The 144,179-nt window shown below is 41.4% G+C and overlaps 3 protein-coding genes, 1 long non-coding RNA gene and 3 other non-coding genes across 7 annotated transcripts; 3 read left to right on the top strand and 4 right to left on the bottom strand.

The window, feature by feature from the left end:
• Positions 1-19,723: 19,723 nt before the first annotated feature.
• On the bottom strand, positions 19,724-21,971 carry LOC132830090 (uncharacterized). Its single transcript, XR_009646321.1, has 3 exons — positions 21,795-21,971; positions 20,569-21,274; positions 19,724-20,244 (listed from the first exon to the last, which is right to left on the bottom strand). It is a non-coding gene; the product is annotated as an uncharacterized LOC132830090 (long non-coding RNA).
• Positions 21,972-22,244: 273 nt separating this feature from the next.
• On the top strand, positions 22,245-24,284 carry cited4b (Cbp/p300-interacting transactivator, with Glu/Asp-rich carboxy-terminal domain, 4b). The gene is made up of 2 exons (XM_060847270.1): positions 22,245-22,383; positions 22,676-24,284. Exon 2 carries the CDS (start codon positions 22,715-22,717, stop codon positions 23,366-23,368), a length of 654 nt encoding a protein of 217 aa, XP_060703253.1. The 5' UTR covers positions 22,245-22,383; positions 22,676-22,714; the 3' UTR covers positions 23,369-24,284.
• Positions 24,285-66,623: 42,339 nt separating this feature from the next.
• On the bottom strand, positions 66,624-66,694 carry LOC132830191 (small nucleolar RNA SNORD99). Its single transcript, XR_009646353.1, has one exon. It is a non-coding gene; the product is annotated as a small nucleolar RNA SNORD99 (small nucleolar RNA).
• A 791-nt stretch (positions 66,695-67,485) lies between these two features.
• LOC132830187 (small nucleolar RNA SNORA44) lies at positions 67,486-67,619 on the bottom strand. Its single transcript, XR_009646349.1, has one exon. It is a non-coding gene; the product is annotated as a small nucleolar RNA SNORA44 (small nucleolar RNA).
• A 1,361-nt stretch (positions 67,620-68,980) lies between these two features.
• On the bottom strand, positions 68,981-69,127 carry LOC132830186 (small nucleolar RNA SNORA16B/SNORA16A family). Its single transcript, XR_009646348.1, has one exon. It is a non-coding gene; the product is annotated as a small nucleolar RNA SNORA16B/SNORA16A family (small nucleolar RNA).
• Positions 69,128-69,783: 656 nt separating this feature from the next.
• LOC132829844 (synapse-associated protein 1-like) lies at positions 69,784-100,142 on the top strand. The gene is made up of 9 exons (XM_060847222.1): positions 69,784-69,996; positions 74,364-74,482; positions 79,809-79,875; positions 82,389-82,462; positions 85,967-86,106; positions 88,874-89,022; positions 89,216-89,277; positions 91,104-91,254; positions 99,538-100,142. The coding sequence occupies exons 1-9, from the start codon at positions 69,846-69,848 to the stop codon at positions 99,663-99,665; spliced, it is 1,041 nt and encodes a 346-aa protein (XP_060703205.1). The 5' UTR covers positions 69,784-69,845; the 3' UTR covers positions 99,666-100,142.
• Positions 100,143-110,308: 10,166 nt separating this feature from the next.
• LOC132829772 (ras-related protein Rab-39B-like) lies at positions 110,309-130,513 on the top strand. The gene is made up of 2 exons (XM_060847125.1): positions 110,309-110,592; positions 129,474-130,513. Exons 1-2 carry the CDS (start codon positions 110,378-110,380, stop codon positions 129,892-129,894), a joined length of 636 nt encoding a protein of 211 aa, XP_060703108.1. The 5' UTR covers positions 110,309-110,377; the 3' UTR covers positions 129,895-130,513.
• The last annotated feature ends 13,666 nt before the right edge of the window (positions 130,514-144,179 follow it).

Here is a 144,179-nt window from a genome sequence, read left to right as displayed (position 1 = left end):
AAAGGTTAAGGGAGAGAATAGGGCCCCTTAAAGATCAGCAAAGCCACCTATGTGTGGAACGATAGGAGATGGGGGAGAAACTAAATGAGTATTCTGATCAGTGTTTACTATGAAGAAGGATTTGGAAGCTGGAGAACCTGAGGAAATAAATAGACATCTTGAAAAAAGTCCATATTACAGACGTAAAGGTGCTGAACATCACAAAGGAGGCTAAATCCCTGGGATCTGGTCAGGTGTGCCCTAGAACTTTGTGGGAAACTAGAGAAGTGATTACTAGACTCCTTGCTGAGATATTTGTATCATTGATAGCCATACGCAAGGTGCTGGAAGACTGGAGGTTAACTAACGTGGTGCCACTATTTAAGAAAGGTGGTAAGGAAAAGTCAGGGAACTATAGATCAGTGAGCCTGGCATTAGCACTGGGAAAGTTGTTGAAGAGCATCCTGAGGGATAGGATAACAATCATTTCTCTAGTTTCCCACAAAGTTCTAGGGTACATCTGACCAGGTCACAGGGATTTAGCTACATTTATACTTTTTAAGATGTTCAGCACCTCCTCCTCTGTAATATGGACATTTTTCAAGATGTCTCTATTTATTTCCCCAAGTTCTCTAGCTTCCATATTTAGAAAGGCAAGAACTGATTAGGGATAGTGTGGGAAATCATGTCTAACTTAATTGAGTTTTTTGAAGAAGTAATGAAGAGGATTGATGAGGGCAGAGTGGTGGACATGATCTATATGGACTTCAGTAAGGCATTCAAAAAGGTTCCTCATGGTAGACTGCTTAGCAAGGTCAGATCTCATGGAATCCAGGGAGAACTAGCCATTTGGATACAGAACTGGCTCGAAGGTAGAAGACAGAGAGTGGTGGTGGAGGGTTGCTTTTCAGACTGGAGGCCTGCAACCAGTAGTGTGCCACAAGGATCAGTGCTGGGTCCACTGCATTTTGTCATTTATTTAAATGATTTGGATGTGAACATAGGAGGGTAGTTAGTAAGTTTGCAGTTAACACCAAAATTGATGGTGTAGTGGACAGTGAAGAAGGTTACCTCAGAATACACTGCACCCTGACCAGATGGGCCAGTGTGCCAAGGAGTCGCACATAGAGTTTGACTTAGATAAATGTGAGCGTTGCATTTTGGAAAGGCAAATTAGGGCAGGACTCATACACTTAATGGTAAGATCCTGGGGAGTGTATGTTCACAGTTCTTCGAAAGTAGAGTCACAGATGGACAGGCATTTGACTGATACTGTTTAGGTCACTTTTGGAATATTGCTTTTATTTCTGGTCTCCCTGCAACAGGAAGGAGGTTGTGAAAGTTGAAAGGGTTCAGAAAAGATTTATAAGGATGTTGCCAGGGTTGGAGGGTTTGAGCTGTAGGGAGAGGCTAAACAGGCTGGAGCTATTTTCCCTGGAGCATCAGAGGCTGTGGGGAAACTTTATAGAAGTTTACAAAATCATGAAGAGCATGGATAGGGTGAATAGCCAAAGTCTTTTCCCCAGGGTAGCAGAGTCCAAAAGTACAAGACATAGGTTTAATGTGAGAGGGGAAAGATTTGAAAGGGACCTAAGGGGCAACCTTTTCATGCAGAAGGTTGTGTGTATGGAATGAGCTGCCAGAGGAAGTGGTGGAGGCTGGTACAATTACAACATTTAAAAGGCATCTAGATGGGTATATGAATAGAAAGGGTTTAAAGGGATATTGGCCAAGTCCTGGCAAATGGGACTATATTAATTTAGGGTATCAGGTCAACATGGATGAGTTGGACTGAAGGATCTGTTTCCATGCTGTACAGCTCTATGACTCTATAACTTTGATGTAGACTAACATAGATAGGTTAAGTGAGTGGGCAAAAAACCTGGCAGATTTGGTATAATGTGAGTAAATATGAAGTTCTCTTTAGCTAGTAGAATAAAAAAGCAGAATATTATTTAAACAACGAACAATTACAAACGTTTGAAGTGCAGAGGTACTCAATGCAGTGCGTGAGTCACAAAATTTTAGTGTGAGGTTCAGCAATTGATGAAGAAGGCTAACTTGACATTATCCTTTGTTACAAGAGGAAATGAACATCAAAGTAAGGAATATTATTCTTCAGTTACACAAGAGACCACATCATGAATAGTGTGCAGTTTGGTCACCTTATTTAAGGAAAGATGGAAATATGAGTTGGATCAGAGGAGGTTGATACCTGGAATAAGCAAGTTGCTGCATGAGGAAACAGGTTGGATGTTTTCACTGGAGTTCAGAAGAGCAGGAAAAGATTTAATTGAAACTTATAAGATCCTGAATGGCATTGTCAAGGTTGACATGGAAATGATGTTTACCCATGCGGGTGAATCCAGACTAGGGAGCATTGTTTAAAAATCCCTTCAGGACAGTGGTGAGGAGATATGCTTTTCTCTCTTAGAGGGTTGTTTGACTTTGGAACTCCCTGCCTTTGAACTCAGTGAGGGTGGGGATCATTGAATATTTAAAGGGGGAAGGGGTTATAGATTCTAGTTAGACAAGGAAATCAAAGGTTATCGCAGAGTAGATGGGAATGTCAAATTTGGAACACTAACAGATCAACCATAATCTTATTGAATGATAAGGCATGAAGGGCCAAAAGGCCAACTTCTGCAGTTAAATCTTATGCTCATGTGACTCCTGAACGTTCTATGCCTTATTCCTTTGTGTGGAGGTGCTGCTGCCTCACTGGGGTGAACAAGGTCAGAAGTCACATGACACCCGGTTATTGTCCATCCACCAGGTTATTGTCCATCGGGTTTATTTGAAAACACAAGTTTTTGGAGCGCTGCCCCTTTGCCAGATGAAGTAATTGAAGGAGCAGTGCTTCGAAAGCTTGTGATTTCAAATAAACCTGTTGGACTATAACCTGGTGTCGTGTGACTTTTGACCTTATTCTTTTTCTTCAAGAAAAAAACCATTTACCAAAGTATTTTTTTCAGAAAACCAATCTCTTCAGAAAAATCTGTGTATTTTCACCCTTTCCCTCAAGATTGTGTGTGTGTTTGTGTTTGTGTGTGTACATGTCTATTTTTAAATTTTATTCATGGGATGTAAGTGTCACTGGTTATGCCAGCATTTATTGCCAATCCCTAATTGTCCAGAGGGCAACCACATTGCTGTGTGTCTGGAGTCGTATGTAGGCTAGACCAGGTAAGGATGGCAGTTTCCTTCCCTGAAGGGCATTCGTGAACCAGATGGGTTTTTTCAACAGTCAGCAATGGATTCATGGTCATCGTTAGACTCTAAGTTCCAGGTTTTTTCCTATTGAATTCAAATTCCATCATCTGCCATGGTGGGATTTGGATCTGGGTCCCCAGAACACATTGGCCATTGCCTCCCCCAATGTGATAGAGAGGGAGAGAGAGAGAGAGTCTGAGAGTGATAGAGAGGGAATTGGTATGCATGAGAGAGTTTGTGCATGTGTAAGTGTGTGTATGAGAAAGTATGTAAATGTGTGTGTGCAAGTGTGTGTACGTGTGAGAGAGTTTGTGTGACATTGTGTGTGCACGCATGAGTGCGTCTGAATGTGTGTGTTAGTATGCTAGTTTCTAGGAAAGATATTTTTATTTAAGTTGTGATCTGTTGATAGTGAGACTAAAAAGATAGTGCTATCCTCCAGGTTTGGTCATAACAATAATAATGATTAAAACAAACAGTAAATTATGTCAGTGCTTGCCACCAAATGGTATGGACACAGGTTATAGAGTCATAGAGGTGTACAGCACGGAAACAGACTCTTCAGTCCAACCCGTCCATGCCAACCAGATATTCTAAATTAATTTAGTCCCATTTGTCAGCACTTGGCCCATATCCCTCTAAACATTTCCCATTCATATACCCATCCAAATGCCTTTTCAATATTGTACCAATCTTCACCACTTCCTCTGGCAGCTCATTGCACAAGGTGATGAACTGAAGGGGTCAATTTTCATGTTATATTGGTCTCTGTTGATGTCACACAGAGCCATAGTATTTTTGCAACACAGAAAGAAAGGCCCTTCAGCCTATCATGTCCATGCTGGTCATCTCACACCAACTGATGTTAATTCCATTTCCCAGCACTTAACACACAGTCTTGTATGCCATCATGTTTCAAATACTCATCTAAAGACTTCTAAAGTATCTGGACAATTCCTGCCTCTACCATCCTTTTAAGCAGCGAGTTCCAGATACTCACCATCTTCTCAGCGAAAAGGAATTTCCTGAAATTCTCTGTAAACCTCCCAATCCTTACTTTAAAATTGTGCCATTGGTTATTGACCCCTCTACAAAATGGGAGAAATTTCTCCATTTCTAACCTGTCCTTGCCCCTGATAAAGTTGTATCCCTCAATCAGCATCCCCCCTCCTCAGCTGTCTCTTCTCTGTGAATATAGAGTTCTACTTGAGCTTTTGGAGGGAACTGATGCATTTGTACCAGCTCCCAAAGTTCCAGGTAATTATCACAAGGAAATTCTGGAAAATACAGATACTTCAGATATGATAATGGACCAACAACAAGGTCTACAAAGAACAATGTCTTCTGCAAATAATATAGAAGAGATAAAAGATCATTTAGCAGAAACATGATTCACAGATCAGTAGCAGGATCAATGGTGCTCAAGTGAGTTTGAAGTCTGAGAAAGATGTGACCTATCCAGACAACCTATATTAGTGAAGTTACACAGTAAGCACAGAGATGTGGTAATGGTAAATGTAATATAGTTCTATACATGATTGTACAATGGGTTAACAATGGGGGGGGGGGCGGTGAGAAAAATTCTAAGGCGGAATGTTGTATAAGCTAAATCTCAGACTCTGCTTATCTATTAGACAATCTGTCTTGAGCTTGAAGAAAATATCCGCACGATGATACTCGCCCTCAGTATTTGAATGTGTTGATTTTATTGTTCAGAAAGTGGCTTTATCCATTATATCTACTTTAAACAATTGCTACCTGTTCACAATATCTTCAGGCCCATACATGTTGACAGGACAATTTCATCCTGTCATTTCAGAGAAATGTCTCACTATCCTGAGAACAACGAGACTAGATAATCATGACCTTCCAACAATGACTTGAGATAGTTGATTCTGGCTTGTTTCCTTGTTCTTACTGTTGTGAAACTAACTGTTCCATTTTCACATTCCTTTGAGCTTCCCACATTGTCCATTTCAGTAGAAAAGTACTTTAAATGTGAGCCAAGTTGCTGATGATCAAAATATATCCTTTCGAAAAGTGCATCTTTTTGTAGGAGTTGATGAACAGTCACAGTTTCATTTTTAAAAAGCCTTTACTTGTTAGGAAAATATTGTCAAATTATGTTTCTTTCAGAAATTCTTTTTCATTATTATGCAAGATCAAGTTACAATGTTTTGGATTGCTACTCAGAGGCTGACACATGCAAGTCCTTCCCTCAGCAGAAACTTAAGCATATCACATTCAATAAGTTAGTTTTGCCAATTGTCAGATGTTCTTATGGATGGAGAAACTATGTGTCAGCTGGTGCTGCAATTTGAGCACACTGAGAAAATGGTGAGGAAGGCACATCCTGTCATAACTTCCTGGTGATAGCTGCCAGAACAACACCTGCAGCCTAGAATAACTGAGTTTAATAGTTGTTTCTTATTAGGAGCATCAATCACTCATTTTAGTTTGCTTAAATCTTTAGGTACTCAGTACCACTCTGTCCTAATGACAATTTTTTTAGAATACACTCACATACATGGGCGTCACTGATTGAGCCAGCATTTATTGCCTGGCCCTAGTTGCCCTTGAGAAGGTGTTGGTGAGCTGCTTTCTTGAAATGCTGCAGTCTGTGCGCTGTAGGTAGACCCCAATGTTGTCAGGGAGGGACTTCCAGGATTTTGACCTAGTGACAGTGAAGGGACAGCTGTACATTTCCAAATCAGGATGGTGAGTGGTTTGGAGGAGGGCTTGTAGGGTGTGGTGTTCCATGTATCTGGTGCCTTTAACTTCTAGTTAGAAGTGGTCATGGGTTTGGTAGGTGCTACCTAAATATCCTTGGTGAATTTCTGCAGTGCTTCTTGTAGGTGGTGCACACAGCTGCTACAGTTTCAGAAATATAACTACAGCGATATTTCCAAGATTTCCTTCCTTTGACAGATAAGCATTAAAAGAAAAAAGCTCAGAACCCATTTCTGTAGCACTTTTGTCACTGAGTGATGAATCTGTGTGTCCTTTTCCACATGGCACTGTTTCATCGATCTTCTCTCCTTCTCACAATATGGTTCTCCACGATCATCTAAGAGCCCATGATCTTCAAATAGTAAGAATACAGCAACATGACTGCCAGTCAGGGCTGGCCTTTATACTACACCTATCACTTTTCCATCCTCTACTCAGTGCCTGTATCAGCAGATCAGATTCCCTTGACTGTAATAGTGGGTGGCAGAGTGGCCCAGCAGTCAGCACTGCTACCTCACAGCACTAGGGACCTGGGTTCGATTCCAGCTTCAGGTGACTGTGTGGAGTTTGTATGATCTCTCAATGTCTGCGTGGAGTTTGCATGTTCTCCCAGTGTCTGTGTGGCTTTCCTCCAGGTGCTCCGGTTTCTTCCCACAATCCAAAGGTGTTCAGGTTAGGCGGATTGATCATCCCAGTGTCCAGGGATTTGCAGATTAGATGGATTAGCCATATGGAATTGCAGGGATCTGGATAGGGTCTGGGTGAGGGTTGGCGTGGACCCAATGGAACAAATGATCTGCTTCCACACTGTAGTGATTGACTATGCAATTTATTCATAACTGTGCAGTAATTCCACAATTGGAGGCAACATCACAGACAAAGGTGAGACCCACTCAACATCACAGACATACAGTGATCTGGACCTACAGCCTTGCCGAATTTCCCCTTCCCTATTTCTGGGCATTAAAATTAGTTCTAACTGTTTAAATATCATCCCAGCCGAGATTAGCAAAATCAGCAGCAGTCTGGGATCATCCTCGACTGAATGGCTCAGCTACTTATTGAATTGACTTGCTAAGTGACCAGGGGAATGAAACCCAGGATTTCTGAATAGAATTATTGCACCATGCCAGACTTAGCAAACCTACGGGAAATTGATTGCTCTTAAAGGATGCCTTCGGATTCATTTTAATGATGTTCATGTACATAGTGGAAAAAGACAATTACACGCACATGTATCAGGTGGACATGATAATATACTGAAAGCCTTTTAATACAGCTAATATGGATGAACTTGAGAACTATTGATCAAGGCTACATTACTCTCTGTCCTTTCCATTTTCAGTAGTGTTTATGTGAGAAGATATTGATTAGGTTGAATAACTATGTCACATGACAGTTGCTGTCACTGCAATGGAGATAATGGAGGGAAAGAATTAAACTGATCCTCAGCGGATTTCCATTTTTAGATCTCAGTCACAGGAGAAATAATCACCATGTTTCCTGATCCTAACTGCTAACTAGCAATCCTGCTGAAAGCGCATATGTATCAATGTTACAGTGGGGTTAATCAGCCTTAGAATAACGCATTTTTGATGTTTCAGACCAACATTTTTTTTAGGTTTCATTGCGAGTGAAGGGTCTTAGTTCATGATTCAAGACACAAGTGATAAATTAGGAATTCATTAATGGATAATGCCATCTTCAGTCTTCACAAAGCTGACAATTGTCGGATGCTGGACAAACTGCAAAAGGAGATGGCATTGTTCAATAAAAGATAAAGTTTCCATAGTCTTACAGGACTGCTCTCTCATTAGAGAGAGATGACGGGTGGTAGTTTTACCTGAGGGACACCATGCCACAGGCAAGGGTAGAGATTGAAGGTCATTCTGTATTGCAAACCAGTTGTTTGGCCAACTGAGCGAACCTATTTCCCTTCTTTGAGGGCCTTAGACAAGATTTTAAACTTATGTAGACAGCCTTGATTGTAGAGCTATATAGAGGAGGATGTGGGATGGTAGTTGTGGAGTTTTGAAGAGCACTGATCATGTTAATAGTAATTTTAAAATGAAGGCTAGAAAAAGGGAAAGTGGAGATTGCTAAAAGGACCACTATTAGAATGAGGACTTCTCTTTAAACCCAGAAAATGTGTGAGCTTTATAGAGAGTCAAGAGATTTTGAGTGATGGGAGAAGTCTTTTGAGACAATAGAGTCAACCAAGCTCCGAAGAAGTCTTCATAGTTGAGAGTTTGAGGATTTCTGATTGAGGCTTTGGAGGACAATAATAATTTTTGATATAATTTATCATGATTTGTAATGATTGTAACGAGGTCAGCCAGATGGACTTGATAGAATATAAATTCTCTGAATGGGATTGTTAATCTGCTACAAGAGGGAGGCAATGGACTAGTGGTATTATCACTCAACAATTAATCCAGCAACTCAAGTAATGTTCTGGGGACCTGGCAGATAGTGGGATTTGAATTCAATAATAATCTGGAATTATGAATCTTCTGATGACTGTGAAACCATTATCAATTGTGAGAAAAACCCATCTAGTTCACTGATATCCTTCAGAGAAGGGAATCTGCCATCCATCTTTGATCTGGCCTACATTTGACTCCAGACCCACAACAATGTGGTTGACACTCATCTGCCTTCTGAAATGGCCTAGCAAGCCATTCAGTTCAAAGGCAAATAGGAACGGTCAATAAATGCTGACCAGCCAGCAATGTTCACGTCCCATAAGTGAATTAAAACAAATTGAGAGGCCTGGCTGACAGATATAAATAGGAGTGTCAGGGGTTCTGTTCACTCCAGGAGCTTGCTCTGAGGAAGCTGGATAAGTGTCAAGAACTCTTCACGTGTAAATAAAGGGTGATTTGGCGACAGGATACTGGCCTCTGTGGAATTACTCCTGATGAAATGCTTATGCCTGAAACCTCGATTCTCCTGCTCCTCGGATGCTGCCTGACCTGCTGTTCCACACTTTTTGACTCTGATCTCCAGCATCTGCAGTCCTCACTTTCTCCAGTGTGGAGTTATTTCAGATTCATGAGTTTTACCTTGATTTTGGCTAACAGACCAAACTCATCAATCATCCAACTTTGTCAGACCTCTGTTTAGATCGTCACTAAATGTTTATGAATTCAGAACAAATCACACCATAGTGAATGCGAACATGTTAACTTTAGTCATATCAAGGCCGTAGTATAGAGACTCATTGGACAGAAACAGGAACAGAAAGTCTTGGGAATTTCTACAACAGTGACCACACTTCAGAAGTACTTCATTACATTTGGGACATTACAAAGGGACATTTGATCATAAAATGTACTATATAAATGCAAGTTTATCTTTCTTTGTGGTTAAAAAAATATTTTTATCAAACCTAAGTATTTAAAAGCTCACATTAGAGATCTCTATTGTTCTGTTAAAATATTGTGGGTTGTGGGCAGTAATGTTAAGTAATCACTGACTTTTAATAAATCCCACTGTTGCAAATTCCATTATGGCACACAACAGGACAGAGAGGCTTTAGGACTGGGTTTGTGTTCTGTACTTCTATGATAAGAAGCAGATATAATAAAATAATACTGATATGACAAAGTACACATTGTATTCTCAGTCAATTGATTGGAACCTCTGCAGCCAATACTGAATGCTGCAGCTTGGTACTAGTAGGACTACAAACCACAAAATAACAGGAAACGACACAATGTTCTGACAAGCGTGCTAAAACAGGTACTGTGTTCTTCACAACATATAACTGTTTATTAGAAAGAGATTTAAAAAAAACATTTACTGCAATTCAATTGTGAAACTGGAACTGTGCAGTTCAGATTAATTAAATTCAGCCTGACATTTTTAAAATTCATTCACAGGACATGGGCATCACTGCCAGGGACAGTTTTCGTTGCCCAACCCTCATTGTCCTTGAACTGAGTGACTCATTAGGACGATGTCAGAGGTCGGTTAGGAGTCATGTTGCTGTGGGTCTGGAATCACATATAGGCCAGTCTGGATTAAAATGGCACATCTCTTCTCTATTGAACACAAAGGATTTCCTTTTACAACAATCAACGTTATTTGTCAACTTGCTATTAGTAGCTTCCTATTTCTAATTTATTGAACTTAAATCTGCCATTGTTGTATTGTAGCCTATGACCCCAGAGCATTTGCCTAGGCCTCTGGATTACTAGTGCCACAACAATACAGCTACACCACCATTGCTGCAAATGGCTGTACCAGTCCTTTGGAAAATCTATGCAATTTGACCCACACTCTTGCTCTACCTTCATTCAGCAACCACTTCTTTCTTTTTAAGTATATGTCCAGTTTCCTAGTGGAAGTCACAATTAAACTTACCTTTCAGGCACTGTGTTCCAGATTGTTTGCATCTGTTGTGTAAAATAGTTTCTCATTTCCCCTCCAGTTCTTTCACCAGACATAATTTTCAAGAGGCAATGTAAGATAAACCAGCTTACAACTGAGCCACAGAAGCTCAGAAGCTCCCAGGATAACTTCCTAATCCGTGCTGAGTTATCTGATCTCTGTCACAGCAGTGTCAAGAGTACTATAAAGTGTGGACATGCAGATGTTAAATGAGAACACGATCAAGGTCAGGTGCAATATCCATCATCTTCCAGCATATGTTATCCAAAACCGCATGTGAGAAAGGTTAATGGGTGCAAGATATTCAAGGCATCCAACAACTTGCATTTTATAGCATTATCAATACAATTAAAATTGTATGGTCCGATTCAAAATTATTTTAAAAAATTTGACACCCAACCAGGTGACCAAAAGCTTAGTCAGTCTTGAGGAGTGTCTTAAATGAGGATGAAGAAGCAAACAGATTTACAAAGGAAGCTATTCTTTTATTCACACACCGGATTTGGGTGTCCCTAGCTGGGCTAGCATTTATTGCCCATCCCTGGTTGCCCTAGATAAGGTGGGGGTGAGCTGCCGTCTTGAACCACTGCAGTCCATGTGCTGTAGGTAGACCCACAAAGCCATTTGGGAGGAAGTTCCAGGATTTGCACCAAGTGACAGCGAAGGAATGATAATATATTTCCAAGTCAGGATGGTGAGTGTCTTGGAGGGGAACTTGCAGGTGATCATCTTTCCATGTATCTGCTGCCGTTGCCCTTCAAGATGGAAGTGGTCATGGGTTTGGAAGATGTTATCTAAGAATCTTTGGTGAATTTTTGCTGTGCATCTTGTAGTTAGTATATACTGCTGCTACTGAGCAATGGTGGAGTCAGTGATCCGTGTTAATGTGGTGCCAATCAAGTGGGCCCCTTTGTCCTGGATGGTGTCACAATTGTCAAGTGTCTTTGCAGCTGCACGCATCCACACAACTGGGGAGCATTCCATCATACTCCTTATTTGTGCTTCACAGATGATGGATAAGGTTTGAGGAGTCAGGAGGTGAGTTACTCCCCACAGTACTCTTAGCCTTTTACCTGCTCTTGTAGCCATTGTGTTTATGTGGTGAGGTCCAGTGAGTTTCTAGTCAATGGTAACCCCCAGTATGTTAATTATGGGAAATTGAGTGATGGTGATGTCATTGAATGACAAGGGGTGGTAGTTATATCTTTTTGGTAATGGTCATTGCCTGGCATTTGTGTAGCACAATGTTACTTGCCACTTGTCAATGCAAGCCCAGATATTGCCCAGATCTTGTTGCATTTGAACAATGCAACAGTATCTGAGGAGTCATGAATGTGCCACGTATGATTCCAAGCAGCAGAATCTTTGCCCCGATACCCATTGATTCAGTTTAGCTAGAGTTCCTTGATGCCACACTCAATCAAATGCTGGCTTGATGTTGAGGCAGTGATTCTAACCTCCCCTCTGGAATTCAGCTCTTTTGTCCATGTTTGAACCAAGGCTGTAATGAGGTCAGGAGCTGAGTGGCCCTGGTGGAACTCGAACTGGGTGTCACTGAGCAGGTTATCGCTGAGCAGCTGCTGCTTGATAGCACTGTTGATGACACGTTCCATCACTTTACTCATGATTGAGAGTGAACTGATGGGATGGTATTGTGTACAGCACATACCTGGGCAATTTTCCACATTGCAAGGTAGATGACAGTGTTGTAACTGTACTGGAACAGCTTGGCTTGGTATGTAGTAAGTTCTGGAGCAGAGGTATCCATACTATTGCTGGAATGTTGTAGCCTTAGCAGTACTCAGTGCCTCCAACTGCTTCTTGATATCACATGGAGTGAATAGAATTGCTTGAAGACTGATATTTGTGATGCTCAGAACCACTGGAGGAGGCTGAAGTGATCATCCACGCGACACTTCTGGCTGAAGATTGCTCCAAGTACTGCATCTATATCTTTTGCACTAACGTGTTCCAAAATGCAGGGCCCAGCTAACTCAAGGCATGGCCACCTATGGAGAAAAGATTGAAGTTAGGAATTCTCCAGAGGCCAGAACTGGCAAAGTGTAAAGGTCTCAGGAAATCGTAAGGGAGAGACTACAGTGATGAATGGAGAATGAGAGGTGGAGAGACTTGAAGGCAAGGGCGATAATTTTAAAATTCAGACCTTGCTTAACCAGAGCCAATCTAGGTCAGCAATGGGGACAATTCAACAAGACTTAGTATAAAGTTGGACACAGGAAATAAGAGTTTTGAATTACCTGGAGATCTTAGAGTGCAAATTATGGGAGGGTGGCCAGGCCAAAATTGGAATAGTGAAATTTTGAGCAAATTACAGCAGAAATGAAGGTTTCAGCAGCAGATAAATTTAAAGATATTCAAACATGAGATAAGACTTTCTAGATGGATGGCAAGCACAGCAAAATATAAATCGAATAAACCCGATGGTGATGGATTAAACTTACTGGAGTCTTTCTTTTTGAATTTGTATGACATAATATGGGTCTGTCTAAGTTAAGTTAAAGCTTAACTGAAGATAAAGTAATATTGACACCACAAAAAGACCAGGGAATTAGCAACTCCAGCCAGTCAGAATCTAACCATCTCTCCATGATATTCAAGCATTGCCATTGCTAAATCCCCCACTGTCAACATTTTGGCGGTTATCATTGACCAAAAGGTGAACTGGACAGGTTATATAACTACATGGCTACCATAACCTGTCAGAGGCTGGGAACTCTGCAGCCAGTAAATTACTTCCTGTTTCCCCAGTACCTGTCCAACAGCTGCAAGACACAAATCAGGAAAGTGAGGGAATATTCTCCATTACCCTGGATGAGTGCAGCTCAAGCAGCAGTAAAGAAGCTCAACATCATCCAGGATAAAGCAGCCTCCTTGATTGGCATCCCATGCACCACCATCAACATTCGCCCCTTTCACCATCGATGCACAGTCGAAGCAATGCCTACCATGTACAAGATGCCCTGCATTAACTCACTAACAGTCCTTCAACAGTGTCTTTCAAACTTCCTGACCTGCACAGCCTAGAAGTACAATGACAGCAGAGACACAGGAACACCACCTCTGTAGGTTCCCCTCCAAATTACAGGCTAATTAAGGATTGTCAAGAAAGTAAACTGTCAATATTCAGCATTGATCATTTGACTTTATGGAATCCTTACAGTGTGGAAGCAGGCCATTCAGCCCATTGAGTCCACACCAACCCTCCAAAGAGTATCCCAACCACACCGATCCCACTACGCTATCCCTGTAACCTGACATTTTCCTTGGCTAATCCATCTAGCCTCTACATCCCTGGACACTGAGCAATTTAGCCTGGCCAATCCACTTAACCTGTACATCTTCGGACTGTGGGAGGAAACCGGAGCACCCAGAGGAAACACACGCAGACACAGGGAGAATGTGCAAACTCCACATGGACAGTTGCCTGAGACTGGAATTGAATCTGGGTCCCTGGTGCTGTGAGGCAGCAATGAGCCAGCATGCTGCCCCTATTTGATGTTAATACTTGAGAGTTTCAGGATTTAAAAATGGCTTTAAAAAGGACACTGCTAACCTAAGTTTGCTGCTGTCAGCCCATGATAAGCCCAGGCAATACAAGAAGCATAGAAAACTAATTGTCTTGGAATTAGCATTTTAATCAAGAGGTATTGAAACTTAGTGAGATGTCAAGAAATTTGCATCTCTTGTTTTACTCCCACTTACATGACAACTTCTCATATTGGAGATGAAAGGTTACCTATGGTGTGTTCAATCTGAAAAAGAAAATTGAGCTAGATATGGAATATCCTGACAACTTATATTTTGCTAGCAACAAAAACAGAAATTGGTGGAGAAAAAAAGCAGATCTGTCAGCATCTGTTGAGTGAACCTTCTTCAGAATTGATTTCTGACTTCAGAACATATTTCACTTTGCGTTGAGCAAAACTGCAGAGAGAAAGCAATATGAACTGAACACAGCAAGGATGCGAAAATCTCTTACCTTCATTTGTCTCAGTTTCAGCAAACCAATACAAATGAAAATATTACCTGGCAAACAACTGTTGGCAGAAATATCAAGGTTACCTGCAAACTTTTCCAATGCTGACAGGACAGGACAATAGCCAAACACTGAGAGTCAGTTTTCACTTTTACAAACTAATTGTAAAATATACAGCTTTACCTTCCAGTCTGTACTAGACACTCTGCTTCCCAACAAGCTTCATTGTAAGCTCATTAAGTGTTTATGTGTGTGTGTGTGTGTGATTGTGTATACGTTTGTGTCTGTGCATATGTCTGTGTGTGCATGTGTGTATTTGTATGTATATCTCTGTGCATGTGTGTGTTTGTGTGCGTGTGCATGTTTGTGCATGTGTGTATGTTTGTGTGTGTGTCTCTGTTTGTGTGCGTGTTTGTATATGTGCCTGTGCGTGTGTGTGTGTTTGTTGATGTGACTCTTTTTAGGAGGAGATAATAACACTCCAATCTATCATTTAAGAAAATCTTGGAATTAGCTTTCCTTTATTATTAATCTGGTCAACTAAGTTTAATTGAAGTATGCTAAAAATAAAAAAAAATACTTGTTCCAACCGACTGAAAACAGTTTTAAGAAAAGAAGGGAGACAAAATCACTTCTACCACCATCCAAATGGCCCTTCCTTCATTGCTGCTGGGTCAAAACTCTGGAAAGTTCTCCCTGACAATTCTGTTGGTCAACATACATCGCTCAGACTTGGGTATTTCAAAAGTGTAACTCACCAAGAGAAACTGGAGATGGGCAACACATACTGATGAATACAGCAACATGTGCATCCCAAAAAAACCACAAATCAATCCTGACAAGATGCATGCAACAGAAAACAGCTGTCAAACACTACAAAAGTTGATAGGGACCAAGAAAACAGAGAAAAGAGCAATGAAGGATTGATGACCCAGGCATCAACATTTCAATGTTATTTGCAAACTAGTCACTTTCTTTGTCTTACAAACTATCAGCGCTGGAAGACAATGTACCACTGATTAATTGACAATGTCTTGACCACTCATGCCAGCAGCATTGTTTAAAATATATCCCATGTTGTCAAGACGCAGGTTATTTGATTGCGCATAAGACCTACATTTAGTCAACGTGAGGCCATTACATGGGATGCAAATGTTTGTTTCAGTAGGAAGTTATTTGTGTGAAATAACTGCAACTAGAAAGCTTCTATTAATTATTTTCCAGGACAACATTTTCTAAACTAACAACATCTATGACCTAGGAGGGCAAGGGCTACAAGCATATTGGGAGAAAATTACCATAAATTCACTTGCCGATTAAGCTCTATCCTAAATTGGACTATATCACTATCTATTTACTGGTTCAAAATCTTGGGACCAAACCACACCACATAAAATACAACAGTTCAATAAGACAAATTATTACAATGGTTCATTACCAAGTTCTTAAGGACCAGGAAGAAATGGGAATAACTTACCCGTGGAGTCGTGTCCCATCAACAAATGAAAAATAATCATTGATATGTTAGAAGGAGCAGTGCCATGTGCTGATTAGAGTTGTATATCTTCTATAACATATATGGACGTCAAATATTTGCTTCATTGGATATTGCCTTGCAACTAAATTATATTAACAGAAAGAAAACACGCTCACTCAGGTTATTGTAACATTATCGACAACATTACTGCAGTTTCACCCAAATCCCTTTTCATTATTACCTGCAAAAGTGACCACAAAACTGCAAGAAAACTTTATTTTGCATGCAGGGAGTTGTAAACCATGAACTTATGCTTTTATTCAACATAGCTCAGGAACAAGAGAGTATTTGATACAACACATTTTATGAATTAAAAATCTGTTCTTCCACTGACTGGATCAAGGAGAAACAAAATATTTATATTGAGGAAAGGGAGAATTTTCTTTTTATTGAAGCTGGTCATAGAAAGATAGCATGTAAATTTTGTCAAGCCCCAATGTCTCTATTAGTAAATATCCCATCAAATATAATACTGAAACTTTTAGATTTATAAAGACCCTGGTTTGATTGCTAATCTTTATACAGTTACTGAATTTCAACCAAAAGAGCAATATAGCCCACAAATAGTTGTTTAGTTGTGTTCATTTGTGAAAAAAGCACACAGATTATTATACTCATCAGACCAATTCATGAGAGAGACCAAAATAAAGGGAAATCCACATTGATACTGTATGACAGGTGAATGTTGATTCATTGGCAAACAGACTCCAATTGGTAGAGGTGTTACCATGGAGAGAGAATCTGTGAATGATGATTGAGAGTTAACTGCCAATCTTTGTTTAAATTTTAAACAAGGTAGGTTGACTTTGATTGGTCAAGGCAGTGTCCAGAGAAGTGAAGCAGATAAGACTTTCACCTATTTTGTTATATTGAAACAGGCACAGTGCATCAACATACTCTCTCTATCTTGTGTATCCGTATATGTAGCTTCCGGTACACAAAAGTGTACAATACTATGATCCGACTGACAATTCTAAATTGCCAATATATTTCTTCTCACACTCAGAATTGTATAACAAATGCTGTCCAATTGCAGAACTGTATCTAATATTGGAATTTCTGTTGTGCACTTTGTAAGTTTGGGTATGGTTTTTAACCTTATTTGTGAACAGCCAAAGGATATGCAGTTTGGAATGGACCAGTCAAATATGCTCCTTTCCTTAATGTGCTCATAGTAAAATCTGCCAGGGGTTCTCTCCTACTATCTACAACAAACCTAGCTTCACTGGAATACACTTTAGAATTCCAACAATATCATGCACTGCGAAATTGACCATGTGGTGCAAAATTTTTAAATTTGCGTTATGTGAAAATAGTCTGAGCTATTCTCCTTGATCTTCATTTGTTTTGCATAATAAAGTTCATTACCATTGATAAATCCAACATGTAGCATTTTATCCTTGTGTTTCGGTTTTGAAACCATCTAATTAAAACCAAAAAATAAACAAAATATGACCTAATAAGCCATGTTTCAGTCTTTTATCTGACTTGTTCAGTAAAAACATCATCTGGGATCTTAACAGACAATTCAGAGTCAGCTGCAGTGCCGTGGGACTGTTGTCATCGGAAAGCACAAGCTAATGAATCTGATTATCCATCCAAGAAATTCTGTGTCACTGGTCACTGGATCTGTGAGTCCTTGTGAGGCTGATGAGATGACCACACATGTAGCAAGTGTTTCCAGGAGGTCAGAGTGGTCCTTGGCCTTGAAACCATTGGGATTCCTTTCTCTGATTTGTTTTCCATCCTTACTCTTGCCAATGGGTGATGCCAAAGCATTGGGTTCCTTCATATAGGACTTTCCTCCAAGTTGGTTTCTTCTGGACAAGGGTCTCCCATGCGTTAACATCAATGTTGCGTTTCTTCAGGAAGGGCTCATGCCAGAAATGTCGGTTCTCCTGCTCTTTGGATGCTGCTTGACCTGCTGCACTGAACTGGGAAAAGATCTTAGCAGAAAATACAGTTTAAGAATAATGGCAAACATTTAAGAAAATAGTCCATTACTCACAAGAAATAGCTAACCCAGTGAGGAAGAAGGATTCTAGGATGCTTCAAAAGTAAACGTGGTAACTCAGGAAGTTAAGGGTAGCATCGAATTGAAAGAAAACATACCGTGTGACAATGACTAATGTTAAGTTTCAAAAATCAACAAAAGATGTCCAAAAAAGGGGAGATAGTAAATTTTAACTAGCAAGTAATATCAATATAGGCAGTAAGCGCTTCATTAAATAAACATTAGAGAAGATAGTGATCAAAGTGAACATCATCCCTTAGCTAATAAAACTGGAGAAAAAAATAAGGGGCAGCGAGGAAATGGCAGTGGAGTTGAATAAGTATTTTCAATCAGTCTTCACAATAAAAGAGATTAATAGCATCAAAATACTAAATAATCAAGGGGCAAACACAGTAATTAATCCCTAGTTTCTATTGTAATGGATGTATTGGCAAAGACTTTAGAAATATAGAATATAATCAAGCAAAGTCAGAATTAGTTCATGAAGGGGAAATCTTGTCTGGCAAATTTATTGGAATTCTTTGAGGAAATAACAAACAGGATAAATAAAAAGGAGCCAGTAGATGTAATGCATTTCGATTTCCAAAAGACATTCAATAAGGTAATACAAATAAGGCTACTTAATATATTGAGAGCCCATGGTGTTGGAGATAGTATAGTAGCATGGATAGAGGATTGGCTAAATGATAGATGACAAACAGTTTGGATAAAATAGCAACCTATTACAAGTGGAGTGCCACAAAATCAGTGATAGGGTCACAATTATGCGCAATTTATATTAATGACTTCAATGAGGAAAGTGAAGTACTATAGCCAAGTTTGCAGATGACAAAACAAAGTAGGAAGGCAAGTATTAGGAATGACACAACGAATGTTTGGAAGAATATTAGCAGGTTAAGTAAGTGGGTAAGAACTAGGCAAATGGAATATAATATGGGAAAATGTGAGTATTGTTTAAATGGAGAAAGACAACAGAAAGCTACAAAACAGAGGGATTTGGGAATCCTCATCCATTAGTCATAAAATACTAGCTTCCAGGTTTGGCAGGAAATAGGAAAGTCAAATGGTATTTATCTCAAAGAGAGTAGGGAACTCATAGCAAAAACTATACAAGGCACTAGTTAGCCCACACCTAGAAAACTATGAATAGTTTCATCAAAGAATCATACAGTACAAATATTGAGTCTGTACATCAAAAAAAGACTATTCTGAGTTCTTCTTCATCCCATTTTCCAGCACCTGGCTCATAGACTTGAATGTTATGTCAAGTCTTCAGCCAAGTATTTTTTAAAGATTTTGAGGTTCCCCACATTCACTACCCTTCCAGGTAGTATATTTCTATATTCCTGCCACCCTCTGAATCAAGATAATTTTCCTCAAATCCTCTCTAAATCTCCTGCAGTTAACCATAAATGCCCTGTTGTTACTGACCCTTCATTTATGGTGAATAACTGCTTTCTATTCACCTTAATCATGTCACTCAATCTTATATCCCCCTAACAGGTCCCCTCTCAGCCTTCCCTGCTCAAAGGAAAATCACTTATCCAGCTTCTCTTCAAAGCTGAACTGCTCCATTCTGGACAACATCCTGCTGAATCTCCTCTGCACCCTCTCCAGTACAATCACATCCATCCTATAGTGAGGTGACTGGAACTGCACACATTATGGTCTAACCAAAGCTCCAACATAGCTGAAAATGTGTTGCTGGTTAAAGCACAGCAGGTTAGGCAGCATCCAAGGAATAGGAAATTCGACGTTTCAGGCACAAGCCCTTCAGCTTGTGCCTGAAACGTCGAATTTCCTATTCCTTGGATGCTGCCTAACCTGCTGTGCTTTAACCAGCAACACATTTTCAGCTGTGATCTCCAGAATCTGCAGACCTCATTTTTTACTCAAAGCTCCAACATAACCTCCTTGTTTTTATACTCGATGTCACAACTGATATAGTGTCCCATAAGTTTTCTTAACTACATTATTAATCAGTCCTGCTGCCTTCAGGGGCATGTGGACAAGTTCCCTTGGTTCTTCTGATCTTCCAAGGTGAGCTGCCATTCATTCAATGTTCCCTTCTCTTGTTACTTCTTCTAAAATGCATCACCTCAAACTTCTCTGGGTTAAATTGCATCTGCCGCTGGTCTGTTCAAATGACCAATCCATCTATGTTATCCTGCAAGCTAAGACCTTCATGTTCTCCATCAACCTGCCAACCAAACACCCCAACTTACTGACTAACCCCCCACATTTTCTTCTGTATTTTTACATAAATCATAAACAAAGAGGTACCCAGCACTCAAACAGCCATGACCTTACTGAGTGATGGAGCAGGCCGGATGGACTGATAGCTGGCTCTGCTCTTCCATTTTGTGGTCGCCTTTCATCCTGAGATAGAGACAAAAATATATATATAAATGCAAATCTTTATTTCAATTTCATTGAAATGATGCATCCAGAGAGGTTAGTCAAAGAACAATAATGTGATCATGTTGGGATAGCTTCAGACCACTCTCTTTTTGAAAATATCAAAGAAGCAGCTGTTGGTACAGGAGATTAAAGCCGGAGAATAAAAAGAGGAATATGTTGAGCAAGCAGATGCAGCTATTCATTTTTTGTTGTTGCTCAGGGGCTTTGTGTAATCAGCCAAACTAAAAATCCAAACCCCAAGCAAATGCACCAAAGTGCAATCAAACAAGTGTTGCTACCAACCTCTCAGACACCAAGATGCAACTTGCAAGATCAAGAAACTTTGCATTCTGCAATACACAGCCTGACTGAAAACCAGAATGGTTGATCCTTTGATGGTACTTTGTTTTTTTTCACTCTGTTTACATTACCAACATCGCACAAAATGTAGAACGATGCTTTGTCCGTGCCTTGTGGGTGGTGGCTGACTTGAAACTTGCGTACAAAATTCAAGCAACAATTTACAGCTACGGATGAAATAAAAACATCCTTCCAGCCCGTCCCCCGCTACCTTTGCATAGTTTGCCTCGTGCTGTCTGGCGAAACGTGCTGTAAGCCATCCTTATATCCTGAGGTCAGACTGTCTTCACTGTACTAACTTGAAAAGGCCATTTCCCGGGAATGTCACGTTACGACTGCAACTTAATGCAAAGCTTGACGCCTTCTCCATGACAATAATCAATGACGCTTAATCGTTTCTGTCCCCCCAGAAAGGACTGGGACTAGAAGTCTATGATATCGCTCCACCGTATGGGAAGGTCATGGACAAAGTTGACTGCGTGGGTCTCCTATTTCCAAAGAATTATAAGATTGCAACTTGCACGAAATGTAAGGTGCATATATCAGTGCAATGTATGCAATGTACAGTGGTGTATTTCTCCAGGTATTTGCAATCCGGTACCCACACTGCTGTTTCGACACTGCACTGCTAACATTTTCGCAATGTCAGCTGTAAAACAAAAAGTGAGAGGCCATCACTTGCTGGCAAATATCATAAAATTGATGTATTATCCAGTAAAGCATCGAACACAAACGATTGCACGAGTTCATATTCATTATGAATGACAATTCCACTGAAGATCGCTTTATTTCTCTAGACTGATTTGAGCAATGGCGAGATAAAGACCTGATCATTATTAAGCAATTTCAAGGAATGACATTGACCTATTTAGTTTAGATAACAGGGAGCAACCAAACAAGATAAATTGCCAAGTTAAATGCAATGTAAATTTAGTTCTCAGCAGATTGAGCTTTGTAAAATAAACTACCTCAAACCCAGCTTTGTAACTCTGTATATTCCTGGAGATGAGGGAATGTCAATCTGGTCTGGGCACGAGCATTTTAATTTCTTGTTGTTCACTTTCGAGGTCAACTTTCAAAGGTAGAACTGCAATTTGTACTTTAACCTTCAGTTTATTTATTCTCCTGAACTGCTAATCTTTATTCAATCTTCCTCTTGCTGTACTTACCTTGGAGGCTTAGCACCGAACAGGCGTGTAGTCATAAACATAACTTCTTACTACAGATTCGTTTAAATAATTTTAATGGTGCTTGTTTCCCCCATTTCATGTTTTATTTTAGAAAGGATAGCCCTTGCAGGCATATTCCGTGGCAAACTGCAATGTAAATAAGACGAGGTTCTGACGTCTCCCTCTTTAATTAAAAACAAACAGTCGGTAGAGAGTCAGTTTGATGCATTCAGGAAACTCAAAGTGGGGGGGGGGGGGGGGGGAAGAGACCAATCATTGGTCAGAGAAAAAGTAAACAGCAGCTTATCGAGGGCTCTGGGTGATACCAAAGTTAAAATAATACGTTTACGCGTCGTCGTCAAACCAATCAGCCTGGAGTACAAGACGTTAGCAAACTCCACCCCGCGTTAGCCTGAACACTATATAATCTCTATCTGCTCCAGTAACAAGAGCCACACTTCAGGAGGTCGGTACAAGTGAATTTTAAGCAATTAATGTAATGTACGGAATTTCATAGGCGATTGTGGTTTCATCATTGGGGTTTTTTTCCTCGTTTTTGCATTCTTGGAAGAGAAAGAGGCTTGTTAAGGTAGGTCATGTTTCTCTCTCTCTGCTCGCTTGCTATTTCTCCCAGTTGTACTCTTGTGTGTGTAAATTCTTAAATGCCCCGTCATGAAATTTGAAGGTTAACCGAGCAACGAACCATTGGGGGATCCGTTTCAGAGTTTGGCTTTCGTTGATTCCGCTGGAGAAATTGCAGTTGTAAAAGTTTTTTTTCAGTTGAGGGGTGAATGCAATTCTAATATAATTTAGAAACGCTGTGTATGTGTGTGTACATGATCAGCCCGGGTTACAGTGTCTCTGGTGTTTTTGTTTTACAGTGACTCTCTTCCCCCTCCTCTTGCGTCTTCTCTCTCGGTATGGCGGAACACATGATGGTGTCAATGAATCCCGGGCGGTTTCCTGATGCTACCAACGGACTCCAGACTTACCGCATGGGGATAAACGGGCTGCAGAACCCGCAACACCCGCAACCTGGATTAAGGCGAGACCACCCCAGCGCCCCGCTCCTGCACTACGGAGGGGCTAGCATAGACTCGAACGGGAGTATGAGAGGTCGCCCTGGGGTGGGAAACCTAGCCGGACAGATGACCCACCACCCAATGTCCACCAGCGTGATGTACAGCAGCCAGCAGCAGCAGCAGCAACAACAGTTTCTGGGGACTCTAAGCCCTCAACAGCTCATGGCTACAATGCACTTACAAAAACTGAACAACCAATACCACGGTCACCCGCTGATTGGGATGAACAACGGGATGGTGAACAGCAGCCAGCAGTACCGGGGTCCCATGAACCCGACCCCTCTGCCTGGGATCCCACACGTCGCTGCCCCTTCCCTCTCCTTGAACGTTATGGACACCGACCTCATTGACGAGGACGTTTTAACATCGCTGGTGTTGGAGCTCGGCTTGGATCGCATTCAGGAGCTCCCGGAACTCTGGCTGGGACAGAACGAGTTCGATTTCATTTCAGACTTTGTCAATAAACAGCAGCCCAGCACCGTGAGCTGTTGAGAACGGCCTGCCCCCCTTCCGTCTTTAGCCGGGGAAGGAGGGAAATGGGTGGGAGGAAGGTAACCAGTCAGTTCCTTTTTATAACACCCCCCCCCCCCCCCCCCCCAAACCTGGCACCTGGAAAGAAAAAGGGGTCATTTTTGGGAAAGTGGACGCTGTCTATCTTCGTACACCCAGGCATCATTGTCCCTCTTTTAAACAGGCAGCTGGCCCTTTGGGAGTGTATTTTGGGGGTGGGGAGGGGGGGAAAGGAATGCGTAAACCACCTGAAACCAGGACTGATCCAGAAGCAATCCATATCGCAACAAAAGCAAAACAACATTCCCAAGTAATTCTCTTCTGACGCGAGAGGCTTCGGTGCAATTTCAACCTGATCACTTTTAGCTATGTCCATTGGCACAATGACTTGCTGTCTGTAATTTTGATTATAATTTGATTGAAAATGCTTTTTTGATTAGAACATAGCCAGCAGTTGTGGGGAGGGAGATGGGGATGAAATTCCAGCTGCAAAAAAAATCATTGTTTCTCAAAGAACAGCATTGCTGCCTGTTAAAGGAATTACTTGAGACTTCAGAACTTTCACCGTTCCGATCTAAATTTTTTCTTTTGGAAAACTCTGCAGAGTATTAGCTGTATCGTGTATAAATATTACAAACAAGGTAGACTTTGAGAATGGAGCTGTTTTATGACGGATGCAATCGTGTATAACTTTAACTATTTTATGAACAAGATCAGTGTAAAGTCGAGTTGTACTTTATGTTTGACCGCTGGATTATTTTTGCTTTTTTTGGAGTGTTTAATTTCGACTACTGCCAGTTGCTACCGCCACCCACTGTTCAGGATAGAGAATTGCAACTCCTCATTGTTGATCGATGAAGCGAGACACAAACGAATAAAGACTTTTTTTCCTTTTGAAGTTACTGCGAACTCTTTTTTTTGCTTCAATCATTGTGCGTGATATTGGTAGTTCCAAGGGTTTCGGATTTGAGGGCAAAGCAGAAACTAAAAAATACGTCTGGTATTCTGGAGCCAATTTTATGAAGTATTTTTGTAGGTAAAACTAGAGTTCGAATTTTCAATTCCTTTAAAGTCCAGTTCCAGGAGAAATGGGGTAGTGGGAAGGGTTGCAATAACACCCAAGCATATCCAATTTTAGAACTTCAATTGGCATATGGGGTTTGGAGTTGCAATATCTGACTTAATGAAGACTTTTTTTCTCAATTAGTTCAAAGTCAGAACAAATAGGAAAGGTTCACTCTCCTTAATCTAAGTGTGTCAAGAATAGCACCAAAAAACTGAAATTTTGCTTTAACTGTGACCTTTGGTTATGTTGTTATTGACCTTTTCAATCCATCTTTTCACCTTTCAAAATTTGAGGTGAAAAATTAGTTTCACCCAGAGGGTGGTGGGAGACTGAAATGTACTGCCTGAGGGTATTTGAGGTGGGAAATCTCTAACTTTTCACAAAGTACTTGGATGGGCTATAGGTCTAATTTGGGAAATTAATAATAGGGTATTTTTTGATACAGACTCTCATTATATGAATCTGTAACTAATTACTGATGCTCTTATTCTGAAACTAGGTTCTATTTAAGTAATAGTTGTATAATCCTTTAGTGAAGATATCAGCTCTGCCAAGCAAATACTACCACCCATCCTAATTTCAGCCTTATTAAATCCAACTACCCTTTTCCAAAATAAATCAACTTAATCAAAGCTGTAAGTTCTTGTGTAAGATTGTGTATTTCTTTGCTGGTGAATTGTGCAGCTAGCTTAATGATTAAGCTATGAACATTGCACTTTTGTATTTCAAATGCTGGTCACTAGGGCCACAGGTGGTTCTTTTTTGAGAAAATTACAGAAATCAACATATTAGGAAATATGAGCAGAGGGTAAAAGTTCAAAAGTTGTAAGCTTAAAGTACATTGACTAACAGTAGTCCAAGTTATTCAGCTTCCAATCTATTGTAGTCATCTTACATGTAAGAAAAATATATGCAGGTTTTACAATTTAAGTTCAAAATCTCTCCTGAAATTACCACTAGTCAAAAAGCCTAATTTTCTCCCTAGTATATCTCCTCTCTTTAATCTGTACTGTTAGCTTACTGACAGAACAATTCTATTAATATAATAAGAATGTGACCTCATTAAATGAAAGTGACAGTTGAAATGCATAATCTTATTGTAATATAATCCCAAAAGAGTTTGTTGTAGTCACTTTTGCCATTGGTGCCCTAGTGCAGAAAGGAACTGTTACAAATCATTCTAATTAGCTTTAATATTTATTGCTGTTTGTTTTTTTTTGCTGTATCTTTGCAGTCTAACCAGCAATCTGACCCATTCTCCATAATACTTTCAACTGTGCCATGTACTCTCCCAATTTTCTCACCTTTTCATAAAACTGACATTAATTCAGTGTTTTAAGTGCTTAACGGCTCACTATTAGTGACATCTCAATGTTTAAACCTAGAAATTAAATATTCCAAGTTTTAAATGACATTTTATGTGCAGCAGGATTTGCTACTTAGTTCATTGACTTGTTTTTCAGAGACAGTAGTTAACCACAGTATTTGTACAACTACCCAGCTGATATAATTAAAGCAGCTTTTGATAATGATGCTGTCAAGATCAGGGTAAACTTGCGATTCATGAAGGCTGCCCATCAGGTGGACGTAGTGGCAGGGGGGATTTGTTCTGAGAACTGACCTTAATAAATAGGAAAATCTACTTGTTTTAGACCTATGCTTTTGAGAGTCACTGACACTAATGCCCTGCTTAAGCCCCAGGTGAAAAGCAGGTCAATGTACTTATTGCAAGGATTGAAGTTAGAGTTTACCTACTCTATTTTTACACTAGTTGATGTCTTTATCCATTGAATCTTCAGGATGTCTTGATAATTCTGTGTGGTTATTGTGCACAAATCAATTCCCAAATGATGTTTGTAGCTTTCCAAAAAATCAATGGATTTTGATACTCGTGATTAAGATGTATTTTGTAGAGATTAACTAATGGCTAACTATACTTGTTAAATACATTGCATAACCTAATACAATTTGCCTATGAATTAATTGCAGATGTTGCAGCTGTTTGTCCTCAACTGGAGGCTCTTGACATTTTTCTATGTAAATGAGGTAAACTGCTCGGTTTATTTTTTTGCTGATGTAGGTTAACCCTGTGAAGTCTGTGTGGAATGCTTGATCAAGCATTCCTCCTGCACTTCTCAAACAAACACATGAAACCACCAGTTTCCTGTTTTGTTATATACCTACAGGAAATGTGTACAACATTAATGAAAGTAGGTGGAGCAGAGCAAACTGTCTACAGTTTTAAATATTAATTTTGATATTTGATTTAAATGGACTTTAGTCAGGCATGTATTTGCACACATTAAAATCAGCTGTGTAACAATTATATAGTCTTGTTAAACTACATGGTTCGAAAGCTGCAAGGTCAGACTTTAATAGTAGTCAAACTATTAAGTGGAAAAAGTATTTTGTAGCCGATTTCCCATGGCATTGTTGAAAGGGTATGATGTTATATAACGGAAGGTATACCTATAATAAAGAGGGAAGAATCACAGTAGGTAAGGGTGATGCTATACCCAAGTATATGATACTACTGTATTAAATTTTTTATATTACAACTCAATGCCAAGTTGAATTCTGCATGGTTACTCAAGACTGCTTGTCACCTTCAGGTGAAGTGAGGTTAAGAGTGGGAGATGAGCACATTTGTATGAATCAAACTCCATTACAAAGCTATGCTGCATTTAAATTACTAGCTCTGATTATTTTACACAATGGAAACTGGCTGTCGAAACTATGCAACAACTGCACAGTCTCAGCAGTGGTAAATTACAGCACATCCACAGGATGGTGGTTGCAATGGGGACTGGTGGTGATGAGTTCACAAAGGCAATTTGCATTCCACATCCACCAATAGTTAAAATTGAAGTGTAAAACATGCAATAATTGTTGAAGTAACAAGAAGTACAGATCCAAGTTTACTGAATGTTCCAACTAAATCACAAACCATTTAAATAAGATGACTATTATGGCAGAAAAAAATACAGATTTAACTCTCTTGCAAAGATTTTTTAAAAGTCAGAACACACAAAGTAAATAAATTGCACAATTTGTGTTTATTTCCTGTATCAGATGTTCAAATAAACATTGAGTCATTTGTTATATTAGTTCAGTATAATTTACAAAGTACATCCCTGATTTCCTTTCATGCATAAAAATATTCCACTGTGTTCCAACTTCTGTATTTTAGATATTTGCATGAAAACGTTAACTCTCACACTAGGATGTATTGCAAGGCAAGTAACACACCTAGGGATTTGGATGGATTGAAATGGTTTCTGCAGCTGTGTTACTTTTAGTAGCCTGCTGTTTTACAGTTAGGCTGTTAGGCTATGCCCTTTGATACTTTCCTGTGGTAATGAATTGGATGTAATGTATAAACAGGATACAGGTGAATACAATTTATTTTTGTAAGATGTATCATTTTGAGAACAACATATTGAAAGCTGTTATTAACTTCTCTATAGTTCTCAAAAAAGTTACTCAACTGTGTAGTATTAGACTACATCACTCGTTGTAGAAATTACTAGTATTTAATGCATTGCCAGTTCAAATATGTGAAACTCCAGTGACAACTCACCACTGATCTATCATATATAGCCACACATGAAATGGAAAGCATAAACTTTTTCTGAGCATTTTCTTCTCACATTTTCTACTTAAAGAGGGAAGGTATCTTGCAAGAGAATACATCTTGTCAACTTGCCTAAACAGAAAAAGCAAGAGGTTGTCTAATGAGCAGACACCATTCTACTGGGAGGTGTGATACTAGCGCCTTCATCACGAGGTACATACACAAAGTCCTGCCTTTCACAAATTTGCTTAATCACGCAGAACCTTCTATATGCTATTTTATTCAATGCACATCCAATGATCATTTATCCATGATTTTTTAGAAAAATGAAGAAATCTTGGGAAAAAATTGTCAGAACAAAAGCACTGAAATGAATGTTTAAAAAAGATATGGAAGGGGTACATGATGTCCAAGTTCCATATTTCCTGGGTCACAAAGTATGTAGTATGTATAAGCCATATGTCATTTTGTTTTTAGCGTGTTATTTGGGTGTTACTGAGTTTTCATTGTTGTGATGAATATTGTTTTTTGAAGCAGAGTCTTGTAATAAAGGTAGCTTATATTTTTTATATATATATATATTAAGCTATTAAAATATATATAACTTAATATTTAACATATATTTTCCAGTAGGACATCTTCATGCATACTCCAAGCATTTTATTTTCTGTACACTGTAAAAATCAAAGTTTTGGATGGTTGAAACCTATTCAGTTGACCGCCATTATAAAATATGTTCACCATTTGCAAATTTACCTTTTTGTGAGGTTTTCCAAGTACTTTATCCCTGTGAATGGCAGGACCTTACAATAAAAGATGAGTAGTAGTCCTAGTGTTACAGTGGATGTGTGAGGATGGCACAAGATAGACTAGTGTGGCACACTATGGCAGGTGTAGATAATGAGTTGCAGAAGTTGGCTACGTAATTCAATAAATTGAAAGTTGTCAAAATGACATACTTATGTTGACTGGGTAAAGCAAATATTTTGTCAGTCTGCTTAGATCATGATTTAAATTATCAAACTTCTTTCAGTAGTCTAATTGAGATACTGCTCAGTGTAATGCTGGAGTTCAGAACACAAGAAACTCATGTATGATCTCTAATATTGGTAAAAACTCCAGAAGACCAAAGCACTGCTGTGTTATTAAGGAAAGTGAAGACGTGTGGTGGGTTTAACCTGAAAATCACTACACCTCAGGCAGGTGTTGAGAGGGCAGGATCTTCCTGGTAACCTCAGTCGATGTCTGGCTTATTTGCTGAATTTTGGGTAGCAATTGAAGAGAGACATTTACTTCAATTAATATGGGCAAAGGAGGGGGAACAAGATCCAGTTCCTGATAACTAACTCTCCTGTCATTTCTATCGGAAATTGTATGTATATTGATAGAAAATGAATAACTCTCCGACAGTGACACAGTAATTAGCAATGATGCCTCACAGCGCCAGGGATTTGGGTTTGATTCTATCCTTGGGTGACTGTGTGGAATTTATATGTTCTCCCTCTGTGTGGGTTTCCTCCGGGTGCCCCACAGCCCAAAGATGTTCAGGTTAGGTCGAATGAACACGCTCAATTGCCTTTAATGACCAGGAATGTGCAGGTTAGGTAGATTATTGATGGAAAATGCAGGGTTTTGGGGATAGTGCGGGAGGGGGAATGCTCTTTGGAGGGTTGGTGTGGACTTGATGGGCCAAATGGCCAGCTTCCACACTGTAGGGATTCTGTGATTATATCTAATGTTGCCATCATGGTCAAATTATGAAGAGTGGCAGTTTGGTGAAGAAACAGATGAAGGAATTTTTCTCTAAAGATCTCGATAAATTCCATGAACCTACTGTCATAGTGAAACTCATATTAGGGCACGCCAGTATTGAGTCAGAATTACTAACATATCTATATAAAGATGCAAAATCACTTCAGTTTGATTTCAAGTTTATCTTTTCTGTGCAAACATTCAAGTATGACAAAATCAATGGCAGCTTCCAGAGGCCTAGAGCTTGCCATAGTAACAAAGATGTTCCCTTCTAATTGAAATTATTCTCTTTATTTGGCAGTCACACATTAGATTTTGTTAGCACTTTCCAAGTGTACTTTGTAAGCTTCACAATCATAAATCTTATGCACACAGACTCTGTTGTGGAGGAAGCAATCTCATTCTTTGTAGAATATGATTTGAATTTTGTGTATTTTGCATTTTTCTTTCAAAGTTAAATGTATGTTTGTTATAGCATTTATACTAATAATATATGCTAACATGTAAGTACAGTGCCTAGCAGAACCTCAGAATTTCCCTAAAGAATATGTCTCTTTTTAAGAGCAATTACTGTTGTTCCATAAATAAAACTTCCTAGTTTCTCAAAGCCTCTCCATTAATTACAAGGCACAAGTCGGAGTTGTGATACGATATTCTCACTTGACAGGAGTGATACAGCACCAACAGCATTCAAGAATCTTGACACCATCCAGGTCAAAGATGTCTGCTTAACCAACACTCCCTTCACAATTCACTCAATGTTCACTCCCGCCACAGAATACTGCACCAAATTTCCAAAATTCCTTTGCCAGTACCTTTCAGATCTGCACCCTCTACCACCCAGAAGGATAAAAAGAGCAGATGAAGGGAAAACTATCGTCAGCAACTTCCCTGTTAGTTACATATTATCCCGAATTAGAATTATTTTGCCATTCCCTTGTCATAGCTGGATCAAAATCCTGGAAACCTTTCCTCAACAGCACTATCAGATCTCCGTCAGATGGACTACAGCAATTCAAGGAAGTGACTCCTTGCCATTTTCCCAAGAATCATCTCTGGTCTGCCAGGAATGCACACATCCCATGAACGAATTTTTAAAAGTACAAACTATATATTCTCAAGTCCATACCACCCTCCCTATCTCTGTAACATTGTACAATCCTCCCCATCCTTGTAACATTGTACAATGTTACATTCCTGTACAACCTACATACTCAGCAACGCCCCAGAAACAGCAATTAAATAAATGAGTAGTAAATCTGTTTTGATGCTGTTGCAGAGATTAGTGTTGATCAGAACACCAAGAGAGATCCATCTTTTTGTCAAAAGGATATCCTGGAATCTTCCAACATTCAGCTGAATAATTGAGAGCTTAGATTTTCATCTCCATTAAGAGATGGCACTCTTTCAGTTTTAGCCTAGATTATACATTCAAGTCTTTGAGTGAAGTTAGAAATTCAATGTTTTGACTCAAACATGAGAGTTTTAATAAAAACATGCGCTGACACGCATGCCTTCTTACACCATAAAGACAGTTATGTGATTTATGACCAGTTGTTGATGATACATTTAAAGTCATACCAATGTGGTACTTTGATTATATACCTGAATTGAGCTACAGGATGAACACAATAGAATTATCATCTTAGATTTGGATCTTTAAACAAAAGCTGCATCAAGTTGCAGGAAAAATGCTGATAGGAGATCAGAGCATTTGATTTATTGCGGCTTACAAGATTCACCTGCTCATCAGGAAACAGTAATGTTCTGCTGTGCATATACCAATGCTCTATATAGCACGATTCATGTCAGTTACCAACTGTACTGCTCAACATCAAAAATGAAATTGTGGTTTCCCACACAAGTGAAATGAAAAGTTTCCACTTTATTAAAAGTGATGCTTAGGTCATAAAGCACAATTGAAAATGGAATAAAAGGAACTTCAGTTAGGCCACCTACAAAGGTTTCCTACAGAAAGATATTATCCCGTTGATGCCAGTTTAACTAGCAGACAGTAGTTACCAACAGGCAAAATGTAAATATGAGGCTTTGTGATGGTTGCAAACCGTCATTTGTCTGAGCATGGGCACTGTGTGTAGAGACCTGATGGTTATAGCTGAGCAAACAACTTGTGAAACTAACTCTGTTCCTGCCAACATTCTGCCCTTCCTTTTTCAAAGGTAATATTTCATGGTGGGGTTCCATTGGCTTCGGCAGCCCAGCAGAGCTTGCTTTAAGTTCCTGTGTGAAACCAGGCAAGGAGACTTGGTCAATGCTACCAAAGATATGCCAGACGATCCCCACCCCATCACATCAATGCTTTCCAGTGGTCAGTTTTGACACAGTGATTGGTGAGCCTGGCTGATCAATTTTCTCCACTGGATCTCCAGCATCTACAGTCCTCACGTTCACCAATGTACTGAGGTTAACTACTGTCTGTGACCACTAGGTGAAATGAGCCAACTCAGCACAGACTATCCATTGAACCTTAGACCTTCGTCTGGTCTCTGACTTAGCTACCCATTAGCTTCACAAACAGAGCAATCAATAACGCTGTTGGTATGGTTTTAATGGAGGATTGTGCAAAATTTGATTACAAATCAGCTTTGGAAGAGATCACAGAACCCATATTGAGCTAGAAGAAGACACTTTGCAAAGATTGTCGCATTATCTGTTCAATTCTTAAAGTATGCACATATGGTAGTGTTATTTGATGTAAAGGCAATATTACTAACTTTAATCATTGGTATAGACTTAGTTCAAGCTAAACTGTTACCTCCTTCTCCCATTCCTGAAGAAGGGCTTATGCCGCAACGTCGATTCTCCTACTCCTTGGATGCTGCCTAACCTGCTGCGCTTTTCCAGCAACACATTTTTCAGTCCTATTCCAGAACCTTGCCCAGCCCTGTCACCAATTCTCCACCATTTCTGAACCAGGTACCTGGAGGAGAGTGAATTCTGGTTTTCTAAGTATACAAGGCAATAAAATGCTACTTCTTATATTCATTCATGGTATGAAAGTATCACTGCCAGTTAAAAGTCAACCACATCACATTGCTGCGGGTCTGGAATCACAAATAGACCAGGCCAGATAAGGAGGGCATATTTCCTTCTGTAAAGGGTATGAATGAACTAAATGGAGTTTTATGACAATCAACCATGATTAATGACCAAACTTTTATTGAGTTAAAATGTGTTAATGGCAGAATAATGAACAGCTCTGTCTCAAAGCAAACCTGAAAACAAACTACAGACTAACACTTGGCAAAAAACAGACAAACATCAATTCCCCAAGGCTCTTTTGACAGCACCCAGCAAATCAATGCCCACTTCCATCTAAAAGGATAAAGGAAGCAGATATGTTTCCGTAGTGTTAGGTAAGGGGCAAATGTAGGGGTATGGGTGGGTTGCGCTTCAGCGGGTCGGTGTGGACTTGTTGGGCTGAAGGGCCTATTTCCACACTGTAAATAATCTAATCAAATATATGGTACATCACCCCCTGCATGTTCTCCTCCAAGCCACTCACCTTCCCAACTATCGCCGTTTCTTCAGTGTCGCTGGTCAGACTGCTGGAACTCCTTCCCTCAGGGCAAGGTAGGTCAAGCTACAGCACATGGATTGCAGTCATTCAAGAAAGTGGCTAGTCGTCACCTTCTCACCAATAATTAGTGACTCGCAATTAATGCTGGCCCAGCCAGTCATGGATACATCCCATGAACTGATTTTAAAAAATTAAAAGGGGGAAATGTGTACATGGTCTGAAGCTATGGAATGTAATGTTGACTCCAGAAAGTGATTAAGTGCCTAATTGGAAGATGAGGTGCAGTTCCTCATATTTGCATTGGGTTTAAGTGATACAGTGCTGCAGACCCAAGGCAGAAATGTGAGTGTGCAAGTAAGATGATGAATTAAAATGGAAAGCAACCTTTAGGTTAAAACCACAGAAAACTTGCCTTATAGTGTTCTCAGCGATGTACAATAGAAGTTGCAATGCCCTGACTGAAAATGCAAATCATTGCATTGAATTCAACACATTAACATTTTGATAACATCACTTTTTGCTGTCAAACATTTGAGCAGTTGTACGTCGACAGAATTACACTGAATTTTTTAAAATGTGGAATTTGTTGATTGAAACTTCTCAAAAATCTAGCCTCTGAGGTAAAGTGGAATTTAGGTGAGTTGCTATAAACAACACACCACTGCCCTCTATTGATTGAACTGTTAAGCTTCCACACAAACAGGGATCTTTCTGCCATGAACTGGTTGGTTGTTACCTGCTGGGAGTAAAAAATGAGGTCTGCAGATGCTGGAGATCACAGTTGAAAATGTGTTGCTGGTTAAAGCACAGCAGGTCAGGCAGCATCCAAGGAATAGGAAATTCGACGTTTCGGGCATAAGCCCTTCATCAGGAATGACAGTATGAAGGGCTCATTCCTGATGAAGGGCTTATGCCCGAAACGTCGAATTTCCTATTCCTTGGATGCTGCCTGACCTGCTGTGCTTTAACCAGCAACACATTTTCAACTGTTACCTGCTGGGATCCAATAGTCCCTGACACATGTTCCTGCAAACAGATTATTTGACTATCAACCAGACATTTAACCAAATCCACTGTAACCCACCTTCCAAAATTTGCGTTATAGCCACCTGACTTATTCATTTCCATTTCTCAAGACTGGGTCGCTGAGGGCCAAAGATACCATTTTCTTATTGTGGATGTAGATGTCCCTGGGAAGGCCAATGTTTATCAGCTGTGCTGAGATACCCCTGAAAAGGGGGTGATGACAGCTGAGAGCCTTGCTGGGACATTTTGCATGGGAGAACTGAGCAAACCACATTGTTGTGTCTGGAGTCACATATAAGCTAAACCAGACAAGAACATCAAGTTTCCTTTCTCAAAACATATTCACGAACCAGTTGGGATTTTATAATGATCCGGTAGTATCCTGGTCTTCACTAATTGTGATGGTTTTATATTCTAAATATAGTTAAGTGAGTGAAATTAAATTGACCAAACTGAGTGTTTTAACTCTTATCTCTTTGGGTTACTCTCAGTAACAGACCCATCATCCTTGTTACCCATTGCATGCAATTGCTTCTGCAGTGTGGACTGGTCCTCCAATATTGGACCTTTCCAGTAATGGAGATTCAAACAGTCACTATGTGGAGGGCATGTTTTGAGAAAACAGTGACTTTGTGTAGCACCCTCAACACTTGGGTTGATGGTTCAGGTCCCACTCCAGAGTCCTGATTACAAAATGACTCAGACACTTCCAGTGTGATATAGAGAGGGATGCATTCTCAGAGATGATGTCCTTCAAATGTGATGTTAAATTCATGTCTGCCCAGGTGGATGTATTCAATCATAGGACACTATGCTGAAGGAGACCGTTCTTTTTTATTCATTCACAGGATGCTAGACTAGCAATTGTAGAAGATAAATGAAATAAGGAAATCTCCTGCATTGCAACCGACACATACCTTAAAAGTTTTTTATTGGAATTCTGAAGTTGTGGAAGATTATAGATTAAAGTAAATTGTTTTTCCTTGACTTCTAAAACACACATCGCTGTATTGAATCATGATAGTGATGGTATACCAGACTTACGGATATCTTGTGGGAAATACATGTTCAGAAATATTTACTTACTTTTCACAAATTGGATACATTTCACATTTGGATATATAACTGGATCAAAGTTAAGAGGCCAATGGTGGTGGTGTAGGGTTGCTTTTCAGACTGGAGGCCTGTGACCAGTGGTGTGCCACAAGGATTGGTGCTGGGTCCACTACTTTTCGTCATTTATATAAAAGATTTTGATGTGAATATAGGAGGAATGGTTAGTAAGTTTGCAGGTAACATCAAAATTGGTTGTTTGGTGGACAGGCAAGAAGATTATCGCAGTGTACAATGACCTCGATCGGATGGGCCAAGGAGTGGCAGATGGAGTTTAATTTCAATAAATGTGAGGTGCTGCATTTTGGTAAGGTAAATCAGAGCAAGTTGTATCCACTTAATGGCAAGGTCCTGAGGAGTGTTGCCAAATAAAATACCTTGGAGTGCAAGTTCATAGTTCCTATCAAGCAGATAGGATAGTGAAGAAGGAATTTGGTACGCTTACTTTTATTGGTCAGTGCGTTGAGTTTCAGAATTGAAACGTCATGTTGCAGCTGTACAGGATATTTATTAGGCCATCTTTGGAATATTGTGTGCAATTCTGGTCTCCTAGATGTTGTGAAACTTGAAAGGGTTCAGAGAAGATTTACAAAGGTTGGAGGGTTTGAGCTATAGGGAGAGGCTGAATAGACAGGGGCTATTTTCCTTGGAGCTTTGGAGGCTAAGGGGTGACCTTATAGAGGTTTATAAAATCATGAGGGGCATGAATACAGTGAACAGTCAAGGTCTTTTCCCCAGGGTAAGGGATACCAAAACTAGAAGGCATAGGTTTAAGGTTAGAGTGAAAAGATTTATAAGAGACCTGAATAGCAATGTTTTCATGCAGAGGGCGATATGTGTATGAAATGTCCTACAAAGGAAGTGGTGGAAGCTGGTACAATTACAACACTTAAAAGACATCTGGATGGGTATGTGAATAGGAAGGGTTTAGAGGGGCATGGGCCAAATGCTGGCAAATGAGACTAAATTGATTTAGAATGTCAGGTTGGCATGGACAAGTTGGGCCCAATGTTTCCATGCTGTGCATCTCTATGACGAGAAAGTGAGAACTACAGATGCTGGAGATCAGTGTGTTGCTGAAAAAGCACAGCAGGACAGGCAGCATCCGAGGAGCAGGAGAATCGACGTTTCAGGCATAAATCTTTCATCAGGAGTTTTTTTGATGAAGGGCCCATGCCTGAAACGTCATTCTCTTTCTCCTTGGATGCAGCCTGGCCTGCTGTGCTTTTCCAGCAAGACATTCTCAACCCTGCGTATTGCTATGACTCTGAATTGAATGGAGAAGTTGTTGGTTTATGAGAATATTTAACGCTGGAATGTTTTCTACATACAGCAGGATTCTTAACAAAACCTGGGTAGATCTGTCACTGAGTTAAATCAAAATTAGTCAGACTTTTATTTACACAGAGTTAAGCAAGAACAGAGACTTTTTTTGTTGTGACTGCCTTTGTGATTCATAGGAATGAAGATAGCACATGGTAAAATGCAACTGAAGATTTTCCAAATCTGTTGGATCCAACAGCATTCCCTGCATTGTCACTGGGTCAGATTCCTGAAATCCTTCACCCATCACCGCCATGAGAGAACAGAGCTGCATTTCTTGGGAAACCCCCTGGGGTCTTTCTATGGGCAATAAATATGACAACTGCAACATCGCTCATGTCACAAAACCACAATTTTTAAAAACACGCTCAGCTCAAAGGAAACTAGTGGGCATTCAGAAAAGAAAATTTCAGTCATATAAGACAAAGAACTACAGATGTTGGAGATCAGGAACAAAAATTAAAAATTGCTGGAAAAACACAGCAGGTCTGGGAGAAGAAAGCAGAGTTAATGTTTTGGGTCTAGACATTCTTCATCAGAACTGTTCTGAGTTCCTCAGGACAATGAGAAAATTGGGCATATGGTCAGAGCTGAAAAGCTACAGTAATGTCTTCTTATGTGACAGCAGCAGAAAGAGAGGTTGACTTGAGCATAAGTTGGATCATGGCAGTCAACAGAATGGCAGCAGGCAGGTGTCAGTCTAATACTCGGAAGGAGCAGGCTGCCTTCTGAGAAAGTATAGAGAATTCCTGATGAAGGGCTTATGCTCGAAACGTCGAATTCTCTATTCCTGAGATGCTGCCTGGCCTGCTGTGCTTTGACCAGCAACACATTTGCAGCCTTCTGAGAAAGGGCAGGGACAGGAGTTTAGGAGAGTCAGAGGTGACATAATCAAAACATGCCAGATCCTGAGGGAATTTAACTCAGTGGGCATGGAAAGGATGTTTCCTCCTGAATCTAGAACAAGGGGTCATAGTTTAAATAAGAGGAGTCCCTTATTCAAGACAGAGATGAGGTAACATTTTATTTTCTCTTTGAGGGTTATGAGCCTTTGAAATCCCTCCCTCAAAAGGCAGTGGATGAAGAAACTTCAAATGTTTTTAAGGGAGAGGTAGATAGATTTTAATTACCAAGGGAATGAAAGATTATCAGGTTATCTCAGAATGTAGAGTTAAGATTAAAAGCTGATCAGCCTTGTACTTAATAAATGGCAGAACAAGCTCAAAGGGCCAAATGGTCTATTCTTATTTCTTAGGAGTATGCTTGTATGGCAATAGACGTGAGAGGATGGCATAAAGTAACCCATTGTGGCAAACTATAACAGCACATTCTCCTAGCAGAAGCAGCTACAAGCAGTAGCAGTAATGGACTATTTAGTTTTGAAATTACTGGGTCCAATATTAATGCTTGCTATTTCAGCAGAGGCATTAAACTAATTAAAGTAAGTTGGTTAACTCTTGGAATGTCATCAAATGAATTAAATGTTTTTTCTGCTATAATCAGCTAACAGTAATTTCCTGAATTGGGCTTAATATCTAATGTAAACGCACTGTTACATAAAAAATTATGACTATCTCTTGGGGAATTAGATTGCACTGAATATTTTAAAATGAGATTAACTTTGACAGTATTTCTATATGTATCCAGCATCTCCACCTTTATTAGCTTGACAAATCATTTCTATTACATTCTCAGTATTCATTTGCAGTCTGCACACAACAGATAATATCTGAAACACTAGCATTTGTTTCTGTCATTAGAGGTTGTCCAGATATCCTGCAAGATTCAGTAATGACAGAGCACCATTCAAATCCAAGCAATCATCCATGGCCATTTGATAGAATCACAGTCCCGCATGGAGGTAGGGAACATCCAAAGCAAAGTCACAAGAGAAGCACAATACCAGCAGTCCTAAACCAGACAAACACATGCAAGTATTCCACTGTACTGGGTACCTAGGGCTCCAGTACACAGTAAAGTCTCTAGGACTTTGACATGCAGTGGTTCATTTGAACCAGAAGACCTGGGTTCAAGTCCCACCTGTTTTAAGATGTGACATAACATCTCTGAATTGGCCCAGACAAAATACACGAAAATACTGGAGGTACTCATCAGGTCAGGGGCATCCATGAGGACGAAAGGTAGTTAATATTTCAGATTTATAGCATAACAAGAGGAAAGCAAAACAGTTTTTGAAACTTTCTACCACATGGCTTAAAATCTTTCTTTGGTTAATGGCACTAATTGGTATCCCCAAGCCTAAAGTGGCTAATGGCAGTCAGTGGGAGGAGAGGAAACGTATAGACTTGGAAAAGGACACAAAAAGTTGTTAAAAAGAAAATCAAATGAATTTCACAGCAAATGATTCACCTCCCATTGTAATATTAGCATAGATGAGTTTAGCTACAATAAATCTTGAGCAGTTTGATACAGTTCTGACGGGGGTCTTGCAGGGCACTGGTAGTGTTCCTACCTGTGGACTAGGCAACCAGGTATAAGTCCCACCTGCTCCAGAAGTAAGGCACAACATTCCTGAACAGGCTAATTAAAAAGACCAACAATCCAGGACAAAACTGTTGATTTGGTCAACACTCCACCTTCCAAGTTTAAACATCCTCTGCTTCCACCATTAAAACACTGTGGTTATATGTGCACTGTCTACAGAATGCACTGTGGAAACCTGCTGAGGCCTCTTCAGCAGGACCTCCACCAGCCAGGTCAGACAATCTTCTTCAGTTTCCCCTCAAGTCGCACATCTCCCTCATTTACGGTGATAGAGTCACAGAGATGTACAGCACAGAAACAGACTCTGCGGTCCAGCTGATTCATGCTGACCAGATATTCTAACCTAATCTAGTCCCATTTTCCAGCACTTGGTCCATATACCTTTAAACCCTTCCTATTCACATACCCATCCAGATGTCTTTTAAATGCTGGAATTGTATCAGCCTCCATCACTTCTTCATTCCATACACACACCACCTTCTGAGTGAAAGAGTTGCCCTTTAGATCTCCTTTATATCTTCCCCCTCTCACCCTAAACCTATGCCCTCTAATTCTGGACTCCCCCACCCCAGGGAGAAGACCTTGTCTTTTTATCCTCTCCATGCCCTTGATGATTTTGGTTACATATTGCTGTTTCTTCCTTGTCACTGGGTCCCAGTTCGAAAACTCCCTGCCTACCAGCATTGTGAGAGAACACTCACTGTGTGGTTTGCAGTGCTCCAAGTAGGCAGCTCACCACCACCTCCTCAATGTCTACCAGGAAAGACAATGCCAACATTGCCCGTGACACCCAAAGCCCAATAAATTAAGTTTGAAAAAAGTCATGACCCGATGTTCCCTGAAGAAATCTACCCATTGATGGATGTCAGCAAGCATGGGGCAGGAAGAGACTCTCATTTATATGGAGCTGGGTGCAAGCATTGGAAGAGGCAAGGTAGAGATAAACCACAAAATATTAAGAGCTCAGTGTTGGGGGGACCTGGAAGGGACCTGGGAGAAATGTTGCTGGGAAGAAAAGGTGAGAAAGAGACAGCAGTGACAGCAGAATGGTCAGCACAAATTGACCATTCCTTGAAGACATGCCATTGAGAGCAGCCCTTTAGTCCTCTGGACTATGGCAACTGTACTAGAACACACTCACGAGAAATGCTTTTCTTGGGAGAGCTACTTGGGGGCAGTTAGCATTGGAGAAGCACCATCACGCAAGAGTCAGCTCTTCAGAACAGAAACAAAGATGTTCTGTAAGTCTGTGATCGTTCTCGAGAAGTGAACCAAATCAATCTGAGATTAATTTGTCTTACTGTACACATGCACTTATTCTGTTGTAAAGCAGCACATTTTGTAATCTTTTCATGGACTGATGCCTCTGCACATAATCAATGTCTAATGTGTGTATTCAGATTATCACATTTGTTTAAAGAGACTTGCTTATATGTTGTCAGTATTTTGTTCATAAGCCAAGTGTTTGAACCGCACAGTTGAACTGTGCAGAAATCCAGCTTGTGGCAGCCAAGTTTATTCTATGCGAAGTTGATTCAGATTCTCAGAAGAAAAGGTTATTTCAGTTCAGATGGAGCAGAGGACTGTAAATCATTGACCTTGCTGAAAGCTTATTATTATTTCACCATAAGGCAATGCATGTTGAATAATGTGACCCACTCAGGATCATTCGAGTCAGAGGTTTGATCATTGCATAGCCAGCAGTAGCCAGGCAAGTGGCTCTAACACCATAGAAACATTGAATAACACAATCCAGAACTCCTTTATTTCAAGGTGAATGGCGACACAACACAGCTGTGCACAGTTCAGGATGGTTGGCAGATGATTTTGTTATTGTCAGTACCCAATGAATGAAAGCTCAGCTCAAACCATCACTGTTTCAGAAACAAGAATTCAGACCTGAGCCTGTGTTTTGTAAACGAATCTCAGGCAGTTGTTACACAGGATGGTGAAAACAGCTTCAGCACTCTACGGCTACAGAATGAAAAGAAACCCACATCAGCTAAATTCAGGTTTTTGTTCAGCATTATGACCCTTCTTACCTCCCCACCAACATCCTCCACCAACCCCTTCACCACATGAAAACATATGCAGATTGGCAAATTTACTTCATTGTCCAATGTTCATATATGAGCAATGATTAATTGGTACAGTGCCAGAGAGTGGTCAACAACTGAACAACGTGCTCAGTGTGACTCATTAGCATGCAGGAGAAGATTTATCCTGTAAACATTCTCGTTTCCAAACTTATTCTCTGATTATAAATCTTCATGTTTTGCATCATCCATTTTGTGAGGAAACAATGTTCTCTCATTAAAGAACTAAGGCATTTTCAAGGAAAATACAAATAAGATTACTCCTTTTTTCAATGCATATTGAAATGTATGCCATTTCAGTGAGCATTATTGTCCATTTGCCCATGAAAAGGTGGTGGTGAACTATTTCTTTGAATTGCTGGAGTTTTTCTGATATAGGTACATAGAGTCATAGAGATGTACAGCACAGAAACAGACCCTTCGGTCCAACTCGTCCATGCTGACTAGTTATCCCAACCCAACCTAGTCCCACCTGCCAGCACCCGGCCCATATCCCTCCAAACTCTTCCTATTCATATACCCATCCAGATGCCTTTTAAAATGTTACAACTGTACCAGCCCCCATCACTCCTCTGGTAGCCCATTCCATACACGTACTATCCTCTGCGTGAAAAAGTTGCCCCTTAGGTTTCTTTTATATCTTTCCCCTCTCACCCTAAATCTACACTCTCTAGTTCTGGACCACCCCACCCCAGGGAAGAGACTTTCTCTATTTATCCTATCCATGCCCCTCATGATTTTATAAACCTCTATAAGGTCACCCCTCAGTCTCCAACATTCCAAGGAAAACAGCCCTAGATTATTCAACTTCTCCCTATAGCTCAAATTCTCCAACCCTGGCAAAACCAACAGAACATAGAAAAATACAGTGCAGTACAGGCCCTTTGGCCCTCGATGTTGCACCGACCCAAGCCCACTAGCCCACTTTCCTCCAAATGCCTATCCAATGCCCGTTTAAATAACCATAAAGAGGGAGAGTCCACCACTGTTATTGGCAGGGCATTCCATGAACTCACGACTCGCTGAGTAAAGAAATTACCCTTAACATCTGTCCTATACCTACCACCCCTTAATTTAAAGCTATGCCCCCTCATAATAGCTGACTCCATACGTGGAAAAAGGTTCGCATTGTCAACCCTATCTAGACCCCTAATAATCTTGTACACCTCTATCAAGTCACCCCTCAACCTTCTTTTCTCCAATGAAAACAGCCCCTAGTGCCTCAGCCTTTCCTCATACGATCTTCCAACCATACCAGGCAACATCCTGGTAAACCTCTTCTGTGCCCATTCCAGTGCTTCCACGTCCTTCCTATAGTATGATGACCAAAACTGCACACAATATTCCAGGTGCGGCCACAGCAGAGTCTTATACAACTGCAACATGACCTCAGGACTCCGGAACTCAATTCCTCTACCAATAAAAGCCAGTACGCCATATGCCTTCGTCACAGCACTATTTACCTGGGTGGCAACATTCAGAGATCTGTGTACATGGACACCACGATCCCTCTGCTCATCCACACTACCAAGTATCCGACCATTAGCCATCTTCTTGTTACACTTACCAAAGTGAATCACTTCACACTTACCTACATTGAACTCCATTTGTCACCTTTCTGTCCAGCTCTGCAGCTTATCTATATCCCGCGGTAACCTGCCACATCATTCCTCACTGTCAACAACTCCACCGACTTTCGTATCATCCGCAAACTTGCTCACCCAACCTTCTAGCCCCTCCTCCAGGTCATTTATAAAAATGACAAGCAGCAATGGTCCCAAAACAGATCCTTGCAGAACACCACTAGTAACTGCACTCCAAGATGAACCTTTACCATCAACTACTACCCTCTGTCTTCTTCCAGCCAGCCAATTCCTAATCCAAACCTCTAACGCACCCTCAATGCCATACCTCCATATTTTTTGCAATAGCCTACCATGGGGAACCTTATCAAACGCCTTACTAAAATCCATACACACCACATCTACCACTTTACCCTCGTCCACCTCCTTAGTCACCTTCTCAAAGAATTCAATAAGGTTTGTGAGGCACGACCTGCCCTTCACAAAACCATGCTGACTATCCTTGATCATATTATTCCTATCCAGATGTTCATAAATCCTATCCTTCACAACTCTCTCTAAGACTTTGCCCCCAATAGAAGTGAGACTCACCGGCCTATAGTTACTAGGGTTATCCCTACTCCCCTTCTTGAACAAAGGAACCACATTTGCTATCCTCCACTTCTGGCACTATTCCTGTAGATAGCGAGGACATAAAAATCAAGGCCAATGGCTCTGCAATCTCCTCCCTTGCTTCCCAGAGAATCCTAGGATAAATGCCATCAGGCCCAGGGGACTTATCTATTTTCAACCTTTCCAGAATTTCCAATACCTCTTCCCTACATACCTCAAAGCCATCCCCTTCTAATTAATTGTGACTCATATTTAATATTCACATCGGCAACAATGTCCTGTTCCTGAGTGAATACTGATGAAAAGTATTCATTCAGTGTCTCCCCAATCTCTTCAGCCTCCACGTACAACTTCCCACTACTATCCTTGACTGGACCTATTCCTACCCTAGTCATTCTTTTATTCCTGACATACCTATAGAAAGCCTTTGGGTTTTCCCTAATCCTACCAACCAAGGACTTTTCATGTCCCCTTCTCGCTGCTCTTAGCTCTCTCTTTAGATCCGTCCTGGCTACCTTATAACTCTCAATCGCCCCAATTGAACCTTCACGCCTCATCTTTACATAGGCCGCCCTCTTCCCTTTAACAAGGGATTCCAATTCCTTATTAAACCACGGCTCCCTCACACGACCCTTTCCTCCCTGCCTGACAGGTACATACTTATCAAGGACACTCAATAGCTGCTCCTTGAACAAGCTCCACATATCGATTGTGCCCTTCCCTTGAAGCCTACTTTTCCAAGCCACACATCCTAAGTCATTCCTCACAGCATCATAATTTCCCTGCCCCCAGCTATAACTCTTGACCTGCAGTGCACACTTATCCCTCTCCATCACTAGAGTAAAAGTCACCAAATTGTGGTCACTGTCTCCAAAGTGCTCACCTACCTCCAATTCTAACACCTGGCCTGGTTCGTTACCCAGAACCAAATCCAGTATGGCCTCACCTCTTGTTGGCCTGTCTACATATTGTGTCAGGAAACCCTCCTGCACACACTGGACAAACACTGACCCATCTAACGTACTCGAGCTATAGCTTTTCCAGTCAATATCTGGAAAGTTAAAGTCCCCCATAACAACCACCCTATTACTTTCACTGTTTTCCTGAATCATCCTCGCAATCCTTTCTTCTACGTCTCAAGGACCATTAGGAGGCCTGTAGAAAACTCCTAACAGGGTGACCTCACCTTTCCTATTTCTAACCTCAGCCCAAACTACCTCAGATGGCAAGTCTTCATCCATCGTCCTTTCCACCGCTGTAATACTATCCTTGACAAGCAATGCCACACCTCCACTTCTTTTACCCCCATCTCTGACCCTACTAAAACATTTAAACCCTGGAACCTGCAGCAGCCATTCCTGTCCCTGTTCTACCCATGTCTCCGTAATAGCCACAACCTTGAAATCTCAGGTACCAACCCACGCTGCAAGTTCACCTACCTTATTTCATATCCTTCTCACATTGAACTATACACACTTAAAGCCACCTTCCTGTTTACAGACACCCTCCTTTGAGATTGATGCCATGTTCCTAACCTCCCTACACTCAAGGTCCTGCACTCTAAAGCTACAGTCCAGGTTTCCACTCCCCTGCAGAGTTAGTTTAAACCCCTCCAAAGAGCACTAGCAAACCTCCCCCCAAGGATACTGGTGCCCCTCAGGTTCAGGTGTAGACCATCCTGTTTATAGAGGTCCCACCTTCCACAGAAAGAACACCAGTTATCCAGATACTGGAATCCCTCCCTCCTGCACCATCCCCGTAGCTATGCATTTAACTGTTCTCTCTCCCTATTCCTCGACTCTCTATCACGTGGCACGGGTAACAAACCAGAGACAACAACTCTGTTTGTTCTAACTCTGAGCTTCCAACCCAGCTCCCTGAAAGCCTGCCTAACATCCTCATCCCTCATCCTACCTATGTCGTTGGTGCCAATGTGGACCACGACTTCGGGCTGCTCCCCCTCCCCCTTAAGGACCCCAAAAACATGATCAGAGATGTCACGTACCCTTGCACCTGGGAGGCAACATATCAAATGTGAGTCTCTCTCGCCCCCGCAAAACCGCCTATCTGTGCCCCAAACTATCGAGTCCGCAATAACTATTGCTCTGCTTTTCTCCACCCTTCCCTTCTGAGCAACAGGGACAGGCTCCGTGCCAGAGGCCTGAACTCCTTTGCCTGAACTGCCTTTGCTGTTTGAATTCATGTGTCGCTGGACATCGGAGTGCATCTGGGCAAATCAACAAACAGTAAAATTCACAACTGATCTTGGGGGATATACAACAGTGCCATCAGGGACAGAGTTTCGTGATCCAACCTAGTGAAGGCAAAACAATTTATTTCCAAGTTAGTGTGGAGTGTCTCTTGGAGGAGAATGTGCATGTGGTGCTATTTCTAGACATGCACCTTTTGCTACTGTCCATCTTGATGGTAGAGATTGAGAATTTGGAAGGTATTGGGTGTGGTACGCACTGCTACCACCATAAGTTGATGCTGGAGGGAGTGAATATTTCATGTGAAGACCTAATGTCAAGCAAGTGCCCTATTTTGTCTGCAGTGCTGAGCTTCCTGAGCTGCACTCAGACAAGTGAAGGAAATCTTATCACACTCCTGATTTCAGCCTCTGACCTGATCTTGCAATCACAGTATTATACAGCTCATCCAGCTGGTCAACAGCAATCCCTGGAATGTTGAATATTGTGAATCCAGTGGTGGTAATGTGGTTACATGTTGCAGAGATGGTCAGATTTGCTCTTGATGGAGATGGTCATTGCCTGGCACTTGCATTGCAAGTATCTTCCTTGCGACTTATGAACCCAATCCTAATTGCTATCTATGTTTTGATGCATGAGCTACAGCAAACAAAAACCAAATAATCTCATTTTTGTCCTGTGATTGTCATTAGTAAGCTGAAGGTAGTTGAATCCAGAAATTCTTTTGTACAATATCTTACGACTAAGATAATTGGCATCTATCAACAATAGCCACCTTCCTTTATACACAGCATAACTTCAACATTTGGAGAGCTTTCTATCATTACCAATAATTTCCATTATACCCTGACTCCTCAGTCAAGCTGGTTCTGAGGATATTAATTTTCACCTCACTTCTGCAGCTCAGCTCCTTCCTCCATATGGGTACGAAGGCTGCAATGATGTTTGGAGTTGGTTGGCCCTGGAAGAACCCAAAATGAGCAGCAGTAAACAGATATTGATGAGTGAGTACCCCTTGACAGTCCTGTCAACAACTCCTTGTTGATGATTGAGTGTAAGATGATGGGTGGTAATTGTCAGAATTGAATTGATCCTGCTTTTTGTGGGCAATGTGCGATCGAGGAAGACTTGCCTGCATTATTCAAATATTACATTCTCATCATACAGGTGGTCCTCAATTGACATAGTGATGATGTTCCAGAAAATCACTGTTGCAGCTGCAAATGTGTTGCTGGTCAAAGCACAGCAGGCCAGGCAGCATCTCAGGAATAGAGAATTCGACGTTTCGAGCATAAGCCCTTCATCAGGAATGAATGATGAAGGGCTTATGCTCGAAACGTCGAATTCTCTATTCCTGAGATGCTGCCTGGCCTGCTGTGCTTTGACCAGCAACACATTTGCAGCTGTGATCTCCAGCATCTGCAGACCTCATTTTTTACCAGAAAATCACTGTGTTGAGTAAAACTGCATGATTTGAAACAGACATTTTCATAGAACTCCATATAACTGTTCAAGTCATGTTCCTGGAGCATCAGACAGTTACAGGATTCAATAAAGTTCAAATAAAACGCCAAAATAAACATGAAAGTGCATACAAGGAATATCTTTGAATTGCTTCTTGACTCATATATAAGATTATCCAGAGGTAGACGGTAAGGATCATTTTAAAATAACCTATCAAGGTTCATTGATGTAGGCAACAGCCAAAATGAACTGAGTGAACAGGATCTCATCCAGGAATGTGGAATTCTGGCGTGTATTTACTACTCTGCAGTTCTATTTATCCTGTAAAAACTGCATTTTTGGAATCAGATGCGTGTTATTTGAATCATGAAAGTAAAGTAAAAGCAGTGTTATGTCGAAACCACATTAATCGAGGACTGACTGTGTTGGAAAGAAAGTAGATTTGGGGTTTTCCGAAAAGGCCATCTAGCTGAATCATTATTGGTGCTACAGTTAATTAATCATCTTGGTAGGGGTCTCTTGTGGTGGAGTGGTAGTGCCCCTATCTCTGACCCAGAAGGCCCAGGTTTAAGTCCCACCTGCTCCAGAGTTATGTAATAACATAGCTGAACAGATTGATTAGAAAGTATCTTAATTAAGTGACTCCTTGGTGACTCCTTAAAAGTGACTTGACCAATAAACTAAAATGATTTGCCGTGCTGTCCTGTGATTGTAGCTGTGTATTGATGATTTTAACAAACAGGTAACTTGCTGTGGGCTTGCCACATGAAATGTCTTTACTCACTTGCAGTGACCATCCTCTAAGTCTTGTTTATTACACTATCTCCTGATTACACTATATAGAAAATAAACAGCAGTCCATAGGATGAAAACTGCCAGCAATCAAAGCAGAGTTTTGCTACCCTATTCATAAAATTCTTAGCATTATTTTACCTCTGAGCTTTTGCAGTTCTCCTACATCACAAAATCATTCAATGAAGATTGCCAATCTAGAAAATGAAGTGCAATCATTAGAACCAATTGCTAAAGAGAAAATTGAAGGAATTCATCAAACAAAATGTTAGCTGATTGATTCAAAAACATTACACCTTCCATTACACTGACATGGTATAGAAAAACGATGTTGCCAATTAGTTTTTGATCACTGGGCTTAAGCCTGGACAATATGGTGCATTTATTGTTTTCTTTTCATTTCTACGCTGAGTTTAAAAGCGGTCAATAGCATGGCAATAATGCTACTGAACATGTAATCCAGAAGTATTGTAAAAAAAAGGCATATTTTGTCAAATATTTTTGTCTTGAACTTATCAAGCCAATTTGCAAACATACCTGTGAGCGCAAGACAAGAACCTTTGATAAAATAATACTCTTGCAGCAATACTTTAGTCATATATTACAAAATGGTTATTACCACATATAAGCGTGTAAAAGTTGAATATTTTAAAGACTATTTTTAAAGGTTCAATTTATAGTGTCGCCTAATACACAGGTACTAGCTGAGGCTACCATGAAGGACTCAACCCCTCACCTGACCTCCCCTCACCTGAGGGGTGGTGACCCTCAGGTTAAACCAGCACCAGTCATCTGTGCTCTACAGTCTGGTCAAACTATAGCAAATTTATATCTTTTTTTAAAAACTGGAGTAAAGATCATGAGATGTGTGTTATAACCATCATGGTGACACCAAAATTTAAATTTGAATAATGCAAATAAATCATTCAGGAATTTTTAAAAATGTAGAGTTAATGGTGCATAAAATTACAAGATTGCTGCAAAAGCAACTGATTCACTAATGTCCTTCCCTAAATGAACTCTGCAGTGTAGATGCAGTCCGGCCTACATATGATTCCAGATCCACTGCAATGTGGTTGATTCTTAAAAGCCCTCTGAAATGGCCTAGCAAGTCCTGCATCTGTTTTGGAAAAGGTGACTCACCACCACACCCTCAAGAACAATTAAGACTAGACAATGAACATTGGCAATAACCAGCAATACAAGCAAGAATTAAAAACAATCCACTGACTGACAAAGTTTCTGTACAAATCATGCTTCACATCATTTCAACACATTCTATCAAAAAAGGAGGCTTTGATGTAGTGGACCAGTCATGGAACTACTAATCTCTAGCCCTAGAGTAACATACTGGGGATCATGGGTTCAATCTCACCAAGATGGTGAAATTTGAATTTAATATAAACCATAATTTAAAAGCTAGTGTCATGACAACTGTGTAACCAATGTTGATTTTGTAAATACACATCTGGTTCACTAATATCCTTTAGAGAAGGTGAAATAACTGCACAAGGGCCAATATCTCCCTCAGTCACCCTTTATTTACATGTGCAGAGTACATGGGCCCTGACCAACCAGCTCAAATCCAGTCCCTAGATGGAGGAGGATCTTCTCTTTTTTTTTGTGAACACACTCTCTGATACCCCTGTTTTTTTTTAAGAGTCCTTGACACTGATCCAGCTCCCTCAGAGCCAGCTCTCAGTGTGAACAGAACAATCTTCTCTTTATACCTGTCAGTCAGGGCTCCTTGATTGATCCAAGTTAATAACCCTGACCAATGAGATCATTAGGCCCTGGATCCAATCATGACATAAAGGAAATCTGCCATCCTTACCCAGTCTGGCCTACATGTGACTCTCGACACCAGCAATGTGGCTGAGTCTTAACTGCCCTCTGAAATGGTGCAACAAGCCTCAGTTCAAGGACAGTAAGGGTGGACAATAAATGCTGTCCTTACATCCATGAAGGTATACAAAAAAATTCCCAAGATGCCAAACATAATTGCATTGTCTGATAATAGCACTGACACATATTCCTTATCAAAGGCAAACATTGCATCCTTTGATTTTTACTGGGCAGTGGTCAGATGTTGATCGGGATGAAGGCAAGTAGCAAGCACAAGCTCTCACACTTGATTATGATCTCGTAGAATTTGATTCTGGGATTCTGCTCAGTCTCAGTAATTAAAGGCACAAATAATCTAATGTTACATCTCAGCATCAAAATATTTTCACAAGAGGGAATAAAAAATGGCCAGAGGAATTGGGGAAGAAAAGACGATTCAACCTGTGCAGCAAATGAACTTAAGTTGTTTTACTGAGTTGGTTCGCCAGTATTTCAGCTTTATTTTCAAGTTGTATTGTTCCCTGAATTCAGGTTAAAAAAAGTTGAGTAAATGGAGTCATGATTATGCATTCAGATCAAAATTAGTGCCAAAAATTAATCACAAAGGTTTAAGCAGGAAAATCACCACAGCACATAAACGGAGTAAAGAATAATTAATACTAACTTCGCAAAAGTACAATACAATAAGATGTCACACTCCATAATTGCCTCTACCCTTGATTCAGTCACTTTGCACAGGCAACTTAAAGTTGTGTCCTGTGATTCTGTTACAAAACTGAGGTGCTCTGCTTGCAAGTTTTGAGAAGATTTGTAGCTCAGGTTGAGATTCAGTTTGTAAGTGTGCTCGCTGAGCTGGAAGGTTTCCTTTCAGAAGTTTCGTCACCATTCTAGGTAAGTAACATCATCAGTGTGCCTCAGGTGAAGTGCTGGTGTTCCGTCCCACTTTCTATCTATGTGTCTTTGTCTCTTAAGGTGCTCTGCTTCACCCAGATATAAAGATTTTGTCTGCCAAAGCAAAACTACTAATATGATGCTTCTGGGTCTTATAACATTTTAAAATACTTCCTCTGTGGAAAGTTTTGCTTTCATAGCAACCAGAGGCTTACGGAAAATGCCATATAATCCAATAAATATTAGATTGACTGGACGACTGTAGTTAGCCTTGCCTGCAATTCATGAGATTTAGCATTATCATTACAAATCGTACCATTTCTTCCACAGGTCAGATCCTAAAACATAAATCACCTCTTTCTACCACTAAAAGATTTCTCAACAATGATCACCTTCACAGACAAAAATCAAACATCAAGCAATACCATCACTCCATGTGGGGCACAGTGCACAAATCAACTTCCATAGGACAGAAAGCCATTCAGTCACTCAAGTTTGTCCCACTATTCAATGAGGTCATGGTTGATCTGCAACTTTATACCATATACCCATCTTTGCCACATATCCCTTACAGCTTTATCAATTTCAGATTGAAAGTTAGCAATTGACTCAGCATCCTAGGTCAAACCATCATCAGTTGGCTCAATGACCTTTCACCATCAGAAGTTCAGAAGTAGGGATGTTCCCTGATAATCACAGAACATTCATGACTCTTCAGATACTGAAGTATTCCTTGTCCAAATGCAGCAAAACCTGGATAGTATCTAGGATTGGACTGAGAATGACAAGTAAGATTCCCATCACATGGGCGAGGCAATGACCACCTCCGATGAGAAAAACCTAACCATCAGCTCTTGACATTCAATAGCATTATCATTATTGAAACCCACAATCTCACTATCCTGAGGGTTACCATTGACCAGAAACTGAACTCGCCATATAAATATACTATGATGACAAGAGCAGATGAGAAGCTAGGAATCTTGCAGTGAGTAACTGACCTCTTGACTCCCCAGAGCCTGTTCACTATCTAGAAGGCACAGGTTAGGAATGTGATGAAATACTCCCCACTTGTCTGGATGGGTGCAGATCCAACAACACTCAAGCACCTTGATGCTATCCAGGATAAAACAGGCCATTTGATTGGCAGCATATCCAGAAACATCTACTGCCACCACCACCGATGCTTAGTAGTATCACCTACAAAATGACTTGCAAAAACTCACCAAGGCTCCTTAGCTAGTACCTTCCAAACCCACAACCACTTCCATTTAGAAGGACAAAGGTAGCAGATACATGGGAACACTACAAGTTCCCCTCCAAGTCACTCACCATCTTGACTCCAAAATACGTCTTTTGTTCCTTCAGTGTTGCTGTGTCAAAATTATAGACCTCCTTCTCTAACAGCATTTAGTCTCTAGACTAAATGGACTGCATGGTTCAAGAAGGCAGCTCACCACCGCCAGCTCAGGGGATGCATAATAAATACTGGGCCAGCCATTGAAGCCTATGTCCTATGAATAAATAAAAAACGTCCACTGTCAAGTATAAGAGTGTTCTATACTTACATCACCTGTTGAATGTACAACAGTCTTTTTTTGAATTTCAATTTAAAAAGGCCAGGCTCTAATTTTTAGTCCACTTTCCTTCACCCACAAAGCAGTGTAGGCATTTACCTCAGAGAGTGTAATCAAGCTCAAACTTCACTGGTGAAATTGAACAATATTAGAAATAGGGGAAGAAGTAGACCATTTGGCTCACCAAGCCTGATGCACATTCAATACAATTATGTTGGAGCTTGGTCATCAGCTGCATTTTCCTGCCAACTCCTCATATCTTTTGATTCTCTGGTATCTGTATAACTGGACCTTAAGTGAATTTGATAGTGGCCTATCCATAACTCTGAGAATTTCAAAGATCCATAACCATTTGGATGAAGAAAGTTCCCCATGTCTCATTCCCAAATACTTGGCCCCTTGTCCTGAAATTGTATCCCCTTGTTCTAGATGCTCTGCATGAGGGGCACTCTCAGTGTGGTCATGTCCAGCTCCTTCATGAAATATTTCAATGAGGTTCACTTCTCATTCTTCTAAGCTCCAGAGAACATAAATTCAATTTAATCAACATCCCATCAAGAATAATGCTTTGAGCCAGGATAAATTTGATGAATCTTTATTGGACTGCCTCCAATATTCCATAAATATAGAATCCCAAATTGCACATGATATCTCAAGTATTGTCTCAACAAAGCCCTGACAATTGTTGCAACTCTTTATTTTTGAATTGCAATCCCTTTGCAAAAAAGGCCAACATTCCATTGCTTTCCTAATTGCTTTCTGTCCCTAGATGCTAAAACTGGGCGGCACACCGGCTCAGTGGTTAACACTGCTGCCTCACAGCGCCAGGGACCTGGTTTCGATTCCTGCCTCAGGTGACTGTCTGTGTGGAGTTTGCGCATTCTCCCTGTGTCTGCGCAGGTGTGCTCTAGTTTTCTCCCACAATCCAAAGATGTGCAGGCCAGGGTAAATTGCCCATAGTGTTAGGTGCATTAGTCGGGGTAAATATAGGGTGCGGTAATGAGTCTGGCTGGGTTACTCTTAGAGGGTCGGGGTGTACTTGTTGGGCCAAATGGCCTGTTTCCATACTGTAGGGAATCTAATCTAAAAATTCTTTGCATGAGCGCATTGGTTTATCTGATTGCCAATATTTCCAAGTTTCACTTAACCTTAGCAACAAAGCTACCTGTGCCTGAAATCTAAACTAAAAGCAGAAAGTGGTGGAAAGCTTCTACAGAAGGAGAAACAGAGTTAATGTCTTGAGTTCAATGCAATTCTTGTTCGGAATATGTTTTAAAAGATATTTTGCATTTCAAGTCTTACAACCAAAGTGAATAATCTCACACTTCCCCAAATTACACTTGTTGCTAACTCATTTAACCTGCCCATAACTCTTTGCAGCTTTTGTGGCCTCTTCAAAACTTGCAATCTCAGCTTTCATATTGTCAGCAAACTTAGATACATTACTATCTGCCTCTTCATCTAAGTGATTAATAGATGGGAAATCATTGAGGCCTCGACTGATCCTTGTGGCACTTTCAACCTGCCAACTTGAAAATGCTTCCTCTATTCCTGATGTGGAGGTGCCAGTGTTGGACACAAGTGGACAAAGTCAGAAATCACACAACACCAGGTTACAGTTCAACAAGTTTATTTGAAATCACAAGCTTTTGGAGCATTGCTCCTTCATCAAATGAAGACGCCACCTGATAAAGGATCAGCACTCCAAAAGCTTGCGATTTCAAATAAATTTGCTGAACTATAACCTGGTGTCGGGTGACTTCTGATTTTGATCTTTATTTCTGTTATTCCATCTGTTATTGTAAACAATTCTCTCCACTAACATATCATCCCAAATTCTATGAGCCCTTATCTCAGTTAGTATCTTCTTCTGTTGTACTTTGTTGAATGCCTTTTAGAAATCCAAATTTGCTCTGCATTCCCTTACCTACACTGGTGAAAAAATGTTGATAAATTTGACAAGCAGGATTTCCCTTATGTAAAACCATATTGACTTGTTTAAAACGTAATATCTTTTTCGACCTCTTTCCTTGAAGCCTGTTTTCTCTGGAATCTAAAAGATTAATGGGTGATCTGATTGAAATCTTCAAAAAAATTAACAGGAAACAACACAGAAGATAAATAAATTATTTTCAGTTTTAAATCTGTGATACATACACTTTTAGTAGGCAAAGGCATTAAAGGATATGGGCCTAGGAGGTAAATGGAGTTAGACCACAAATCATCCATGATCTCATTCAATGTTGGAATAGGCTTGAGGGGCTGAATGGTCCACTCTTGTTCCTTTGTTCAAAGAACAAAGAAAATTTACAACCTAGGAACAGGTTCTTCGACCCTCCAAGCCTGAGTTGATCCAAATCTACTGTCTAAACCTGTCACCCAGTTCCTCAGCATCTGTATCCCTCTGCTCCCTACCTACTCGTGCATCTGTCCACATGCATCTTAAATGAATCTACTGTACCTGCCTCTACTACCTCTGCTGGCAATGCATTCCAGGCACCTACCACCCTCTCTGTAAAGTATTTGCCATGCGTATCCCCCTTAAACTTTTCACCTCTCACCTTGAAAGCGTGACTTCCCATTACTAAATCCTTCACCCTGGGAAAAGGCTTATTGCTATCTACCCCGTCTATACTCTTCATGATTTTGTAGACTTCAATCAGGTCCAGATAAATTTGAGATCGGGGTGGAAGGTGTTAGTAAAGTGGATGAACTGTTCATTAGTAAAGTGGATGAACTGCTCAGTTGCCAGATCATGGCAACACAACGCCTGGAGGAAGAGCGCCTCATCTTCCGCCTAGGAACCCTCCAACCACAAGGGATGAATACAGATTTCTGCAGCTTCCTCATTTCCCCTCCCCCCACCTTATCTTAGTCCCAACCCTCGGACCCAGCACCGCCTTCCTAACCTGCAATCTTCTTCCTGACCTCTCCGCCCCCACCCCCTCTCCGGCCTATCACCCTCACCTTTACCTCCTTCCACCTATCACATTCCCAATGCCCCTCCCCCAAGTCCCTCCTCCATACCTTTTATCTTATCCTGCTTGGCAAACCCTCCTCATTCCTGAAGAAGGGCTTATGCCCGAAATGTCGATTCTCCTGCTCCTTGAATGCTGCCTGACCTGCTGCACTTTTCCAGCAACACATTTTTCATCTATCAACTTGGTCACTTCCTCAAAGAACTCCATCAAGTTGCTAAGGTATGATCTCCCCTGCACAAAACCATGTTGCTTATCACTGATAATCCCATTCTTTTCTAAATATTAATAGATCTTATCCCTCAGTACCTTCTCCAGCAACTTTCCCACCACTGATGTCAGACTCACTGATGTGTAGTTACCCAGAATATCCTTACTATCCTTCTTGTACAGAGGGACTACATGAGCAACCCTCCAGTCCTCCAGCACCTCACCTGTGTTTAAGGATGCGACAAAGATATCTGCCAGGGCCTTAGCTATTTCCACTCTCGCCTCCTTCAGCAACCGGGGATAGATCCTATCTGCTCCTGGAGATTTGTCGATCTTAATAACCCCTAGCCTACCCAAAACATCTTCCCTACTTATGTCAACGTGATCCAGTTATCAAGCTTCTATTTCTAAACTCAACATTCATCATGTCCCTCTCCTCAGTGAATACTGATGTAGAGTAATCATTCAGAATCTCACCCATTCTCTCAGGTTCAATACACAGCCTTCATTCATTATCCTTTAGTGGACCAATCCTTTCTCTAGTTACCCACTTGCTTCTTATATAAGAATAAAAGGCTTTGGGATTCTCCTTAATTCTGCTCACTAAAGCTATTTCATGACCCCTTTTAGCCCACTTGACTCCTCATTTAAGACTGGTCCTACTCTTCCTACGCTCTTCCAGGGCCCATTCTGTTCTTTGCTGCCTGGACCTTATGTACGCTTCCCTTTTCCTCTTGGTTAGTCGTATGATTTCTCCTGACATCCACAGTTCACGAATCTTGCCTCTCCTATCCTTTGCCTTCAGTGGGACATACCTATCCTGCACTATCATTAACCTATCTTTGAAAGTCTCCCACATATCAAATGTGGACTTCCCTTCAAATAGCTGTGTCTGAGCTCCTGCCTAATTTTGATATAACTGGCCTTGGCCCAGTTTAGTATTCTTGCCTTAGGACCACTCTCATCTTTGTCTACGAGTATTCTAAAACATACAGAATTGTGGTCACTGCTCCCAAAGAAATCCCATATCGCAACTTCTACCACCTGGCCAGGCCCATTCCCCAACAGGTCCAGTATGGCCCCTTCCCTTATCGAACTATTGACATACTGCTCTAGAAAACTCTCCTGGATGCTTCTTACAAATTCTGCCTCATTCAGACCTCTGACACTAAGTCAATGTTGAGAAAATTAAAATCTCCCATCACCACTACCAAGTTGCCTCTACATCTTTCCATAACCTGTTTACCTATTTGTTCTTCTACTTTGGGCGGCACGGTGGCACAGTGGTTAGCACTGCTGCCTCACAGCGCCAGGGACCTGGGTTCAATTCCCGCCTCAGGCGACTGACTGTGTGGAGTTTGCACGTTCTCCCCGTGTCTGCGTGGGTTTCCTCCGGGTGCTCCGGTTTCCTCCCACAGTCCAAAGATGTGTGGGTCAGGTGAATTGGCCATGCTAAATTGCCCGTAGTGTTAGGTAAGGGGTATATGTAGGGGTATGGGTGGGTTGCGCTTCGGCGGGTCGGTGTGGACTTGTTGGGCCGAAGGGCCTGTTTCCACACTGTAAGTAATCTAATCTAAAAAAAAAATTCACGCTCATTGTTGGGAGGCCCGTAATACAGCCCCAACAATGCAACTGCACCCTTCTTATTTCTCAGCTCCACCCATAATGCTTCACTACTTAAGCCCTCCATAGCGTTCTCCTTTAGCACAAATGTGATATCATCCCTGACCAGCGATGCAACTCCTTCCCCACTTTTACTTCCCTCCCCGTCCTGTCTGAAACATCTATAACCTGGAACATTTAGTTGTCAATCATGCCCTTCCTTCAACCAAGTCTCTGTGATTGCAATAACATTATAACTCCCAGGCACCAATCCAAACCCTAAGTTCATCTGCTTTACCCACTATACTCCTTGCATTAAAGTAGATGCACTTCAGGCCACCAGTCCTTTTGCATTCACCTGTTCTCTGCCTATTCTTCCCCTTATTAAGGCTATCTTCATTATTCTTACAGTGTCCAGTTTCCACCTCGCTGTCTACTTGTCTTCTCTTCTGGTTCCCAGCCCCCTGCCACATTAGTTTAAAACCTCCCCAACAGCAGTAGCAAAAACTCCCTCAAGGACATTGGTTCCAGTCTGTTTAAGATGTAGACCATCCAATTTCCTGAGTTAATAGATTTCAGTACTTCATTGTTGACTAATGTTGGACTAATTTGCCTGCAGTTCCCTTTTTCCTTTCGTTCCTTTCTTGAATGGGAGAGCACATTCATTAGCTTCTAATCTGCTGTGATTGTGCTAAATGTAAAGAATAGTTTTAATATAGAATCACAGAATCCCTAGTGTGGAAGTAGGCCATTTAGCCCATTGAGTCCACACCGACCCTCAAACAGCATCCCACCCTGACCCACTTGCCTCCCCTTATCTTTGTAACGTTGCATTTTCCATGGCTAATCCACATAGTCTGCACGTCCCTGGACACTATGGTGCAATTTAACATGGCCAAACCACCTAATCTGCACATCTTTGGACTGTGGGAAGAAACCGGAGTATCCAGAAGAAACCCACAGAGGCACAGAGAGAATGTGCAAACTCAACACACTCAACTGAAAGTGGAATCGAACCCAGTGCTAATCACTGATTCAGCCTGTATATTTTGAAACATCAAATCCAGCACACCTACCATCACCACACTTACCTCCTTTAACACCTTAGGAAGTAGACTATCAGATCTTATAAGGTCCTAGGGAGTGTTGCTGAACAAAGAGACTTTGGAGCGCAGGTTCATAGCTCCTTGAAAGTGGAGTCGCAGGTAGGTAGGATAGTGAAGAAGGCATTTGGTATGCTTTCCTTTATTGGTCAGAGTATTTAGTACAGGGGTTGGGAGGTCATGTTGCGGCTGTACGGGACAGTAGTTAGGCCACTGTTGGAATATTGCATGCAATTCTGGTCTCCTTCCTATAGGAAAGATGTTGTGAAACTTGAAAGGGTTCAGAAAAAATTTACAAGGATGTTGCCAGGGTTGGAGAATCTGAGCTACAGGGAGAGGCTGAACAGGCTGGAGTTGTTTTCCCTGGAGCGTCGGAGGCTGAGGGGTGACCTTATAGAGGTTTACAAAATTATGAGGGGCATGGATAGGGTAAATAGACAAAGTCTTTTCCCTGGGGTTGGGGAGTCCAGAACTAGAGGGCATAGGTTTAGGGTGAGAGGGGAAAGATATAAAAGAGACCTAAGGAGTAACTTTTTCATGCAAAGGGTGGTACGTGTATGGAATGAGCTGCCAGAGGATGTGATGGAGGCTGGTACAATTGCAACATTTAAAAGGCATTTGGATGGGTATATGAATAGGAAGGTTTAGAGGGATATCCGGGTGCTGGCAGGTGGGACTAGATTGGGTTGGGATATCTGGTCGGCATGGACGGGTTGGACCAAAGGGTCTATTTCCATGCTGTACATCTCTATGGCTCTATCTATTGGATTTTCAACGCTTTGTCTTCTCTGGTTTCCTTTGCCTCTGAACATCCCTTCATTTGCTGGCTAAATTTTTTACTCTGACCTGATTTCATAAACCTCCAAACCTCAAACCACTTTCATTATTCCATATTGCAGCAAGATATAGACCCAACAGATAGAATGAGTTCTCTTCAGCCCCTTTGAAGCACCATGCTTAAAGTACTATCTGAATGTAAATGGCTGTAAAAGAGATATTAAACAGCGACAGTGAGTACCCTCTCAGGTGGGAATCAAAGAGTTCATAGCTTTATTCAAAGAGCTATTTCCTATCAACATTAATCCCCCAACCAACAGATTATGCGGTTTTCTACTTTACTTGCTCTTTATTGGATTTACATACAAATTAGCTGCAGTGTTGATCTAAATCAGTAAAACATTTGAGGATGTCAAAGAAACTAAAGAAATGCATATTTTTCTTAATCTCTTCGACAAATACAGAGGAACCTCGATTACCTGAAAGACATGGGCAGGGAGCATTTTGTTCGGATAATTGAATGCCAGATAATACAGTTTAACCAAGTATTGTCACCTTGCGATCTTGTCCGGATAATCCGAAATCAGATAATTGAGGTTTCTCTGTATTCCTCCCTTCCTTTTCAATGCTGGATACAAACATTGCTCAGCTCAATGAGTTATCCAAAATTACTTGAATTTAATATCTCAAGTATTTGAACCTGTGACTATACACTGACTGTGCTGTTAAAAGATTTAGGTTGTCAGCAAATTTCAGTGTTGAGCAAACTATCTACTAGTTGAAATTTTCAGACATTAGTTAGAACTTTGTAAGTTAGAAAAGGCACTGGCACTAATAAGTGGTCTGCAATGCAAGCGTGGGATTAATTGGTCGATCTTAAAAAAAACACTTGCTGGATAACAAAGGTATATGACTGTACGTCACTGAGTTTTCACATCATTTAAATCTATTCCCAGAAAACTTTAACCATGAAACAAATGCAGTTTCTGTTCCTCAGCGGTTGTCACTTTATCATACATCATTTGGTACCAGGAACCTACATTATGAGCTGCCTTATTCAAAAATCATGAATTACCTAGACAGAACACCGTAGGGACTTTGAAAAGAAGCCTGTATATTTTAGTGATTAGAGTCTTCCACATTTCTGAAAGGTTTACGCACCAATGCCTGGCATCATTGTTTGCCTGACAGCTGGCCAGTGTCAACCTGAATGAAAACATATGTTAAGACATTGAAGCTCAAAGAATACTGGAAGTTGGTTCAGTATTGAAGATGTCAAATAGACTGCTTTTTGCAACTTTAGAAATCACAAAGCACTTTATACATGTTAAATCAGAGGTTCCAAACGTCTACCACTTTTTCTATTTATTCACAGGACATTAGCTGGGATGACACACTTATTGCACATCCATAATTGCCTTTGAGAGGGCCTTGAATGAGAGCTTGCCTATATAAGTGCTGCCCTTGTCCTCCTGGACAGCAGAGGTGACACATTTGACAAGGTGCCGTATAACAAGCAACCTATTGTGCTGTTGCAATGCAATACATGGACTGCACTGACTGCTACCATTCAATGTTTTAAGACGTCAGATGGGATGCTGATCAGGCAGTTTCTTTGTGTCAAGCTCCTTAGGAGTGTCATTGCAATCAAGGTTTGTGTACAGACATCACTCAGGTGCTGGTTGCAGTTGTGGGCATGTTCACTGAGCTAGGAAGTTGTTTGCAAAGGGGAATGAAAAGTCTGCAAACAAACTCCAAGCATAGCCACAACTGCAGTGTCATTGTGAGCTGACTTCATCTAAGGAAGTTGAGAGTGCTCCATCACACTGCTGACTTGTGCCTTGGAGATGATGGACGGCTATTGAAACATCACTTATCACAGAATTCACTGTCTCTGACCAGCTCTTGTGGACCTTTACATGGCTGGACGAGTTCAGTTTCTGGTCAATGGTAATCTCCAGGATGTCAATGGTGGAAGACTTAGTGATTGTAACACCATCAAGTGATAGATTCACCATTTTTTAAAAAACAAAGTTCATTGCCTGGCAGTTCTGGGGCATATGCCATTTACCACTGTGACAGTCAACCAAGAACCTCAACCATCTTTGATCTCCGCATGACTCCAGCCAGTTGACAGGAATGTTTACCAATTTCTGTGACCTCACTTTGCTGGGGCTCCTTGAAATCACATTGGGCAAGATGGCAGCAGAGTAGGTTTATCTGCTCTGCCAGTGTTTCCCTCTCTCTTCTGTGGTTTTCTCCTCTTTGTTAATTGATTAGACCAGACCACTAAAAACATTCTTAAGCAGGCAACCCGAGACCACTACTTTGCAATTTGTTTCAGTAAGTGTACAGTGAAAATTACCCAAAGTTAACTAGCTGAAAATGTGTTACTGGAAAAGCACAGCAGGTCAGGCAGCATCCGAGGAACAGGAGAATCAAGTTTCGGGCATAAGCCCTTCTTCAGGAATGAGGAAAGTGTGTCCAGCAGGCTAAGATAAAAGGTAGGGAGGAGGGACTTGGGGGAGGGGCGTTGGAGATGCGATAGGTGGAAGGAGGTCAAGGTGAAGGTGATAGGCCAGAGTGGGGTGGGGGTGGAGAGGTCAGGAAGAAGATTGCAGGTTAGGAAGGTGGTGCTGAGTTTGAGGGATTTGACTGAGACAAGGTGGGGGGAGGGGAAATGAGGAAACTGGAGAAATCTGAGTTCATCCCTTATGGTTGGAGGGTTCCTAGGCGGAAGATGAGGCGCTCTTCCTCCAACCATTGTGTTGCTATGGTCTGGCGATGGAGGAGTCCAAGGACCTGCATGTCCTTGGTGGAGTGGGAGGGGGAGTTGAAGTGTTGAGCCACGGGGTGGTTGGGTTGGTTGGTCCGGGCGTCCCAGAGGTCTTCCCTGAAACGTTCCGCAAGTAGGCGGCCTGTCTCCCCAATATAGAGGCGGCCACATCGGGTGCAGAGGATGCAATAAATGATGTGTGTGGAGGTGCAGGTGAATTTGTGGCAGATATGGAAGGATCCCTTGGGGCCTTGGAGAGAAGTAAGGGAGGAGGTGTGGGCACACGTTTTGCATTTCTTGCGATTGCAGGTGAAGGTGCCGGGAGTGGAGGTTGGGTTGGTGGGGGGTGTGGACCCGAAGAGGGAGTCACGGAGGGAATGGTCTTTTCGGAATGCTGATAGGGGAGGGGAGAGAAATATATCCCTGGTGGTGGGGTCCGTTTGGAGGTGGCGGAAATGACGGCGGACGATACGCTGTATCTGGAGGTTGGTGGGGTGGTAGGTGAGAACCAGTGGGGTTCTGTCCTTGTGGCGGTTGGAGGGGCGGGGCTCAAGGGCGGAGGAGCGGGAAGTGGAGGAGATGCAGTGGAGGGCATCATCGATCACGTCTAGGGGGAAATTGCGGTCTTTGAAGGAGGCCATCTGGGTTGTATGGTATTGGAACTAGTCCTCCTGGGAGCAGATGTGGCAGAGACGAAGGAATTGGGAATATGGGATGGCATTTTTACAGGGGGCAGGGTGGGAGGAGGTGTAGTCTAGGTAGCTGTGGGAGTCAGTCAGTTTATAGTAAATGCCCGAGATAGAAATGGAAAGGTCTAGGAAGGGGAGGGAGGAGTCTGAGACGGTCCAGGTGAATTTGAGGTCGGGGTGGAAGGTGTTGGTAAAGCGGATGAAGTGTTCAACCTCCTCGTGGGAGCATGAGGCAGCACCGATACAGTCATCGATGTAGCGGAGGAAAAGGTGGGGGGTGGTGCCAGTGTAGCTGAGGAAGATGGACTGTTCCACAAAGTTAACTAGGTCAACTACTAGATTTTAAACAAGACAAAAATTTAATTCACAAAATTACAAAATGTAACACCACGAACAAAATAAAGAACGCTTACAGAACAACCTATCCAACTGGACTTGATTTCAAACATACACAACAGTCCCAATAAGCAAACTCCCTTTAAAAAAAGTATAATATGGAAAATATGCTTACTGGTTTAAGTTGAAGGACAGGACAGTTTCCACACACCTCCTTCCCAGTTCATGACTGAACTAAAATACTCAGCTCTGGTCAGCTAGAGCTGACCACTCCCCTTTCATTATCCAGGTCACTTCTAAAACATGACCACTTTGACCTGAAGTCTCATCTGTTTACATATAAACAAGGCCTCTCAAAATCTTTTTCATCTGTAGTAAAGCAGACTGATCAGAGCCCAGCCTGGTTTACTGCCCTCTGAAAAAATTCAAAGGCAAAGTCTCCTTGAACCAGCTTTTAGAAAATGGGACTAGCTTTGCAACATCTTTCTCTTCTTACCTCTCTGCCTCAGACACTCAAAGGAGGTGCCAGTGGCCTAATGTAGGGCATGGCGTCAAACCACATGGAGGCACCCTGCACTGGTCTGCTGCAAGCAGTGCCCCTGGTGACTGATGTTTTGTCTTTGTAAGAAGTTTTTCAGATCTATGGTTAAAGTAACCTTTTCCTTCATTTCTCAATTCTGTCCAATCGAATATTCATTGCAGGGTAATTTTTTTTAATATGACATCCGTTCTGGTTGTTGGTATATGGTCCTTTTAGATTCATCAAGAGCTAGTATGATGGTAGGCCCCTTGGCATCACAGTAGCCCACAAAGCTACCAACATTGAAATGGCTCTTGATGAATCAAAGGACACTATACCAACAACCAGCAGAATGAATATATACAAAATACCTTGCAAGGATTGCACCAAATAGTACTAGCAGGAAACTAGTCACCAAAAGGCATGACCAAATATCACTCCTCTTTACATGGACACCAGCTCAAGCAGGACAATACGCCCATCCTACAACAGGCTAAACAAGACAGGAATTCCTAGAGGCTTGGCATTCAAACTAGAACACCAAACAGATTTGGACTCCTTTTACCAAGCTCAAAAAGCAGCAAGTGATGACATCTACAATAGACAAAGTCAAACAGTGGAACAGAATACCAGTGCTTCAGAGGTTCACTGATGTTACCTAGCATGGTGATGAAACATTAAGATTACAAGTCTTCCAGCTCTGAGCAAAACCTATCCTGTCATTGCCCTCACTGGATTGGTGCTGCTTTGAGATAGACATATGGGGCAATTTGCCCAGAGATGATGGCAGTATTGAGCTGAACGGGAGAAGCAATGCTGGGAGAATTGTTTGGTCTGGAGCACAGAGTTATTGCTGAAACATTGGTAGGGCCATAACTTTTTGCGTATCCAGTACCTTTAGCCAATTCATGGCATTATGCAGTAAAGCAAATTGACCCACTAATGCAGAGAATGTCAGCAAGATTATTGCTTGATTGGTAATTTTCACCTGACTACAGCACTGCGATGCCATCTCTGCTGCGTCTGGCCTGTCAGTGGTGCAGAACATACTGAAAATGATCTTGCGTGGGACATTAGAGAATGCCTAAAATCAATGAGAATTATTAGTCCAGCAAAATGGTCAGTTGGGATAGCCCTTCCAATTCTGGCATTAGCTCCCAGATGTTAGTGAGGACATTACAGGTAAACAAATCTGTACATAGCTTTGGCACCTTGGTCATTGCTGGGTGGGCTGCCAAATTTCATTTCTATCAGACTTTTAGTGGCTAGATAGGACAGTGGCTTTCTAGTGGTGTTAACGGTGTTATGCTAAAGGGACACAAAGGGAAGGCCAGATAAACTTTTGACTAAACAAGAGATATTGAAACATGCTCTACCATTCAATAAAGTGAGTTGATCAAACCTCAAAACACCCATCATCTAATAACCTGCAATACCACTCATGTGCAAAAAACAACTAATCACCTCTGACTATACAAGCTGATTGGAGCACAGCTTTCCATTTCAGAGTATACGACACCTGAATCACAACTCCCCAGACAAAATGGCATGAAGATATTTGAAGCAATTGCAACACTAAGTTCTCATTTTAGTAACATTTAATCCAAATGCTGTAAGAGCCTTTAGACATTCCAACTGTTACTTTTGGCCAGTGATCACTTATGAATTCAAGGCCAGACATTTTAAACAAATCAAGCCCAGAGTAATAAGCATCGCTGCACCCGATGGGGCCTCCTCTATATTGGGGAGACAGGCCGCCTACTTGCAGAACATTTCAGGGAACACCCTGGGACACCCGGACCAACCAACCCGTGGCTCAATACTTTAACTCCCCCTCCACCAAAGACATGCAGCTCCTTGGACTCCTCCATCGCCAGACCATAGCAACATGACAGCTGGAGGAAGAGCGCCTCATCTTCCGCCTAGGAACCATCCAACCACAAGGGATGAACTCAGATTTCTCCAGTTTCTTCATTTCCTCCCCCCACCTTGTCTCAGTCAAAACCCTCAAACTCAGCACTGCCTTCCTAACTTGCAATTTTCTTCCTGACCTCTCCGCTCCCACCCTCACTCCAGCCTATCACCCGCACCTTAACCTCCTTCCTTCCACCTATCACATTTCCAATGCCCCTCCCCCAAACCTTTTATCTTAGCCTGCTGGACACTTTCCTCATTCCTGAAGAAGGGCTCATGCCTGAAACGTCGAATCTCCTGCTCCTTGGATGCTGCCTGACCTGCTGCATTTTCCAGCAACACATTCAACTCTGATCTCCAGTCCTCACTTTCTCCTTTATAGACATCTTCCCAGGTTAAGATCAAACATACTTCCTTTCCCCTTGATTAAAAGAACTCAAACCCCACCTGGCTCCCAAAAGTGTGATAACATCTGAACATGTTAAATTACAAAAAAACATAACCCAACAATCAAAGCTAAATTGCCCCAAGCTCAATTTAAACAGCCTCAAACTCAATTTTTTTTTAAACCCTTCTCCAATTTACATGAATCAGGCAGTCCCTCACTGAACCATCCTTACTTCCAAAGCATGTCCCAGGAAATCTCAAACTGCTAGAACAGAAGAGCATAGCTTATGGGAGGAGAACCGCAGAAGCTGGAATCAGTCAAAAAGGTGCAGTACTGGAAAGGCACAGCCATTCAAACAGCATCTGAGTCGACATTTTGAAGAGCTCTTCATTGGGGCATGTATTATGAAGAAACGTTGAGGGAGCTATGGGTTCTCTCATTGGACAAAAGGTGAAGGAGAGGTGATTTGAGAGGGGTACATAATTTTAAGTTGACTGTATAAAGATTTAGGAGAGATGCCAGAGGCAAGTTCTTTAGTGGCGGGTGCATGGAATGCACTGCCAGAGTCAGATACATCAGAACATTTAAGTGACTTTGATACAACATGGATGATCATAAGATGAAGGTTTGTATATTAGGTTGATCTTAGTAGGATAAGAAGTCAGCACAGAGGGCCAAAGGGCCTGTATTGTGCTGTACTGTTCTATGTTCTAACAAGCTAATCGACAATGATAATCGCACACAAGTTAGGAATCAGTCTTGAAGATGTTTATTGATACATCAATACAAACAGCATCAGCTTAAAGGCAAAACACTCCAGTCAGACAGCAACACTTGAGGGTTAATATTCTAGGCTGATGTTCATCAGGTCCAATGCACTGCACATTTTCCATCAAAGGCATCACCAAACCTGTAAGTAAATCCATAAAATGAGTGAAGTTTCTAAAAACATTTACTCCAGAATTACATTACAACACTGATCTCAGTCCCATATCCGCAGTTATCACCCAACAGTCATCTAGATGAATTGTCATCATAGATCAGCAACAATGTTAATCATATTTAAATTCACAATTTTAAGTGAAAGACTTGCCAATCAGAAAAGTCAAAGTGTTAGGGCTCTTACCATTCAAAGTGCCTTCAATCTCAAGCAGTGTCAGAATCCTTCTATGCAGCTTCTGCAATGATCGAAACAAAATCAGTTGAAATTAAAGTCAATATTCCAGAAACATATTTTAACTAACTCAGACCACCACAGAACAATCCAGGTGAGATTTCAGTCAATTAATTTTTGCTATACCTACGATATTGACCATAAGACCGGTAAACAGGTCTCATGGGAAAGGTTGTAGGAGACATTACAGCACAATTATCCAACTTCAATCCAAAACAATAACTCTGGCTCTAGAATTATAAAATTCCAAGTGTGGGAGCAGACTGTGGGAGTAACCAGAACACCAAGAGGAACCCCATGCAGACAGGGAGACTGTGCAAAGCCCAATTCACCCAAAAAGGTGGAATAAAGCCTGGGTCCCTGACACTGAGGCAGCAGTGCTTTCAACTGAGCCATTTCCAGCCAAGGTTTCTATTTATTATGTCTTACAGGAAAAAGATAATGCTGCAGAATTCAGCAGAAAGATCAAGCAAATCAAACCATTATACCTACCTTCATGCACCCACCATCCCCTACAACAGGAAGGTAGAAATCAGAGCAGCTCTGCAAAGAAAGGCAAAATTCACACAATTACTCATCTTTATGTAAAAAGCCTAAAACATATGTAGATGGGTCATATGTACATCTCATTCAGCCACACCCACTGAAGATTAACTGCATCAGGATGTAGGAGAGTAGAGTGACAATCAGAGGAAACACAGGACCAATGCTGTCAAAGTCTCTCCAATTTTCTTGCATGTTGTAGGAGAATCCGCAACTACAAACTGTGAAGCTGCAGCTCTCAGTTATTATGCATGATCACAGATCCCAGTACACCCAAACTGCCAAGTTTGTTTAAATTTAAGATTGAAATTTCCAATGCTTCCCCCCAACTTGGATACAAATATCACACTGAAACCAGTACAGTCATCACTGACAATTCAAGAACTAGGAACAATTATTTGGTGAGGACTACAGATGCTGGAGTCAAAAAGAGCACTCAAGTAGCATCTGAGTCGTCAACATTTCGTGCACAAGCCTTTGATACATGTGGAGGGGAAGGGGCTGAGGGTAGACAGCTGCAAAGGCAATAGGTGGATGGAGTTGAGAGATGGTGATAGGTCAGTAGGGAGGACAGTGGACAACTCAAGAGGTCCACTGTATCTAGAATGAGGTGGGGGGGGGGAAAGAGGGATTTGGAAACTAGTGAAGTTGGTGCCATGTGGTTGAAGGCCTTAAGAGAAGAGGCATTCTTCCTTCAGTTGTGAGGTGGCTTGGATTTGGCAGTGGAGACAGGCCAGGACTTGAGTTGGGGAGAGGGTGTGGACACAGGTTTTACACCTCTTGCAGTGAGTGGCAAGGAGAGAGATGTGAAGTGTAGGTTGGGGACGGGGAGTGGACCTAACAAGGGAATGAGAGGGAACAGTTTCTGCCAAAGAGATAGGCTGGGTGGATTATATCTCTGGAGAGGTCTGACTGTTGGATCACATGCTGTATCTGGAGATTAGTAGGGTGGAAGGGGAGGACTGGGGTGTTCTGTCCTTGCTGCAGTTAAGGGGTGGGTTAAGGACAGAAGTGGAAGAGATGCACTGGAGGGCACTGTTGATCACATTCAAGTAGAAATTGCAGTCCTTGAAATAGACAGCCATCTGAGATGCCCTAGGAGTAGCAATGGCAGGAATCAGAAGTAAGGGCTAGCACTCTTACAGGAAAGGGATGAGCGAAGGTTATAGTTAAGGTAGTTGTGGGAATTATACATTCACCAGGCCTTCAAAAGACCAGAAATGGGTTACAAGTGTAGAAAGCTCAGATCTGGCAGCATCACAAGTTCTAAGGGACACTCAACCCAAAACATTAACTGATTTCTCTCCACCTGCTGAACTTGCAGAATCTGCAGTTGTCTACTTTATTAGAAAAAAATTTCAAAACACTCACAAACATCTTTGACGCTTTACTGTACATAGAGTTACTGCTGCAGACACCATCCTGAAGGCAATGTTCTGTGATAACACATCTGCGATACAAGAGGTAAAAGTTAGGACATCAGGTTAAAAGGATAAATGCACAGATACAAAAATGTTGAAAACAAAAAAAAAATTTACTGCCAGCTTTAAAACAATATTATACAGTGTTGAAATTTAACAGTTTCTCAAACGTTAGTGATCAGAATGTAACGCTAGTAGTGTGCTCCATACTAATGTTGCTATATCAGATACAGCAGTAAAACTGAGCAGCGACCGTCGATGGAACCAAGGTCACTCTGGGCTCCTGGTTTGACCACACGAGCTACAGGATCAGCTCAGTGTGCCTTCGATCAGGGCCTGGATTTTAGGAAGTGCAAGACAGGAGACCGACCTCTGTAGACCTGGACAGTACATATGACAGAAAGACTTACCTTTGTGCAATCCACAGCCTGCTCTGAATGGGCAGCTCACCCTGCCACAGAGCATGCGGGGGGACTATCGCCTTCTAACATCACAATTTTAAAAGTTAAATCTACAAAAATAACCATGGGACCCATTCGATTAGTGTTTTAAGAACACAGCGACGACGTTTTAAAACCATGATTAGGGGTATAAATCAGTGGATGCCTATGGATTATCCTCGCTTTACACTCCACCGCCATCGCTCGGAATAAGAAGAAAGAGACAAGGCTGGTTAGCTGCCGGCCTTTTATTGGCTGAAGGTTCCGCGCGTTGATTGGTCAGACAGTACCACCTGACCATACGGCACCATTACGCCTGCGCTGCTCCTGCCGCGCCGCACTATGGGAATTGTAGTCCGTTCCGGTCGGTGCTGTCCCTCTCGTGGCCTCGTTGCAACGGAGCCGAAACTATTTTACAATCCCAAAGGGGCAGGCGTCGTCAAAGCCCGGAGTTAGGAACAGGGACGGGGGCAGCCGCATGTATGGGTGAGGGGATGGACTACGAATCCCAGAGTGCTCTACGGGCGGGGTGGTTAGCAACCGCAGGTCATGTGACCCGAGGACGGATCGGGCCTGTATTCACCACGAAGCCTGAGGCCTGGCCTGGGCCCAGTCACTATGTTCTCCATCAGTAGCTGGATGGGAAAGCGCAGCCAGCCCGAGCATGCGGTGTCTGCGGAGCAGAGCCTGCTGCTGACACCGGGGCTGGAGGATTTGGAGCAGCCGCCTGGAGCTGAGCCCATCCTGGAACAGGCCCGAGGGATGGGAAGTGAGTGAGGGTGACAACAACAACCTGCACCCACCCCAGAGATTAACTCTACACCGAATAATAATAATAATAATACTTTTATAAACATGGGGTTGCTAGGAAAGATCATCAATGATAAACACTGAATTGCTGGAGGAACTCAGTCAGCACCTGTGGAGAGAAACAGAATTTATGTCTCCAGTCCAGAATGCAATTTATAAACCTGCTCCTTTTGTCTTTTCTTATGGTGGGGGTTTTCAAATTCGGTGGCACATTTTTAAGGCATGAGGAGAAAGATTTAAAGACATAAGGCAATTTTTTGTTACACACCGAGGGTGGTTTGTAGGTGGAATGAACTTTAAGGAAGTGGTGGATATAGTTACAGTTTAAAGACCATTTGAAAAGGAAACGTTTGGAGGTATACGGACAGAAACAGACAGATGGGATGAGTTTTGTCTGGGGTTATGTTCAGCATGAACCGGTTGGACCTGAGGGTCTGTTTCTGTGCTGGCTAGCTCTGTGACTACAACTGAAACTACCTTTGCAGTTCTATAGTCAAATCCCTCCATGTGAAGTGACACAGAGGTAAGGTTGACTGTTTACTGCACAGCTATGCTGGTATGCCAGTTTTAGTGGGAGGCAGTGGAAACCCCTGGCCAATGCTGTGAATTTGTACCCTGACAACAGGAGCAGTGGGGCATAGCAGACTACAAACTGAGCTGGAAGGTTCATTATCAGACATTTCGTTATCATACTAGGTGACATCTCCAGATGAAGCACTGGTGGCTTAGCCCACTTTCTATTTATATGTTTGGGTTTCCTTGGGTTGGTGATGCAATTTCCTGTTCTTTTTCTCAGGGTGGGGTGGGGGAGTGGTGATAGAGTTCCAATTGGAGTACCATGCTTCTAGGAATTCTCGTGCATGTCTCTGTTTGGCTTGTCCTAGGATGTATGTGTTGTCCCAGGTGAAGTGGTGTCCTGCCTCATCTGTTTGTAAGGATTCTATTGAGAGTGGGTTATGTCTTTTTATGGCTAATTGATGCTCATGTATCCTGGTGGCTAGTTTTCTTGCCTGTTTGTCCAATGTAGTGTTTGTTACAGTTCTTGCAAGGTATTTTGTAAATGACATTAGTTTTGCTTATTGTCTGTATAGGATCTTTCAAGTTCATTAGCTACTGTTTTAGTGTGGTGGTGGCTGTGGGCTACCATGATACCAAGGGGTTGGAGTAGTCTGGCAGTCCTTTCTGAGATGTCTTTGATGTAGCGGAGAGAGGCTAGGGTTTCTGGACGCGTTTTGTGTGCTTATTTGGGTTTGATGCTGAGAAATCGGTGGACTATGTTCATTGGGTACCTATTCATTTTGAATACACATGAGGTGATTTTTCTCTGCTGTGCATAGTTCCTCTGTGCTGCAGTGTGAGTCTACAAGAAAACAATACGTACGGACCAAATATTGAACTACAGAAGCAATCATCCCAACATCCACAAAAGAAGCTGTATTAGAACATTATTTCAGTGAGCTACCAACCACTACAGCATAGAGGAACGATACAGCGCAGAGAAAAATCATCTATACAATGTATTCAAAAAGGATGGGTACCCAATGAACACAGTCTGCCAATTTCTCAGCAACAAATCCAAACGAGCAGACAAACACGTCCAGAAACCCTAGCCACTCTCCCCTACATCAGAGACATCTTGGAAATGACTGCCAATCTACTCAGACCCCTTGGCGTCATGGTAGCCTGAAACCCACCAACACACTAATTCAGCAGCTAATGAACTTGAAAGACCCTATACAGACAACAAACAAAACCAATGTCATTTACAAAATACCGTGCAAGAACTATAACAAACACTACATTGCACAAACAGGCAAGAAAATTAGTCAGCAGGATACCTGAATGTCAACTAGCCACAAAAAGACATTACTCACTCTCACTGATACCCTTCCATATGGATGAGAAAGGACACCACTTCATCTTGGACAAGCCAAACAGACAGGTATGCGAATTCATGGAAACATGGCATTCCAACTGGAACTCTTATCAACAAACACATTAACTTGGATCTCATTTACCATCCCCTGGGAGAAAGAATAGGAAATGACATCACCAACCCAAGGAAACCCGAGCATATAAATAGAAAGCAGGCTACATTACCAGTGCTTCATCCGGGGGCTCACTGAAGATGTTACCTAGTATGGTGACAAAACATCTGAAAACAAACCTTCCAGCTCAGCGAGCAAACCTACATTCAGAACCTCAACCTGAACTACAAATCTTCTCAAACCTTGCTAATGCATTTACAAGAATGGCCTGTTCAAAACACCTGAACATTCATGCATCTTTCGTGTGTAAGGTTTCATCTTGTTTCAAAGCAATCCACAACTCTGAACTCAAATTGACATTCCATCTACATAAGTGAATGCTACCTTTGTTCCCAATGTCCAATTCACCCATCACTTCTGTGCTCAAGGACCTACTTTGCCTTTCTGTCCACCAGTACTTGGAATGATATAAATACAAGTTGTTATCCCGTTTTATGTCCCACATGCATTTTTGACCATCTATCAGTCTTGTCCTCACTGACCTAGATTGGCTTCTGGTTCTCCATTACCTTCAGTTTAAGATTTGCATTCCTGTAATTAGATTCTATCATAGCTTTGTCTTTCCTGCATCTGTAACCTACTCCAATGCTACCCCCTCTGATATTCCTTCATTCTTCCAAGTTTGTTCTCTTACTTAGCCCCATTCCTTTCATTGATGATTGAACCTTCAACCAAAATATCTCTGCCTTTTTGAAGCATTTAGCCATTCTTGCTAGTATTCCCTTTGCTTCAGTGTTTACTTTTGGATAACTTGCTGTAGTCTTGGCTGACCTGGAATGTTTCTCTATTGCTAAATGTGCTATACTAATGTCAATTGCCAGTGTTTTCTTGTGAGTTCCCTCAGCACAGCACTCTGTTTGCAATGAAAGTTGCTTTCAAAAATGTGACACACTGCAAGTGTCATTGTAGTGACATTCTGTCACAGATTATGGATTAAAAGGGTTACTTTTTTCTTAAGTCGTCACTTATGAAGTTGTTTTGGACCCTACATCAGTTTTAATGTTTCCTAAGTGATGACAGCCCTGTCATTCAAAATGATATTCAAGGCGAAAAGATGAAGGATGCTTCCATTCATATGGTATCTTTTAAAAGCTAGGATCAAGATTGCATCCTTATACATGTCAAGTGAGATCAGAAAATAGTGGAAACATGCAGCATGTGTGATGAGGTCATACAAGTTAATATTTCAGATGCAGAACCTTCAAGTTTCTAAATATTCGGTGTTTTATGGATGTGTCTCTTGTGGTGTGTATGAGAACTTAGGACCAAATGAGTTGGGATTTGTTCATAAGGGAAAATGGGACTAGAGTTTGCAGATATAATACTCTCTTTAATAATCATAGATTCTGTCTTTATGTATTCCCATGATATATTCCTAGGTCCATATTTTTATAATTGAAGCAGCATGTATAAACTTTACGCTGTAGTTACACACAACTGGCAGTAGTAATGAATATCCCCCGGAAGAGAATGTGATTCTTGTTGGGCAGCATGGTGGCTTGATGGTTAGCACTGCTGCCTCACAACATTAGGAACCTAGCTTTGATTCCACCTTCAGGTGACTATCGTGTGGTGTTCACACATTGTCCCCAGGTCTATGTGGATCCCCTCCAGGTGTTCCAATTACCTCCCACAGTCCAAAGACATGCAGGTTAGGTAGATCGGCCATGTTATATTGCCCATAGTGTTGAGGAATGTGCCAGCTAGAAGGATTTGCCATGGAAATGCAGGTTTATCGGGTTAGAGTGTGGAGGGTGGGTCTGGGTGGGATGCTGTTCAATGGGCTGCTTCTACACTGTAGGGGATTCTATGATTCAAGGTTTGCATAGGCAGTTTCAGTTACTGATGTTCACCTATGATTTGTAGTTGGGATAGTTATCAGGAGGTGTACATAAATGTGAGATTCTCCATGCATAGATGAAATTAAATATCGTAAAACTGATTAATTAATTCAGACATATTAATGTGAAAGAAAAAAAGGAAGAAATAGTAAAAAAAATGCTTAATAACATCAGTTAGGTGGAAGGAGAAGAGCTACATGCACTTTGGTTAGTGCTTTTTAGAAAACAAAGTAAACTTTATTAAAGGAAGATTTGTACAAAAGCAACATTTTAAAAGTAGAGTGTTATCTCTGAATCATGTCACATTGCTGTTAGGAAATATTTTCAAAAACAATGCAAGCTCTTTATTTAGGCATTTATAGCTAAGTAAGTAAAGGACTTCAACAATAAAAGTGTTTAGTAAGTATGTCTTATTTGCATTTTTAAATTAATTACAGGTTACTTGCGGAATGTGGCTACATCTGCCAAGAAGAAAGTATCAGACACAATGCGAGAAACTGCTCAAACAATAAAGAAATCTGTAGAGGAACACAGAGTGGACAGTCTCCTTGATAAGGTTTAAACAGCTACAGTATTGCAAGAAAATATCTGTTAGAACAAAGTTATGGATGTGAAGTTGGATTTTCTACCGAGTGGTAAAGATAGAGTGCTGGTTTTGTAAGCGTTTTTTTCTGTTGAGAAATGAGCATTGATAATCTGGAAGATGATCAGTTTTGAATATAATTGGTTCCTCCTAAAATACCATTCCTCAGAATTAAATACAAATGCACTATCTAGTACATGATCAACAAAGTTTGGAAGAGATTAGTTGATTAACAGTGATTTTTTATTTTTGCCCGTGCTCATAGACTGCTAGTCATTAAGAAACAGAAGAAAGGCATTTGGCTCAACAGGTTCATTCTGAGATTACATCCTTTACTGGGGTCATGGATGAGGACATCTAGACATGTACTTAATATTTGTAGGCCAAATGATCTCCCCTCACTTTTTCTGTTGATGTTGCCTTTTTTGCCTAACAATTGGAAAGTTAGAGTTGATGGTCAAAAATACTTGTGGCCATTGAAGTTTAATGTTACAAGTGTTGTCAAGCTTTTACAGTCGTACTGTGCAAAATCACATATTACAGATTTGGGCTTCACGTCCTTTAGTGGACAGCATTGTTCAGCACTGATCTGATATGTATGTCATTACAAAGCTAATGTAAAACACAAACATCTTTAGCTAAAATTTATCACATGTATATAGGATGTGCAACAGTGAACATTTCTACAATAATCTTGAATTGCTAAGAACTTCAGTGTGTTTATTATTGTGCAGAAATGGTTCTGTTTGCCACTATCTATTTTAAATTTCCAATCATTAACCTTTTTCAATACTGTACCGTAGCAAAAAAAGGCAGAGGTCTGTGCTACTCAATTTTCCTGTTAGTTTGATAAGCTTTCTTGGTTGAATGGCAACATAACTCCAGTATTTAATATGCACCTGTTCACCAACTATTCTTCACCCTGATGAAGGGCTTGTGCCCAAAACGTCGAATTTCCTGTTCCTTGGATGCTGCCTGACCTGCTGCGCTTTAACCAGCAACACATTTTCAGCTCTGATCTCCAGCATCTGCAGACCTCACTTTTTATTCACAAGTTTTTACTCTTGTTATGTTGTAATGAGGTTAGAGTATGTGGAAATGATGGGGATGGTGACAAACAATTGCAGAAGTTTGTAGCTGTACTCCTCAGCAATCAGTGAGTTTGTTATTTTTGTCCAAATCAGTGAGTTTGCAGAGGGCTCACAGTAGAGGGTGCTCTTGTTACAGTCACTTCAATTGCTTACATGTCACCTGAAGACTATTGTAATCATAGCATTGAGAAAGAGTCATTTATTAATACCAGAGATATAAAGCAAATGTGCAACTGTGATTTTTTTTAGACTGCCTTGCTGTTGTTTCTATTTTATGGTCCAGATCCTTTATCATGTACACTGCATTAGTAGAAGAATTGATCAGTAACTTTTCCCAGTGCAACATTGAAGAAGCAGTACCTCTGGGTGTCAGCCAATCCTCTTCCTCCTTGGGATACACCAAGCAGAGCAAGGAATTTTAGCTTCATCTGACTTCACCTCTCTGTATCTTGCTGTATTGTGAACACCAACAGAGTCACTGCCCAGAACAATCCTTGGGATGAGCCAGCATTTAGATTGGATTAGATTCCCTACAGTGTGGAAACGGGCCCTTCGGCCCAACCAGTCCACACCAACCCTCCGAAGAGCAATCCATCCAGACCCATTTCCCTCTGACTAATGCATCTAACACGGGAAAGTTAGTATGGCCAATTCTGTGGGAGGAAACCCACGCAGACACGGAGAGAGTGTGTAAACTCCATACAGGCAGTCACCCGAGGCGGGAATCGAACCTTGGGACCCTGGTGTAGTGAGGCAGCAGTGCCAACCACTGAGCCACCGTGCCACCCTTTACTTCAGTAGCCCTCTCCCAATTCCATTTCGAGTTTGCTACCCAACAGAAGGAACGATGTAGCTAATTCCCTCGATGTTGCTCCCTGTATACCCTCTACTGTTCTAAATCTTTTTTTTTTAAACAGGCAATAGGAAAATTGAAGAAATAAAAAGGTTCAATTCCTGCCTCAGGCGACTGACTGTGTGGAGTTTGCACATTCTCCCTGTGTCTGCGTGGGTTTCCTCCGGGTGCTCCGGTTTCCTCCCACAGTCCAAAAATGTGCCATGCTAAATTGTCCGTAGCGTTAGGTGCAGGGGTAGATGTAAGGGAATGGGTCTGGGTGGGTGCGCTTCGGCAGGTTGGTATGGACTTGTTGGGGTGAAGGGACTGTTTCCACACTAAGTAAGTAATCTAATAAAAAAAAGAGAAAAAGGCAAGAAACAAATCTAATAAGGATGGAAAAAGAAAAGGTGTGGATGTACATATTGAAAAGTTTTCATGCCAGCTCTTATTGTCTTCCTCACAGGCTGTCAAAGTTTGTTCAGGACACTGTTGAATTGAGAAATTCAGCAATGTACAGAATCCTTACCTTTCCCCACTATTGTGGCACAGAGCATTGAAATGCTGGAATGCTGCAAAGAGCACACATTTTTGAAATTAATAAGTGTCATTAAAAAAAACTTGCATTTAAATTTCACGTCTCATCGCACTCAGCCCATTCCCATTGAGTGATGTTGTACAGCCACATGTCTCAGCTAAATTACGTGAAACAAGGTTTCACAAATAACACAGAAGTAAATTATGCAAATGAAGGAAGGATGCAACTGGGGAGAGTGCAGAAGGTGTTTATGAGGATGGTTCCAGCCATGAGATACTTCCAGTTATGTGGGAAAATTAGAGAGGTTGGAACTAATTTACTCCGAGAGGCACAAGCTGACGGGATGTCTGATCCAATTTCTCAAAATCTTGAAAGGTCCGTACAGAGTACATAGTGTGAAACTGTTCTTGCTTATAAACAGATTGAGCACCAGAAGGCATAGTTTTACATTGTTTTGCAAAATAAAACAAATGTGAGGTGAGAAAACGTGTTCACTCGTTGATTGGGTTCAGAGTGCACTACTTGGAAATATGGTGGAGATCGATTCATTTAAGGCATTCAAGAGGGAGTTGGACTTTTATTTAAATGGAAACAATTTGCAGGATTATGGAATAAGTCAGGAGCTTGGCACAGGGTGAAATTCTCAGAACTGTTGATGGTATGATGGGCTGAGGAGTCTGCTGCACAGGATCAATTCGGTGGGTTTCCTACTACCACAGCAGCTGCTGGAATTTAAATTCATTTCATAAAGACTTTGATTGGAAACAGTCTCAGTGATGATGCTATGAAACTACCATTGAGAACCATCAAAATCATCTGGTTCACTGATGTCCTTACATTTCCTTCTTTTAAAGGAGAATAAAGAAATAAAAACTTGTCTGGTTAGATTGTCGAGGTGAATTTCCTGGAAAATAATCACAAGGGAAACCCTAATTGAGATGCTATTGTTTCTCTTTCCCTTTAAAGGGCACTGAGGTCATCTTTAGACTCCTGATTTTTCCTGTGGCTTAATTCCATGAAACTAACATGCCAGAGGTCAATCAATTTCCAAAATCTTTGGGCAAATGCTGCAGTGTTTGATGCACTAAGGTACTGGGTACTTAATGAGAAGGCCACTCCACTCAGTTTAATGTATCTGCTTGTTGTATTAATATTAGTTAAATGGCTGGAATTTATTACTTCATAATTTAAATTCATGATTATCTTGCTACTCTCGCACCTGTTATCCCCAGTTTCCAGATGTCATTGCATTTGAATCCTGTATAGTTCTGTCATTTGATGTAGTAAATGCCAAAATGTGACAATGCCTCTGCTTCAGAAGGAAAAACATCTGTGAAGTATTTATTTCACATTGATCTTGAGCCAGAGATGTTTTGCAGTCAGTATTTGCTTAAGGTACATATTAGAATCCAGGCTCTATTTAATCAGTAAAGTCTCTACAAGACCACTCTCACTAAAGATCAACAACTAGTGGTGATTTAACCTGAGGGCAAAGGGCAAGGTAAAGGACAAGGTTGAGAAGATAAGACCTTTGCAATGACTTCAGCCAGTGGTGGGCATTGAATCCCCATTGTTGACTTCTTTCTGTATTTCAAAGCCACCCAGCCAATAGCTAACCAAAACCCACTTAACATGATTTGGAGATGCCGGTGTTGGACTGGAGTGTGAGTTGAAAATGTGTTGCTGAAAAAGCACAGCAGGTCAGGCAGCATCCAAAGAGCAGGAGAATCAACATTTTGGGCATGAGCCCTTCTTCAGGTAACTGGGGTGTACAAAGTTAAAAAATCTCACAACACAGGTTATAGTCCAACAGGTTTATTTGGAAGCACTAGCTTTTAGAGCGCTTTAGTACTTATCCAACTACCTGATGAAGGAGCAGCATTCCAAAAGCTAATGCTTCTAAATAAACCCACTTAACATGGTTTAGTTGATTCATACATCTTAAAATATCAGATTTATTATTGCTCAGTGAATTTCATTAACCATTGTTATTGTTGAAAATGTTCTATGAAGCAATTAGTTTTCTTTATTTTTATCAATTGTATTGAACTCTTAGTCAAAAACGTTTTCTGATTATGTTATTTAATCTCAAAATTACATGATCCAAAATGATGTGTAGGTAGTTGAAACCCAAATTTAACATGTCTTACCAGTAATTGGTTAGGTATTCAGTAATGGAATTGGAAATACACAGTTTTAATTTTTCTTTTATAAGTTTTCCCTTTTTGTTCTGCTTCTCCTTACTCAGGAAGGGGGTCATGAATAGTTTCCTGGTCAGCATTACCAAATACTAGCTTTCAATCTCTGAATTATAAATTAAATCAAATTTCACTGCAACCCGTGCCATCAGAGCATGAGCCTGGCCCTCTGGATTGCTTATCTAGTGACCTTACCTTTACACCGTTACTTCTAGATTGAGCTTATTGGAGCCGCTGTGCCCTTTATGGGTTAGGTGTGCAGTCTTCCCAAGTGACAGACTTAACATATACTTCCAGTGGCAATGACCTAATTGGATCTAATTAATAGTTTTAAACACCCTTTCCACCTATAATAGCCTTAGCTGACTTCAAAGTTGTCATGTGGGAGTAGAGCCTGTGCTGGTCTGTAGAAATGGTCATTTTATCCCCTTCCAAGCACTTTTTCCACTTGAAAAGATAAAATCTACCTCTGGAATGAGCTTGAAATGCAGTAAGCAATTTTACCAATCAATTTTTTTTTTTGTTTTTTTTAGTTTTCATATTTTTATAGGTGTGTTTCAAGCCCATTAAGGCATATTCTGCAATTGAGTACAAGTTAACTTCATCAGTTTAATTATTTTCATTTTTTTGTCACTTATAGACAATTATTGGGAATTTTAGAAAGGAACAAGAAAAATTTGTAAAAGAAAAGAAATCGAAGATGACAGGTACTATATTGGTTCATTTAAACAAATTATCCATTCTTATGTAAAAATATTAAAAGATTCTCTTCCCAATCCAGTTCTGCATTTATTGAGCAAGTATTTTCATAATCAGTGATTTGGTCCATAATTTCCTCTTCAGATTCATGATGACCATGCCAATGGCCATTTTCTTTTCAAAGTCTTTTAATATATCTTTCTCAGTTTCACCAAAAACAAAACATTCCCTGGGTATTGACTCCATCCATCTCACTGGTAATAGTCTGGGATAAAACCATTCTTTTATGAGCATGTTGTCACATTTAACCCAGAGAAGATTATCTGATTTTGTATTCATGCCATTGCTAAGTTTGCCTGTTTCCACCTCTGTAAGATTGCCTGAATTTGCCTCCACATCAATTCGTCTACCACAAAAAGCCTCATTCAGGCCTTCAGTATTTTTAGACTTAACTATTGCAATATACTCCTTGCTCATCTCCCATTATTCTACCCTCTATAAACCTCTGCAGCCCATGTCTTAATTCACAGAGGTTCTATTCCTTGAGCACCCATGTGCTTGTTGACCTACATTGACTTTCAACATAGTAATGTCTTGATTTTTAATTTTTTTAAAAAAATCTTTTCATGGCTTCACCTTTCCTTAACTCCAAAAGGTTCTCCGAGACCAGAAACCTCCAAAATATCCATTCTGCTATAATTCTGGCCACGTGAGCTTCCTTTGTTTTAATTGGTGCACCATTGAGGGCCATGCCTTTCCTCGGCTCCAAACTCTGAAATGCTCTCCCTAAATCTTTCCTTACTTGACCACATTTACTCATTTAAAACACTCCTTAATACCTTACTCTTTGACCGCCATTTGGTCATCTCTGTGCTTCATTATCACACTTTGTTTTATAACTTTCTTGTGAAGTGGCTTTGGAATGTTTCATTACATTAAAAGCATGATATGAATATAAATAGTTGTATTCATACTTCTCTTGTCAAATGTTGTATTAATATGTGTCATTGAAGAGGGTGGTGGTGTGGGAAGCTTACTAAAGGTGTGTCATATGTTAACATTTCTTTAATCTTGAGCCATAAATTCAGACTTCGGTATGTTATAAAGTTTTTGAATAGATTAGATTACTTACAGTGTGGAAACAGGCCCTTTGGCCCAACAAGTCCACACCGACCCACCGAAGCGCAACCCACCCATACCCCTTACCTAACACTACGGGCAATTTAGCATGGCCAATTCACCTGACCCGCACATCTTTGGACTGTGGGAGGAAACCGGAGCACCCGGAGAAAACCCACGCAGACACGGGGAGAACGTGCAAACTCCACACAGTCAGTCGCCTGAGGTGGGAATTGAACTCAGGTCCCTGGCGCTGTGAGGCAGCAGTGCTAACCACTGTGCCACCGTGCCGCCCCATAAATACATTCATAGAAATTCAATGTGTCAGTTGACAGTGATTTAAATTCAGGACTTTGGAATTTTGTTTTTGAAAACCAGGTTTTCTGTGTTTTTCCTGTTCTGAATGTAGAATGCTGAATTAAGTTTGATGTTGGAGCCTAGATAGTGTGTAATGGCAGGCTATTTGACCACATGGGGCAACACAGACAACCTCGATTCTGCCATCACCAATACAAGATCACTTTCTGACCTGGCAGGGAGTTGGAAACTGGTCGTAAGATTGCAATTGCGAACAGAATCACTGGCTTAATCCTGTTATTAAACAGACATATTAGGGCTATTTATAGATTCTCAACTTGCTGCCCTTGCTGCAAGAGGAAGGAAATTGCACCTGTAATGTTCTAGGAATGTCCAAACCCCTTCCAATTCAGCCCTTGAAATCTGATATGTAGGTGTCAGTGGTAGCACCCCTGCCTCTATATTGGAAGGCTGTGGGCTTAAGCCTCATTCAACTGGATATAAAAAACCCAATCCAATCCAAAGAAGAGCAACTTAGTGTTGTGGCTAACTATTATCCTGTACTCAACATGGGCCATTGTTGTAAAACATTTAATTTATTCAAAAAGGAATTAGTTACAGTTCTTAAGGCTAATGGGATCAAAGGTAGTGGGAATAGGTTACTGAGTATCATATTGAATGGCAGAGCAGGTTCGAAGGGCTGAATGGCCTACTCCTGTTCCTATGTTTCTGTGTTTGTACACAAACTCAGCTGCCATGTTTTCCTTTATTGCAAATATTCCAGGTCAGACACATTCATCATTAACTGAAATTCCTTCGAACCTCCTGAGAACATAAACTGGCTATATAAACACAGGCCAAACCTTTTTCTATTTCTCACTGAATTATCCTTTTTAAATTTTGTGTAAAGAAAGGCTCATATGAGCAATATTGCTGCATTGACAGATAAATTCTAAATCCAAACACCAAGATATTTAAGAAAAATGATAAGAGCTAAACACCATTGTTCAACTCCCAGCATGTACCCTTCACTCAGTGGATTGATGAACAACAGACATAAAATGAGAAAACTACTTTTTAATTACAATTTTGGTTTTATTTCCAGCTTCCGCACTTCCACCATGGGCTGGCTGTGATGATGAGGAGATTGTAAGGCATCAAGTTCTCTTTCTGTCGACAGTAAGTTGCGTACTAAAACTATTTTGATCCTTTTCTCCCAAGTTGACTATTTTGTCTTTTCCAAAAGCCAGTCACTTGAGCAATTCCCTACATTACAGTTCTTCACTCAGATGTATATTACTCAACAATGGGTCCAGACAATGAGTTGACTGTTTCATCATGGAGCCTTGGAAAGGAACTCGCACTAGAATTCACTGATACCCTCATTCAGTGTCAACTTTTCTCCAGGGATTGCTAGGTAATAATAAGGACAGGTTGTTAATTTAGCCAAAACTGCAGGGCAAGAAGCAACACAAAAGTTACAATGCAGTCCTACCTTTCACGCCTTCAGGACCTCCACATTTTGGACAGGACCACTGTGTTCCTTGGCTAATATCTGTGCCTCAGGGTTTGCTGCACTGCTCCAGCACAGCTCTGTGCAAGCTGGAAGAACAGCACCTCCATTTTCTGTACAATCTTCTGGATTCGATATCAAGTTAAAAAATTTTAGAGTTTGAGGCACATTCTCCCATTTCCTTATCCCGCAAACCAGGCCTTGTTATCACATGCAACTCATTTTTAGCCACTAATTGTCCACTATTTGCTATTCATTTTCCCAGGCTGATCGTGATCCACTGCTTTGTCGGTCCAACTGTTCTCCTCGCTCCTTGGGCTCCATCTCAGCCTATTGTTCACTCCTTACCTCTCCCCCACCCTATCTTCTGTATAAAAACTAACTTCTTCCTAGCTGCCATCAGTTCTGAGGAAGGGTCACTGGACCCTAAATGTTAACTCAGATTTCTCTCCACAGAGTAAAAAATGAGGTCTGCAGATGCTGGAGATCACAGCTGAAAATGTGTTGCTGGTTAAAGCACAGCAGGTTAGGCAGCATCTCAGGAATAGGGAATTCTCTATTCCTGAGATGCTGCCTAACCTGCTGTGCTTTAACCAGCAACACATTTTCAGCTTTCTCTCCACAGATGCTGCCAGACCTGCTGAGCTCTTCTAGCATGTTCTGTTTTTGTTTCTGATTTCCAGTGTGTGCAGTTCCTTGGTTTTTATTCTGACATTATTGGTTTGTCCTGCAGCCTCTCTGCTTCTCAATTAATATTGGAGCCTGAGAGTCAACAATTACAGTAGAGGAGACAATTGGAGAAATTTTAAAATGAAGCTACAAACCTTGAAGTGACATACTGTGCAAGGAAATGTTGTGTAGTACAAACTAACTTAATCATTTGGACTTAAAGTTTTGAATCTTTATTGCAAGCCAGCAAATTATCCTGCGGAGGAATAGGATGAGAAATTCTGCAAATAAGAAAGCTTCATTTGGCCCTGTGTCTCTTTTCTGTTCATCTCAACCCGATATTACCACACTCCAAGCATATCCCCTATTGCCAAAAGGTATCTTTGACCCCATCTGTTTATTAGACATTATCATGAATTCAGTTTTCCCAAATTAACAATTCCAAAATTAAAAAATGGTATGCTTGGCTATTACAGCTTGAAGAAACGCTTCCATCTGAGCTGTCATCATAACTTAGATTTTTTTTGTTTTTTCCTATACTGCCTTATTTCAAAGGTTAGTAATATCTTTGTTAAATGTGAAAGTGAGTGCTGCATCGTTACATAACAGCTACTTTATTCAGTAACATGATTAGTCAAAGGTTTGAACAGTCTGTCAATGTCCTCAAACACTTTACAAACATCACAGTCACTCTGGACTCCTGGACAAAATATATTCTGGGAGGCCAACATTCTTCAAAGTAGCCCTCAACAGAAATGTTCTAAGGTTCCTAACACTGCTACACAATTCCTTTGGTTTTTTATTGTGATCTTGATGCATGTTCCTGAAAATGGAATGCAAGCCAAGTATATAATTCAGTCATAGTATAAACCAGTATTCTGGAAAATAAACAGTTAAAACAACAATCACATCTTTAGGTTTATTTGATTTTTTTTCTGGCTGCAGCACTGATATTTAAATTTTCCACTTTTAATGCTATTAGTGTCCTTTCAGCTTTTTCTGGCATTTAGTTGTTTGTTGGCTGTTTAAGAAATGTGTTTTTTCCATTTGTTTGATTTTGAACATGTTTCAGCACATTCTTGCATATTGAATTGCGGAAGGAGCTAATTAGATTTATGAAATTTTTACAACTTTGTTGTCATTAGCCATGTCAGAGAGAAGGTACTGTGGATATTACACTGCTTCAGGCTAACTCACAGACATGCAAATTGCAGACTGTTATGGTTCCTGCTGATGGCACTTGACAAGTCAGATCTGAGTTTGAAACCTTGCTTGATGGAGTTTTTTTGTTTTAGTTAAGCTGGTTGGCGTTCACTGAACCATGGTCACGTATGGCTGAATTTCTTTAGAAATAGATATTTATTACACAGAAAGAAAAATCAAACCAACCTAACATTATATAGAATGCACTTTGAAAAGTTGTAAAAGTTTCATCCTATTTTCTGATTGAGATTCAAATGTAGGGAAATTACTCCCACATATCAAATCTTTGTTTTTGAGTTAACTGATTCTCCACAGACCTTTCCTGTGAAGTGTGAAGTCATCTTAATTTGAATATTCACAAGACTAAAATCTTAGACTTCCGCAGCTTTTCAATACCTGCAGATTTATAACTAAACACTCCTGGTTTCAAATCTTATCAACTAAATGTTTCCACTGAATTAACTGGGTTTTACCTGCACTATTCTATATTCCTTTTTAGGAGAGAAACTAGATTTGCTTCTGACCCCTGTCATGTCTCCTCCAAACTGCCTTAAAAGTTTTTAATTTTTGGGTTTCCTAATCTAAAATCAATCCTTAATTATCTGAACTTTCAATGTTTACCCCACCTATCACAAACCACTCAGTAAAAATAGTAATCTATTCACACTCCGGGGCAGCGGGGGTTTGGGGTAGTGGGGGCTGGGCAATGGGGGCTCCCTGCTGTCTGACACAAACTAGATCATGTCAGTATTTCAGAAGGACCGTCTGTCCTAGTTTCTTTTTAAACCCTTCTTAATAGTAACCTACGTAAATGACGGTATTTGAAAATACAAACTAGAAATATTCTTCTTATGCATATATTCATCACGGCACTCAACTTGTAAAGTTGCTTTTCATAGTCTTCAAAGAGTTAAAGCCTTTGGCACAGTGAATGACAGTTTTACAGTTGAGCTGTTTAACAGTTGAGCTATTCCATCAAATACATATTTTAAAAAGTCATCAAAGTAATCTTTCATTAAACTAAATTCAGTGGAAGTAAAATCGCTGTAGAGCAGCGAGATGTGAGGAAAACACAGCAAAGAAGAGCTGTACATTTGAAACCAATACACTTATGTTAGCAGTTGGTATTTATGAGATGGAAGAAAGGCAGTAATGCTTATGTACTTCAAAGATGATCTTCCAGAATTGTTCAGTCACAGTGTTCTAAAATAAAATGAGACAAGGAGCTAATGTAATATTGAATGTAATAAAGAAAGACTGGAAATGTATGAATTTATGTACTCAATTTGTTTTACTAGGAACGACGGAACTTTCTTAGGGACCCCCCTGCTGGAGTACAGTTTAATTTTGATTTTGACAAAATAGCCCCTGTAGCCATTGTGATGCTTCGGGAAGATGAAACGTTGAGCAAAATGCGATTTGAACTAGTGCCAAAACTGTAAGTTAACACAAAAGTCTGTATTTCTTTTCATTTGCTAAGAAATATAATTTCCAATAAATAGTTGTATGGATGGGTGACATTAATTTTATACAAGGCTATATGACTCAACCATCAGATATGAAAGGGTCAAAACTAAATAGTTCTTAATTATAAAATAAATCATTTCATGGTGAATTCATTTAACTTGAAGTAATGATTTTACTTTTTCTCCAGTAATAAGCCAGCTGTAGTATTATAGAGTATTTGTAAATTGTATTAATTCACATCAAGAATATTTTGTAGCCTTAAACATTGTAAATGTTCACAACATTGATCTTTTATTCTGTGTACCAATATGAGTCTCCTGACTTAAAATATATAATCCCATAAATGCACAGAACATTATAAAGCGAAGATTTGCATTTGTAGTTTGTATTTATTCATATAGCACCTTTACTACCTCAGGGTGCCTGCCAAAATGTTGTGCAGCCAATTAAGTTTTTAAAGGTAATAGAGAAGTTTGAATGTGGGGAGGAGTTGGGTTGTAATTCCAGAGCTTCAAGCCTAGCTAGCTGGGCTGCCAAGTAAAACCTCTAAGCCCACAATTCCCTCTGTCCTTCTCTCAGACATTGCACAAAGGGTACCTCTGGTAATGTGTTGTAGCATCTCTTTGTGCAACCTGATGTCGAATTCTGTATGGAAACCTATCTATGAAGCACATGGAGATATTTTTTACAATGTTAGAGGTGCTATATAAATTAGATTGTTAATGCAGCTATGGTGTCTTGCATTTATGTTTTATATCTACAAAGTTATTTTGACAGAGACCAATAACTTTGTCTGACTGAATTAGATTCCAGCTATCAGGACAACAAGATGAATAGAATCAGTAGTTTACGTGAAGTAACAATCTGCACCAACAATTAATTATATGGTTTAATGAATGTTAGCCAAGGTTCAGTTTATTTTTAACACCTGCTACAAACTGTATATCCTGGCTGCTGATTTTGTCCACGCACTTTGTGTCATTCCCCCCCTCCGGCCCCCACCAATCACTTTGCTGTCTCAGGCTCTTTTTAAAATTTCCTCATGGCCTTAATCATCCTCAACTCCATAACCTTATCAGCTCTACAAGCCCCTTTTCTGCCCTCTGAAGCTCCCTGTTCTTCTGACCCCAGCCTCTTGTGCAGCTTTATTGGCCTCTGCTCCACTGTTAGCAACTATACCTTCAGCCCCACGTACCCCATCATGTGATGTTTCCTCCTTAAACACTTCTCCTTTACATCCTCCTGAAACCCCACCTCTCACAACCAAAAGTAGTTATCAGCAAAGGAAAATAAATATTCTTTTTAGGGCTTATAGAGCTCTGAATTTACTGTTCAACTTCATTAATCTTTATTGTGTCACTAAGAAGATCAGCTGTTGACATTTCCACTGAGTTCTACAAGAAGTATTTTTGCACAGTGGGTGATTTCATTCAGTACAGGTGAATGTATCATACAGTGAGTGTTTACTAATTTGTACGATGCAGAAGTTGATTTTCTGTGTTTTTGCTTTTGCATGTTGGACCAAACCCAGCCACATAACAGCAATTTGTACTGAAATAACAAGTCTAGTGTAATGGAATGTAATAATTAATCCATTTTGCGGGTTCTTATCACAAACTGTGGCAAAAATGAATTGAGTTTCCAGCTTTGAAAAAGAATACAAACTGTAATTGTTTAAAAAGGGTTACAATTATTGATCAAAGTAATGTGTTAAAATCTGTTATATCATCAATCCCAAGTCACTGTCCAGTGTAAGAAGAGTACTTTACTTTTGTTCATTCACCAGTGGAAATTCATGATTTTTAAGCATTTTTTTTCTATAGACAAGTGGCTTCTTATAATTCCACATTTCCACAGCCTTCTCTTGATAAATGTAAGACAACAGCATTCAGAGATGCTTCAATGAATTGGTTGGTAAGTCCACTGTCATGTTGACGACAGAGGTTTTGAGTTAGTTGTGCTGTGTTAACTGGCATGATATGCAGTCTCCATTATGGTTTTCCATGTTGCTTGGCTATGATGCTGAAGAATTGTTGAAGAGGAGGTTTACCAGATTGTTGCCTGGTATGGTAGGAAGATCGTATGATGAAAGGCTGAGGCACTTGGGGCTGTTTTCATTGGAGAAAACAAGGTTTAGGGGTGACTTGATAGAGGTGTACAAGATGATTAGGGATTTAGATAGTGTTGAGAATGGGAACCTTTTTCCACATATGGAGTCAGCTATTACGAGGGGGCATAGCTTTAAATTAAGGGTGGTAGGTATAGGACAGATGTTAGGGGTAGATTCTTTACTCAGCGAGTCGTGAGTTCATGGAATGCCCTGCCAGTAGCAGCGGTGGACTCTCCCTCTTTATGGGCATTTAAATGGGCATTGGATAGACATATGGAGGATATTGGGCTAGTGTAGGTTAGGTGGGCTTGGGTCGGCGCAACATCGAGGGCCAAAGGGCCTGTACTGCGCTGTATTTTCTCTATGTTTCTATGTTAATTGGGGAAAAGTCAGCCTGTGTTGCTATTGATGATGGAACAATCCTTTGACTCACAGTAAAAACCTTCCATTTCCTGAACAACATAAAGACTATGAGAATATTGCACATTTCATGTTACACACATGAAAATTTTGAGCTAAGTATTGTTCTGTGCTGTGCATTGGAATCTTCTGAAATTTAACATAAGGAATGGCCTATATCTATGACTAGAAGTGTATTTTGCATTGGCTTTTATGTATTCCTTTACAGTGTAAAGGAAGAGCAGTTTTGGAGAAACTATTTCTACCGAGTATCTCTCATTAAACAATCAGCACAACTGTCCTCACTAGCTGCATGTCAAGCTGAAAACTCCAAAGGCAAGTTGGAGCAGAATCTGAGCAAAAGCATCCCAGCAACAGGTGATTGCTTTAACTCCATTCTTAAGTCAGTATAACAAAGGTAGCCATTTAATGCTCTCCATGTTTTAACATTGCTCGTGCATATCGTATCTCTCCAGCACAGCCAATGAGCATTCTGTGATTATGAGCAGGAACCGATTTGACAAGTTCTAACTTAGAAAATACCTTTCTGAAAAAATGACTTTCTTTATAGTAGATTCCACTCCATCAAAGGCACCCCCAGATCTGATGAGAAAACAAAATGACTGTGTAGAAGTAAGTTTTTTTTTATTGTGTTTTTCTCGTATATGTTCATTTTAGAGTTTATTTTACACAGTGGGGTATAAGCCCCATTAATTGATCATGAAACATAAACCCCAATTATTAAGTAAATGCATCATGATATTTAACCACTAACCTGTAGTTACAACAGAAAATTTTGGAGAAATTCAGCAGGATTGGCAGCGATCGTGAAGAGAGGAATAGTTAACATTTTAAGACCGGTATAATTCTTCTTCAGCACCTGTAGACTTGATTGTGAGTTTGTGCTAGGTTGGCATACCTTAGCAGCCACATTTATGCTAATTCATTTTAGTGTTGGCTTTCTGCAGTGGTTATGCAGATCTAAAATAAGGTTAAGAGTGGGCTCAGTTGTGACAGTCAGTTTGGTCCATCTGTAGCACGTGGACTAACATGAAGCTGACACTCATGGGATAAGGTACTGCTGCTCATAGATGTATTGGTTCTCACTTTGAGAGAGAGGATTCCAAGGGAAGATATGTAGAATCAAGTATAATTTATTACTGTGATGCTATGTTTTGTCTGAACTTTTCAATCTACATTCCATTTGCAAATACAAAGAAAATAAAAACAGTGCAAAATCACTAAGAACAAAATCCTGTCAAGTTTACAGTAAAAGTAATCTCTGAACCCCAATTTTCCTTTTCATTAGGCAATACTATGAAAGACACTCATTCCATAAACAAGTCCGATCATTTAGAACATGTTCTGTTCCACCTAACGGGTTATAACTACGAAACAAAATCAATTATCTTGGCACTTTCATGATTAAAAAAGCATTGCTGATAAAATGTCTTGAGTCTCAAAACATTTTTTCCTTGAATACCTGTTGTCTGTTGCTCAGATCAATGGGATTGCCTTTGTATGGTTCCATTGTCACTTGAAAGACCAGCCTGAGTGTCTGCAGCATTGTGGCCACAACACATCTTTCCCCTACCTCACTCTTTCCTCCAATGAATTTCTTAAATATTGATCACCTTGGCATTCAACGTTACCTGCAATCTCTTTATCAATCTTCCATGCTTCCACCTTCCACTCTCCACAAAATCCAACCCCTTCAAAACTCAACTGCTTGTGTCCTGACCCACAGTTAATCCTGTTCACCAATCATCCTCATGGACCTGCAATAAAATAAATGATAAATCAGTCCCTGACCTCTTGGCCCCTTCTTCTGTCCTTTTCGAAAATGTCTTATAACCGATTTAGTCATAGAGATGTATTCTATGACTTGTTCCAACTCTTCCATGCCAACCAGATATCCTACCTATTCTCATCCCCACAGTTCCTACAATGTGAAAGCAGGCTATTCGACCGATCGAGCCAACACCAACCCTCAAGAGAATGCACCACCCAAGACCTACCCATCTTTGTTACCCTACATTACTATGGCAAATCCACCTAAACTGCACATCCTGGACACGATGAACCTAATCTGCACACCTTTCGACTGTGGAAAGAAACTGGAGCACCCAAAGGAAACTCATACAGACACGAGAAGAATGTGCAAACTCTATACAGACAGTCACCCAAGACTGGAATTGAACCTGGCTCCCTTGTGCTGTGAAGCAGCAGTGCTAGCCACTGTGCCACCCCAGATGCTGTCTGACATATACTGAATAGTTGCACCATTTTTCTTTATTTCGTGGTTTTTCTGGCTATCCTATGAGTCTTGTCAACATTCCCTGGTTATCATAAAGAAAAATAATTGTATCCAATTTCATTCAGAGCATTTGCCTAGGAGAAAAAAGGAAAGATGGTCAGAATTGATTTTTCAAATTTATTTCTAATAAAAACCTTTATAGGTTCATCCTTCAGATGAGATTTCAACAAGTCCAGTTGCAAATGAGTTTGTGAGCGATGCAAATGATACATCAGCCCTGAATCAGGAAGACTTCTTGAAAGGCCTGGAACAGTTGGGCATGAATGGTGGTCAGATAACAACTGTTGAAGATGGTAGGTACAACAGAAAAATATCAAGTTAAATCTTATTTTATTTAGTTCTTGGACAACGTAAAAGTAGTATACGTTCAGGCGAAATGTAAAGCTATTTTATCTCTGGGTCTGATTAATCAGAGCATGGTTTGAAATAAACAACTGTTGCACGTTCTGTGCAAATTTAAAAAGTGGAGTAAAAGGGTAAAAAAATTACACCATTCTTCTGCTGAGTAAAGACAGTCTCAGATTGTGCCTGGGTTCATTTTTGAGTACGTCCACAAATAAATTATATTAAAGTTAGAACAAAATGAAGTACAATATAAAACAGCTGTTCATGTGTGTGAGGAAATGCGTGCATGTTGGATCTTAAAAGTTGATATTAGTACACCCCTGTATGGGATCCCCATCAAAAGTATGAATGTTCAAAACTCAGATGTTTATAAATCAGGCACCTCGTGCACTATAATTCATACAAGTTACAGTCTAGTTGCCCTAAATGATTTGTTGTGCTACTCACCATTCTGCATCTGCTGTTTTGAACATCTATTTAATTTTGAGATTGTAACTTCTTGCATTGACCATTTTATTTTTGACCAAAGCATGATTATGTAATTTAAAATAAAGAATTATGCAACTCTTTTGGCAAGAGCCAATATTGGAAAATAACAGTTGAAATGCTTGTACATAAAGCAGCTGTTTGGCCCCACTAATGTCCTGGGACAGTCATACTGATTTCTTTATCTGGATGAGTTTCTTTACTTGTATCCCATGTCCAACCCTATCATAGGTTACACTTGTCCACAATAAAAAGCACCAGCAAACAGTTCTTCATTTTAACATTGCAGCTTTCTTCATCTTTGAGGCAGGCAGGCCAGGATTTTCCTGTTCTCAGACTGAGTCCAAAAGCAGGAGGGCTTCCAGGGGAAGCTATTCCTTTGGATAGTCCAGTAATCAAGCAGTTGATTGGGTGATGACATGTTTTCTGCCAGAATTATGACTCTGGAGCAGGAAGTCCCATCTACCTGGAGCTGCCAGTCAGTTTTGAGGCTGGCATCTCTGGAATTTGGCAATACCATAGCAGAGGCTGCAGCTGCTGCTGGGACAACGCCACCCAAAACAGATCGAGAATCACTGACACGAAAAGTAAGTGTTATCTGTGACAGATCTGTGGGAGTTGGTGACAGGAAATATCAAAAACTAGGGCAAAGACGGTGACTTCCAGAGGCTACACCCAGCCTTAGTCTTTCGTTTAACGGATAACATCACTAATCTCAGGAGCTTATTGTGAGGACTCTTGCTGCATTATTCCTTGACTAATGATTTTTTTAAAACAGTGTCAATATAGTCAATAATCAATAGACAGGCAATTACTTACAATAACACAATATGGTACAGCACAGGAACAGGCCATTCAGCCCATCAAGCCTGCGCCTGTTCCTTATATAGACCAGCTACTTATTGCCCATATATGGTTTCTATCCCTCTGTTTGCCTCCCATTCATGTGTCCATCAAGATACACCTTAAACGTTGCTAATGTGCTGCTTCCACCACTTCCATTGGCAATGCATTCAGGCACCCACTACCCTCTTGTGTGAAAGATTTTCTCTACACTTCTCCCCTAAACTTTCCCCCTCTCACCTTCAACCTATGGCCTTTTGTAGTTGACCTTTCAACCCTGGGAAAGAGCCTCTGATTAACAACCCTATCGGTGCCTCTCGTACTTTTGTCAACCTCTATCAGGTCACCCTTCAGCATCAGTCTTTCCAGTGAAAATATTCTGAGTTTATCCAGCCTGTCTTCATAACTAAAACCCTCCAGATCAGGCAACATCCTGGTAAACCTTCTCTGCACCCTCTCCAAAGCGTCCACCTGGTAGTGTGGTGACTAGGACTGCACGAAATATCCCAAATGTGGCCGAACTAAAGTTTTGTACAGCTGTAATGTAACTTACCAACTTTTATATTCAGTGCCCCAACCAATGAAGGCAAGCCTGATGTATACCTTCTTGATCACCTTACCCACCAATATTGTCACACTCAGGGATCTGTGGACCCATACGCCCAGATCCTTCTGTATGTCAGTGCTCCTGAGGTTCTGCCATTTACTGTGTAATTCACACCTATAATTGATCTTTCAAAATGCATCACCTCACATTTAACTGGATTAAATTCCATCTGACATTTCTCTGTTCAAATTTGCAATCTATCTATATCCCATTGTATCCTTTGACAATCCTCCACACTATCTGCAACTCCACCAATGCTGGTGGTCATCTGCAAATTTACTAATCAGACAATCTACAGTTTCCTTCAGGTCATTTATATTTACTACCAACAACAAAGCTCCCAGCACTGATCCCTGTGGGAGACCATTAGTTACCAATCTGCATTCCAAAAAGCACTCTTCAGCCGATACTCTCTGTCTTCAATGACCAAGCCAGTTTTGTATCCATCTAGCCAACTCACCCTGGATCCCATGTGACTCTATCTTTTGTACCAGCCTGCCATGAAGTACAAGTATCAAATACAGTACTAAGTCCATGTAGACAACATCCATTGCCCTTCCCTCATCAATCATTCTTGTCACATCCTCAAAAACCTCAATCAAGTTGGTGAGATACTATCTTCCTGAACAAACCCATGCTGCCTATGACTAACAATTCAATTTGCCTCTAAACCTGAATAAATGCTATCTCTCAGTGTCTTTTCCAACAGCTTCCCGGCCACTGACCTGTAGTTACCAGGATTATTTTTGTTTCCCTTCTTAAACAAAGGAACATTGAACATTCTCCAGTACTCTGGAAGCTCGCCTGTGGCCAGAGAGGATGCAAGGATGTCTATTAAGTACCTATTTCCTCCCTTGTCTCCCATAGTATTCTGAGATAGATCCCATTTGGCCTTGGGAACTTGTCCGGACACTATGGGACCCTCCAATCACACAGCATCAACGTCGGTTTCACCAATTTCCTCATCTCCCTTCCCCATCACCTCATCCCACATCCAACCCTCCAACTTGCCACTGCCGTCTTGAACTGTCCTACCTGTCCGTCTTCCTTCCCACCTGCCCATTCTACCCTCTGCTCTGACCTATCACTATCACTATAACCCCCCCCCCTCTGCATCTACAGCACCTGCTCTTCCAGCACCACTAATCCAGAATCCATGCATCTACCTATCGCCTTCCCAGTTACCACCCCCAGCTCCACCCCATTCCTATTTATCTCTTAGCCCCTTTTCCTCACCACATTCCTAATGAAGGGCTTATGCCGGAAATATCGATTCTTCTGCTTCTCGGATGCTGCCTGACTTGCTGTGCTTTTCCAGCGCCACACTTTTTGACTCTGATCTCCTGCATCTGCAGTCCTCACTTTGTCCTATGCTGTTGTGGTTCTGTTCGCCGAGCTGGAAGTTTTTGCTGCAAACGTTTCGTTCCCTGGCTAGGGAACATCATCAGTGCTATTGGAGCCTCCTGTGAAGCGCTGCTTTGATGTTTCTTCCGGTATTTATAGTGGTTTGTTCTTGCCGCTTCCGGGTGTCAGTTTCAGCTGTAGTAGTTTGTATGTGGGGTCCAGGTCGATGTGTCTGTTGATGGATGTTCTTGCCGTTTCCGGGTGTCAGTTTCAGCTGTAGTGGTTTGTATATTGGGTCCAGGTCCATGTGTCTGTTAATGGAGTTAGTGGATGAATGCCATGCCTCTAGGAATTCCCTGGCTGTTCTCTGTCTGGCTTGTCCTATGATGGTAGTGTTTTCCCCGTCAAATTCATGTTCCTGGTTGTCTGAGTGTATGGCTACTAGGGATAGCTGGTTGTGTCGTTTTGTGGTTAGCTGATGTTCATGGATGCGGATTGTTAGCTGTCTTCCTGTTTGTCCTATATAGTGTTTTGTGCAGTCCTTGCATGGTATTTTATAAACTATATTAGTTTGGCTCGTGCTGGCTATTGGGTTCTTTGTTCTAGTGAGTTGTTGTCTGAGTGTGGAAGTTGGCTTGTGTGCTGTTATGAGTCCTAAGGGTCGCAGTAGTCTGGCTGTCAGTTCTGAGACGCTCCTGACGTATGGTAGTGTGTCTAGTCCTTTTGGTTGTGGCATGTCCTCGTTCCGTGGTCTATCTCTTAGGCATCTGGTGATAAAGTTGCGCGGGTATCTGTTTTTGGCGAATACCTTGTATAGGTGTTCCTCTTCCTCTTTTCGCAGTTCTGGTGTACTGCAGTGTGTTGTGGCTCTTTTGAATAGTGTCCTGATGCAGCTTCGTTTGTGTGTGTTGGGGTGGTTACTTTCATAGTTTAGGACTTGGTCTGTGTGTGTTGGTTTCCTGTGTACCCTTGTGGTGAATTCTCCGTTGGGTGTTCTCTCTACTAACACGTCTAGGAATGGGAGTTGGCTATCCTTTTCCTCTTCTCTCGTGAATCGTATTCCTGTGAGTGTGGCTTTGATGATTCGGTGTGTTTTTTCTATTTCTGTGTTTTTGATGATTACAAAGGTGTCATCCATGTATCTGATCCAGAGTTTGGGTTGGATTTGTGGTAGGGCTGTATGTTCTAACCTTTGCATAACTGCCTCTGCTATGAGTCCCGAGATTGGTGATCCCATGGGTGTTCCGTTGATTTGTTCGTATATCTGATTGTTGAATGTAAAGTGTGTGGTGAGGCAGCGGATCCAAACACTCCATACAATCAACACAGGAATTCTTGGACATCATCAGGAATACACACATAGACAAAGAAGAAACCATGGTATCATTCGACGTGACGGCACTGTTCACATCAATTGACAAAACCCTAGCCAGAGAAACAATAGCCAACCTACTGGACATACATAACAGAACACAGGAGGCCGAACCTATCAACAAGGACGGCATACTTAAACTACTAGACCTGTGCCTCACCACACACTTTACATTCAACAATCAGATATACGAACAAATCAACGGAACACCCATGGGATCACCAATCTCGGGACTCATAGCAGAGGCAGTTATGCAAAGGTTAGAACATACAGCCCTACCACAAATCCAACCCAAACTCTGGATCAGATACGTAGATGACACCTTTGTAATCATCAAAAACACAGAAATAGAAAAAACACACCGAATCATCAACGCCACACTCACAGGAATACGATTCACGAGAGAAGAGGAAAAGGATAGCCAACTCCCATTCCTAGACGTGTCAGTAGAGAGAACACCCAACGGAGAATTCACCACAAGGGTACACAGGAAACCAACACACACAGACCAAGTCCTAAACTATGAAAGTAACCACCCCAACACACACAAACGAAGCTGCATCAGGACACTATTCAAAAGAGCCACAACACACTGCAGTACACCAGAACTGCGAAAAGAGGAAGAGGAACACCTATACAAGGTATTCGCCAAAAACGGATACCCGCGCAACTTTATCACCAGATGCCTAAGAGATAGACCACGGAATGAGGACATGCCACAACCAAAAGGACTAGACACACTACCATACGTCAGGAGCGTCTCAGAACTGACAGCCAGACTACTGCGACCCTTAGGACTCATAACAGCACACAAGCCAACTTCCACACTCAGACAACAACTCACTAGAACAAAGGACCCAATAGCCAGCACGAGCCAAACTAATGTAGTTTATAAAATACCATGCAAGGACTGCACAAAACACTATATAGGACAAACAGGAAGACAGCTAACAATCCGCATCCATGAACATCAGCTAACCACAAAACGACACGACCAGCTATCCCTAGTAGCCATACACTCAGACAACCAGGAACATGAATTTGACGGGGAAAACACTACCATCATAGGACAAGCCAGACAGAGAACAGCCAGGGAATTCCTAGAGGCATGGCATTCATCCACTAACTCCATTAACAGACACATGGACCTGGACCCAATATACAAACCACTACAGCTGAAACTGACACCCGGAAACGGCAAGAACATCCATCAACAGACACATCGACCTGGACCCCACATACAAACTACTACAGCTGAAACTGACACCCGGAAGCGGCAAGAACAAACCACTATAAATACTGGAAGAAACATCAAAGCAGCGCTTCACAGGAGGCTCCAATAGCACTGATGATGTTCCCTAGCCAGGGAACGAAACGTTTGCAGCAAAAACTTCCAGCTCGGCGAGCAGAACCACAACAACGGACACCCGAGCTACAAATCTTCAACCAGACTTTGTCCTATGCTGGGCAATTTAGCCTGGCCAATCCACCTAATCTGCACATCTTTGGACTATGGGAGGAAGCTGGAGCACACAGAGGAAACCCACGCAGATACAGAGAGAATGTCTGTGTAGAGCTTGCACAATTAGGCGGAATCTAACTCTGGTTCCTGGTGCAGAGAAGCAGCAATGCTAACCACTGTGCTGTCCCTAATCATAATTATTAGTATTATAATGTTATCAGACAAGGGTTGTAAAGGCACAAGGTAACATACTTAGAGTACAGACATTAACAAAGTAAGGAAGTAAAATATTTTTGCAAGGGATTTTCCAAAATTATCCTTTTTGATTCTTGCTACGCCCCAAAAATTCAGGTCTCTTGGATAAAATGGTTTCTCAAAAATTTTTTTGTGGAATATTGGTAACTGAGTAATATGGAATACCTGGTCTCCCTGAGCCACCAGTGGCTCTAATTAGCCTGAACTATAAGTTATAGGAAGAAGCCACAGCTCTTGAGTAATTTGACTCCACCCTTTAAGACACTGTACACTGTGAGGGAATTCTCCAGACAAAGGACTATTGCAAGGTTCAGTCATGAGCAATTTGACACCACATTTTCTTAGGCCCTAAGTAATATGTAGTGTATCTTGAATCTTATTATTATTTACTCACTCTTATTATTTACTCAATAGCCAGATAGATCCAAAATGAACAAACTGAATCTGGCCTATATTTAGATATTAAGATATTTTTAAAAAATAATTCACAACATGAGTGTTGCTTGGCAGGTCAGCTTTTATATCCATGTCACAGTGTGTTATTGCACAGATGAAGGCTATTCAGCCCATCCTGACGGCACTGGCTTGTTAAATGAGCATCATTACCTCGTGCCAGTCTCCTGCTTTTTTCCCATATCCTTCCATGTTATTTTTGTGCAAGTAATTGTCCAATGCCGCCTTGAATACCTCAATTAAACTCCCCTTCACCACACCTTTTCAGGTAGTGCATTGCAGACTCAATGATTGAGAATGTTTTTTTTGCATAACACCCTTTTGTAAATTATTTAAAATGTATGCCCCTACATTCTTGTTACTTTTTACAAGTGGGAAGTTTCTCCTTACCTATTCTACCTGGCCCGCTCATGGTTTTGAAAACTTCCATCAGGTAGACTTCTCTCCAAGGAGAATTGGCCCAACTTCATCAGTCTATCCTCCTATAAGGTAAAACTAACTGCCTTTAGAGAATGTTGAGGTACCCTCTTGAACATAATTGGCATTGTCTGCTGAACCCCTTGCACCCAGTTATAAGTCACTGGTAAGTAAAGCCTGCATTTATCGGGTGAGAAGTTGACTGTTAATGTGAGTTTAATATGTCATGGTTGAGAAAGGATTGGGGGTGTCAACTTGTGTGTCAAGTAAATGTAAACATAGTGTTGGGGCCTGGAAGTTTGTGGTCAAATTGATTTGATCCTGTTGTTCACTAAGATGCCAAATTACTGGATATTCATCTCGAGCAGGAAATGTGACTGTTTTTGTTTGGACTGATTCCTAACTGTTTTGGATCAGATCAGATCCCTCTTAATATATATTAAGAAGGTAAAATCAAACACTACAGCAAAAGAAAGAGCAGTTCAGATTTGCTTAACTCTATTGGAAAACTTAACAGAATAATGGGTACTGTAACTATTACTAATTAAATATTCTAATATAGTGACATTGCGTAAACACACCCCTTGCAAATTCACACGCAATCAAGCGGCCCAGGAAGAGAACCCCTTAAGCTTTTGGCTGTAATTGAGAGAGGGAAAAATCATTTCCACTTCAAGACCCCAAAAGCAACTGCTGAAAATTGAACCTAAAATCCCTCATTCTGTGGGAGTTCGACCACACAAACTCAGGCTGCTTCTGTGGTTACAACATTTTTTTAAAAACTCTATGCTTCTCACACACTGCTCAGTATCTGTCCCCCAATCTTTCTCTAAATGAAACCAGGACAAAACACATCTTTTTAAAACTGCAATATTGTCAAACTAACCTATTGGTGCTAAGCCTGGTCATAATTACACTAGTTATTAAATCTAACATTTATTTATTAATAGTTGTAAATGTGCACAGATTTCCCACTCTTCTATCCTAAACAGATGACATTCCAGAGTGGGAAAAGGAACTGCAAAGAGAACTTCAAGAGTTTGAAATTATTGATGTGAAAGCAAACGTCAGTGAAGCCTGGGAGAAAGAAATCGAGGAGATGCTTCAAGAAGAGGATTAAAAGTTTTACATGAAAACTGATTTCAAATCCAGGAATTCCACTTTCCTGAGAGAGTCTTTTCTGTAAGACATTATCTCAAAAGATTTCTAATGAAATACAGAATCCTACCAAGAAATACTTTGTTTCTTTTGTGGTGGGATTTAAGCATTAACCTTATCACAACACCACAAGCTTTATTATTGCTGCATTTTGTACTTTGAGCCATATTTTTTATTTTACAAACCAATGACCTTATGTTTCCAATGAAGGAAAGTATATTAGAATGTAAGAAGCTGAGTGTTGTAGTTTTCAGTTGTACCTAAAGTGTTCAAGTCACTTTTACGAACAGTATTTAATTTCTCAGTATATTAACTGCAACCTTTTTAAAATGTACATCCCTTGTAGAATTGTCCCCCCACAATGCATACAGTTCCCCAAATAATCCATGGTGACATAGCACATTGATGCTGTATAAAAATAAAATCAGCTGCACTCTAAGATAGCAGATATTTGTTATAACTTGGCAGCCTTGGTCTGGTCTAATTAACAAAGCACACATTGAAAAACTCATAGGAAAAACCAACATTCCATTCAGAGTATTGATCAGTCACTTAGGCAAAAATGATTGTCTTTTTCTCAGGAGTAGCTTTTGAAACTATTTCAGATGCTGGGCTTGACTTTCCAATAACCCAAGAATTTCCCAGATTTGACATGTGATCTGGGCTAATTGGTTCAACTTATATGAGATACCCTAAAAGATTGACCGGTTAAGTTATTTGTTGCCTGTGGAATTCTGTTCTGTGCATGCATATGAGCTTTCAGTAAAACTGCAAAACCAAATGTGTGTAAGGCTAAACAGTGTTTATTGAGTTCAGAAGTCTTCCTTGCATCTTCAAAGGTAAAATGTCTTAAAGGAGTGAAGTAAATGTTTATACACTTCTCACTTGTTCTTTTTGAAGTCCTTGATGCTTTATGTATATTGTATATGTTTATGGCAGTGCCTAGAATTGTTTGTTTAACAAATTCCATAATATAAATTTTACCCAAAGATTCCTATTAGGGACAAATGGAAATTGGTGATTCACCCAGTGTCTAATTTTCAAGGAACTGGTTAGAGATGTATTTACATAGTCTTGGTATCAGAAAGTGCTGGCGGGTCTGATCATCACCATTCAGCACAGGTAACATTTTCTTGTGCGTTTATAAGATAAAAGTTAAAAAGAATGTGTCGAGAAAACCTGAACATCATGGAATAGAGCTTCTGATTCTGTGTTCATCAAGCAGTTTCTCTTCCATCAGTGTTTGTGAGAGGGAAACTGTGATTATAATTTCTACTGCCATCCCTAGTTGAACAGAATAACCAAATTCTCTCAGAAACTTTCACACTCCCCAGGGGCATGTTTAATGTATGGGCAGAAATGTTTTGGATCCCAGAAAAAAGTGTTTCTGCCAAATGTTCTATCAATTTGTCCTGAAGGCAAAAGACAAATGTTGTATTTTTTGTACACATTTTCCCCCAAGACAGAAATGGCCAAAATTCTGTGTTCAAAATTGTTTTCAGAAAAATGTTCTGCTTCGTTCCGGCTTTTTAAATATGCAGAAACATAGACTTGACATTCAAAAAGGTCTCGATTCATAACTGCTGTTTCCAAGATGCTTGTGGGTGTTATGGAGCTTAGCAAACAATATGAACTCTTTGCATGACATTATAACAGCAATGCTCACTTCACTGGCTGTAAAATACAATGATCATGAAGGCACCAATTAAATGGAAGAGTTACTTATATGTATATGGTGCCTTTTACGACCTCTGGAAATCCCCAAAGGCTTTACAGTGGAAGTTGCAGTGTATAGAGATGTGAAACCTTTTTGTTATTGTTTATGGACATTCAAAACTGGCTGAAAACAGCACTGGGCAAAATTTTTTTTCTTTTATATGAAATTGGGATTAACTGGTTTTGTTAAGCTTTGCAGCCAATCCATGTCTTATGTTGGTTTGATATTTGGTCTCAGTTGATGCAGTAGTGGGAATTGTATGATGTACTACTTTGACCACAACTATGGACTTTTTTCCAAAAAGACTGAGAGTTCCAGCTGCAGCACTTGCTGGCAGGTGCCGTTTATGTGTGTAGAAACCGGATGAGACGAAAGTGAGTCTCAGCTGTTCTTCTCAATCTCTGTGCCCTTGCAACTAATCAAACAATAGACAATAGGTGCAGGAGTAGGCCATTCTGCCCTTCAAGCCAGTACCACCATTCATTATGATCATGGCTGATCATCCTCAGTCAGTATCCTGTTCCTGCCTTATCCCCATAACCCTTGATTCCACTATCTTTAAGAGCTCTATCCAACTCTTTCTTGAAAGTATCCAGAGACTTGGCCTTCACAGCCTTCTGGGGCAGAGCATTCCATACACCCACCACTCTGGGTGAAGAAGTTTCTCCTCAACTCTGTTCTAAATGGCCTACCCCTTATTTTTAAACTGTGTCCTCTGGTTTCAATTTCAATACCTCAGCACATGTTTTAAGAGTGGTCACTTTGACAATTTAAGAGACAGCAACTGTGACCATGGAGATGCATCCCCATTCAGTAAGTAGCTTCTGGAAAGGGAGAAAATTGGGAGGGAGTGGGGATGAAATTTAATGTATTGTTCCTATCTAAAAGGGTCCTTACGTAACTAAAATGTGCAAGTTTTGCAGTTTGATCAGTGCAACTTTAGACAACTTGTAAACATAAAGAAATCAGGAAAGCTATTTCAAGAATTAAGTACTGTCAGAATAGACTTTAGAAGATGAAGCTCAAAATTTAAACACGAGTCTACCTATGTTTTCTTATTGGTGCAATTAATATGTTGTATATTTTTCCAATGACTGGTTCGATATGTCGTCTGAAAGACTATCTACTGTTACACTTGAGTATTAGAGATTGTTATACAAACTGTTTTGTCACTGAGATTTAATAAATATATTTGTGCGGATGTGGCTAGAGTATTTACATTGTAGAATTATATTTTAATTTAAGTGTTGCCAGATATTTTAGTTTTACAAAGCTTAAAGGAAGTAGTTTCTTCTCTTTGGTAATAGGCAATGTTTTACTTACACAATTAATTCAGCAACAATTTTATTCCATGCTTAAAAATTGTCTATCTCTAGTTACAATTCATGGCATCTGTGTGTGCACCACTCCTCTTTTTCTCATTAAAGGCGATTTTTAAATAATGGTGGATTGGTGTAAAGTCATAGAATAAAAATATAAACAGGATTAGGCAACCTGGTCCCTTGAACTGTCCCTGCTATTTCTCACACCTCTTGACCCTCCTCTTATCCAACGATCTATTAATCTGCCTAGAATATGCTTAGCAACCAAGCATCATAGCTCCCTTCACTAGAGAATTCAAAATATTCATGACCCTCTGTGTGAAACTATTTCTCATCATTTCAATCTTCAGTGATCAACTCCTTCTCCTGAATCTCTATTCCCCAGTGGATGTCTGCCCAGGTATGGAAAATAGCATCACAACATTACACCTGTCAAATAAAATTTCGTTTGATCACCCTGTTTTATTTTGCACGGGTCAGCTCTGAACTTCAAGTGCGTCGATGAACATCGAAAGAGGACCAGTATAACAATGACAGCTCCTCTTGCTAAGCATCAGAATAACCACTCAGTGAAGGACTGGGCTGCTATTTTCTTTGGCACTATAGTAAAGCATAAATCACAAAGAGATGAAATTGGATGTGGGAAGAGGGAATTGTGACAAATAGCAGTATTGCTACTGGAATCTGCTCATCTACTATAAATCATGACCGTGACCAAGATGAGTATGATGTGTCTTTGAGTCAATTTATCTTTTGTAACACAGAATTAGGCTAATCAATTCCAGCACAATAGCTTTCATTTCCAGTGACTTAGCCTTTCTCATTGACTCCATGTTTTACTTTAGGCTAAACACTAAGTTGACATGATTGTCAGGACATCACAGTTCTGTCTGAGCTGCTTCACACATTCCAACAGGGATTGCAAGGGTCCTGCATAAGGTAAAATGGGCTTATGCCATTGCGGTTAGAAGAATATAAGGCAAGCTTATTCAAGTATTAAAAATTTCTGAGAGGAATGCAGGATCATAGTTCCTTGAAAGTGGAGTCACAGGTAAGCAGGATAGTAAAGGCAATTGGTTTGTTTTGCTTTACTGGTCAGACCATTGAGTGAAGGAGTTGGGAGGTTATGTTGTGGCTGTACAGGGCATTGATTAGGTCACTTTTGGAATACTGCATTCAGTTTTCGTCTCCCTACTATCCGAAATATGTTGTCAAACTTCAAAGGGTTCAGAAACAATCTACAAGAATTTACTGGGGTTGGAGGATTTAAGCTATAGAGAGAGGCTAAATAGGCTGGGGCTATTTTCCCTGGGGCATCACAGGCTGACGAGTGATTTTATAAAATCATGAGGGCCATGGTTAGGGTGAATAGTTAAGGTCTTTTCCCCAGGGTAGGGGAGTTCAAAATTAGAAAGCATAGGTTTAAGATAAGAGGGGAAAGATTTAAAACAGACCTAAGGGCAATTCTTTCTCACACAAGGTGCTGTGTGTATGGAATGAGCTGCCAGAGGAAGTGGTGGAGGTTGTTACAAATACAACATTTAAATGGCATCTGGATGGGTATATGAATAGGAAAGATTTGGAGGGATATGGGCCAAGTGCTGGCAAATGGGACTAGATTAATATAGAATATCTGGATGGCATGGATGAATTGGACCGAAGGGTTTAATTCCGTGCTGTAATGCTCTATGACTTGAGAAAGTAGATGCTGAGAGACTGTTTCCCCTGTCTATAAAGTCTAGAACAAGGGATATATGCTATTTAAGACTGACATTAGAAATTTCTGTAATTATAAATCTGGAACTCTACCACAGTGCCCGATGGATGATCAGTCAATAAGTATATTCAGGATAGAGATGGGCAGATATTTAGACTGAAGAGTATCAAGTATTACATGAAGCAAGTAGGAAGGTAGAGGAGAGTCAAAGATCAGCTACTAACTTGAATGGTGGAGGGATTAGAGAAACAATGTGGCCCACTCTTATTTCTTATGTTAATACTGAGGCTGATTGATTGTATAAGACTGGATAATTTAGCATTAACATAATCAAACATTATATAATTTCTTTGTCAACTAAATTATTAAAGAAGCTACAGAGTCACCATAAAAGTCAACCTCAGTTTGGATCATAAGTTGTCAGTTTGCATACATTAATCTTTATTTGCTTTATTGTTCATTTTAAAGAGAATTTCACAATATGTTGAACTCCTCCCTCCCCAACCAACATAAACTTCAACAAAATTGTATTCTTAAAATAAAGGAAAAACTACTTACCTTTCTGTTTGAGGTACAAAGTCACTTCAATGGTTTAATGATTTCCCAGCAAATAAACTAAAGTATTTACAAACATGATGGAATGTTACATTGCTGAACTGAATCTTCTGTTTCTGATATCTTGCTGATTGTGTCTCATGAATTGTATCAAATCTTCAAATGACTCAAAGAAACCAGATTTTTAGCCCTTAACTGAACAAATGATCATTTTGAAAGTTTTGCAATTTCACGGCATTCATTATAATAAGGATTTGATCAACTAACTGGTACTTCTGAAGCATTCAAAAGGTCCAATTTTATGAACTTTGGGGTCAGTTTCATACTTTTATGTTTTGATTTTTCAATAGTATATGTAATTGATTCACAATGGTTTGAAAATTGGCGTCACTGAAAACAACGTATGCTGGAACATCAATGGATTTATTTACATTTGCCTCATGTAGTATAACATTTCAAGCAGTTAATATTAAAATATAAATGTTAATAAATGACCAGACAAGTTAAAATGTCTTGACTATTCAAATCTCAACACCATTATCATATATGTTCACTCTTTAGCTTCTATTAGCACCAATATCTTTCCTGTTCCAGGAAACCTAACTATGTTTCTTTACATTTGCCTTGAGTAACTCATAAGTACAATCTTGTTTTGTGAAGAGATGGATACAAATTCATGAAATAGTTAGTGTTTCTGTTACTGTTACTACACCACCTTCCACATCTTATCAACACAGTGGTACACAAGTTATTCTTCCATTGACTTTACAGAACCTGAGGTCAGAGCTGAGGTCAGCCAGTCTTACACTTTGTGATTGCTCATTGTGCTCCAACCAAATAAAGGTTCATTCAGGACAGACATGGATCAAATTTGACATTGTTCCTTACTACCACCTGAAGGTGTAATTACCACTGGGCCATACCTCTGGCCCATGTCTACACCAACATTTTCATTATACATTTGAAAAAAAACATGCTTTCATATTACGCTAGAGAAATCGTAAATGAATCATCTTACCAGAATTAATAAGCAAACACAATCTAGTCTATTAAAATGTGATTTAAAAAATATTTTAATAATGAGAAGAAGTACCCTTTTTACTCAGTCAAAATAAGAATACACAATAATAATATTCTACTTCCTGTTTCTAGATGTGTTTGGAAATACATCATGCTTAAATGTAAATCATAACAGCAACAATTAGATTACTACTTAAAAGCACCATTTAATGTGTCAAATATTTTTCAACATATCTTTTTCACATTTGGTAAACAAGAAACACCATAAGTGGCCTGTTGTGTTTATACAACTAATTTATACTATTTTTCACATGAGAATATAAATTTGTTTTATGTCATTCTAATTGACGGCAGAATTACTTTTTAGTTCTTCACTTGTAAATGCTATGTTTTCACCACAATTACACTGCTAGCATGGGAAAGGGTAATGCAATGGGATCTTGATGAGATGGACCAATGAGCTAAGGAGTGGCAGATGGAGTTTAATTTAGGTAAATGTGAGGTGCTACATTTTGGAAAGGCAAATCAGAGCTGGACTTATACGCTGAATGGTAAAGTCCTGGCAGGTTCATAGTTCCTCGAAAGTGGAGTCACACTTAGATGGGATAGTGAAGAAGACATTTGGAATGCTTTCCTTTATTGGTTAGAGCATTGAGTATAGGTGTTGGGAGGATAAAAACAAGGACTGCAGATACTGGAAACCAGATTCCAGATTAGAGTGGTGCTGGAAAAGCACAGCAGTTCAGCCAGCATCCAAGGAGCAGGAAAATCAACGTTTCGGGCAAAAGCCCTTCATCAGGAATAGTGGATGTTGTTGTAAAACTTGAAAGGGTTTGGAAAAGATTGACAGGGATGTTGCCAGGTTGGAGGATTTGAGCTATAGGGAGAGGCGGAATAGGCTGGGACTCTTTTCCTTGCAGTGTCGGAGATTGAGGGGTGACCTTATAAAGGTTTATAAATGAGGGGCATGGATAGGGTAAATAGACAAGGTCTTTACATGTGGTGGGGGAGTCCAGAATGAAAGGGCATATATTTAGGGTGAGAAGGGAAAAGTTTAAAAGAGACTTAAGGAGCAACCTTTTCATGCAGAGGGTGGTGTGTATATGGAATGAGCTACCAGAGGAAGTGGTGGAGGCTGATACAATAACAACATTTAAAGGCATCTGGATGAGTATTTGAATAGGAAGGGTTTAGAGGGATATGGACCATGTGCTGGCAAATCGGACTAGATCTGGTCGGCATAGGCAATTTGTACCTTTCAAAGTTAGGATGTGGAGGTGCTGGCATTGTACTGGGGTGGACAAAGTTAAAAATCACACAACATCAGGTTATAGTCCCAACAGGTTTACTTGGAAGCACTAGCTTTTGCAGAACTGCTTTTTCATCAGGTAGCTGTGAAGCAATTTGAATTGAATTGAATTTGATTTATTTACTGTCACATGTACCAAGGCACAGTGAAAAGCTTTGTCTTGCGAGCAATACAGGCAGATCACAGAGTTAAGTAGTATAAATAAGTAAATAATAGGTAACAGATGGCAAAAACAAAAATACAGATACAGGCAAATGTTAAGAGTTTGTGAGTCCATTCAGAATTTTAACAGTAGGGTAGAAATTGTTTTGAAACCGGCTGGTGTGTGTGTTCAGGCTTCTGTACCTTCTCCCCAATGGTAGAGGTTGTAGAAAAACATTGTCAGGGTGGGATGGATCTTTGAGAATGTTGGCTGCCTTTCCTTGTCAGTGGGCCTAGTAGATGGATTTTATAGATGGGAGATTGGCCTTTGTGATTGTCCGAGCCGAGTTCACCACTCTCTGTAACCGTCTCTTGAATGGTACAGCTGCCATACCAGGTAGTGACACATCCAGACAGAATGCTCTCGATGGCGCATTGAGAAAAGTTGGCACGGGTATTTGCCATCATGCCAAATTTTCTCAATTGCCTGAGGAAGAGGAGATGTTATTGGGCCTTTGTAACCAGTGCGTCCACATGAAGAGTCCAAGAAAGCTTGTTGTAGATGACCATTTCCAGGAGTTTGACACACTCCACTCTTTCCATCTCTGTGCTATTAATGTGTAGGGGGGTTATGAGTGACATCCAGCCGAAAGTCAATAATGAGTTCCTTGGTTTTGCCGGCATTGAGAGCTAGGTTGTTCTCAGTGCACTATTTTTCCAGGTCATCCATCTCCCGTCTGTAATCTGTTTCATTGCCATCTGAGATTTGACCGACGATGGTGGTGTCATCAGCAAACTTGTAAATGGCATTAGTTTGGTATTTGGTGATGTCATGAGTATACACTGAGTACAATAGGGGGCTGAGTACTCACCTCGGGGAGGGGGGCTCCAGTGTTGAGCGTTAGTGACAATGAAATGTTGTCCCCAATCTTCACCGATTGTGGCCTGTGGGTTAGGAAACTGAGGATCCAGTTGCAGAGAGTGGGCCTTAGTCTGAGATCACTAAGTTTAGTAATCAGTCTCGATGGGGTAATAGTGTTGAAGGCTGAACTGTAGTCAATGAGGAGGATTCTTACGTAGCTGTTCTTGGTGTCAAGATGTTCTAGGGAGGAGTGAAGGGTAATTGATATGACATAAGGCATCTGACGTGGATCTATTGGTCTGATAGGCAAATTGGAGTGGGTCAGGAGTAGTGGGGAGGCTGGAGTTGATTAATGCCATGACCAGCCTTTCAAAGCACTTCATGGCCCCCGAGGTTAGGGCCACTGGGCGGTAGTCATTGAGACACGCTGCATGAGCTGCCTTAGGCACAGGGATGATGTTGGCCGTCTTGGAACAGGCAGGGACAGTGGTCTGCTGCAGGGAGAGGTTGAAGATGTCCGAGACAACCTCTGCCAGTTGATCTGCTCATGCTCTGAGTGCACAGCCTGGTACTCCGTCTGGTCCCATCACTTTCCTTGGATTCACATGAAGGAAAACTGATCTGACGTCTGATGCAGTGACTGTTGGGATAGGTTCATCAGGACTTGTCGGAATAGGTGTTACCTCTCCACTGAAACTCTGCTCAAAGTGAGCATTGAAGGTGCTGTGATGATCTGGGAGGAATATGTCATCATCTTCTATCTTGCACTGCCTCTTTTTTTGAAAACTGTGATATTGTTCAGTCCTTGCCATAATTGCTGGGTGTCTGTCTGAGTCTCTAGTTTGGATCGGTATTGGTCCTTGGATTCTTAATTGCTCTGCAAAGGTCATACTTGGATTCCTTATATTTGAGTAGGTCTCCTGATCTGAAGGCCTCACGCCTGGTTTCTAGCAGATTCTGTACGTCCTGATTCATCCAGGGTTTCCTGTTGGGGAACACCCGGATTGACTTCCTTGGTGTGCAGTCCTCCACACACTTGCTGATAAAGTCTGTGATGGTGGTGACATACTTGTCCAAGGTACCTGCGACCTGTTTGAACACGGCCCAATCAGCTGATTCCAGACAGCACCAGCGTTGACCCTCTGCCTCCCCCGACCAGCACTGGACCTGTATCCATGAGGGGGGTCTCCTGCTTGAGCATTTGCCTGTAATCCGGGAGAAGAAACACGGCATTGTGGTCAGAGTTTCCAAAATGAGGGGGATGGAGTGGTGGGCATCTTTCACAGTGGTTTAAAATGTTCGGGCCCCTGGTGGGACAGGTAATGTTCTGGTGGTACTCGGGCAACACCTTCCTTGGATTGGCTTGATTGAAGTTGCCTGTCACAATAAAAGGGCCTCTGAGTGTTCCATCTCCAGGGTGTTAGTGGTGGTGTACTGCACATCCAGAGCTTCCTCAACCTTTGCTTGGGGCAGGATGTACACAGCAGTTAGTATAGCAGCGGGAAATTCCTGTGATAGATAGAAAGGACAACACTTGATGGTGAGGAATTCGAGGTTTGGGGAGCAATGGCTGCCCAGGGTTGCAAGATTATAAGACACAGAATTTACAGCAAAAGAATTCTGTGTCTTGCGTTCCTGCTCCACAACCACCTGATGAAGGAGCGTCGCTCCGAAAGCTAGTGCTTCCAAATAAACCTGTTGGACCATAACCTGGTGTCGTGTGATTTTTAACTTTGAAAGTTAGTTTACCTTTCCATGCGAACAGTTCCAACTTGAATATAAATCGCTCAATAGAGAAACAAAATAGTTTTAAAACAAACCTACATGAGTAGCAATCAATTGAGTAAAGAATAAAGATTGAACCTGCCCAATTCGTGGCGCTGGTAGCGATCACATGACAACAGGAAAACTTTTTGAACCAATACGAGAGGTAACATAAGGATAGCCACTTCCGCCAGGGGAAAGGATTTTTTAGGCACGGGAGAGGATCTGAGTGGGTGCAGTTTGGAGGAGTCTCAGCTGGACAATGCTATGGATACAATCTGGCAGTACCAGTTTCGGATTATCTTGCTGGGAGATTCCACTGTGGGAAAATCCTCCCTTCTCAAGCGTTTCACTGACGGCACTTTCAGTGAGCTGCAGGACCCCACGGTGGGGGTGGACTTTTACGCCCGGGTTTTGGAGGTAGAGCCGGGTTGTAGGATCAAACTGCAGCTGTGGGACACCGCCGGCCAGGAACGCTTCAGGTCAGTCTCAGCACCGTTCCCCATCCCCGGGGGCTGAGAGTGACCACACTCCGGGCATGTTGCAGCCTGTAACGGAGTAATCTCGAAAAGGAGTTTGGTGTTGGGGCGGGGGTGTGACAGATTCTCTTTCTGCAGAGAGTGGTGGGAATGTGGGGCTCAACACCACAGGGAGAGGCAGAGTGGGGAGGTATCAGACACTCTCTGTCTGGAGGAAGTGGGTAGCGAGTTTAAACTGGGAATGGGCAGGACAAGTTTGCAGACAAACATTATTCGATAGACCTGTCCGTGCTGTTTCGTAAACCTCTAATACACACACACACACACACACACACACACACACACACACCTTCCCTGAAATATTTCTGAAAAGTGCATACAACGAAAACTTTTACGTTTTTAAACTTTCATTCCTCCTCAGCATTGAATCCATGTACCATTAGTGCTTTTGTTTTCATTCAGGGATTACTAAAATATCTTCAAAGTAACAATGTGAGGAGGCTGGGTGTTCGTGCAATGTTGATGGTGCACGCAGTCTCTACCTCGGGATATTGTAGGAGCCTTTTGGTTCATACAAGGTGGGCCATTTTAGCAGAAGGGAGTTGTTAGAGATTAATGTGCTGAGGAGGGGTAGGTGGAGTTTAACAAACAAGGACGGCACTTGTACAATTAATGATGCAGCCCTGGATAGTTTTGATTAGATTCCCCTCGTGTGTGGAAACAGGCCCTTCGGCCCAACAAGTCCACACCTACCTCTGAAGAGTAACCCACCCAGACCTATTTCCCTCTGACTAATGCACCGAGCACTATAGCCAGTTCACCTGACCTGCACATCTTTCGACTGCGGGCAGAAACAGAGAAACCTAGGGGTTCAGATACATAGTCCTTTGATATTTGTGCCACAGGGAGGCAGGGTGGTTTGGAAGGTGTTTAGCACACTTGCCTTCATTGTCCACACCTTTTGAGTACAGGAGTTGGTTTGTACAGTACATTGCCAAAGCCCCCCCCCCCCCTCAGGAATATTGTGTGCTGTTCTTCTCTCTGTGCTATAGGGAGGATGTTATTAAACTGAAAAGTATTCAGCAAAGATTTATCAGGATGTTGCCAGGAATGAAAGGTTTAAGCTATAATGATAAGCTGGGGCATTGTCCTAGTGGACTGTAGAAGGTTGGGTGTGACCTTATAGAGGTTTTATAAAATCATGAGGGGTATAGATAGGTGAATGGTAAAGGTCACTTCCCTAGGGTGGGGAGTTTAAAACCAAGGGGCATGTTATTTTTTTGAGATCAGAGAAGAATGATTTAAGAAGGACTTGAGGGGCAACATTTTTAGTGATTCGTGTGCGTGGAATGAACTGCCAGAGAAAGTGGTAAATGTAGATCTGGTTACAATGTTTAAAAGACATTTCCTAATCATGAACTTTTGAAAAAGTTTTGATGGATGTGGGCCAAATGCAGGCAAGTGGGACTAGTTCAGTTTGAGAATGTGGTAGTGTGGGCTGGTTGAAGCAAACGGTCTGTTTTTGTGTTGTAAGACTCTATATAATTGAATTAGAATGAGATCTTATTGTCATGTGTACTTAAGCACAGGGATACAGGAGTACAGTGATTTGTGTATGCTGTCACTTTTCTTGGTGCCATCTTAGGTACTTAGGTACAAAGTAGAAAAATGAAGAAAAAGTTCAGCATTGATGCCATTCAGAGTCTATTTCCCCCATCATCTTTTTCCTGCCTTTATTGAATACTTTAGATCTGTACCCTTGTGTTTCAAACTTTCCTGAATGGGAATGTTTACTGTTTAATAAAGTGACCATAATTCTGGAAGTTTTAATTTACTTATGGGTAAGGACAAGAGTAGTTCTCGGGTGAACGTGTTAGATTGGAGGCAGGAATGGGGAATGTATATTGGGGATGGCTGGTTGACAGTAAATTCACATCTGGCATGTGGGAATCTCCTTGATGAGAAATAGTGTAGATATAAAGGAAAGGAGGCATACATTAAAGTATAGGTTTAGGAAACTGAAGACAAACCGAGCACTCAAAGAATACAAAGATCACATGAAAAACTCAAACAAGGATTGGGAGGGCTAAAAGAGGCCATGAAACGTCTTTGACAAACAATTAAGGAAAATCCCAATCTGCTTTATACATATAAGAAGCAAGGGGGGGTGGGGGTCCACTCAATGACAAAGCAGTTAATCTGTGAAACTGGAGGAAGTGGATGAGGTTATTAGTGAGGAAAACCTTGCCTGTTTATCCTATCCATTCCCTCAGATATTATAAACCCCTAGAAGGTCACCACCCCACCCCCCCCCCCCCCCCCCCCCCCCCCCCCCCCCCCCCCCCCCCCCCCCCCCCCCAGCCTCTGACACTCCAGAGAAAATAGCCCCAGCCTGGCAAGCCCTCCAACCCTGGCAACATCCTTGTAAATCTTTTCTGAATCCTTTCAAGTTTCATGACATCCTTCTCACAGCGGGGAGACTAGATTTGCAACGATATTCCAAACGTGGCCTAACAGCTGCAACATGACCTTCCAACGCCTATGATTTATAAGGGACATAAGGGGCAACATTTTCATGCAAAAGGTGGTGCAGGTATGGAATGAGCTGCCAGAGGAAGTGGTGGAGGCTGGTTACAACATTTTAAAATGCATCTGGATGGATACATGAATAGGAAAGGTTTAGAGGGATATGGGTCAAGTGCTGGTAAATGGAACTAGATTAGGTTAGGATATCTCATCGGCATGGGCGAGTTGTTCTGAAGGGTCTATGTCTGTGCTGTACATTTGTGACTCTAAGTGACAAAGATGAGAATAGGGCATGGATGTTGTGCATAGACTTTAGCAAGGCCTTTGATAAAGTTCCTTGTGACAGGCTGGTACAGAGGGTGAAGTCAAGATGGGGCCCTCAGTGAGCCAGTAAGATGGATGCAGAACTGGCTTGATCATAGAAGGCAGGGTAATGGTAGCAAGGTGTTTTTCAAACTGGAGGTCTGTAACCAGTGGTGTTCTGAGGCGTTCAGTGCTGGGGCCCCTGTTGTTTTGTAAACTATGTAAATAATTTGGAGGAGAATGCAGGTGCCTTGATCAGTAAGTTTGCAGATGACCCAAAGATTGGGGGAGCTGTGGATAGTGGGGTGGTTTGCTGGAGGATACAGCAGGATAGAGAGAGGCTGGAGGCTTGGGCAGAGAAATGGCAAATGAAGTTTAATATCAATAAATACAAGGTGATGCATTTTGGGAGATCTGATGCAAATCAGAGCCCTTAACAGCATCAACATACAGGGGGATCTGGGTGTATAGTGCTACAGTTCCTGAAAGAGGCAATAAAAGTGGATATGGTGGTCAAGAAGGCATATGACATGCTGGCCTTAATCGGCCAGGTCATGGGGTACAGAAGTTGGTAAGTCATGTTGTAGCCGAATGGAACAGCAGGTTAGGCAGCATCCAAGGAGCAGGAGAATCGACGTTTTGGGTATAAGCCCTTCTTCTTCAGGAATGAGGAAGGTGTGCCAAGCAGGCTAAGATAAAAGGTAGGGAGGAGGGACTTGGGGGAGGAGCGTTGGGAATGCGATAGGTGGAAGGAGGCCTATTCCTCTCCGCTCCCCCCACCCTCTCTCCGGCCTTGCACCCTCACCTTAACCTCCTTCCACCTACCGCATTCTCAATGCCCCTTCCACAAGTCCCTCCTCCCTACCTTTTATCTTAGCCTGCTTGGCACACCTTCCTCATTCCTGAAGAAGGGCTTATGCCCGAAACATCGATTCTCCTGCTCCTTGGATGCTGCCTGACCTGCTGTGCTTCTCCAGCGACACATTTTTCAGCTCTGTGTTGTTCTTTGTTCTTTAGTGCCAGTTCAGACTGGAAATTCAAACTTGTGTGGTTTATACTGATTTGAATATCAGGGCCAGACAATATGAATTGAGAGTTAATTTACTAATGAATTCCTTTATAAGAAACGATGCTGTGTTTGTTTTGATCATGACTATTTTGTTCATTCTGTATTCAAGAACTATTCCAATCTCCATTTCCTGTGTTTTGATTGTAACAATTTTCAATACTAAAGGATGTGCACTTGTCAAACTGTTGATTCATGGAGGTAAAATATCATCTTAAGGTATGTTTGTCTGTATTGGTCAGTGTATTGAATATAGGAGTTGGGAGGTCATGTTGCGGTTGTACAGGACTTTGGTTTGGCCAGTAATGGAATATTGCTTGCAATTCTGGTCTCCCTCCTATAGCAAGGATGTTATGAAACTTGAAAGGATTCATGAGGATGTTGCCAGGGTTGCAGGGTTTGAGCTATCGGGAAAGGCTGAATAGGCTGTGGCTATTTTCCCTGGAGCATTGGAGGCTGAGGGGTGACCTGATAGAAGTTTATAAAATCATGAGGAGTATGTATAGGTGAATAGACTATTTTTCCCTGGGTGGGGATGGAATCCAAGACTAGAGGGTATAGGTTTAAGGTGAGAGGGATTTAACAGATGTAAGGAGTAATTGTTTTTACAGTGGTGGCTGTTTGGAATGAGCTACCAGAGGAAGTGGTAGAGACAGGTACAATTACAGCATTTAAAAGGCATCTGGATGGGATTTTAAATAGAAAGGGTTTAAAGGGACATGAGCCAAATACTAACGTAGGGGATGGTCAAATTGGTCTGTTTGCTGTCCACTTAGAGTCACAGAAATGTATAGCACAGAAACAGACCCTTCAGTCCAACTCGTCCATGCCAACCAGATATCCTAACCTAATCTAGTTCCATTTACCAGCACCTGGTCCATATCCCACTAAACCTTTCCTATTCATATTTAAAATGCACCTGGATGGGTATGTTGTAATTGTACCAGCCTCCACCACTTCCTCTGGAAGCTCATTCCATACACACACCCTCCTCTGTGTAGAGAATGTTGCCCCTTGGGTCCCTTTAATATATTTCCCCTCTCACCTTAAACCTATGCCCTCTAGTTTTGGACACCCCACCCCTAAGACAAGACCTTGACTATTTACCTTATCTATGCCCCTTATGATTTTACTAATGTCTAAAGTCACCCGTCAGTTCAACGTAAGTTGCAAACTAAATAATAACTGATTTTAATTACATCACAGTCCAGAACAAAGACACTGGAATGAGAAGGTGCTGAAGGTTTTCTGAAATTTCTGAAGGCTGTAAAAATTTGGATGTCAACAAGCAATTTAACTTAAAAGCACCTTTTGCAATCTCTGACCATCCCAAAGCATTCCACAGCTAGGGCTTGAAGCAAACACAGACAAATTGATGGAGAAACTCAGCAAGGCTGGCAGCATCTGTGGAGAGAGAAACAGTCACCATTTCAAGTCCTATGACCCTTATGGTGTTGAAATGTTAACTTTGTTTTTTTTTGTATTGCCACTTCCAGGGAGGTATGAAACTCTATACCTAGATCCCTCTCAGTTGATGTTGTTGAGTATTCTGCCATTTTCTGTGTAATTCCCAACCCCATTGAGTAAATTTAATGTGGAGATAGACAGACAGATTTATAATTAGTACAGGTGGTCTCCAATTTGAGCGTCTGACTTACAAATGCTCATACTTACACCTTGAATGAGATCATATTTGTAATTTTAAAGATCTGATGTATGAACATTTCTGTACTTTATAGACAGCTACTTTATATTGTTGTAATGTACCAACTGACTTCTGAATGAAACAGTTTCTGAGTTGTGAATGGGTTCTGTCTGAGGCAGATTGAAAGGCTTATGGAGAGTGGGCAGGAAAGTGGATTTGAGGCAGAGATGAGATCAGCCATGATAATACTGATTGGTGGAGCAGGCTTGAGGGGCTGAATGGCCTATTCCTGCTCCTAGTTCTTATGCTCTAATGATTTGAAAGCAAGAGTGACAGTCTTTTAAACATTGCTTGATGAGGACCCAGACAGTAGAGTTTTGAATGTCCTCAACACTTCTGAAGCACAAAACAATGTATGTGCCAAGTAACTGCCAAGTTTTTCCTACTTTGATTAAGGAGAATGTTAACTTATTTTAGCAAATCTTTTGTAGTAAATCTCTGCACCTTTCCAAATATTGTGAAACAAAAATGTTATTTGCAGCTTTGTAAGATTAGCTCGAGATACATCTGGATCCAAGTAATTCTGCTCTCTATGCACTTCGGCTATGATGTGGGGACTTGCTGTTATATTTATTTTTCTTTCATATATTACATTTGGTCTTTCCTGAAGCTATTGATCCTTTCCTGTTATCTTGCGCATCCTGTGATTCCTCAGTCAAATGTCTATCACTCTGTGATGACGTTGCAAGTGAATATAGGTAGCTGTTCAATTGCAAGACCTATTTCAGTGCAGCCAGTGCCATATGATGTGCTCTCATGAAGGGATGAAGGACATCTATTGGAAACATGGATGCTGGAGTATTTCAGCCTAAAGTGGAGACTAGGCAAATTGCAGAATTCATGTGGAGGAGTCTAATAGAGGGCATAGGTTTAAGATGAGAGGAGAAAGGTATAAAAGGGACCTCAGGGGCAATGTTTAGACATAGAGGGTGATGTGTGTATGGAATGAGCTGCCAGTGGAAGTGGAGGAGCCTGGTACAATTACAACATTTAAAAAGCATCTGGACGGGTACGTGAATGGGAATCGCTTAGAGGGATATGGGACAAATGCTGATAAATGGAACTAGATTAATTTAGGATATCTGGTCAGCATGGGTTGAGTTGGACCTAAGGGTCTGTTTCCATGCTGTATGTCTCTGATTTTAATGCTATCTTGGCAGTGATTGGGACAGACCCAGGGACTTTTTTTTTCCTTCTTGTCACTTAGAGGATGTAGAAATCTCTGGCTAGGTTGGTATTTATTGCCCATCCCTAATTGCCCAGAGAGCAGTTAAGAGTCAGCCACATTGTTAGGATTCTAGGATCTTTAAGTTCCACATCATTTAAAGCTCATTGCTTGAATGATTGAACTGTTTTAAAACTCTCTGCAGAAACTCAAACTTTGACAAGTGGTAATTTTGCAACAGTTTGAGAAAGGGAGGAGAATGTTTCATCGCTCCAAACAATAGGCTGCCATCTGGAGATAGTACAGTTCAAACAGTTGCAGGATTTGTATTGTTCCTTTTTTATTTTTGGCAGACCTTGACCTTGTATCCACATTTCAATTATTGAATGTTCAGAGATAAAATGAACACTTAGGTCAGTGGACAAGTCTGGCAGGAGCAGGGTAAACAGTTCGTGTAACATGACACTGAGTCATACCATCCTGCTGATCTCATCAGAGCTGGTTTCTAGCATGTGGTGCTGAGAGGGAACAAAAATAATGATGACCCAGTCTTGTTCATGATTTTATTTTGTCACATTAAAGTCACTCCATGAATGTGAATCCTGGTTGGAGGTTCACTCATACTGAGGTGAAAGATAAAAAGGCTATGCCTTTCATAACCACAGTGCAACATGATGCACTTTACAAGCATGAGCATCCTCTGAATTGGTGTAAAGAACCATGGGACAGCTAATTCACCCACAGCAAGTTTCCACAAACAGAAGTATGGTCATTGGAAGGTGATGGCAAGATCATTGTTGTGAGGATCTCAGTTTAAGGATAAAATATTGGCCTCTATGCCAAGGAATGTTTGTCTCCTCTTCTTCAAAATAGTGCCATTGGATCTTTTACATCCATCTGAAGAGCCGGATGGTTTTCAATGGCTCACCCAAAGCATGGCACCTTCAACACTCTGTCTCTCAGTACTGCGATGAAGAGTTGACCTCTTTTTGTGATTGTCCACAAACCTTCTGACCTTGACAGCTGAGCCGCCTGAGGCCCTCCTGACACCTGAGTGGGAATTCAAGAATCCGAGATTGAGTCCAGCTCATTTTGATTAAAGCCGTGGCCTCTCTACAACTGTTCAGACTAACTGTGAGCCCCACCTTCAAGTAATTTGGATTGAGCAGTAAATGTGCACATTTTATTCTCTGTCAATAAATCAATTTTGTGCATAAATCAATCAAAATTGCCTTATGGCCTGTCCTTCATGTTTTTTATTTATGTTCTTGCCCCTCCCCCCCCCCCCCCCCCCCCCCCCCCCCCTTTCTGAAGATATTGGTTCACTGTGGGGTGTATTATGAAGGAAGTACTCTTTGCCTCTGAAGAAAATAACAAAAAACCCACGGATGATGTAAATCAGAATCAAAAACAGAAATGGCTAGAAAGGCCGAGCAGATCTGGCAGCATCAAGTGATCCTTCCTCAGAACTTAAGACCCGAAACCTTATATCTGATTTCTTCCACAGATGCTGCCAGATCTGCTAGGCTTATCCAGCAATTTCTGCTTTTGTTCACTCTCTGACCCTCCTTTGTCTTTCTGTGTGACACCGTCTAGAGAGATTGCCAAACCTGATTACTTTTTTATTCATCTTGTGCCCAAATGTTCATGGTGAGAACACCGACTGTAACATGACTGAGGGAAGAACCACTGACCGAAGTTTCCCAGAACTGTCCCACTGCAGTTTTTAAGGAGAGTTAGAGTCAGGAGGGAGAAATGAAAGTGGTCTGTCATGTTGACAAGACTCATTAATCCCTGGTCTGTATGATTTAGCATTGAACTAATTATCAGGACGCCAGCAATGCCCTGGTGAGTTCTGTTAACTTAGCACAGATCAAATTTAAATTGGAGCGCCTCTGATCAGTTGCTGAAATGGTGCCTTTGCCCAGAGGTTGGTAGGATGGGAATATGACACATGCTTTTTCATAAAATAACTTGTCGATTGGTGTTGCTCATGTTTCACCTTTATGTAATCAAACCAGTGGAGAGCTAGTTTTCCAGGTTCAGTGTATTTTATTGTAGTGCTGTCTCATTTGCTTGGAAGGGATCAAAAGATAAAGCTGGACAATGTGGAATCCGTTACGGTGAGCAAGCACAGTTGCTATCGTGAGCTAGACAGAGACAAAAAGTGAACCCCTCTGATACCACTGGTTAGTTTTCTATTGAGGAGAAAGTGAGGACTGCAGATGCTGGAGATCAGAGCTGAAAATGTGTTGCTGGAAAAGCGCAGCAGGTCAGGCAGCATCCAAGGAACAGGAGAATCGATGTTTCGGGCATAAGTCCTTCTTCAGGAATGAGGAAAGTGTGTCCAGCAGGCTAAGATAAAAGGTAGGGAGGAGGGACTTGGGGGAGGGGCGATGGAGATGTGATAGGTGGAAGGAGGTCAAGGTGAGGGTGATAGGCCGGAGTGGGATGGGGGCGGAGAGGTCAGGAAGAAGAAGATTGCAGGTTAGGAAGGCGGTGCTGAGTTCGAGGGATTTGATTGAGACAAATTTGACCTCTCCGCCCCCACCCCACTCCGTCCTATCACCCTCACCTTGACCTCTTTCCACCTATCGCATCTCCAATGCCCCTCCCCCAAGTCCCTCCTCTCTACCTTTTATCTTAGCCTGCTGGACACACTTACCTCATTCCTGAAGAAGGGCTTATGCCCGAAATGTCGATTCTCCTGCTCCTTGGATGCTGCCTGACCTGCTGTTCTTTTCCAGCAACACATATTTTCAGCTCTGCTTCTTATGCTGTTCTGTCTCTGCTTTTGGGTTGAAGTCTCACCCCAGGATTTGGCGGTCAGGGAAGGTGCACTCACTAAGTGACCAAATAGGTTGAGAATCACACTGCAAATCCTTCCAACACACACCAGAGGCAGACAGTCAGAGTAGGAGAGATTCCTGGTCAGCTGGGTGATTTTAAAAAAAGGATGATAGACCCACTGCCATCACTATCCATAACTCCAGATCGCAAGGTGTGTGGCCACAGCAGCTTATCTCTTCACAGCATGTTCCACATGACAACTGTAGCATAAGGCAAGTTATGATATTGCCTTATTCTGCTAAACAGAATCCGTGTTTTTTTTTCCCTGGTTGTTTTGCTACTTTTTCCTCTGATGTCCTGCTGGTTCTGGCAACCTTGAAATTTATTCACACACTGAATGTTTTCATGGTATAATATCTCAGATGTGTACAGAGTCTAGGTCTGTGTGTTTACTGATGTTACTGTTCAGTGTATGTACTAATTGACTGGGCACACTATACTGATTCCATTGCGCTCAAACTGTGACTGATGGCAACATGGTTACCCTCGTACTTTTATGTTTAAATTTTATATTTTGAAATCTTCCTATTTCTTCAAAACAACAGGCCACAATTCAGGAATATTTGATCGTTGAATTAATCAGCATGTACATTGCACCAAGTAATTAAATGAAGTCTGTCTGACTTTAATACGTTCTTTCTGGTTTACTCTTGTTGATTGATCCCTCCATAAACAGCAAATTCAAAAGTCAGAGTTTCTGTATTTTTCTCTGGGCCTGATATCTCTATTTTGCTCAAAATTATTAATGTTTTGGAGGGAAAATGGTTTTTACTATTAAAAGACTAGGCTTGTCTCTATTTGAGTCAAGAGTAGAGTGGTGCCGGTGAAGCACAGCAGGTCAGGCTGCATCCGAGGAGCAGGAAAATCAACAGTTCGGGCAAAAGCCCTTCATCAGGAATGAGGCTAGGAGCCTCTGGGATGGAGAGATAAATGGGAGGGGGTGGGGCTGAGGAGATGATAGCTGAGAGTGCAATAGGTGGATAGAGGTGGGGATGAAGGTGATAGGTCAGAGAAGAAGGTGGAGCGGATAGGCGGGAAGGAAGATTGACAGGTGGGTCAGGTCACGAGGAAGGTATTGAGCTGGAAGATTAGAACTGGGATAAGGTAGGGGAGAGGTGAAATGAGGAAGCTGGTGAAGTTCACATTGATGCCATGAGGTTGAAGGGTCCTGAGGCGGAAGATGAGGCTTTTTTCCTCCAGGTGTTGGGTGGTGAAGGAGTGTCTCTATTTGAGACTGGATTTTAAAAAGAAGCAATTGAGATTGGAACTTAACTTATACCTTAATGCTTTTGAATGCAATTCTTTTGCCACCTATTTTGTAGAAAGATAGTAGACAATGAGTTGAATACATTTCTTATCAACATCGCGTAAAATTTCAAACCCAACTATCAAAACTGCACACAGTGTAGTACTGGAAGAGTGCAACATATTAGAGTGGTAATCTCCTACAGAGAGAGGTCTGCACCTCTGCCTCTCTCTGTGTCTCTCTGCATTTAGAATATCTGGATGGCATAGGTGAGTTGGACTGAAGGGTCTACTTTCGTGCTCTACATCTCTGATTCTATGGTTAGGAGCACGTTTACTGGAGCTTAGATGAATGACGTGGATGGAATCTCATCATAACCTCCCAAATTCTAACAGAATGTGATTGGTGGGGGAGTTCAGAACCAGGTGTCAATGCTTAAGGATAACCTTTTGGTACTGAAATGAGGAAATTTTCTTCATCCACAGGGTGAGGTGAGCATGTGGAATTTACTAACACAAAGTGATTGAGGCCAAAACATAATATGTTTCCAAAAAGGAGGCTGATAAAACGTCTGTGGCTAAAGGGATTAAGGGGTATGGGTGGATTAGGGTATTGAGCTCACAAAAGCAGAAGTTGCTGGAAAAGTTCAATATTTCTGGGAGCATCTGTGAAGAAAAATCAAAGTTAACATTTTGGGTCTGGTGATCCTTCCTCAAACCTTTCTGTTTTTATAGGGGATTGAGCAAGATGATGAGTCATGATCATATTGAATGATAGCATAGGTTCGAGGGGCCGAATGACCACCTCCTGCTCCTGTCTCCTATGTTTGTGTTTTGATTGTCTGTTCTAAGATCAGCTTCTATGGATCAGTCAAATTTTGTTTGTTTGAAAATTATCCTATGAAACTTGGGCTGTCTCATTACATTTGTAGAGCATCTTCAATGTTTCTGTAAAGAAGAATTGGCTTCACTGCCCTGATCTGAGAGATTGATGGAGAGGGGTGAAGGCTGCGTTTTCGATTGTGTTCATGTTAAATGGGTTCACTCTGTTCTGAAATCTGAGGGCAATTTGTATTTCCTCTCAGTTTTAGGAAATTTGCCACAGGATTGACTGACAGACCAAATCTGAGTGCATTATTTTTGTCATTTTCTTTTTAGTAGTTTGTATGGAGCATGTGATTACGTTAGACGGTGTGTGAATGAGATTCATTAGGGTGCTGCCTGGGATGGAGCGTTTAGCAATAGAGAGGCTGGATAAGCTCAGGTTGAATTTTTTTGGGAGGGGGTGGGTAGTGGTGTTCCTGATTCAGGTGTATAAGATTGATGAGCATGTTGAGTGTGTATGGGTTTGGGAGGGAGAGGAAAAATATCATTTAATCTATTTTTCTAATTGACATTACACACCTCTGGAGCAGGTGGGTTTTAAACTTGGGCCTCCCGGTCCAGGGGTAGTGATGCAACCTTTGCACCACAACAATGTGATTAGAAAGTGGTTATTGCCCTGAGTTGAAGGGTCAGTAACAAGGGAACATAATTTTAATGTCAAAGGAAGGAGGTTCAGAGAGGATTTCAGGAAAAATTGTATTCTCCCAGAGGGTTGGGTGGGGAGTCTGGAATGCACTGGGGTATGAGGTGGAAGATCTCCAAGCCTTTAAAAATTATTTAGACGAGCGCTTGAAGTGTCATAACATTCAAGGCTGTTGGCTTTGTGAGGGGAAGTGGGACTAGTGTCAGGAGTAGTGTACTTCTGGTGGGATGGAGTGAATAGACATTCTGTAAAATGCAGAGATTTGAAACAAAACTCTCACCATTGTGTGACCCTGGTAATAGCTTTGAACAGTACAGACTGGGGAGTTTATTGTCTAGTAAGCATCTCCAATATATTTTTGGAATTTTGAATATACTTGTAACACTCCGATATTTGAATTCGGATTAGCAGTAGGCCGCACGGCCCGTTGAACAGCAGAGCAGGTACAATAAGGTCATGGTTGATCAGATTACGCCACGTTCCCATACTCCACAGATTAACTCTCTCAACCTTGCTAATCAAGAGCCTGTTGATCATTGTCTTAAAAGTAATCAAAGATTCTGCCTGTGTCACCTTATTAGCAAACGTTCCAATGGCTCCTGAACCTCTAAGAGGAAATAAATTCCATCTTCCTCGCTGTCCTAAATGAATGATCACTTATATTTAAAGGGTGACATAATGGGCCAAATTTTGACCTATTCAACACTCATCCACTTTGTACAGAATTAAAATCCCCTGTCCCCCATACACTCTTGCACTCAGTTTACCCACACACATACACTCTCCCTCCCACCTACAGTCTGCTGTCCTTGTAACATAGATCTTATATTACTGCATTTAGTAACTGTTACAGGCAGAGGCAGTCAGTGCATGGAGCTGAATAACAATCTCTAAGTAGAGGTACTTGAGGCAAGCTCTCCTGGATCAGGATGCTAGTGTCTTGGGAATTGGGATTATTGAACTACACCAGGCAGCAGGTCTTTGTGTTCTGTAGGAGAAGGCTCCGTAGTGTGTGTGTGTGTGTGTGTGTGTGGTGATGGGGAGATCTGGTGGTCAGAGTTTGGGATAGGCGGTCTATCCAAAGCTGCTCCCCCAGCTCCAAGTGAAGTATGTTTTATCTTTGCTCTCACTTGCAAATGTACTCCTTCTATTTGGTCAGGTGTCTGTTATAGATGGTTTGGTGTTGGATTATGCCCAAAAAGGGGATTGTATTGTCTCCTTTGCTAAAACAGCAAAACTGTTTCCAACAAGTTTCAGCAGGTTAATGTTCTTGCTTTGGTGGAGACAGTTGATGGCGACCCAGCCTCTGAAGCTAGTCATTAAGCTGCCGAACTCCTTAACCTGTTTCAGTTCAAACAAGTACCTGTCCCAAAAATCTTCAACCTCCAAGAAAACTTAGCAGTTACTATGACCCTTTCACTTTACCAGACCCTGACTTCAACTTTAAAGCATCAAATTCATTCATCAAACCACAGGGTTGACATGTAGGCGGCTGGAGATGATAAATAAGAAGCTGAGTTGATTGTGTGTATGACGTACAGCTATAAACACTGACAAAGGGCAAGGCTGAGCTTGAAATGTGTCCGCTGTTATTGGAACCCTTTTCCCACACTGCTGTGTAGACGCGTGTATTTTGGAAGGATATTGGAGGATGAGTAATGTCTATAAAATTCCACATGGAGCACACCTTTTTGACGAAGATCCAAATAAGAAGCTTCTGGTGAAACTTGATCCATAAGGAGTTTAAAAGGAGGCAGTTGTTCTTAAACTTTGAAACCCAATGTCAGTGCAGCTTTAAATGTAGTAAGAGCATTTTGGCCCCAGCTATGTGCAGACTTGCTTGGACGAGTTACAAACTGCAGATTCTACTTTTAGGACCGAGTACAGGGTTTTGCAATTGGCATGCGTGTATTCACAGGGAGCTGTTGGAGATATTTGTTTATGAAACATGAGTGCTAGCAAAGCCCTGTTGGAAGCGATTTTGTTGTGTGAAAGTTTGGATGTACGGTGCACGTCTAACCTTGTTTACAGTGCATTTTGTGTAGTATGGAACTGGTCTGTTGCTATTGGTGCGTAGATCATTAGGGAAGTTGGTGAAAAGATGATTGCAACCACAATGAGGCAAAACACAGGGTAGTCTCCAGCGTGAGTGCTGAGTCATGAATATTGCATGCATGCTATGGTGGAAAAAACTCCCATGAAGGCAGGGGGAGGGGGAAAAGAAATTATCTCATTAGTTTCTTGCCTGGCCAATAATCTTTCAAGTCCAGATCAGAAAGGTATTGAACCACCTGAGGCATTGCAACTAAATCCAGTCAGTTTCCCAGCTGAGAAACATGATAGTAATTCTGTGAAATTCCACACCAAAGGGATCGAGATGTCCCTGAAGGTTAATATGCAGCTGCAGCAACCTTTTTATTGCAAGAGGGTGAGAGTACAGGGTTAGTGAAGTCTTGCATCAGTTACATAGGAGCTTGGTGAGAGTATTGTGTGCAGTATTGATCTACTCCTCCTCTTCTGCCATAGACAGAGTACAATGTAGATTTCAGAACTTGTTCCTGAGTGTGTTCAGAGTTCACATCTAACCCCATGCAGTTCATTGAGTGAGGCGCCAGTCCTACAAAAAGAGAGATTGGACAAAGTGGGCTCTGTATTATCAAGTTTTGAAGAATGAGAGGTGATCTCATTGAAACTTACAAAATGCTTAAAAGGAGAGACACTGTAGCTGCAGGTAAGACCTTTCTTCTGCTTGGGGACTCAGAATCCCTACAGTGTGGAAACAGGCCCTTCAGCCCAACAAGTCCACACCGACCCTCTGAAGAGTAACCCACCCAGACCCATTCCCCTCCCCTATTGCTCTACATTTACCCCAGACTAATGCACCTAACCTATGAATCTCTGAACACAATTGGCAATTTAGCACAGCCAATTCATCTAACCTGCGCATCTTTGGATTGTGGGAGGAAACCGGAGCACCCAGAGGAAATCTATGCAGACACGGGAAGAATGTGCAAACTCCACACACAGTCGCCTGAGACTGGAATCGAACCCGGGTCCCTGGGGTTTTGAGGCAGCAGTGCTAACCACTGAGTCACCGTGCCATCCCAAAGGTCACTGCCGAGTTAGGAGCACCATCCCTTTTTTAAAAAAGGGATGTCACATGTGTGTTTCCCCATTTAGAAGTTTGTGAACCTTTTGGAATTGACCACTGAGGACTGCAGAAGCTCAATCTTTAACATTGTTTGGGTTGGAAATTGATAGATTTCTGATTACCAATGCTATGCAGGGTTATGTGGATGGGGTATGTAAAAGATATTGAAGTGTTCAAATAGCTAATAGCGCAATCCTGTTCCAAGCACATTTCCCTCATCAGGGAAGCCAGTGAGTACTGACATCAGAGTGACCCAGACAAAATAACAGCTGAATTCCACACAGATTGGCCATTAAACCCATGCATGTACATGGACACAAATCTCTCTGCTCATCTACACAGCCAAGAATCTTATCATTAGCCCTGTACTCTTTATTCCTGTTACTCCCTCCAAAGTGAATCACCTCACACTTCTCCACATTCAACTCCATTTGCAACCTTTCAGCTCAGCTCTGTAGCTCATCTGTCTCTCTGTAACCTGCAACATCCTTCAACACATTCCACAATTTCTCCAACCTTAGTGTCATCTGCAAATTTACTAACCCATCCTTCTACACCCTCATTTAGGTCATTTATAAAAATGACAAACAGCAGTGGCTCCAAAACAGATCTACTTGGTACACCATTAGTAACTGAACTCCAGGATGAATATTTCTCATCAACCACCACCTTCTGTCTTCTTTCAGCTCGCCAACTTTTGATCCAAACTGCTAAATCATCCTCAATCCCTTGCCTCTGTATTTTGTACAATAGCCTACCGTGGGGAACCTTGGCAAATACCTTGCTGAAATCTATATACAAAGGAACCTCGATTATCTGAATGAGGAGAGTAAGCCCTATTTCGTTCGGATAATTGATTATTCGGTTAATTGATTTCCTGTCGGGCTTGGAGTTTTCTGGTAAGTATGCTCCTCATTCGGGAAAATAGGCAGGAGCACACTGCACGTGAGCCCCCAATCCTGCACTCCAGTCCACCCCCACCCCCGAGAAAGTGTTGGCGGGGGAGAGGGTGGGAGGTCAGTCATTTAGAGACTCTGCCTGGACTGTCCAGGACTGTTCTTGGCAGCATTTCGTTTTTGGCAGCCGTGTTTTTAATCATTGTACCTGTAAACAAAAGATGCAATCAGGGTTGAAACAGCCCATTAACATAATGTTTCTGTTGGGACCTTGAGATCCCGTTTGGATAATTGATATTCAGATAATCGAGGTTCCTCTGTACACCACATCGACCGCTTTATCCTCATTCGCCTTTTTGGTGAATTTCTTAAAGAACTCTAAGCTTTGTGAACCTCACCCTATCCTTTACAAAACTGTGTTGATTGTCCCTAATTAACTTTATTCCTAGGAAAATCCCATCCAGCTCAGGGGACTTATCTATTTTCACACTTTCCAGAATTGCTAATACCTCGTCTTTGTGAACCTCAATCCCATCTCATCTAGTAGCCTGTATTTCTGTATTCTACTAGACTCCATGCTCTAATATTTTGAATTTGGTATGAACTTTAAATAGATGCCCCCTTGGGAAGCAAATGATGGTTTGCAGGATCCCAAGGGTGAGGAGACAGGTGTTGTGGGGGCTGCCTGTCTTCATTGTTATAAATCCAAATGTGAACAGTGGGCAAAGACCAGATCAGGCCTGTTGGTGACATTCTGGTGAGCTCCCACCATGTTAGAGATTATAGATGAAGCTGCTGTGTGACTGATAGCAGGAGCTAATGGCATTATAGTTAACAAATAGTTAGCATCTTCCAAAAGAAGAGGAGAGAAACAAAATTAAATTTTGGTATTGTTTTTGGTCATTGATTGGCGCTGACCGAAAATATCTGAGAAATCCAGTTGGCACTGGGCTAATTCTTACCAATAAAGAAGTGACTTCAACAAAGGCCAAGTTTGATAATGTGCTTCTTAATGCCACCGGCAAGAAGACTGATTCTTGATCCACTGCCTTTCAAGTTGGCAGCCAATCAACATCATCCTTTTTTCATTCATCCATGGGATGTGAGCTTCGTTTTCTAAACCAGCATTGATTGGCCAGAGGGCAGTTTAAGAATCAGCTACTTTGCTATTGGTCTAGAGTCACATAGGCCAGACCAAGTAAGGATGGCAGATTTCCTTCCGTGGAGAACATTAGTGAACTAGATCTGACAATTGCTCATGCTCGCATGGTCACCATTATACCGGCTCCATCTTCCAGTTTGTTTTATTGGATGCACATTCCACCACCAGCCATGGTGGGATTCAAACCCATGTCCTCAGAACATTGGCCTAGAGTCCTGGGTCACCAGTCCAGTGACATTACCACCATGCTACTACCTAATGAAATATCCAATCTAATATTCAATAAAAGGGCTTGAGCTTGTGTAGTGAAAGAGTAAAAGGCATGATGGGATGCTCTCTCTCTCTGCAGAGTGACAACTGGTGTAAGTTCAAACTGAGAATCATCGCATTTCTGGTAAGGGGTGAACTTGAGAAGGTGCTCACTGGTGCAGTTGAATCCATGCTGTTAGCAAAACACTGCATTGACTGTCCGATCAATTGAGTTATATACTGTGATAATCAATGGATGTCTCAGTTTTGCAACCAATGATGCATTTTCTTTTAAAAGTGTAGTTGCTGTTGTGGTGTAGAAAGTGGCAGCCAGTTTGTACACAGCAAGCTCCCACAAACAGTGGTGTGACAGTAAACAGATCATTGTCTATGATGTTTATAGAGGGGCAAATATGTCTGAAATCCTGGGGGGTAACTTGCCTGCTCTTCAAAATAATACCATGGGATCCTCTCATCTGCCTGAGGGGGCTAGCAGGAGTTAGGAAAATGTTTTGTTCAAAAGCTGGCACTTGGAGCACACCCTCCGTACTGCAGTGGAGAATGGGTTAATCTTGTTTATGTATTTCTAGTTGTGGGCCCTGGGTAAATTTAGTACGTGACGCAAGTGTTTGGCTGAGCACTTGTTTATTGATCTGAAATAGACTTTCTAGGAATTCACTGAGTGATAATGAGAAGAAATATCAGATGTTATGTTGCCAAAGGCCAGGTTTACCTGAAATATTTACTCTGCTTCCCACCATAGATGTTGCCTGATGTGTTTGAGCATTTTTCAATCACACTCGCTCCAACCTCTTTCTCAACCAGAGAAGATGAGGGGAACCAAAAGAGGAGCAGAATATTCACGCCAGTGAGAGTGGAGTTGGCCAATTTGAGCTTTTGAGATCTAGATAGCGAGGAACAATCAAAGCCACCCTGGGTTGTCCCTGAACATCGTGAAAGTGTCTTGCTTACTATTTTATGAATCGGCCATTTGTTTCTGAACTGTTACACTTTTAAAACCATGTTGTTGTGTTTCAGATCAATTACCCGATCCTACTACAGGAATTCTGTTGGGGGTCTGCTGATGTTTGACGTGACCAATCGGAAGTCATTCGAGAGTATCCGGGAATGGCTGAGGGAGGTCAACAATCACGTGTATCCCAACAAGACCATTTTCGTTCTGGTCGGGCATAAAAGTGACTTAACGGACGACCGTAAGGTTTCCCGTGAAGAGGCTGAGAAGTTGGCAGAGGCACTGGATCTGAATTACATAGAGACTTCAGCCAAAAATAACACCAACGTTGACCAAGCCTTTATAAAATTGACAGAATGTATTTACGATTCGATGAAAGTTGGGGAGATTGCACTGGAGGATGGTTGGGATGGAGTTAAACGAGGATTTAATCCACGGATGTTAGAGTCACCAAAAGAGGAGAAGCAGAATGATTGTAATTGCTAACTTGGTTTTTGGGTGTAATTAATGAGTCACTATGTTAAAAGATGCAATTGCACCTTATTAATTCCCCCACCTAGTTATAAGATGTGGGATTAACTGAGCAAGCAGTTTTAGAAAGCCAGCAATCATTAATCACCAACTTGTTAATAAAGGGTGGGTGGAGTGGAGGTGCAAATTCCAGAAGCAGGAATCATTCTGTAGAGAAGGGAGTTAGCTAGTGCATCCTTTTGATATCCAACAGAATTTTGAAAGAAGCTGCAAACCTGGTTTTGGTGGTCGTAGGCTTGCTTGTTTCAGGTTTAACGATAGCAGCTTGGTTTTCTACTCTGATATACCCACGAAGCTCAACATTGAATTTTTAGGATATCTGCTCTCTTTGCATGTGGCCTGATGTTGATATATTTCCACGTCGATATGTTGTACAGGTGTGAAGAGGTAAGAGTTTAGCACAATTACAAAAGCACAGATTAAAGGCTGTAAGTGTTCCACTTTAGCCCTTGAAAGGGACAACAATGCAATAATTGATTCAATCTATGTAACCTGTCCATTTGATTCATTATTAAAAAATATAAAACCTATTATATTCAATAATATTAAAGAGATACCACAATCTCTCTCAAAATCGTGTTTCTGCTTAAGGGAAGGATTAAGATTAGGTTTTGCTGTTTTGTTGAATTGCCTCTCTGGATGGCCATCTTTGGACTGTGAGAGGAAACTGGAGCACCTGGAGTAAAGCCATGCAGTCGCTGGGAAAACGTGCAAATGCCAGACACGATTGCCTGAGACTGGAATCGAACCTGGGTCCCTGGCACTGAGAGGCAGCAGTGCTAACTACTGAACCACTAATGAAGAATTGGAAGACTAACTCTATAAATTGCCCATGGAGACAGAACCATTTGTGGCACAGAAAGAGCCCATTTAGCTTACTGAGTGTGTACAGGCTCTTTGTGGAATGATAACATTCAGCCCCCTCCCCTCCCTCTCCTTTATAAGCCCTGCAAGTTACTGGGGGAGGGTATAGTGCACTTACTGTACCCATCAGCAGAGGGGAGCAAATCGGCAAAAAACCAACAATAGTTTATTTTCAATCTGGTATAATTTTGCTCTCATATTGAAAAATGCCTTTTTTTAAAAAATCCATCTTTTCAAAGGTATTCCTTAAATCAAAACACAAAGTTACATCTTGCCATAGCACTTTTGCATTATTGCTCATTTCTTGTTTTAACAATACAGCCACTCCTGGCGCTGACTCTTTAAAAAAAAAATTGACCTTCATTTGGAAAATCCAGAATTTAAAACTAAAAACATTCATTTAAGGGAGTGACTTTTATTTAAGAGACATGTAATTAATATAATCCTTTGTTAGTCTTGGCATTGCTGTTGGGCAATTGTGTTGTATGTCAATATTACATCAGAGTCTCTTTTCTGTTGTCCTTTTATTTTCCTGAGGGTCAGTCTATGAGCTTCCATTAGATCAGCCAATTATTATGGGCAAGGTACAGTAAGGGTTTGCCATTGAATTGTGCAGGATAGCTGACTAAGGACATTTCCTGCTGTTTTGAAGGTGTATTGGAAGGATTTGCAGTCTGCCTGTCGAGTTAACTGTCTATGTTACAAACACTTGCTCTGTAACCAACGGATTCTAGTGAACTTGAACCTCGAGTTTATGATGCAGGAGCAGTAATGCTAACACTGCAACAATTCCTTCTAGCACTTACTGTAAAGATAAGAATTGGATACTTTAAATTAAAATTGAATTCAAATTGTTTTCACAATACAGTCAGTCTTAAATTCTAATAAACCACCCTTCATTTTGGAAGTTACAAGAATCCAATAATCCCTGATGAAAAGCAAGACTGATTTTAGTGACTGATTCCATTCTGCTGTATCAGGTTACTGTTGCCTGGACAACAGATAGGGGAATTCCTATTAGATTACTTACAGTGTGGAAACACACAAGTCCACACCGACCTGCTGAAGCGCAACCCACCCCTACAGGCAATTTAGCATGGCCAATTCACCTAACCTGCACATCTTTGGATTGTCGGAGGAAACCCACGCAGACACGGGGAGAACGTGCAAACTCCACACAGTCAGTTGCCTGAGTCGGGAATTGAACCCAGCTCTCTGGTGCTGTGAGGCAGCAGTGCTAACCACTGTGCTACCGTGCTGCCCACAAACTTGCTGTCCCCCTGTCATACAATGAACGTGCACGGTGGATAGCCCCAACAAAAGGCTGTATGTTAAGATTTTATTAATGGCTAACTAGTAGGGAATCTACTCTACTCAAGAGTTAGAGATTCAACCACTGTGCTACAAGAGCCTTTCTTAATGGATAAATCTGAACAGATAAATTAAACACTTGACACATGATTGAGAATGCATTCTAGTAAGAGCTAATTTCTACCGTTTTCATCAACCTTTCCTCCTCCAGGGAATTTCCAGACCTCAGCAGGTACATCATAGGCATTTGGTTTCTGAGTAATCCATGCTTTATATCCTGTTCGATGTAAGGATCTCTGGATATATTAAAGATTAATTAATCTTTATCTTGCTCTGTATTCTAATTTTATGCACTTAATGCAACTTTCTGCAGCCCTTTTTTTCCCTTGTTTTTCTTTCGTTTCTCTGTCATTTCACTTGCCACAACATACTCCCCAGGGGTGTAACAATATTCATGTCAAAGTGTGGCGCTGGAAAAGCACAGTAGATCAGGCAGCATCCGAGGACCTGCTGTGTTTTTCCAGTGCCACACATTTTCAACTCTAATCTCCAGTATCTGCAGTCCTCACTTCCTCCTAGTGTAGCCAATATCCACCAGTGCTAGCAGGTGCAGTGTGGTTAGTACAGAAGTATTCTGATCAAAGGGGGCCTCTGCTCCAATTGTGGTTCCGAATGTATTCCAAAATATTGAGCCTTGCCACTTGTGCAGAAGACCATAAGATATAGGAGCTGAATTAGTCAGCTCTGTCGTGGCATTCTGTCCCTACCCCATTCTTCTGCTTTCTCCCCATTGTTCTTGATTTCCTTATCCATGACCCTCTGTGACAATGAGTTCCCCACCATTTGACTTGTTCATGTACTATATTGTTCTATGAAAGGGTTGTCCCTTTACTCTGAGACTGTTTCCTCCTTAAGTCCTCGTCTGTCTTGCTAGTGGAAACATCCACTTACACTCCTCCCAAGTCCCTCACTATTCTGTCAGTTTCACCAAGATCGCCCTCATCCTTCTGAACTCCCTTGGCTACAGACCCAGAGTTCTCAACCATTCCTTATATGACAAGCCCTTCATCTCCAGGATTATTCTTGTAAACTTCCTCTGGACCTCGTCCAAGCCCAACACTTTATTAAAGACGTGGGTCTAAAACTGTTCACGATATTTCAAGTGTGGTCTGACCAGAGCCTTATGCAGCTTTAGCAGCGCATCGCTGCTCTTGTATTCTAGCCCTCTCCAAATGAATTGCATTTGCCTTTCTGACTGCCAACTGGACCTACACGTTAACCTAAAGGGAACAATGGACAAGGACTCCTAAGTCCCTTTGTACTTCAGATTTCCAAATTCCTTCCCCATTTAGAAAATAGTCTCTGCATCTATTCTTTCTCCCTGACTCCAGTGATTCTTAAAATGTTCTGGGGTCCTGCATTTGAATCCTGCCACGGCAGGTAATGGAATTTGAATTCAATAAAAGAAAACTCTGGAATTAAGAGTCTAATGATGACCATGAATCCATTATTGATTTTTAGGAAAAACCCATCTGATTCACTGATGTTCTTTAGGGAGTGACTCTGTTATCCTTACTTGGTCTAGTCTACATGTGACTCCAGATCCACAGCAATATGGTTGGTCACTGGGCAACTAGGGATGGGCAAGCCAGTGATGCCCTCATTCTGTGAATGAATAAAGGAAAAAAAAATCATGATAACATTCAGTGAATGTTAATGTATATTACTCTGCTGATGTAGTAATTCAAAATGCTTTATTCGCTCGCCATCTGATTTAGGTTTAAATTGTTCAAATGCAGGGTCCTTGCTATTTGTTGGACATTCTGTTTCATAAAATTCTGTTGAATAGCAAAAGAATTTAAAAAATGGGGATTTGTCCAATAAGAACTAATAATTTCTGGTAACCCACTGAAATAAAGATGTGAGAATGACATATGTGAATGAATATTCAAAATTGTTCCTCGGTAACACAGATATATATACATGAAGGAATGAAAGAGCAACATATAGTATGCCCTGGTCTTCCTGTTGCTTATTTGAGGTAGAGAGATGTGTAAAGGCACTTCACAGGCCTATTTCCAAACAAAGTTTCACCCTGAACCATATGAGACTTTTAAAAAATGTGGCCAAAAGGATAGTCAAAGCAATAGGTTTGTGACGGCATCTTATGGCTGGAGAGAGTGGCAGAGAGACTTAACAAAGAAATTCGGTTTAGGCAGAGATGCAAAATGATAAAGGCAAGGAGTCACCTGTGGAGGTGATATACAAATTTTTAACAGATGGTAGGCTAGAGTATAAAGGAAGACATAACAGGAGTATGTCAGAAAATTATGGAATACTCACAGAACATTTTAATTGATACACAATCTGGCAAAATCAGATGGACAAAGGTAATGTCTGTAAAATGTTTTTGAGATAGTTTATTAGAAAAGCTGGTCTAGAGCTGACCAGAGAGCAGTCTATACTTAGATCTGGTATTGTGCAATGAGAGAGTATTAATTACTTTGTAATAAAGATGTTCTGAGACAGTTGCAACCATAATATGTTTGAAATTTGTTATTAGTTTCAGGAAGACTTGATTCAAAGCTGCTTTTTCTAAAGCTTAAATGGAGCAATGATGATGAACAGAATTAGCTAACGTGAACTGACAAATTAAGAAAAAGTATAGATCAATAGAGATGCAGCAGCAGACAATAAGGTGACATTTCAGAATACACAGGGTGGATATATGCCAACAAGAAAGGTATGTTCCAAGGGGAGGGCATTAATTAAAAATGGTTAGAGATAGTATCAAGAGATAGTATAATTGCACTAAGATGTGCAGCTGGTCAGAAGATTGGACGAGATATAAATGGCAAAGAATGACTAAAAGATTAATAAGGCAAGAAAAATTAGGGTACAAGAGAAAGCTAGCTAGAAATATAACAAAAAATGGTAAGAGTTTCTGTTTTAAAAAAGAAAGTGAGCATTGGTCCTACAGAAAGTGAGTCTGCTGAATTAAGAATGGAAAATCAGGAGATTACAGGGGAATTTAATGTGTATACTCCATGAATTGTCACTATAGAGGATACAAATAACATCCCAGAAGCAACTAGAAATCAGGAAATGGAAGAGATGGAGGAACTGAAGAAATTAACAACTACCAGCGAGGTGGTAATGAGCAGGCTGTTGGAGCAGTAGCTGACCGATCCCTGGGTCCTGATGGGCTTCATCTGGGCTCTTCGAAGAAGCGGCTAGTGAGATAGCTGATGCATTGATTGTAATTTACTAAAACACCCTTGAGGCAGCATCCGAGGAGCAGCAAAATTGACATTTCGGGCAAAAGCCCTTCATCAGAAATACAGGGCTTTTGCCCGAAACGTCAGTTTTCCTGCTCCTCGGATGCTGCCTGAACTGCTGTGTTTTTCCAGCACCACGCTAATCTAGAGTCTGGTTTCCAGCATCTGCAGTCAGTGTTTTTACCTAAAACACCCTTGATTCAGGGAAAGTCACATTAGATTGGAACAAAATGAATAAAACTGATTTTTTATTTAACAAGGGAGGGAGATGGAAATCAAATTCATGTCACATCCGCCAAGAACATGTTAGAAAGGTGTTTTAGCAGGGTGCTTAGGAAGGTCCACGGTAATAAGATAGCGTCAACTTGATTTTGTGAAAGAGACATCATGTTTGAACAATTTATTCAGTTTCTTTGAGAAAATAATAAGTGGTGGAAAAAGAGGAGCCCATCGATGTATTATATTTTGATTTGTAGAAGGATTTGATAAGGTGGCACATCAAAGGGCTGTGGAAAATAAAAGCTCCTCACAAATGGAGTAGCATACCTGCCACAGAAATCAAACACACCCTGGTACAAATATACGAGACAAAATTATATGATAGCACAGCAGTAAAGTCAGCTCCACACGTCTGTGTACATTAATATTTGACGTCAAGTCTACCCCTTCACTGGTACATTCTGCATTTCTATCACCTCCTTTAATAAGGAAACATGGTGTTGAGAAAGAATGGTGGATAACAGCCTAGTTCAATCTTAAACTCAATGAGTTTGCAGATCAAGCAAAATAATTGAGCAGTTGCTAGAGAATTCAAGATATCAGAGAAAAGCACTAAGAGACTGTAAGAAGTTCCCTACACAGCTTAGGCAGACGCCTAGAAGTAGATGCTTGCACAGAGGAAAGATTAGCATGTAACTACAGTTGGAAGACAATTTTGCAAGACATGTCGATGGGAATTGCCAGAATGAACTCTACTTCTCAAGGATCTCTCCAAATCTTCACCCTGAAACAAGCAAAAAATAAGGCATTGCAGATTTCAAAGCCAGTTCTGCTTGGCATGTCAGATTTATAAAGAGGAACAATATTGTTCTGTAACAGATGACTAAGATTTCACAGCGTCTCCCAAGCAGAAATTAATTACCAGCTGATCAGATTTCAGCAGTTTATAATCAAACATCAACAAAAGAATATTACCAGTTTGGCCTGTATTAGGGATAAATGAGACTCCAGTGAATTCTGAAATGCCAGCTGGTCAAACAGTGACTAAAGCTAAAGAGAAACTGCCAGTAAAGACAGCTGGCCATGGGAAGAGCAGATTCACAGTTGTGATGTCAGACCAATGGTGATAATAGACAATAGGTGCAGGAGTAGGCCATTCTGCCCTTCAAGCCTTCACCACCATTCAATATGATCATGGCTGATCATCCTTAATCAGTATCCTGTACCTGCCTTATCTCCATAACCTTTGATTCCACTATCCTTGAGAGCTCTATCCAACTCTTCCTTAAATGAATCCAGAGATTGGGCCTCTACTGCCCTCTGGGGCAGACCATTCCACACACCCACCACACTCTGGGTGAAGATGTTTCTCCTCATCTCTGTCCTAAATGGTCTACCAGTATTTTTAAGCTGTGTCCTCTGGTTTGGCACTCACCCATCAGCGGAAACATGTTTCCTGCCCCCTGAGTGTCCAATCCTCTAATAATCTTATATGTCTCAATCAGATCCCCTCTCAGTCTTCTAAACTCAAGGGTATACAAGCCCAGTCTTTCAGCGTAAGGTAGTCCCGCCATTCCAGGAATTGACCTCGTGAACCTACGCTGCAGTCCCTCAATAGCCAGAATATCTTTCCTGAAATTTGGAGACCAGAACTGCACACAATACTCCAGGTGTGGTCTCACCAGAGTGCTGTACAGCTGCAGAAGAACCTCTTTGCTTCTATACTCAATCCCTCTTGTTATGAAGGCCAGCATGCTATTAGCCTTCTTCACTACCTGCTGTACCTGCATGCTTGCCTTCATTGACTGGTGTACAAGAACACCCAGATCTCTCTGTACTGTCCCTTTACCTAAATTAATTCCGTTGAGGTAGTAATCTGCCTTCCTGTTCTTGCCACCAAAGTGGATAACCATACATTTATCCACATTAAACTGCATCTGCCATGCATCTGACCACTCACCTGACCTGTAATCTCCTAACATCCTCCTCACATTCCACCCTGCCACCCAGCTTAGTATCATCAGCAAATTTGCTAATGTTATTACTAATACCATCTTCTATATCATTAACATATATTGTAAAAAGCTGTGGTCCAAGCACTGATCCCTACAGTACCACACTGGTCAATGCCTGCCATTCCAAAAGGAAGCGTTTATCACTACTCTTTGTTTCCTATCAGCCAACCAACTTTCAATCCAAGTTAGTACGTTGCCCCCAATACCATACGCCATAATTTTGCTCACTAACCTCCTATGTGGGACTTTATCAAAAGCTTTCTGAAAGTCCAGGTACACTACATCTACTGGATCTCCCTTGTCCATCTTCAGAGTTACATCCTCAAAAAAATTCCAAAAGATAACCCTCCCAAAAGAACAACTTTCAGAAGGATTACATCCACATTCATGTTTGGCATTATGTGAGTGAAGATGGCGTAAAAATATAGTGAGGAAAATTAGGAGCTTTTGACCTGGGAGAAGAGTTACATAAAGAAAAAAAAAATTTCTCACTATGACATGGTTAGATGACATCTGGATGGATTATAATTTTGTTGAAGTTAGATTGCATTGCTGTGATTGTTGGGGCCCTAAAAATCATTGGAATTGTGTCTTTAAAAAAGCCTTTGAGGATAGTATGAGAAAAACGTGGAATGACAGATGATTGGAGGAGACAAGATATATACCAAGAGAGAAGCTATATGGTTTCTAGCATAAACAATCCCATGAATGGGTTGTAGCAGCCTGGGGTGAAATCAGAACAAAGATTATTATTAATTCACTCAAAAAATGTCGGAGATCCAATTCATTTTATGGTGTAGGGGATGATTATTTGTGAAACGATACATAGAATACTGTGGACAGTTTTGCTCCCCTTATCTAACGAAATATGTACTGCTGTTGGAGACAGTCTAGAGAAGATTCACGAGGTTGATCCTAAATCTGAAGGGATCTTCTTATGAGGAGTTTAGGTTCAGTCTGCACTCATTCGAGTTTAGAAGAATGAGAGGTAACATTATTGAAAAATAAATAATTCCTAAGTGGCTTGATGGGATGGATATAGAGAAACTGTTTCCCCTTGTCAGAGAGTCCAGAACCAAAGGTCATAATTTCAGAATAACTGTCATCCATTTAAGACAGAAATGAGGAGGAATTTCTTCTCTCAGAGAGTTGTGCATCTGTGTAGTTCTTAACTACCACAGAGGGCTATTGAAGTGGGTTTTTAAGTATATTTGAGGATGAGATAGACAGCTTTTTAACCAGTAAGGGAATGAAGGTTATGAGGAAGAGGCAGGAAAATGGAGTTGAGGATTATCAGATCAGCTGTGATCTCTTTGAATGATGGAGCAGACTTAATGGACTGAATGGACCTCTCTCTGCTCCCATGTCTTGAGGTCTTAATGTCTTAAACCACTAACTAAAACACTCAAGTATTTTGAGAAAAGTAAACCTCCCAGAAATGCCATCTTACTGGCTGAGTTGTATTCAACTGTGTGGGAAGGAGTACAAGAGTCTGCTTCTAGCTGACGACATATGCCAATCCATGAGGAAAAGGTGAAAGGGGGAGAGCAAGGAAGTTAGAAATCGGTGATGAACCGCACTATCCCTATCCTGACGGCCACCTTTGTGTGTGGTGCATTAAGCTGTGTGTGAACCCAAACACTAAGCATCACCATATGCTGAGGTTCCACCTGTCCCTGGGATTGTGAAGGATGGATCTGGTCACCTTTCTGTACTGTATCACCTGACCCTTGTGGAAAAGCCAGAAAAAAAAAACATCTTGGAGCATCAGGTAGTGCTCAGTGGGTAACATCCTTGAGCCCCTGCATGTGAAGGATATAGTTGATTCTTTTGGATGGATCACTGAGTAGATGGTTAATGTCATGTATCGCTAGAATATTAATCCTGTCTCCAGAGCTTTCCAACAAATGCCAAGACGAAGCTTGGTTGTTGGTGAGAAGGGCACTACCTGTCAGATCTAACATGCAAACCTGGACTCTCTGCGCCACCACACACTGCCCCCGAGATGGTTGTGATTGTGGTGCTCATTGGCCATCTTCATCTGGAATGTGTCTTTGCAAAGAAAAACTGGAGAGAGATGCAGTGGTTTTTGCCAAGATTGATCACGTGCAGATCAGAATTACAGCGCTCTGTTCTCTGGTGTGGTTGTTTGCAGAGGTAAACACGTAGACAGACACCAACTCTCCCTGGAGAACCAAAGCAAGATGCTGTCTGTTCTGGTCGAACCTTGATGGTCTTCCAGCACAAAGAGATTTCCTTGACTGAGTGTTACAGACTGGCACTTTCCAAGGTACAAGACTACCACACTAAATCTTTGCATTCATGCTTAGGGCACATGCTGTAAAGACACAGTAGGGGAAAAAAACATTGTCTAAGACCTTCCAGCCAAAGTGTTTCAAGACAATAGGAACCCACAGAATTTTATTTTAATTCACCAGGTCAGCATTTATTGTTCGTACCTAATTGCCCATAGGGCAGTAAAGCTTCAACCATTTTGCTTTCGGTCTGGAGTCATATTTAAGCCAGATAAGGAAATGATGGTAGTTTCCATCCCTAACGGATATTGGTGAACAAGATGGGTGTTTCCCAATAAACAACAATACTTTATTTTGATGCTTAATTCCAGATTTGTTTTTATTGAATTCAAAATCCACCACCTGCCATGGTGGGATTTGAACGTCTCCCCAGAACATTAACCGGCTCTCTGGATTAATGGTCTTTAAGCTTGTCACCGAATACAAATAGTAAATGTCAGATGCATTGCAATTGGATCAAAATAACTCGAAGGGCAATGGAGAAAAGTTGTACTGTCATGCATTTTCGGTAATGTTTAACTTTGAAATATTTTTTAATGTACTTCTAGATATCTTATGAATAAAGTATATATTTTACAAAAACTGTGTGGTCTTCAAATTTGCTTTTCCGTATCTTTTTTGCCCAGAGGCATTCCCACTTGCCGCCATTTCTAAATCAAATCCTGTTACTCTGCCAATCAGTTTCATTTATTCACTTTTCTCCAGTGGCAAAGAAATGGAAGCTCACCCCTTATGCTTTTCAATTATCAGTTTTTTAAAAGAAACAGCTACACTATTTCATGACTGGATTTCGTACATATTGTTTACGTCTACAGCTGAAACTGTCTCAGCAGCCAAATTGTGTTTCACCATCACAAATACAGGGAGAGTCACAAGGGAGATTTCTGATAATATCACAAAAGCAGGAAACTTAATTGAAGGGAGTCTCTGATTATCTCAGGGACCACTCCGTTTCTTCCTTGCATTGACAAGCCACTACTCCATGCTAGGTTTGGCAATAATCTCATCTCATTATTGCAGGACATTTTGCTTTGCTGAAGGGAATATGAAAGATTGTAGGGAGTGTAAGTGTTCTCGGTTGAAAATAGTGAAAAATTATGTCCATAAACTGTCGATGAAGTTTTTAAAGAGAAAACAAAGGGGTGTCTGTAATAAACAAACAGCGATAATATTCGCATTTCACTAATTATGAGGGTAATTAAGGAACACAAAGCAATTAGCTTTGTGCTAATTAACACATTGGTGGATTGAGATCAAATTAGGAACAAGAATAAATGAATCAATATTCTGTTCTGTCTGATAATCAAAATACATATGGTAGATCATAACTCAAGGAGGAGGACATGATGTGGAGGTGCCAATGTTGGAGTAGGGTGCACAAAGTCAGAATCGACATTTGAGCGAGAACCCTTCATCAGGAATAAGGCTGTGAGCCGAGGGGGTGGAGAGATAAATGGGAGGGGGGTGGGGCTGAGGGTAAGGTAGCTGGGAATGTGATAGGTAAATGGAGATGGGAGTAATGGTGATAAGTCGGAGAGGAGAGTGGAGCGGATAGGTGGGGAGGAAGATGGACAGGAAGCACAGGTCATGAGGGCGGTGCCAAGTTGGAAGGTCGGAACTAGGACAAGGTGGGGAGGAGGGGAAATGAGGAAAATAGTGAAGTCCATATTGATGACGTGAGGTTGGAGGGTCCCAAGCCAGAAGATGAGGCGTTCTTCCTCCAGGCATCGGGTGGTTAGAGTGTGTCGATGGAGGAGGCCCAGGACCTGCATGTCCTTAATTGGAGTGGGAAGGAAGGTTGCAATTCGTAGCGCACCACTCCCTCTGCTCCAACCCCAACCTCAGCGTCAAACCAGAGGACAAGGGTGGTGGTGGGGGTGGGGGGGGAGGCAGTGGTAATTTGGTGGACTGACCTTTACACCACTGAAGCCAGGTGCCAAATCAAACACACCTCCTCCTACTGCCCCCTCGACCATGACCTCACCCCCATCACCAAACCCTCATCTCCCAGACAATACACACCCTCATCACCTCGGGAGAATTCCCACTCAGGGCTTTCAACCTCATAGATCTGGAACGGTTTACCTCCTACCCAAGATTCACAACCCTGACTGCCCTGGCGGACCGTCGTCTCAGCCTGCTCTTGCCCCACTGAACGCATCTCCACATACCTTGAACTGTCCTATACCCTCGGTCCCACATACGTTCGGGACACCACCTCCAAGACTTTCATTTCAGCGGCCCCCAACGTCTCATCTTCACAATGAACATCCAGTCCCTCTCACCTCCACCTGCCATGACCAGGGCCTCCAAGCCCTCCATTTCTTCCTCTCCCGAATTCTCCACCAGTACTTTTCCATGGACACTCTTATTCGTTTGGCTGAACAGGTCCTCATCCTCAATAATTTCTCTTTTGAATCCTCCCACTTCTTCCAGATGAAAGGGATAGCCAAGGGCATACGCATGGGCCCCAGCTATGCCTGTCTCTTTGTCGGCTACTTGGAACAGTCCATTTCTGTAGTTACACCGACACCGCTCCCCACCTTTTACTCCACTACATTGATGACAATGTCAGCGCCAACTCGTGCTCCCACGAGGAAATTGAACAGCTCATCAACTTCACCAACATGTTCCATCCCGACCTTAAGTTCACCTGGACCATCTCAGACACCTCCCTCCCCTTCCTGGACCTCTCCATCTCAATTAACAGTGACCAACTCAACATTGACATCTTCTACAAACCCACCGCTACCTGAACTACATCTCCTCCCACCCTGCCTCCTGTAAAAATGCTATCCCTTATTCCCAAGTCCTCTGACTCTGCTGCATCTGCCCTCAGGAGGACTAGTTCCACCACAGCACAGACCAGATAACCTCCTTCTTCAAAGACTGCAATTTCCCCTCCCATGTAGTTAATGATGACCTCCAGTGCATCTTAATCACTTCCCACACCTCTGCCCTTGAACCCCACCCCTCCAACTGCAACAAGGACAGAACCCCTCTGGTCCTCAGCTTCCACCCACCAACCACTCCATACATCGCATCATCCTCTGCCATTTCTGCCACCTACAAACAGATCCCACCACCAAAGATATATTTCCCTCCCTACCCTTATCTGCATTCCATAAAGACCATTTCCTCTACAACTCTCTTGTCAGGTCCATGCCCCCCAACCTCGCCCCAACCAGCCCACCCTCCCCTCCTAGCACCTTCGCCTGCCACCACTGGAAATGAAAACCTGCGCCCACACCTCCCCCCTCACCTCCATCCAAGGCCCCAAAGGAGCCTTCCACATCCATCGGAGATTTACCTGCACTTCCACACGTCATTCACTGTATCAGTTGCTCCCGATACGGTCTCCTCTACACTGGGGAGACAGGACACCTACTCACAGAGTGCTTCAGAGGAATATCTCCAGGGCACCTCCACCAACCAACCACCGCCCTGTGGCTAAACACTTCAACTCCCCCTTCCACTCTGCTCAGGACATGCAGGTCCTGGGCCTCCTCCGTTGCCACACTTTAACCACACAATGCCTGGAGGAAGAACGCCTCATTTTCTGCCTTGGGACCCTCCAAACCCATGGCATCAATGTGGACTTCACCAGCTTCCTAAGTCCCCTCTCCCCACCTTATCCCAGCTCCAACTCGGCACCGACCTCATGACCTGACATTCCTGTCCATCTTCCTTCCCATCCATCTGTTCCACCCTCCTCCCTGACCTATCACTTTCACCTTCACCTTTATCTACCTATCGCAATCGCAGCTACCTTCCCCCCAGCCTCACCCCCCTCCCATTTATCTCGCCACTCCCTGGGCGCACAGCCTCATTCCTGATGAAGGGCTGTTGCCCAAAACTTCGATTCTCCTGCTCCTCGGATGCTGCCTGACCTGCTGTGCTTTTCCAGCACCACTCTCTCGACTCTGATTTCCAGCATCTGCAGTCCTCACTATCTCCTAGTGGACAAACTCAGAAGTCATACAACACCAGGTTATAGTCCAACAGGTTCATTTGAAATCACAAACTGACAGAGTTCTGCTCCTTTGTCAGGTGAAATGACTCCTGACCAAATGTCACCAGACCCAAAATGTTATCACTGATTTCTCTGCACAGATGCTGCCAGACCTGCTGAGCTTTTCCAGCAATTTCTGTTTTTGTTTCTGGACTATAATCTAGTGTCGTATGACTTATGACTAAGGATGAGAAGGTGTTGTAGTGCTGTTGTCACTAGGCTAAGT

Source organism: Hemiscyllium ocellatum, chromosome 30 (genome assembly GCF_020745735.1).
Source record: "Hemiscyllium ocellatum isolate sHemOce1 chromosome 30, sHemOce1.pat.X.cur, whole genome shotgun sequence".
NCBI classification, from domain to species: Eukaryota; Metazoa; Chordata; class Chondrichthyes; order Orectolobiformes; family Hemiscylliidae; genus Hemiscyllium; species Hemiscyllium ocellatum.
The sequence above is the reverse complement of the archived record's forward strand: the minus strand, read 5'-3'. Positions and strand labels throughout refer to the sequence as shown.

What these genes read in the sequence shown, in the direction of transcription:
- LOC132829772 (XM_060847125.1), top strand. Translation starts at nt 110,378, where the DNA reads ATGGATACAATCTGGCAGTACCAGTTTCGGATTATCTTGCTGGGAGAT. An exon ending in GCCGGCCAGGAACGCTTCAG is followed by an intron (nt 110,593 to 129,473) that starts GTCAGTCTCAGC and finishes GTTGTGTTTCAG; the next exon opens with ATCAATTACCCGATCCTACT.
- LOC132829844 (XM_060847222.1), top strand. Translation starts at nt 69,846, where the DNA reads ATGTTCTCCATCAGTAGCTGGATGGGAAAGCGCAGCCAGCCCGAGCAT. An exon ending in TGGACAGTCTCCTTGATAAG is followed by an intron (nt 74,483 to 79,808) that starts GTTTAAACAGCT and finishes TGTCACTTATAG; the next exon opens with ACAATTATTGGGAATTTTAG. An exon ending in AAAGAAATCGAAGATGACAG is followed by an intron (nt 79,876 to 82,388) that starts GTACTATATTGG and finishes TTTTATTTCCAG; the next exon opens with CTTCCGCACTTCCACCATGG.
- cited4b (XM_060847270.1), top strand. Translation starts at nt 22,715, where the DNA reads ATGGCGGAACACATGATGGTGTCAATGAATCCCGGGCGGTTTCCTGAT.